This window comes from Polyodon spathula, chromosome 15 (genome assembly GCF_017654505.1).
Source record: "Polyodon spathula isolate WHYD16114869_AA chromosome 15, ASM1765450v1, whole genome shotgun sequence".
Taxonomy (NCBI): domain Eukaryota; kingdom Metazoa; phylum Chordata; class Actinopteri; order Acipenseriformes; family Polyodontidae; genus Polyodon; species Polyodon spathula.
The window spans coordinates 25,251,922-25,396,100 of NC_054548.1; the positions used below are offsets into that span (position 1 = coordinate 25,251,922).

Below are 144,179 nucleotides of genomic sequence, written 5' to 3' on the forward strand. Positions count from 1 at the left end.
GATTAGTAGTTTGCTACGCATGTGGACTGGCAGAGCTATACTGGTGTTCTTTTCTGAAAGGAGACTAATATTGCAGATAGCAGACTGTTTGGTTCAAATTGCATGTACTGCTAACCATTGATAGAGACGATGCGTCTACAAGCTGCTGCCCAACATTGACTGCAAGCTAATGAGAACAATGCTGTGGACTAGAAGGGAACAGGCTCTAAAGACTTCAGAGAGATCGAAAGAGGTAATGCCACTGGGATCAAAGGGGGTCCCAAGAAGATAGCAAAAGGCAGATGTATGGACCTTTTGTCTCCAGGAGTGTGAAGAATGCACGGAGTTCAGAGGTTGTCACACTAGACTACACACACACACACACAATAAATTAAATTACCTTTGCAATTGGTAAAGTGTCAGAAAGGGGAGGTGGACCATCTATACAGAAGGGTATTTAATGTCATGCAAACATTATGAGTATTATGTTTGTCCTGTACCTGGGACCAGACTCCCTGCATATTTCAATAAACCTGGCAACTGATTGAAGAAAAGGACTCTGTGCATTTTCTTGAATCTACTTAATCACCATCATTTTTTTAAAGTTACTTCACTCCATAATAGTATAAACAGATGGTATTGATTTTAATATTAATGTTACGGGTAATGGAATCATTGTTAATGGATTCAACTTATGTGTTGTAGTTCTAGTCATTGAGTCCAAATAACCATGTTTCTAACAGTTTTTAAGACTGGACTAGTGGGTGGGGCTTACTGGCAAGCAGTTATAGTATAAGTTCTCTGTGAATCGGTTTGAGAGATCTCTCCCCCGAGGTGCCTGTAAGATAGTGCAGGTTATTAAGGGACTGCAGTGAGAAGGGGGATGCTAGCTTATGTATTCCTGGAGAAGTTATTGCAAATACCATTTCTCTGCTTATTGTTGTGTTAGTCAGTATCATAATTGTCCAGTTTTGTTCCTGTCAATCATTGGCTGCTCCTTTTAAAGTGTCCTGCTGCTGCACTTTGGAGGTCGTGGTAATAAAGACTTAGTTTAATTTGCAACATCTTGTTTGTTGACTTCTTCCTGTCTGTCTACTCTCACATCAACTTCTGGCTACACTACTACACCCCTCTTACAATGGCATTGTTCACATAAGGATGAACAGATTGTTCAATGCCTGTATCACACGTCTGTTTCCATGTTCGTAAGGTGGATGGTAGGGTATGGCGGTCAATTTTTATTTCTGATGGTTCCAATTCCAATTGTGTTGGTTGTTAATTCTGTCTCCTCCCTCTGGTTACAGTGACAATGGTGCAGAAGGGACAGTGGCCTCCAGTTCTAATGGCTCCCATTACAGTGGCTCCAGAGTAGAGACCCCTGTGTCCTACATGGAGGATGATGATGAAGACGAGGACGACTATGACGAGAATGATGACGAAGACTAGCCCTCCCTGATCTTTTGTAACGTCAGTTCAGCCAGCTTCAGGAGTAACCTTTTGGTCTGAGTTCTTTCTCTCTTTTTAGATTGTTTCCTGTTTGTTTGCAGTCTAGGCAAGCTGGGCCAAGAGTATGCTACTAATACAAAGGTAGAGAAGGATATTGTAATTAGGGTTCGTTGAATGTGTGTGTGTGTGTGGTGGTGGGGTTATAAGCGTGTAATTGTAAAATCCTTGGCTTTCTCCTTTTATTTTTTTCCTCCTCCCAGTGTAGACCTATAAAGGGATTAATTAAAAAAAAAAAAAAAAATTCTAATTTATCAAGGAACATATGTTGCAGTCTCGGTATAAAATAAAGGAGATCTTTTTGGAAGTGTGAAATGATTGCAGTTTAACAACCCCTCTGGACTGACCAGGACAGTGGTGTCTCAAGAATCTGAAAGGTGAAACCTTAACTTGAGTATATTCTCAAATGAAATAAAGGCGCTACATTATCGTTGTTGATTTTGTTAGATTGAAGTACATAAAGGGTGGTGTCCCTCCTTTTTGTTTTATTGAAAAGGGCAACTCCAATGATGTGTGTGGATTGATTTTTTTTTTTCCTTTGTTTTTGTACAATGCTTCAAAAACTGCAGGGTTTTGTGTCGTTGGATTATTTGATTTTTTTGTTTTGTTTACTGCCATTGTCTAGGCAGCTATATTTGAAAGTTTGGAATGATTATTAGATTTATAGAAGGTGCCTGATTTCTTACAGGCAGACATTGGAAACTTATTTTATTGTCGTTTACATGCCTACAAAGCTCCTTAAAACTCAGTTGTACTGAAACATAAGTACCTTTTTCTGTAATCTAATATAAATTTGAAATTAAATAGTGTTAACAGTTTTGTAACTCAGATTTGTCAATCATTTTTTAATATTTTAAAATTCATTTTTATAGCAGTTCCAGGACAGGTAGCTACCCTTTTTATATATAAATATAATTTGTGATGACTTTGCAGCAACAGTGATATGTGCAAGTACTTTCGGCCACTGCCTGTTCTAAGATGCAAGTCTTTGTTTTTTATGAACACAGGAACATTTCTGTAATCTGTTTGGATTGAGACTTCATTGTCTGATCTGTTTTAACTTGGCACTGTTTAGTTTTTATTAATAAACAGTGCATGGACATTTAAAAAAAAAAAAAAAAAAAAAGAAAAGTTGTTGTTGTCTTAATAACATTTTAACTGATCTCTCATGTTTCAACATTAGTAGATTAACCCATTTTTGCTTTGCATGTAGTTAGTCCCCTCTCGGACCAGGATGCAGGCAGATTGGACGACTTATGCCTGGAGGAAAGTGATGTGGCAAGAGTTTGAGTTTCCCCCTTTTTTTTATTTTTTATTTTTTTTTAAGCTTATAAAATGACTGTACAAATCACTTGACTCGCTAGTTCCCGGCTTCTGGTGGAGGGGAGGTCTGGGGCATATTTTCCTGTTATACCGTGGGAACTTTTTCACTGAAAGTCTGACTAATGCCATAGTTCACTTAAGCATTGTTGCGGATCGTGTCTGTCCAGAAATTTTACCCTGGCAGCGATCACTGCTTTCAGTGCGATAATCTACCCAACTACAGTGCCAGAATTGTGCATGAATGGTTAGAGGGTCCATGAGTGAGACTTTAGGCATCTTTTCATGGTTACCACAATCCCTGGATCTTAATCTAATTGAGCATGTTGGGATGAACATGAGACTAATTAGTCATCTCTGTCTGCACCTGCAGTGAATATTACTAATATTAATAACTACTAAAAAGATGAATATACATAAATACACATCACAAAACCATGACAGCCGCCTCAGCTAAGGTTAAATTACAGGGTGTGTTCAGGTTAAGCATTTAGGGTAAAGAGCTGTTTGGGAGATGTTTGTGGCACCATGTTGAATAATAAGTCCGACACTTAACTGCAGCGGTGGGAGGTGAGACCCGTGTAATTTTTTTTTTTTTTTTTTTATGTTGCACACTTTCCCTTTTAACAAAACAACTTTTACAACACTGTTCTCCATTTGGCCTAAATTTGTAGGATTAAATAGTTGATGGAACTAGTTTTTAACAGGATAAAAAATTGTATAAAGTGTATTTCAATCAATGTCCTGTTTGTGTGTTTTTTGTCGCTTGGGCATCTTTTGAGTGCACATTTTTGAAGAGTGCCCGGGATACTGTAACAAATCCCTTACCACCGTTATACATGTTTGCAACAGGTGGCAGAGACTTTGCTGCTTCAGTGCTGTAACTTTTAATTTGAACATTGACTTGATGAATCAAAACACATTGAGCGACTGTTTAGACATAGGTACCAATTCCTAGGGCAAACTTGTTGGATGTCAATCGTATGTTGAGACTCGTATCTCGTAACCGGACTGAAAATTTCTACATCGTTTTGACGTGCAAACGACTTGTCGCCAAGGCACAATGGCGATTGTCAAAATGCAGTCCATAAATTTATGATTTCAACAGCGTAGTACAATTGTCACTTTATTGCAACCTTTGACAATCTTCGACCCTATGGCTCAAGAAGTAATAGCCTTTTTATACCAAAATGTAGGCATAGGCAGAGATCATCCTCAATTCCTGACATGATACTTTAAGTTTGATGTGAAAACAGAAAGGCTTGCAGCCCAACACAGAGCTGGGGGTTTGACATTGACAGATTGCCTTTGTGAGTTGTTAAAATGTACGCCAACATACTTCCGTTTCCAGAATGGAATAAGCCTTGTCCTTTTGCAGCTTCTGCCAGCACCCCATTTTATCCCTTTTTTAAATTGAATTAAATTTCTCTTGAAATTTAATTCGTACATCATCCATTCGTTTTCCTGTTTGAAATCGCCATACTTTGGTTTACTGTACAACATCCATTTGTTTTCGTGTTTGAAATCGCCATACTTTGGTTTACTGAATAGTTGTGCCACTAGTTGCGAGGGCTTAAGCTTTTGGTTTAACATACAAACTTGAGTCTGAATATCCTAATTGTTGAAGATAAGTGGTAATGCAAGATTTACTATCCAAGAACATGGGGAGATAGAAGATGATTGTTACATTTTATAAAATACTATATGTAGATATTCTAAAATTTTTACTTTCTCTCTTGCTTAGTTAAGCACATGCCCTCATCTCACACCCACCCCTACATGTCGCTCATGCACTTATTGGTGCTAATATATGGTAGTGCATTTGTTATTTTAAACTGGAACAATCACTATTTTCATATTTATTTTAGAATACCCAAACCAAGTGATAAGTAGCAGTCTTTATTAATGGGATAAAATACCTGAAAGTCTACACTAAAAAAGCTTGCTCAACACCTGCTTTCAAAATATAAACACATGTTGAGTTGCTTCAAAACTTGTAATTGCTGACCAAAAAAAAGTCATACTTTAAAGAATCTTCCAACACATGTAGGTCAGCTGCTTGAAGTTACATTAAACAATAATGGCTTTCATCCACACATCAGAATATGCAGTTACATAAATACATGGGTTGCAACTACTTCTGTCTTGTAAATAGGCAGTAGCCTTGAACACAGAACACTTGCAATCAGGTTTGCATATCGTGGTGGTCAGCTGTTTATATAAAACTGCTTATTCGTTATACGGTTAAAGCTGAGGTTTACTTTTATTTAGAAACAATAAAACTAAACCTCAAACAATCTGAGATCTTGTGATGGTGTGGTCTGTGCCAATCAACCTTTTGGAGAAAGTTAAGTCCATTTACAGGCTACCAGCATATTGCATTAACACAATAGAATATTTTTTTATTAAAAAAGAAGTTTCTGTAACTCTAGAGTTGTATTATTTTCAGTGGTCAGTGCATGCATAATGAAAGTAGGGGCAGGAAGAAAGTACTGTAGCAAGGAGCCATGCTGATTTCAAAGGGTATGTTAATTTGATTGGTCAGTTTGCAGGTGTGAGGCTACTGTACGATGTCAAATCCTGTGTCCTTTACAGGAGCAATAGTACTGCATAGCCAAAGAAAAGGAAATCTAGCTAACCTTGGTCTTGCAGAAGTTTCTGGTTTGTGTGGTAAAAGCATAGTAAATGTGCATGGTAAACTGCTACAGACATACATCTGCAAAGGCCCTGTTTTAGGGTAGTTTTCTCCTTAATGGTTAGAAGCTTCTTAGAGGGGAAATGGACTAAGCCTGGCTGTGCTTCTACGATTCAATCTTGAGCTGGAACACAACCTTGCCTTCATAGGGGTCGTGAAAGTTGTCTGTGCGGATATGGTCTGCTACCACCTTGCACTCAATCTTAATCTCTGTGTTCTTCGTGATTCTGTTGAACTTGACTGCCACCAGGGGGTTGGTGTAGTTGGGCTGTTGAGATGAAACACATGAGAATGCCGCTGGTATTACTTTGATTCCCTTAAGATTTATGCACTATACTATATATAATGGTATTCAAGGGGTATTTTTCAAACTTTAAGTTGGGTATGACTTCTCTCATTTAGTAATGATCCCAGCTATACATGTATACACAACTAACAGCAAAGGTTATAACAAATAGTAGAACACCATACTTAAAGTATCAATGCTGACAGTAATTTTTTTAATAGATTTATGAATATGATTTCTGATTTATGCTGAGATTCTTTTGGTTACTCATTTTAAGTGTAGTTTATTTATTCAGGATATACTGTAACTCACATGGTATTACTCTATCTTTACCATTAGAATGAATTGAGAGCAACATATGAAGGCAGTGCTGTCTTCCCATTGATGTACAAGAAGATAGTTAATGTAGAGCCAGTGACTTGGCAGGAAACTGCGAGAACCCAAGTTGTAATGTAATGGCGAATGCTGGGCTGGGAACCCCACACACTGCCAGAGAGCATCTTAACCACTATGCAGGAGAGCCGGGATTGTCTGCATTTGTGGTTTTAGAGTTTTTAACTTCACCTCTCCTCATCTCACCAACAGGACAGACGCTAAAGAAAGAGTAAGTAGCTGGGTTCTGCCAAATATAGCATTATGCATCTCCTTGTGTTGCTTCAACTTTGTTAACACTTTTCATTGTTAACATCGATAACTTTTTACACTTGTAAAACTTTACAATCTTTCAAAACTCTTTTCAAGATGCACACTGTACTGCACTGGGGTTTGAGGTCTGTCCTCTAAATCGGGGCTTCCCAACCCCGCTACTTAACTAAGCCCTTAATTGAACTAATACTTTGCTTTAATTAGATCTTTTTTATTTATTTTCAGCTCTTACAGTTGCAGATGTCAAGTTAGCTATATATAAGTAACTTATCTGTAACTTTTTAGGGAGCTGAAGACAATTAAAAAGGTCTAAGCAAGGTGTAACGCTATATTTTTCAGAACCCCGCTACTTTTGAACTGTAGGGCATCACACAACACTCTCCATGACGCTTACCTGGGCCAAGCTGCCATAGTAAGGGAAGTAAGAAATGTCAAAGGTGCCATTCACTGGGTAATAATCCACATCTTGTAGAGTTGAGTGACTGCCTTCCTGTTTTAAGATACATGCTGAATGAGAGATCTGACAGGAGTTGTATTTAACAACATTAGGCCACGCTGTAAAAACAGGTTTGGAATGATTTAGGTACAGCCTGTCTACACACACCTGTCCTGTAGTGGACATGCTGTATTGTAAGGGACACCAAACGTCCCTTTAAAGTTTGTCACGTTTGTGTCTTGATTAACACAACTATTTTTATAACTGATTATATGTATGTCATGTTTAAATGTTTTTTGTACATGTTTTGTAGATGACAATAAAAAGATAGTTATGATCTGCAATAAATACATCTGGTGCTTAATTTATAATTGTATTGATTGTATATATATATATATATATATATATATATATATATATATATATATATATATATATATATATATATATATATATATATATATATATATATAATAAATTTTTTTTTTTTTTTTTTTTTAACAGCTTCAGTGTTGCTACACTGTCACTAAATTGAAAAAAATAAATAAGTCAGATTTTTAGCGTTTGAGAAATATTGGCAGGCTTCCACAAATGTAATCTACTGAAGCTGAGAATCTGATTAAAGCTTTGGCTATCCCACTAGATTTCCCAATGCCATGAATAATACGTCTTCTGTACGCATTGAACTTGGTAACTACTGTTTGAATAAACCGTCTGCGAGTACTGTACTTACCAACATAGTACACTTGACATATGGAGGCGATCCAACCTTCCCAGGGAGAAAATTAATAATCTGTTGCAACAAAAAAAGTGAAACCTTACATTTAATTTTTCTCTTGCGTGGCAACAGAGGTGCATTCGATTGTGGATAAGACCTATAACACAACCAGATTACTGCTATACATAATTAAACAGTGGGGAAATTAATTATAATTTTTAATTAACTTGAAAGCTGTTCAATGCTCAGTACGTTTACAGCTCGTTAATGTTTCTCGTCTGAAAATATCACTTTTCTTTTTATTAAACTTAGGTAACAGCCTTACGTAACCACATTACAGCTTCAGCAAAACCTAATGTCCCATTTAGAACTGAAAAGAGAAACCCCTTGAACTTACCCTGTTCATTTTGATTAAGAAGCATGGCTTCCCTTCCGGGTATCCATAAGTGGGGTCCTCCAGGCCAGAGCAGCTCCCCAGCATCTCTCGAGTGAAGATACAGGCGTACTTAGTGTGGTGCGGACCCCTGAAATCTTTCTGAATGTAGTACGAGCCGCTGGGGCAATGCTGATTGCTTTCATTTTGATGAGTCTCATTGTAATCTGTTAATAAATGTAACAGGATTATAATGCAAAACCTGTTTGGAAAGAATATTCAGACAGTGATTAAGATGCTATTTCTAGAGTGGAAGAAACCAAGCCTACATTTGTCACATTCAGCCTGTAGCAATTGCTGAAATCCTTATGGTGCTCTATGACTTCAATTGGGAAAACGAAGGTTCTGCAACGCTAATTGTCTGAACCATTGGTGGGAAGGCTCCACAGTGGAAGCATATTCTGACATGTTGACAGTATGAACACTGACACCTTACCAATGAAGTAGAAAGGAATGGATTTTGAGATGTACAGCAGGCAGTACTTGTCGTCTTCCGAAAATAAAAAAAAAAACATGAAAAAACCATAGATGTCCATATGGAGTATGCCAGACGAGGCAGTAATGGTATAGGAAATGACCACCTGCTTGTTTTTAGTTTAGTACATCAATGAAGCATAAAATAATTGATTCCCAAACAAATCAATGTGACAATAATAATAATATTACAATACTAAATAAGATTATGTCACAGTAACATCTACAAGGTGGTGTTTTCATTCAAAAGACTGCAGACTGCAGGAGGTACATTGCCTTTTTGTAGTACATTGCCTGAGTAAGATGTTTGCCCTAGGTGCAGCTTTTACATACGCAAAAGGTATTTGTCAAGAATGTTGGTCAGTCTCATCCAGCTCTTCTTATCTGAGGCATTGTAGGTGATCTCCAGTCCTTCCTCCCCCCATATATCTGGCCGTAATATTACTCCTGAAGAGGGAAAAAAAAAAGGAAAGAAACAATGGTTTGTGGTGTCGCATTCCTAAGATTTTTAAAGCGAGGTCCTGTCATGTGGTTTGAAGATCAGTAGAGGTATTGGGCTGTATTTTCAAAGCGTTTGCTTCAGTCCTTAATGAACTCATGTTAATGTTATACAATGAGAAAGCGCTTAAGCAAACTTAAACTTAGTTGTTTGGTTCCAGTTCTGTAAAATAATAACAGCCATTTCAAGAAGTAGGAGTTAATTCAAGACTCAAGGAAAAGCTTTGAAAATATGGCCCACTATGGTCTAGCCGATTGATCTAAATGGTGGTGGACTCTAAAGGCATACAGACACACTCTAGAGACCCACACGCTCTGCTTTGTGTTCGGTTTTCAAAACCTTTGCCCTATGTTAATGATCTATACAGTGCCGATACTTCAAGGCTCCGTGGATGTGATCAATTCATTGGAACCCATGCTTAAGTTTTTTTTTTTTTTTTTTTTTTTCTCTCTCATTACTGTTACATTTGAGCAATACATTTTATGTATTCAGCTATGGCCAAAGGTTTTGCATCACCTACAATTTTAGGATTGAGTCATAATTAAAAAGAAAAAACTATATGAACAGTTTAGATATTTTATTTAACTTTATGTAATCAAAGAAACTACAAAATGACATTGCAAAAGTTTACCAGAAGCCACAACAGTACAGTGCACTGTAGTACAGTTTTTCATATTGGATTTTGAAGTGTCACATTAAGTATATGAAAAACTACAAAGCGGTATGTTATTCAATATGTTAATGTAATATTATTCGGCAAGTTTCATATGACTGTGACGCAAAATGAGTAAATTCTATTGGATGATGCTAAACTTTTGGCCAAAGCTGTAGAGCTAAGTACAAAACATGGCAGGATGAACTGAATTAACTTGGTAACATACACTTCCTATGGACACTTGAAACTGGTTTGGGCGTTCAGTGGTCTCCGTACCTGGCGACGTTAACTGGTCCTGGTATGTGGGAGTGTATGGATTTAATGTTAACAGCATAACGTACAAGGCAAGGATGAACAGCCCCGACATCACAATGTAGAAGGCAACATAATACAGACTGATGTACACTGCAATAAAAAAGAAGCAGGCGTTGGGCAAATAGGAAGACATGTTTAAAATAGCAGACAGTCAGAGACAAACATTTTCGTACACTGAATCACTGCTTAACGTTAATTAGGAATTAATTGGGCCACACCTTGTCGATAAACATGTTCCCTGGTGATCATTTAGATCTTGAGGACCTGGATGATTGTAATTCTGTACCACAAAACACTTCCACATTTTCACACAAAAATAATGTTTTGAAAGAAACTTTAAACCTACAATAAGCTTGTGGGTCACACATTATGTTAACCAAGCCAAAAAAATGACAGGAGTTGTGGAATAATTTGTAAGATACCCATAATAGATACCCAATCTTAATTACTGTTGTATCTCCAGTATAAGTCAAGCATAACCATAACATGAAAACAAGAAAAATATTCACACACAGTTTCTTTAAAAACAGACAGTAGTTTAAAAATAATCAGAGCTACTTCTAGTAATTCTAGTGTGGCACACTTGAACAATAAAAAGAGACTAGTTTATCATTTCCTGGATGAGAAATGCAAACATATCTCTATTACACCTTCTATGAACAACAACCTCCAGCCTTTAATGAACTGCTGTATTTAAAAAAAAAGAGAGAGAAAAATACTAACTATGTTACACAATGAGAAACAAACCCCTTGAGAGAGCTGCAGAGACCTGGGAATTGTCTTTTTTTGTTGTCTGAACAGGTCTTTTACCTCTCAAAAAATGTTAATTAAAGACTGAAATAAATACTCTGAATATATGGCCTAAAGTTTTAAGATTCTTTACATGGTGGTTAGAGTACCCACCGAGAATAGCTGAAAACAAGGTTGTAAACATGTTGCTTATCTGTTGATAAGGTCGTACAATTTATACTCAACCCGGAGGGATAGCAAGGACATTACGCGGTCAAGAAAAAGATATTCTTATCTCAATAGTTGCCAAGTGGTTCGTGGTCACATGCCAACAGGCAACAGTTTGATTAAACCTGGTCACATTGTCTTATCTTGCCCGACACACGCATTCAAAGTTTAATGCCCTTCTTAAACTTTCTAAAGGATGGCAATTCTTTCCTCAAAGTTTAAGTTTATCACAATCGTGTGCTAAGGTATGAAAGAATCCTTGTTGTCTGTTTACTGCATTCTGTCAGGATCGTATTTACATCCTCGAGGTAGTTTTAGCTGCACAGTGTTTCTTTCAAGCCACAGCAGGTGAACCGTATCAACCCTACAAATATTACTGCATCACAAGGCATTCTCTTCAGTCCAATCTATACTAGCTCAGCAAATCAACACATAAACCTTTCTACCATATAATAAATCTATATCTATATATCTCTGTAAGTCACCTTGGATAAAGGGGTCTGCTAAATAAACTAATAATAATAATGTATTTTAACTTGAAGGGTAATTGCATGTCAATGTCATACTACACTCCTTGAAATCCCTCACTTTACTCATGGCCAGTGGCTGTGTAACTACTCTGCATCCAGTATGCACAATTTAAAGTACATTGCATTTATGATTCTACAGTTAACATTGATATTATTGTTAGTAGTTTACTTAAACCTGATCTTCCATTTAGCATCATGGTTTTAGTGATAGCAGTACTGCCTGACTCTTATTCGTTAGTACATAACACCATTGACAGGAAAGACCAGCTGAAATTTACAGAGTCCTTGGTAAACGGCATAGCGTCATACAGAAACTATCAACAATAAGAAATCGGTAAGCTGACTATAATAATGGTAATGCAAATGTCCTTCAAATAATTTCTTGAGCCAACATAGCCAACTCTCAAGCCATCTTAAAATTAGTGCTGTAGAAGAATAATTTCCAATTTGTATTGGGATGACAACCATGTCTAATAATCGACAAACCCATCTTTTATAAAGCGCACAATTCGACATACCCCATCTTTCTAAAGTTCTCCCCATGAACTGTTTGGTGTCTGAGTTCCACACGAAGTGCCCAAAGTCTTCACATCGTTGACCACAGGTACGTTTTTCTTTCAAAGTTGCCATTTTTACTGTTGGCAAAGGGTTTGTGCTCTCGGAAAAAGAAAGACAACACAAGAATAGGAGATTGGGTACAGGAACAGCAGCGGTAACTGAGGGTATTGATTAAATGAAAAAACTGTGCTTTTATAAGTAGAGCAAATGGCATGGGGCAAGCAGATAAACATCAGCTGGCCAATCATATCCACGAAAACGAATTCCTTGACCTCAAAATAACCAACAAGGGTACAATACACATGCACCCAAACACAAAATCGCTCCTTTGAGGGGAGAGGCCTCTAGGTTTACTTCACTTGTCATTAAACCCTTTAGAAGACCTTGGTGTGTTGAAACACTTAACTAAACAATACTGACTTGTGATAAGGACTGGAACCTGACAAATTTATCACACATACATATTTCAAAAGCAGATTACATTTAAAATTTCTTCTTTGAATTGAGTCAGGAACCTCTTATCAGTTAAAGCAGATCAGCGCATGCATCACATCTATGTTTGCTTGTTAACACTTTGAGGTTAAGTAACCTGTTACGCAGGGTGATAAGAAATAAATGCTTGGGATTAGAACTCCATTTAAAAAGTGCCAGTCAATTGTTAATAATGGTTGGTAAAGGATTGTTCATATGAGCTGGGTGGTGGTCTGACTTCATCGTAGGAAACAACATTTGATTCAGTCTTGAAATTACTGTAAATTATGAGAATGTTGCTTAATGTTGTTTTGTGACAAAGTGCAGAAATGTTAGTCCTCCAGAACAACTCCAAAGGGGCTTTGTTTGTTTGAATACTGCATGTAGAAATTGTGCTTTGCGGTTATGACACTAGTACACTTCAGGGCCTGTTAAGTCTCAAACCACTGACTGTCAATAGATGCAGCATGCTTATTGTTCAGCTAGTTGGATTTGCTGGGGTCCCTCTTTACCTCATCACTTGCCACAGCATCCTCTGCAGGTTTTTCAACGATATGGAGTTCATGGTTGTTATTCCTGATTTTTCTTTTCTAATTATTACTTCAGGTGACAAAACATGCGTGCTTTACATTTGAATTGTGGAGATGTGGCAGAATGTGCGTAGCAGTGGTGTAAATCAAGAGACTCCAGTCCAGTTTCTGTGCCTGGGTTTTTATTTTCCTTCCCCAGGTCAGGGAAAGCACACTCAACAAAATAATAATAAAAATAAACAATAAGGAAGCCGGGATACACAACGATGTGTAACCCGACAACATAGAGTGTAATGGGGGGTTGTAGTCCCAAACAATAAATAAACAAATGAAAACAATCCGTCTTTCTCCTTGTAATCCAAGTCACAGAAAAACAACACGCTCCCGTGAACCCAGCACTTCTGGGTAGTCGCTCCACCGACGTACTTTCTGGAGCGTCCCGTTAGTGCTATAGGATGTAAAAAAGGAGATGGGTTAGCAGGACAACAATAAAACGACCCGTCTTTCTTTCTTTCTCTCTCTCACTACCTTGCCAGAAGGAACAGAACCATGCGACTTGCCCCCATTTGTATGCTCCGTCCCGTTCTGATTGGTCAGCAAGGGCAACCACCGTCAACCAATCTCTGATTGCCACCGCGCTTCCCGACCAGGTCGATGACGTTGCGCACCACGGCTCCGCCCCCATTCCAGGTGGCCGACTTCCAGCTCCACTGGGGGTGACTGCTCCTTCTCCCTAACGTCTTCACCAGTCGGAAGGGAGATAAAACAAGAATCCATTCTCTATTTGTCACATATACCACCGCTCAGAGTGGAGCCGAAAGAACACTTGGCCAAATCTACTATTCCCATTACTCCCCCCTCCCGGGAAAAATAATCTGCATTTTGATGATCTTTCCCTGCACAACGTACCATATGATATATATAAGGTTGCAATGCCAAATACCACGAGTTATTCGAGCATTGCTATTCTTCATGGTGCTTAACCATCTGAGTGGGGCGTGGTCCGTGACCAGATCAAATGAATGTCCCAATAAGTATTATCTGAGGGAGTGGTAGCCCATTTAATGGCCAGGCACTCTTTCTCCACAACCAAATTGCTCTCCCGAGGAAGCATTTTTTTGCTAATGTAGAGAATGGGGTGCTCCACCCCGTTAACTTTCTGGAACAAGACCGCCCCCAAACCAACCTCTGATGCGTCAGTATGGAAGAAGAATTTCTTGCTAAAGCCTGATGATATTAGCGCAGGAGCCTGGCACAGTTTTTGTTTAATGGTCTCAAACGCACCCTGACACTCCGCTGACAACTTAATTAAATTGGCGCACTCTTCTTAGTGAGGTCTACCGGGGGATTGACCACGGTGGCATACTTGGGGATAAAATGGCGGTAATAACCAGCCAATCCCAATAGTGTCCTCACCTGGGACTTGGTCTTGCGGACCGCCACATCCACCAAAGTATGGACCTTGGTGGCCATGAGTTTCACCTGTCCGAATCCCATAATAAATCCTGGTACTGGATGTCTAATTTAGCAAACGCACATTTCCTCAGGTTAGCTGTCAGCCGGGTCGCCCTTAGAGACTGAAGGACGGCTGTGAGTCGAATTGCATGCTCTCTCCAGGTGGAGCTATGTATAACCACATTGTCAATATATGCTGCTGCATACTCACAATGGGGATGTAACACCTCGTCCATCAGTCTCTGAAAAGCGGCAGGCACACCATGTAGCCCAAACGACATGGTTTTAAAATGGAACAGTCCGTCCGGAGTTGAAAATGTCGTATTCTCACATGAATTGCGGGTCAAAGGGATCTGCCAATATCCCTTCGTCAGGTCCAGAGTTGAGATGAACCTGGCCGTCCCCAGTCGGTCGAGAAGTTCGGCGATCCAAGGCATGGGGTAGGTGTCGAACGTGACGATAACATTGACCTTGCGAAAGTCAACACAGACGCGATTAGTGCCGTCCTTCTTAGCCACTATAACAATGGGACTGCACCACTTACTTCTGGAAGACTCAATGACCCCAAGTTCAAGTATCGCCCTCACCTTGTTCTGAACGCCACTCCACCGGCTTTCTGGGATCCAGTAGGGCCTCTCCCGAACAATGATCCCTGGCAGAGTAATAACAGCATATTCAGTAAGGTTAGTTCTGCTGGGCACGTCAGAAAACACATCCCCAAATTTTCTGATCAACCTACGCAATTTCACCTGCTGATCCGGAAGTAATTGTTTCCCCATTGAAATCTGACTGGGGCTAGGGACCTCTATGTAGGGTCCTCAAAATTTTCGGCCAATGCCACGGCCTGGTCCAGGGTAGTGGGGTTGTGCCAGCGAATCCAGGCCTGCGCTTCAGCCCCGACCACATGGCAGAACTGCTCCATAACAACGGCCTCCCCCACCTGAACCCCGGTTTTCTGGCTAGAGTTCAGCCATTGTGTCATGTGGTCGCATAGCTGCTGGGCCACCGCCCTGGGCCGGGTGTTTGGTGGCCGCCGGAACTCACAGAAACTGACCCAGTGAGTCTCCCCTGTGATGTTAAGACAGCGGAGGATAGCCTGTTTCACCAGGTCATACTGGGCAGGGTCGTCGTCAGTCATGGCCCGGTACGCAACTTGTGCCTCCCCAGTTAAGCAGGGGCCAAGTTGGCTCGCCCAGTGCTCCCGGGGCCATGCTGCGGTGGTGGCTAACCTCTCAAACGCCACGAGGTAGGCTTTCGGGTCATCCTCCTCCGTCATTTTCTGTGCCCGGGCCTTCAGGGCCACCATCCCGGAGCCCGCTAACGACGTCATCCCCATCCCGACCCTCTCAATGAGAGCTATGTACCGCTCCTCCCTCCTCCATTCCTCAGCTTCCCTCTGGCTGTCCAAAGCCTCCAGGACCGCTGCCAAAGTGGCTGGATCCATCTCCCGCTTCTGACTCCAAGTGTGGCAGAATGCGCGTAGTGGTGGTGTAAATCAAGAGACTCCAGTCCAGTTTCTGTGCCTGGGTTTTTATTTTCCTTCCCCAGGTCAGGGAAAGCACACTCAACAAAATAATAATAATAATAAAAAAATAACGAAGCTGGGGTACACAATGAATTGTAACCCGACCACATAGAGTGTAACGGGGTTGCAGTCCCAAACAATAAATAAACAAATTAAAACAATCCGTCTTTCTCCTTGTAATCCAAGTCACGGAAAAACAACGCGCTCCTGTGAACCCAGCACTTCCGGTTAGTCGCTCCTCCGACGTACTTTCCGGAGCGTCCCATTAGTGCTCTAGGATGTAGAAAAGGAGATGGGTTAGCAGGACAACAATAAAAATGACTTGTCTTTCTTTCTTTCTTTTTTCTCTCTCTCTCTCTCGGTACCTTGCCAGAAGGAACAGAACCGTGGGCCACGCCCCCATTTGTACGCTCCGTCCCATCCCGATTGGTCACCGAGGGCAACCACCGTCAACCAATCCTTGATTGCCACCACGCTTCCCGACCGGGTCGATGACATAGCGCACCGCGGCTCCGCCCCCTTTCCAGGTGGCCGACTTCCACCTCCCCTGGGGGTGACTGCTCCTCCTCCCTAACGTAATCATCTAAAACAAGAATCCCTTTGTCACAGGAGACCATATACAGACGTGCTTAAATTTGTTGGTACCCCTCCACAAAAAACGAAGAATGCCCAATTTTCTCTGAAATAACTTGAAACTGACAAAAGTAATTGGCATCCACCATTGTTTATTCCATATTTAATAGAAATCAGACTTTGCTTTTGATTTTTTATTCAACATAATATTGTAAATAATAAAGCAAATTAAAATGGCATGGACAAAAATGATGGGACCACTAACCTAATATTTTGTTGCACAACCTTCAAAGGTAATCACTGCATTCAAATGTTTTCTGTAGCTCTCAATGAGACTTCTGCACCTGATAACAGGTAGTTTCCCACTCTTCCTGAGCAAACTGCTCCAGCTGTCTCAGGTTTGATGGGTGCCTTCTCCAGACTGCAAATTTCAGCTCTTTCCATAGTTGTTTGATAGGATTCAGATCAGGACTCATAGAAGGCCACTTCAGAATAGTCCAATGTTTTGTTCTTATCCATTCTTGGATGCTTTTAGCTGTGTGTTTTATCCTGTTGGAGGACCCATGACCTGCGACTGAGACAGAGCTTTCTGACACTGGGCAGTACGTTTCGCTCCAGAATGCCTTGATAGTCTTGATTTCATTGTGCCCTGCACAGATTCAAGGCACCCTGTGCCAGGCGCAGCAAAGCAGCCCCAAAACATAACCGAGCCTCCTTCATGTTTCACTGTAGGTATGGTGTTCTTTTCTTTGAAAGCTTCGTTTTTTCGTCTGTGAACATAGAGCTGATGTGGCTTGCCAAAAAGCTCCAGTTTTGACTTATCTGTCCAAAGGACATTCTCCCAGAAGGATTGTGGCCTGTCAATATGCATTTTAGCAAATTCCAGTCTGCCTTTTTTATGTTTTTCTTTCAAAAGTGGAGTCCTCCAGGGTCTTCTTCCATGGAACCCACTTTCGCTCAAAAAGCGACGGATGGTGCGATCAGAAACTGACGTACCTTCACCTTGGAGTTCAGCTTGTATCTCTTTGGCAGTTATCCTTGGTACTTTTTCTACCATTCGCACTATCCTTCTGTTCAATCTGGGGTCGATTTTCCTCTTGCGGCCGTGGCCAGGGAGGTTGTCTACAGTTCCATGGACCTTGAACTTCTTAATAATATTTGCAACTGTTGTCACAGGAACATCAAGCTGCTTGGAGATGGTCTTGTAGCCTTTACCTTTACCATGCTTGTCTATTATTTTTTTTCTGATCTCCTCAGACAACTCTTTCCTTTGCTTTCTCTGGTCCATGTTCAGTGTGTTGCATACAATGATACCACACAGCACAGTGACTACTTTTCTCCATTTAAATAGGCTGAATGACTGATTACAAGATTGGAGACATATGTGATACTAATTAAAGAAACCAATTAGTTTGAAATATCACTATACTCTAATTATTTATTATCTTTTCTAAGGGGTACCAACAAATGTGTCCAGGCCATTTTAGAATATCTTCGTAGAATAAAAAATAATTCATCTCTTTTCACAGCTTCTTTGCTTTATTCTATGACATACCAAAGGCATGCAAGTATACATGATAAAATAACTTTTAATTTCATCACTTTTCAGGAGGAATGAAGCATTATTTCAATGAGCTGTAAGGGTACCAACAAATTTGAACACGTCTGTATATGTAATTTCATCAGGAATCATGTTAAGCTGAGAATATGGTTTTCCGAGGGCTCCTTGTTGTCTGCATGCAATCTGGTGCACACCTGTTGCTACTTTACATTCAGAAAGGTAAATGTGAGTCATATATGGGAACTTTACATTTAGAAAGAAACTAATATCTCAGACATGTTGGGTGTGTGCATATATGTGCTTCTTTATTTGAATGCTTCAACTGCCACTTCAAAAAAACATAAAACATAAAAACGTAAAAGTGATCTTGCTTTAAGAAACAACCCCAAAAAAGCATGTGGTAATAGTGGAGTTTAAATCCTGCTTCCCTTCTGGTGCTGCCACTGTTTTCCCTTCAAAAAAATTAACACGGTATTTTTGTAGTGTTTTTTTCAGTTTTCCCATGTTTATACTGTACATTCACCATAGTATACTTACAGTGCTTTGCCATTTGTGTGTTTTTTTTTTTTTTTTTTTTTGCTTTACCATGTGCTTTACAGGGTGTATCTATGAATTACCATGCTTTTCACATGCTTTACCATACTTTCAGTGTGCTTTATTACACTTTGTTGTGCTTTTACTTGGGGACAATGTTTTTATAAGGGTTCGCTCACTTACTTTATTGCAGTTGCCATGACAACACAATATACGATTGCTCTAGTGTTGCAGCTGTGCTTCACTCTGTCCTGGGCTACTCCCAACACTCTCTTCCAAACAAGATTTAACACCTCTGTAATGACCTTTCAGGTCAAAAACCCATTTAAATATATTAAGAATATGCTCTAAATTGCTCAAACAGGGAATTAAAGCAAAACTAACAAAGACGATGCAGACTGCTAATTCAATGTACCAGCGCAGTGCTATAGTAAAACGCTAAGAACCTTTCTCAGTCAGAAAGTACATTTATAATAATAATGTGGATTATGCATGCAGGTTTTATTGTATTTTAGTTCTTACCCTTCCACAATGCACAGGCTATCGGAAGAATAAACAATAGGCTTGCTTCCATAACCATAATGTGTGGATATGTACTGTAGTTGATAGTTTTGCAAGAACATTTTGATCAGTTAATGTTTGCTACAAATGTCAAAAGAAAGCAGACCGATAGCAGTGGAAATTAATGCCCATAAAGGCTTGCAGTTTTATTGTTGTTGAGATGGATAAATAAACACAAATCAGTACTTCTATAAACTGCAGTTTTATTGTTTTTTAAAAAACAGTTTGATTTAACCAAGGAACTCGACTGTGGCAATTATACTCACTTTACCAATATTCGAATTGCAGCCCATATTAACGTTAGATTAAAACTAGAACATGGACTGAATAGTTCAATCGTGTGTTAAATACTCTAAGCATGTTTTACCTAAATTGCCTCCTATAAACCTCAAAAATGAAGAAAGAAACGGCCTACTCCTTACAGCAGTATTGCTGGGATTTTAAAAGCAATAATTTCATGCCACAATGAATCAATACAAATAAAAGTAGTAGTAACAACATTTATAGATTGTTTTTAATTTTTTTGTGGGGTTCAAATGTATCTGTGGGTTTATACTGGACCCCATGCTTCCACACCGAAACAGCATTTAGAACAGTTTATTACCACTGTCATTTGAACTAGCAAATTAGGCACTAGTACCTTATCATTTCATATTATATGTGAATTTGAAAGAGTTAAAAAGCAAGCTATGGGGTTTTTAGTAAACCATCATTAATATTGCAAACCCACATTGCTGTTTTTTGCAGTGTGTTATTACCTTGAGTCCTTTCATTATGGACTCAAGGTAATAACATACTATGGGGGGGGGGGTCTCATTTTGAATTTAACTTTAACTGAAAATTGCCAGTCTGAACCTAATAAATGTATCTTCTGTCTGCTATCACTCTCAGCATCCTTATAATGTTCCAAGTGCAGCTGAGCAAACACTGTAGCAGGGGAAGACATGTGCTAGGAGAGAAATAATTAGCACATCTTATACAGTAAGTGGATAAAGACTTTAGAAAGTTGTTGACTCAAGCATATTTTCCCTCGCTGCCATTCGTCCACCTCTCTAGCTAAACCACTCTATAATATCTCTGGGGATCTGGATTAGCACTTTTGAGTTGGAAAACTATCTAGTGTGCTCAAGCAGATTTCCAGCAAATTAAATTTGCAATCTGAAGATTTCTATTTTACATCTCGTTCGCCACCTGTCTCAGATAAAGGATCTTTAACCTTTCTCAGGAGTTGTTTGAAGGACTTGCAGCAGCCATAAGGGCAGTCATCTTCAACTCCTGTGAGATCTGATGACCACCCGCTGTTTGGCCACTTTGCAGGTCTGATGTCTACATCTTAGATAGGAGTGAACAGCAGTAGCCAGCTCCAAGGATGGATATAGGGGGTTTGGAGAATGTGGTAGCCAACTCTGCTTACATCTGTGCCAGAGGCAGCTTCGACAACAGTTCCAGTACCACACCCACCTGGGACAAGAAGTATCATGCCAAGCTCAAGCTGCCCCACATCACCCAGTCTGAAGGTATGAGGGACACGATTGACCTGGGATTCGACAGCATCTGCACCAAACAGCCCATCGGGAAGCAACTCTTCCATCAGTACCTGGAGACGGTGCCAGAATACAAACCAGCGTCCAAGATCTGGAAGGACATTGAGGAATATGACAAAGCAGAGGACAAAGACCGGGTGCAGAAGGCCTCCAAGATCATATCAAAGTACATGCAGCCGGGGGCCAGGAACTTCTTCTCCCAACTAGATGAGAAGATTGTTTCCCAGGTGAAAGAGGCACACCAGACCGCTAAGGATGACCTGTTCATGGAGACTCTGGAGAGCACCCTGGCTTTCCTGAAGGATGTCCCCTTCACCAGCTTCAAGGAGACAATGTACTTCAATAGGTTCCTCCAGTGGAAATGGCTAGAGGCACAGCCCATTGGGGAAGACTGGTTTCTGGACTTCAGAGTCCTGGGCAAAGGTGGCTTTGGGGAAGTTTCCGCCACACAAATGAAGGGCACGGGGAAACTTTATGCCAACAAGAAACTCAACAAGAAAAGGCTTAAGAAGAGGAAAGGCTTTGAGGTAAGGGATTTCATTTATTTGTCTGGGGTTTTTTTGTTGGTTTTTAACTGACTTACTGCATAAGTAAACACAATTTTTGGAGCAAAAAATGGAGGTTGGGTCTACCTTTGTGTTATAACTCCTGTGGCTGTTTTCAGTTTATGTATACATGTTTTAAATGATCCCTTAACTGTTTATTTACAGACTGTTCAGATTAGCATTATGTAACTTGTCCTTGTAGTTTAATTCTTCTAAATTGTGACGATACTCAGTTTTATACCATGAGTTCTAACAGTTCATATATAGGACTAGGAACTGGACCATAGTCAATGAACACTTGGATATGAACATATATATTATTGAACAAAGTATTTACTTTTGTTTTGTCTAGCAAAGGCGCTCTGCGTGGAGTGCAGGATGTGCCCTATAGCTTGGATGTCGCCAGTTCGAGTCCAGGCTATTCCACTGCTGACTGTGGACAGGGGTGGTAGCAGTGAGCTGAGCCTAAAAATAATTGGCTATTCTAAATTGGGATAAAATGATAACAAACAAAACTGGCGACATTTGTCAAAAATAATAAAAATAATTGGCTACATTTAAAAAAAAAAAAAAAAAAGTTTGTTTACATACCATTCATCATATTCATTATATATTCAGGGCATCCACAAATTCAGAAGTAAAAATAGGAAAACTAACTAACTAGAATGAGAAAGAAAGTCTGAACTAAAATATTTTGCTTAAGACTAAGAACCAGCTGAAGTGGGTGATTAGGAGACATTTGTATAACCTTCACTGGAACATGACCTCAGGCAAGATTAGCAAGGCTGTATTTTAAATAAGTGTTTAGGAGCCTTCTTAATTACTGTTAGTAATGGTGAACAATAAATAGCCTGTGTGGGATGTGGGGTGTGTGCGAGTTGGGGGCAAAAAGGATTTTACTTCATCTTTTAGTGTCTGAGGCATGTTCTCAACCTGCTAAAGATATCATATTTCAAAACTAAACGATAAGGTTGTATTCATTTGTTTAATATTATCTAAATGTGGCGTTCGGAAACATGTCGATGGAATAATGTGTGTGATTTTTACTGACTGTGTTTGGGTGGGGAAAAAAAAAAACAACAACTTTAGATTATTTAAAAGGTTTGTTGCTGTCAAATGTATTTCCCCTCAACTTCCTTGAGGTGGCAATATGAAGTATTGTAGGTCCCTCTAGCGCTGAGTTCACTCCCAATATACTGCCATTCAGTGAGAGCTGAGAAAGTATATTGGCATATTTGTATAAAACAGGTATACATTTTATTTTACTCTTTAGTTTTCATTTTTATAGTAATGACTTTCAGCGCAATGCGCCGTTGTCTGTTTAACATACTGTACTGATACAGATTAACTTTACCACCTTTAGGCGGTCACTCAAACAGTTAGTATCGACACTGAACAGAAGCATGAGAACTGCTTTTCTATATGTCCCTCCTGACACCATGGTATTGGATTAGGTACAGCCCAGAGCAGGTGCTCAAATTCTAGTTACCAGTCATTGACTTACTGGATGGACTTCATTGACTAAGTCTTAATTGATCGCCTTTGTCAGGAGATGTTTCCTTTCTGTTAGAAAACCCCCCCCCCAAACATTTGGGTAATTGTAAGCACTGATGGTCAGGTAACGCTGCGTTCGTGTGTCCTCTTTCTAACTCCGTGCTCTCATCTTGCAGGGTGCGATGGTCGAGAAAAAAATCCTTTCCAGGGTCCATAGCCGTTTCATTGTCTCCTTGGCGTATGCATTTCAAACCAAAACTGACCTTTGCCTGGTGATGACGATAATGAATGGTGGAGACCTGAGGTAAAAAGAAAACTATTCAGATGCCGTTCAGGTGGTATAAACCAAAACAAAGTTTTAGATATTGTAACAGTCAACTTCTAGATAGCTGGGGACCAACAAGCGTTGGGAATAAGAACACATCAGTTCTTAATGGATTCCAGGATGGTGTTTACAGCAAGTACAGTAAATGAAGCAAGGCATTTAGACAGCACATTGTACAGGAAAGAAGTGTCTTTTTTCTTAAACTAGCTTGGTGTGGGGCAGTAGGCCTCAGGTGATGACTTTTTACTTCTTGCTGTGCTTAAAACTGCCTCTAGTGGATACTTTAAAGAACATTTTGAGATCATTTCTAATCTATCTCCTTTTGAATATGATTAAAACAACAGGTACCACATCTATAATGTTGATGAGAATAACCCAGGCTTTGAAGAGCCCAGAGCCTGCTTCTACACAGCACAGATCATTTGTGGGATGGAGCATCTTCACCAAAACAGAATAATTTACAGAGACCTCAAGCCAGAGAATGTACTCCTGGACAATGATGGTATGCTTTTAAAGCATGAAGCATAGCTAACAAAATAGTTCCATACATTTTCACCGGCGCACATATTCATTCATTGTATATGTGCAGGGTATGGCCACTATATTCATTAAGGAGACATTATATTTTACGTAACTCCTCCTACATTGTGTGGTCGATACAGCCTGTATGTTTACTGCTTTTGTTTAATAATATGAAAAATAGCAAAATGGCTTTTATAAGGTTGTTTTGGTCCCAGTATTTTCCCCCTCTGATACTTGCAGTTAGTTAATATTAGACTCAGTGTTGTTTTAGCTTGGCATACTCTCCAGTAACTGACGTCTGTTCTGCAGGAAACGTGCGCATTTCAGACCTTGGTCTTGCAGTTGAGCTGAAGGACGGTGAAATAAAAACAAAAGGTTATGCAGGAACCCCAGGTAAGTGCACCTTATCATATTCCTTACACAGTGTACAGTGTGATACCAAGCGCAAGCAAAGTGTCGTTAAACATTGTACAAGCATCGTGGCATTGAGGTAAATGGTAGGTTGTCAGCTACGGTTAATAAAGGCAGTGTCACATTTTTATAAGAGTACCAGAAACAACTAAGTTGTAAGAAGGAGCAGTTCAATTATAGTTTCTTGTTACAATTAATATGAATTCATTCCTCTCTGAAAAGCTGGCTTTGATTTGCAGTTATTCCCTGCAGAGTTTACTATCTGTGGAGCAGCCATTCAGAAACATGGGCCTTGTTTTCCACTGTGGGGGAATCAGAAACCACTTTTAAAGTGTTTTATTAGTTTTCTGTAAATTACATCATTTTTTAGACTTTGTTATCACTTTTTTTTCTATTTATCCAGCCGCTTGCTATAAATTCTCTTAGTATAAGGACCCCACCCATCTATAAACCATTTAAAAATAAACCACGGTACTGTCCAAAAAACAATATTGCTTCCTGTATTAGTGCTGTATGTTCTATAGTATATAGGAAACTATAGTTGGAACAGCAATAGCCGGTAGTAGCTACTGCCACAGCTGGAAGTAAATCCATAGTACCAGAATAAATTATACATTATGGACAGCTGTTTTTTCGTCTTCTAATTTTTTTAAAAGTTTTGTTATTTACAGCTTTTAATGAACAACCAGTGCAAATGTACAGTAAGCGTAGAGTTTGCAATTAAAGTATGTTGTTTGAAATGTTAGGTTTCATGGCTCCTGAGCTCCTGAGAAGCGAGGAGTATGACTTCTCAGTAGACTACTTCACCCTGGGAGTGACACTGTATGAAATGATTGCAGCCAAGGGCCCCTTCAGATCCAGAGGAGAAAAGGTATTGTAATGAACTGCCTCCTCGCGCCTGATGAGTTCATAATAATGTCATCAGCATATGACACACACTTACCTCTCCAATACAGAGCTTGCTCTTCAGTTGAATAGAATGCGTTCATCGTTGAACCGTATGGTTTGCGGTTCGCGTCCAGTCTGTGCCTTTCCATTCAATTCAATGAGTTGAGATGCCAACTCATTACAGTACGCATTATAGGAGGCTGTGTGGTCCAGTGGTTAAATAAACAGGCTTGTATTAGGAGGTCCCCAGTTCAAATCCAAGCTCAGTCACTGACTCATTGTGTGACCCTGAGCAAGTCACTTAATCTCCTTTTGCTCCGTCTTTTGGGTGAGACGTTGTTGTAAGTGACTCTGCAACTGGTGCATAGTTCACACACTCTAGTCTCGTATCTTGTGAAGCGCTTTGTGATGGTGGTCCACTATGAAAGGCGCTATATAAAAATAAAGATTATTATTATTATTATTATTATTACTAAGAATGTATTTCTGCACTGGAAAAAAAAAAAGAAAAACATATCATGAACAAGAACGGGTCATTGGGCTGAACACGTCTTCCAATTTTCTGTTTCATTTCCTGATCGCCACTTCTCAGTTTTCACCTCAAACACCTCTGTCCCCTCTTTTGTAATAAATAAACCTAGTTCACTTTTGAGAACTCATTTCAAGGGATAGTTTTCTCTGAATTCGCCTCTCTATCTGTGTGTATAATGAACGCCCTGCAGTCTTGTCTGTATCAAGTCATTGTTTCCATCACATTAAAGACCAAACAGTTTGCTGTGAGCCTACCACTCATAACCTTTGATAGTACTTGGAAATAGGAAGAGAGGGACAATATAGCCTTGTTATGTAGGGACCGGAAATGTACACAGTAGTCAATAGTAGTTTAATTGGTGGCAGTTTGAGTAATAATATATTAATCACACTTGATTATCCCGTGCCACAATATGCTGTACTCATCCAAATGTGATGAAACTATAGTGACCTGACCTACATCACTCAAGGCAGAAATATGAAAAATCAATGTAACAAAGTGCAGCTGCAGCCCTTTTAAACTAATATAAGCACAAGCAGTCAAACGTAGGACATGAGACTGAACATTTAGATATAATACTTGACTTATGCTTTTTATATACTAGAGAAAATGTAAGTTTTTTGTGTGTGTGTGTGTGTGTGTGTGTGTGTGTGTGTGTGTGTGTGTGTGTGTGTGTGTGTGTGTGTGTGTGTAAATTTAAAGTAGGAATCCCATCTGGATCTTATTTCTAAATAATTTCCTCCCCATTAAACAAAAATATAAAATCCATACAAAAAGAAAAAAAAAGAAAGTATTCAGGAAGACCTGCCGCCTTGTGGACATTGAGAGTAACTTCATGTGGAAAACGCAAAATCTCCAACATGCAGCTGCAGTGTTGGCATGGACACAAATTGAATAACATGCAATGTTTGTGCCATTTCTGTGAAAATCAATACAGGAGGTAAGAAAAGCTAGATACCTACTCACAAGCAATTAAACAGCCATTTAAGGACTCAATTAGTCTGCCAAAGCTGTTTGTAAGTAGTTTTGTAACATTGTGTAGCATGTCTTTTTCATTTCAATGTGGATGTGCCTGTAAAGCTTGTATAAGGCTTAGGGTAAGGGCTGTGTTAGGGTATGTGTCACAATTACTAGTGAAACCAGTATCACCAGTAGAAATGTATTTATGAATTCAGTAGGAAACATGCTAGCTCATACATACAGTATACATTATAAAGTGTAAGCAAGTACAGTACTGTAACAAGCAGAAGTCCACACTTGGCTCTATGGATCCAGGGATGAAAAGAATGCGATGGTAGATCAGTCGTGCCTCTTGACACCTGCTCTGTCTTTTTCAGGTTGAAAACAAGGAAATTAAAAAGCGGATTCTCAATGATCCAGTGAACTACACAGAGAAGTTCAGTGAAGAGGCCAAATCTTTTTGTGAAGGGCTGCTGGAAAAGGACGTGACTAAGCGACTTGGGTTCAAGGATAACAGCTGTGATGAGCTCCGGGTTCACCCATTCTTCAGCAGCATTAACTGGAGAAAGCTGGACGCAGGTACAAGGACCTTTTTGTGAGAGCCCATTATTGCATTAGTGAATTCAGATCTAATTATTACATTATGATATGGTGGTTTCCCTGTTTTTTCAGCAGGGTGTCTTATTTAAATGCTTCCAGAACTTTGCCAGAGCACAGTAGTTAACTTAACTTAAGATTTTTGTGGTGTATATAGTTAAGTCATGCACCCTCTAGTATAAAGTTAACATGACTATGGGACACTGCAGTTTCAAATCATTTGTAGTCAGTATTTATCAAGTGTTTCTTCATTCCCTTTCCTTTGCGCTCTAGGTATACTCCCGCCTCCATTTGTTCCAGACTCTAAAACCGTCTATGCAAAAGACATCCAGAATGTTGGTGCCTTTTCCACTGTAAAAGGTGTTAACCTTGATGATGCTGATAAAGAATTCTTTGACGAGTTTGCGACTGGCAACATCGCGATACCCTGGCAGGAGGAAATGATAGAGACTGGTGTTTTTGGAGAACTCAACGTGTGGGGCACTGACGGAAAATTACCAAATGATCTCAGGAGGGAATCCATTAAAGAACTGCCAGCAAATAAATCTGGGGTGTGCTCTGTTTCTTAGGAAGGCTGCGTCCTTTTCAAGAAGAATCCGTATGATATCTGGATGAATGAAGAAACTGAAGCGCTATGGTTATAGGGTGCAGGATCCTGTTTTTCATCTGTTTTGGTGCAAGATGTCTTCCCATTGAGCGCTGTCAGGGAGGCTAGGGTTTCCACATCAAAGGTACAAACTGCTGTTGGTGCTTGTGCAGTCCCATGCCACGATGCAGAAGACTAAGAAACACAGAGTAGTTTTGTGTCCATGGGAAAGATACTGAAATCCCAGACACTGTCCACAAAACCACAAAGATAAATGGAATGATCCTAAGCGAAAGTTCACAACACACGAAGAAAGAGTTTCTGGTCTTTTTGAACAAACCTGTATGCAGCTCTGTTTCATTTTGATGTATCCTGCAATATATCTGGCTACAGGATAATGATGGCACAAGTACCTTCAGTTCTGTGCCAAGTTTATGTTCAAAGCCAGTGGAATGACATCCTGCCCCCAAGCCAGCTGGAAACAGAATACTGAACACTGTACTCTTTTTAGAGTAAGCCAGTAAGTAGAAGCCCTGCTGTGTAGTGTGCAGAAAATACAATCAGATTCAAGATATAGCCACGTTTTAGTTAATATGAATACAAACTAAATTGTATGAAACAAAATAGAAAATCCAATATATTATAAATATGGAACATATTTAGTTATGTTGGAGGAATTTTAGCGTTTGAGTTAAACATGTTGATGCTATGAACTGGGTACCCAGGATCATAATTTACTTGGTAAAAACACAAGCTGATTGACTAACATTGTCATTCTCTATAGACTGCATGACAAATTTGAGTTTCCATTCCAGTAACTAGGTTTTCAGTACTGTACTCGCTGTTACAAATGCAATTTGACTGCAGTGTTCTATTGCATGTGTAACAAATACTGTGCAATTCATTCATTATTGTATAGACTGTGAACAGTAGGGCAGATCAGGCACATATTTACATACCTGCATACTGTACATTACAGCTCCAATGTACATGGATTCAAATCTACGCTTTGACTTACAAAGCAGGTTCACATTTCCTCATGAAGACATTGTGGGCTCCCGTGAAGCAAGTGCAAATACAATGGCAACATTTCTCAAGAGAAGAACACTACAAATTTAAAACAGAAAAAAAAAAAAAAAAAACTTTGTACTGGTTTTATAGTCATTTTATTTACTCCTCTATGAAAATTTGCCTTTGCACTTGCTTCAAATCAGGGCTTGGCATGCTGTCTGAACCATAAGGGTGAGATCACTAGCCTAAGTAATAACGTTTTATTTTTTCCAATGTGTGTGAAAACTAGTTTGTTTGTGGGTTTGTGGGTCTAGTTCTTGTTTTGCTTAATGAACAAAAGCTTTGAATCTTCACAGCTAAATAATGCGCTTGAAAATAAAAGCATACATTTATAACTCTGATCAAGCTTGCATTGTTTTTGCTTACTCCCACAACTGAATCTAATAAATTAGATTAGTGAAGTCTGTGTTTCAAACAGTCCCTTTCAGGGTTGTTGAGACGTGCATGTCAATAAAGTATCGAGCGAATACAGTCCTGTACTGGCAGAGAAATCATTAACTAGGATACTAATTGGAATCGATGTCTTGTACTAACGGCAGGGCCTTTGGATAACCCTGTATAAAACAATTACTTTCAATGTGTACACGATTCTTAAATCCCTTTTAAAGTAAGTTTGAGTCTGCACTCTTATTTAAAATTGCATTACTGATAAATAACCAAATACAGTACATGTTTTTTAATTTAATTGTGTAAAATGTTGATTACATTTAATTTCAACTGCTATTAAATAATGCTACATATATATATAGACACACACAGTATATATATACACACAGTGTGTGTGTGTATGTATATATATATATATATATATATATATATATATATATATATATATATATATGTGTGTGTGTGTGTGTGTGTGTGTGTGTATGTATGTTAATGTTTGATGTTAACTTTGCAACCAGACCAGAAATATTTAAGAACTCGTATTTACTGATATTAACCAATGCTTTGAAAATCCATGTCATCCATCCTTGTGTAAAGATATTTCGTTTATTTGCTTGTTTATTTATTTATTTTTTTTTACCGGTAATATGCATATCATGTGCAGTAGGTCAGTGTTGTCTAGCAATTAGTGACCTACAGCACTGGAAGTAACTAGGCATCAGGAAGCAACAGTTTCTTTTTTATACATAGATTTGTACTTGAAATTCTGCACTATCACAAATAAATGATTTGCAATGAAATGGATTTTCAGGATTTGGTCATCACTCCTTTGAAGATAATTAGGGTGTTATTTTCCAGTGCAATGGCTACATTGAATTGCATTTCCAGTATGAGCGTGTATTAAATTAAAGGCTAATAGAAAGTACACACTTATGCCTTGAAGTCTGCTTCAATAACACGAAGTGGTCAGAAAACTGATGTAGTACAGAATCTTTGCATTGGTTGTAAGCTAACTGTATGCAGAACAATATGGGCAAACACGTATTGAGGGACTTGTGTGTATCAAATGATCCTATCTGACTTGAACACCACAGTGCTCCGACAATGGGACTCAATCCTGACCTGCAGATGAAAAACTAGTGCATAGAAAAGACTACAACTCCTACAAGATGAAAATGTCTGTAGAATAGAAAACAATATGAGAAACTAGGATGTATGTATGATGCTATTGTGTAAAATATCTACAATGGAATTTTGAATTATGTATTTAAATAAATGTTTTGCAACACAGAAAGCATGATTTTAACCGTGGTAGTAATGGTGGTGTTGTATGCTCCAAGTGGAGAACTGATGCAACCTGCTATGTTTCCAACTGTGAGAAACTGCCAAGCAGTGATAAAATCTGCAGCTGAAAAGCAGAAGTGCAAGTCCCCAAAGTAGGCTTATACTAACGCTGTTATAGTACTGGGTATGCAACTCAAATGCAGCCCAGAGGATCTTATGTGGCACTGAACCATATTCCTGGGATACCAGCTTTCTGAATGGAGGGATCAATCATGAGGTTCTTCAAAAGATAAGCTGACAACCTTTATGCCACAATGCTGAAGAATATCTTACCCTCCGCATGGTAGATGATTTTTCTTTGGGAATAAAGACCTCTCCTGCTCAGCCCCATGCCCTTGGCACAACCTGTTTTCCCATGATACCTTCGTCAACCTCCACGAGATTCTTCGAACTCCAGGTGCACTCTTGTAAGCTCTTGCTTTCTGCATCGCTTGCTCCACTTCGTTCCACTCAGGAGCGGAATCCTTCACTTGGTATTCTGGTGGATTAAGAGGTAGAATATCAGAGGAAATTGACATAGGCTCCCCTCTTCTTGGATCAGTGTATCTTCTATAAAGACACTGGCTGATGTAACCTATAGTACAGTACATTAGTCTAAGGGAGGCACCTAGAACTGAAGAGTTGATCCTGACAAAACGCAATACATGATAATCTGCAATACGAACATCTCTTATTCTTTAAGATTAACATGCCACAAGCAGAAAACACGCACTGTAATTCTATTTAAATGTCTGTTGTGTTTCCATTGCATCTTATTTACTTTGGTGAAAAGCCGGCCAAGTCTACCCCAGTTCACATTTCTTTCAGTTTGAAAGTTATCCAATTACTCTCACGTGGCTGTCCTGTGCAGCCGTTCTTCTGTTCCATTGCATCATACTGCCCTCCTCTAATGAATCTATGAGCTTATCCATTCACCCCTTTAAATCATAAATCACTTCTTTGAAAGCAGGAGTCTTTGTTCTGCTGTTGTCCTACCTTGAGTGCTGTTTATTAATCACTTCAACAAGATGCATGTTGTGTCTCAATCTAATTCAGTTACCGTTAGGGCTCCATACTTTAGGTTTGATGGGTGAAAGAGAGACGATTGGTTGGTACGCTGGAGGTCAGTTGTTGATCTTTAATCCACAAGACTGATATGAGGGCCCCAAGATTCAGACTGAGTAGAAAAACAGAGGGAAAATAACTGGTGAAAAATGTATTTAAAAAAAAAAAGCTTCCAATTTAATTATTTATTAGTTTACCCAAATTCTATAAGCCTACATATACAATGGATGTTTACATACTCTATGAATATTAACATGCAGGATGATCTCTTCCTAGACACAAGGTTACCGTTATGGAATCTATTACTGTCAATAGCTTTTTCTAAAGCAACTTCACTTCCCTCTATCCTGTAAAAGGCATTGTGTGTGGTATGACAACATACAGTAAGATATTCCATTCTTTAAGTGATGGAACATTTGAGAATTTACAATAATGCAGGTGTAATTATTTGACAGCCAGCGAGGCAGCTGACAATAGCGATTATATTATAGGCCTATAAGAGTAGATATTCATGAAAACAATATGAAGTTTCATAGGCAACAGAGATATAATATAAAACCGATTTTGGAAGAGGTCAGATTTGAGGACACATGCAGAAAGCATAGTCAGCTCTAATCTTACTTGTGCTGGGTTACAGTAAGCACAAGCCGATACATGCAACGGTACATACCTTTTCTATTTTGCTTTGGTATAATAAATATGAACAGCTGATTTGTACTGAGTGGAATGTTCATGTACTTTGATTTAATATTTCAGATAAAGTCAATGAAACAAATAAAAAGAATCACTGTAGTTTGCCACAATCTCCAAAAACTGGATACCATTAACCTGCCATAAGAAAAACTTCAGCTGTTTTGAGTTCCATGTACAGAACCCATTATTCCATTGTGGGGTGTAAATAAAGATACCCAGAAAGAATCTTCAGATGGGATAGTGTTTCTCCATTACTCATGTCCCCACAATCCACAATCTAAGCGGATCTGCTATCAATATGCTTTGCACCTGCTAGCATTCAGCACCACAGCACCACCTACTGACACATTGTGCTCCTCAGTTGTTAATAACCCTAATTCATTGTTTAAGTGTACAGTCCTGCCATGGCTTTCCCCTGAGCTATCAGTCCAAAATGTGACAGGCATCTAGAGCATGAATCTCTTTCTCCAGAAGAAAAAAGAGCACTACATTAATTACTGCACTACAAAATGAAGATTGTCTTGCAAATTTAGCAGATAATGCAAATCATATGTAGAATCAGTTGTAGCCATCAAAGATTCTCTTGACAGACAGAAGAGGGGTAAATTGCTTCTGTAGGAATCTGACAGGAGAGAATATTTTATATTTTTTTATAGAATTTTATATGATTGTGGAAATCTGCAGTGTAGTTGAGCCGTTCATCGTTCATGTCGGGAGGGTGTTATTTTGCTTATAAAATGTCTATGAAGCGAAGATGAGTAATTAGTACCAACAGACCTGTGTGCTATGGGAGTTTTAATGAGAAACAGGCACAATCTGGACAAGTGGGTGTAAGGATTCATTAATAAAAAATAAAAATAAAAAACTATTATATCTGCAACTTATATACAGTTTGATCAGAAATCATGGTTTAACCCACTCTTGTATTTTAAAACGTAATGATTTGAATGTTAAACCTATAACAAGGTTTTTTTTTTTTTTTTTAACAAAACCTTTAGTCTAAAACTGCAAATGAATGACGGTAAATGTATTAGCAGTACAGACAGCCCTATATGTACCGCTGGACTACATTCAATGTATTTGTACCGTTGTACGGTAGTCGAAAAAGACGTAAAAGCACAGCGTGTAATTTGTAGTACATGGTGTTGCTGTTTTCCACGTGGTTGGCGAATTCCTCTTCATTTTTGATAATCTTGGTGGTTCAGCAGGATTCATCTTTATTTCCACAGCTCAGCTGCTGCTGGGTCACACTACACCCAAGCAAAACAGCAGGGCGATGCAGTGGTGGGGTGAATTATGAGCCGCTTCACTTCTTATGAGGTCTGAAACCGGACCTCATCCGATCTCCAGATGACAACCTCTATATTTGATTTTTTTTTAAAAAACCTTCTCCTAATCCAATTTTAACGTGTTTGACGAGTTCTGAAGCCGCATGGTGTCCGTTACTGTGAGGAATTAGCCACACAGAAATAATTTTTGAAAGGTATATCGATTGGAGGCGCAGGTCCCATATTACTTTGTCACAGTTGCCTGCTCGAGTCAAGGGATCTCTTAACTCCAGTGCTTGTGTTTATCATCAAAGAAATATTGCTGAAGGCAAAATGCAACAGCCGTCAGCTCCAAGCACCGTTGATGCAGTAGATGCAGCAGGTAAATGTATACCTTTTTAAAATATGTTTTGGGGAAAATATCCAGACTTAATGTGCATGATGTCATAAACAACAACAACAACAACAACAACAAAAAAAAAAAAAAAACGAAACAAAACAAAAGGTTCGAAAGTGGACAAGATGTAAAATACACAGTGCACGATAAAGAAAACGGTGACGGGCGTTTATTTAGTTAATTCACATCTGTAACAGGATTGTAAATGGTGCTTAATTAACGGTATCAGTTTTGGGGTACGCAAAACAATAATGTTGCAGCCGAATAAAAAGAAAGAAAAGTAGCCAATGAATATGCATGCGTTTACAATGTGTTTAAAATATACTATAGGCTTGTATATGGTGCATTTACTCGTATGCTAGATGTTACAAACTCAAAGTTTAAACCGTCATGTGGTCAAACGTACTACTGTATATAGATTTTTGTATAATATATATATATATATATATATATAATATATATATATATCTATATGTGATTATATATATACACGCGCGCACACACACACGAGTTTAACACAGTATTGATGTGTTATTTGGTCTGTACACCATTGTGTTTGTACTTTGTATATCAATCAAAACAAAATAATAATAAAGCTCTGCTGTAGGCTAGCGGTGCTCAAACCACGTTTTATATCAGCTGCAGTGGATCTCCCGAACATTCAGCAGCCCAATTAGGGTAATGTTTACATTCCATTGAATTGTGGTTCATGTGGCAGATGTGCAACACTTAATACAAGGTAACCTTTATAGTGTTATAATGACAATTTCATACCAGTAACAGGATGCAGTACACTCCACGCAGAAAACACTATTTTAAAGAAGCAGTAAATACAATTTTAGAACGCATTCTTCTGCCCCTTGCTGGCTTCAGAAGCGTTTCCATTGCTCTCCTCGTCATTGCCCTGTTGAAGCTGCAGTTAAATGTACAGCTTTCATTTGCTAGACAGAGAGAATCTCAGAATTATAATTATGTGAAATGTCATCATTGCAAATGTATAGACACACTACAATGAAGTGGTACCTCATGAGATTTATGTGTTAGGGTTTCTTTAGGTACTAGAGGGTTGTACCCTGTAGCGTACAATCACTTTAGTGAAGCTGTTGCCCGTCTCAGAATGTTTGCAATCATTTTGATTGACTCTGTTGCTCCAAAATTGAGAATTAATCATTATTCAATATAGCTGTCTAAAATAGATTTTGAGTGAAAATGAAGAAAAAAGAGACATGTACTATCTGTTTTTTTTTTTAATTTTTGAAAGGAAAGGTTTACATAAAAAACATTACAGAGTTCATCGAACTAAATATACAGTATATGCTGGTAAAGATGTGATTGGCTGTACAGTAAATGCACTGCATTTGTGTAACTGCATCAGTATACTGTACACACTTGAAAAGGGTTCCTGACATAAAGAACCTAATATTCCTACCCTCTACTTTAGAGCCTTTATGAACCCTTATATCCTCGGTGAACCTGGCCGGGGCATTCTTCAGCAAGTTATTGCGTTTCAGAATGTTGCATTGCATGGAGGCATATGTCCAGCTGTCAGGATTCAGAATGTACTTATTTACATGTGAATACATGGCACATAGGTCATGGAGATTTACTTGTTCACGCTAATGGCTGTAACATTGCATTCACAGCTGTGGCAGTGGATGTACAATGCTGACATTTGTTGGGTTCTATATGGAACCAATAAACCATATTGAGGGGGTCTCAATTTCATGCTCCATATTTTTAAGTTTCCAAAAGGTGTGCGATTGATGAAAATCATAATGCTTGTATAAAAGTGAAATACTGACTGCTGAATCTTACAGACCCCGCGTACTCATCTGGATCAAAAGAGAGGCACGGTTTGCAGTTGTACCGCACTTAGGAATATTTCATCTACTGCCAGCAACCTAACGACCCTTGTGGTCCTCTGTCAGTGAGCAGACTGTGCACAACACAGGCTCTGAGAGCTGGCATAACATCTGTATAATAATAGAATGCAAACAAGTAGTGTAACAGGGAGTGGTGGGCTTACACATTGAACTGCCATGTTTAACTGAGGATAGAGAAGACACAGATATGGAACCAGGTAAAGGTCTGGGGTGAAGGGAAACAACTGCATTCTGATCCTTGGGCCATGTTTCTTGGTTTTCCTGGTTAAAGGCGGACACATTCTTTAGAAGCAGATCTGTTGTGTCCTTATAAATCATGCACAGCATGTTTTTGGTGTTGGGACTTAGGATGCATTTTTGTGGCTGTGTTACTGCTGCCTGCTTTTCTTCTTTTTGAAGGATGTGAGTGTAATCAGAGGTTGCATTTTTTAGTTTATTGATGTGCAAGTGCAGTAGGATAGTGCTGTGGCCTAAGATGTTGGCGTCAGGAAGGTAGACTCAGACATGGAAGCCGTAGTGAAAGCACTAGAGCACACATTTATTACAACCAAATGGAAACAAAAAGAACAATAAACAAAAAGGGCACAATGGCCAAAATAAAGAGTTAAACACAAAACACAACAAGGAATATATATATTTTTGCATCACAAATTAAAAAAGCAAGCCACAGATGCGTAAATGCAGTGGTAGTCGTGACAGTAACATACTGTACTGTGATGTCATTTTAATTCAAAGGCCATTACACGTAACACCGTGCGGCAGTTAAACTAGGCACCCCCACGAGATGATTGCTTCTCAAGTATACTGTAGTAAAATAGAATTCTGCAGCCTTGAGTAAACACAAGTCATAACCTTGATCGTATAACAAGCTGCTTACCCATGAGGACTTGTTTTGATGTATTGTCCTCAGTGATTGAGCACCACTGACATCTGTATACTGTATTTAAACTGCTGATGGCATGCTTTTGCTAATTGTAAAGTGACAGAGTGGCCAAGGGCAGTGTAAATTATCAGGCTGGAGTCTTGATTTACAGTTTGAAACGGGTGTTGGTTTTATTTTTCTTTCACTGCAGTGGTGAAACAACCACTAATAAAACAAACAAAATAAACCTAGCTTTCAGTTGGAGCACTATGTAAACAATACAGTACTTTGTGTGGAACAAACACTAGATCTCTTACTCATGTTTTGGTTTCTCTTTCTTTCTTTCTTTCTTTCTTTCTTTCTTTCTTTCTTTCTTTCTTTCTTTCTTTCTTTCTTTCTTTCTTTTTCTTCTCTATACCCAATCAGACAGTTAACCAATTGACCATTATCCTCAATTCGTTAAGGAAAAGCAGCTGTGGATTTTTCGTGGGCGTGCATACATGTGGGAACTCGTTCTTATTCTCATACTAGCAAACTGATTCTGCACCACAGTAATCATATCAGTCTGCTTTTAAGAATCAACCGCTTATAAGAATCAAATCACCCTATTCAGACACACACTATTTACACTTAGGGTTTTCGACCTGCCACAACAAGGTTAGAAAACAAATATAGGCATATTATTTAGGGACAAAAATAAAGCCAACCAAAGTATATCTTGTAACCTGTCCTACTGTATAATAAAGATAACAAATTAATTCCAGTGAATCTCACCTAATATGAATTACTGTATAACAAACATTATTGTAAAATGTGTATTTGATTTTTGAATGTATTGTTTTTAAAGTATTGATTGACTACATTTACTGATTGCTTTGCCCATATATTTATGCTTTTACAGTGTGTTTCAATTCTGCTGTGTCTGCTTGTGCTGTGTCTCTGCATTCTGAGGTCTCAAAAATAGACTGCAAGCGTGTGAATCACTGGAAAAGTTATTTCTTGGAGTTTTACAAGAACACGTTGGCGCTTCTTCTCAGTAACCTCAGTAATCACTGCTTTTCTAATAAGTCACATGTGTTGGGCCTCTGCATTCCTTCCTGTTAACTCTTCAAGTGGTATGCAGAAGTGTGCAAGTGCAGCAATTAAGTATTTGGAAGGAGTACATGGTTAATCTAGTTCATTAGCAGCCCTCAGATAAATACCACTAAGCAATCAAATGCATGTTTGTCAACCTATGCATATTTTATGTAGGAGGATTTCCTGATTTTTTTTTTTTCTGTTTGCTTTGTGTACTTTAAAACAAATAGTGGAGAATAACCTTGCCTGATAATATTTTAGCCACTGAAGTTAATTACTGAGCAGCACAAAAAAAACAAACAAAAAATATCTGACAAAGGAAAAACATAAAATGGAAAACATAAAGTGTCAACTTGAAGAAATACTCTGTATTAGTGAGGTTGAAATCTATCCTTTGAAATTGGCCATGTAGAAATGAAAACAAAAAAACTCCAAATGCAGGACTTCTCTGGATCAGTTGACGATGGTTTGAGGGATAGTCACATACCGTCAGTCCCTCCAGAATAAGTGAAACATGTTGCAGACTTGTCTTGTTTAGCGGTGGCCCTACACCCACATTGACCGTGTTATGGCAGGAGTTACTTATTGGTTGTCCAACTCCTGTACACTTTCTGGGAGTCTGAATTTTTGGTCCGCTTGAGATGGAATGACCCACCTGAAATAATTGCCGTCATTCAAGTCAAATTTGAAATAAAATCTGAAAAACAGCAAAACAATAAGGGACTGTTCTTATTATAATATGCCTTAAAGGTAGAATAAATCAAGTGTGTAACCATTCTTACCCACGTATCACTTATGTTATTTGATTTCCAGTTCTTTTTTGCTTGTTTTTGTGTGGACGCAGTATTGGTTGGTTCATAGCAATATGTTCTCTGCTAAAGACCATTAGAACATGCTTCTAGATAGTTCCTCACAGGGGCGTTTTTGCTTCGTCACTGGGAGATTAATGGTGAGTGAGACTAATCTGAATATTACCTTCTACACCTGTGTGGCTTCACTGCTGACAACTGCATTGTGATTGAATCTAATGTTATTGTTTCATCACAGATGTTTAAGGTGAGACTAACCACACTGATCACGCTTGTACCTTTAGTCTCAAATTGCTGAACAAAAGGCGAACTAGAAGTGTCTTGTAATGGTATTTATTAGAGAAAATATTGCTCTGAAACATGCTGAGCTCATGGAATGTAGATGAGAAAACTGTTTTGTACATATTCCCCTCAATGAATTTCCTGTTTGCTTCTTCCTGTACATGCTGAGGAAACACCTGACCCCTAGCAAAGTCATTGGCAGTTGTATTAGGAGAGTGGGAATGGGACTGAGAAGTAACTTGGTTGGTAATAGTTCATTATTCTCTCCCCTTCAGGACAGTTTGCAAAAAGAAGGAGGACAGCGCTTTGGTTCACAATGGCTCTTCTTGTGCTGTCTCTTATCATTCTGGTGTCGGGCCTAGCAGCGGGCGCTTGCACAGGCAACGTGGATGTGGCTGGTTATTACCCAGGGATCATTGTGAGTACCACACATTCTATTTGAGGAAGTAAATAAGGGTTACTGAATGAATACTGAAGGGATGGAAATAAGACTCCCGTTGCATAGCAGTTTGATTACTGTGTTTCTATGAGTTTAGTATGATACCTGTGTGTGTTACCTATACACTGGGGCTAATCAAGCATATAATAAAACCTGGAAAGGGTGAAACTCCTACATAATCGGAGTCTTATTTCAATCCGTGAGCCATGATATATACAGTGCCTTGCAAAAGTATTCAGACCCCTGACCAATTCTCTCATATTACTGAATTACAAATGGTACATTGAAATTTCGTTCTGTTCGATATTTTATTTTTAAACACTGAAAATAAAAATAAAAAACTGAAATATCTTGCTTGCATAAGTATTCAACCCCTGTGCTGTGGAAGCTCCCAGTTTGCACCGATGAAAGAAATTGCCCAAACAAGGACATAATTACCTTACCATTGGCCTCCACCTGTGAACCATTAAAGTTGCTGTCACATATTCTGGATAAAAACCCAACTGTTGAAGGATCATTGGCAAGGCTGTGAATCTGAAGGAAAATGAAGACCAAAGAGCATTCTACAGAAGCTAGAGATAAAGTAATACAAATGCATAGATTAGGGAAAGGGTACAAAATAATATCCAAGTGTTTGGACATCCCAGTGAGCACAGTTGGATCAATAATCACGAAGTGGAAGCTGCATCACACCACCCAGGCACTGCCAAGAAAAGGCCGACCCTCAAAACACAGCACTCAAACAAGAAGGAGACTTGTGAGAGAAGCCACAGAGAGGCCAACAATCACTTTGAAGGAGCTACAGAGTTCAGTGGCTGGGAGTGGAGTAATGGTGCACCAGTCAACCATATCAAGAGCTCTGCATAACACTGGCCCGCATGGGAGGGTGGCAAGAAAGAAGCCATTACTCAAAAAGTATCATCTGAAAGCATGTCTGGAGTTTGCCAGAAAGCATGAGAGTGACCCAGCTGCGATGTGGGAAAAGGTTTTGTGGTCAGATGAGACCAAGACAGAGCTTTTTGGCCAAAACTCAAAGCGCTATGTGTGGCGCAAACCTAACACTGCCCATGCCTCAAGAACACCATCCCTACAGTGAAGTATGGTGGTGGCAGCATCATGCTGCGGGGATGCTTCTCATCACCAGGGACTGGGCATCTTGTTACAACTGAAGGAAGAATGGAGCAAAATACAGGAAAATACTGCAAGAGAATCTGCTTCAGTCCACTAAAAACCTGAAGCTTGGTGGGAAATTCACCTTTCAGCAGGACAATGATCCCAAGCACAAGGCCAAAGCAACATTGGAGTGGCTCAAGAACAAAAAGGTGAATGTCCTACAGTGGCCCAGTCAAAGTCCTGATCTCAATCCCATTGAGAATCTGTGGCACTATTTGAAAATTGCGGTCCACAAGCGTCGTCCAACCAACCTGAACAACCTGGAGCAAATCTGCCAAGAAGAATGGGCCAAAATCACTCCGACACTGTGTGCAAAGCTGGTACATACTTACCCCAAAAGACTTAAAGCTGTTATTGCAGTGAAAGGTGGCTCTACCAAATATTAATGTGTGGGGGTTGAATACTTATGCAAGCAAGATATTTCAGTTTTTTTATTTTTCTTAAAAATATTTCCCAACATAAAACCAATGTCACCTTACAATAATTGATTCTGAGTTTCAGTGTTTTAAAATAAAATATCGAACAGAACGAAATTTCAGTGTACCATTTGTAATTCAGTAATATGAGAGAATTGGTCAGGGGTCTGAATACTTTTGCAAGCCACTGTGTATATATATTGTGAGATAGCAGGGAGGGGGTTAAAATCGTTCCCTGCTAAAAACCTTGTGAGAATGCACATTTGGGTGTTGTGGGGTTTAATTGGGTAATTGTTTTATTGTTTAGTAATCCCCTGCACCTGGTGGTAATTGTAAATTAGAGCCAGGTGCAGGGTATTTGAGAGGCCGCCAGCCTGTTCCAGGCTGCTGCTGAGAGAAGAGCCCGACTGTTTGAGTGAGCAGTCGTATCGAGGTATTGTGTGAGGGTGTGTTTTTTGAATTTTTGTGGCAGGTAAACGGTTTAGCTGTCCTGCGTGATAGTTAGGTTCCTGTTTATGTTTAGTGAGTGCTCCAAATAGGAGCTAGGTGTTTGTTTTCTGTTTATTTCATTTTGTGTTTATTAAAAGTGCGCGTGAACGCTGTTTCAGTACAATCCTGTGTGTGTTGGGTCGTGATTCGGAAGGGAGAACCCATGAGAGCCTCTGTGGCAAGCAAAAAGGTGACAATATATATATATATATATATACACACACTCCAGGCACAGTGCCTTTACCGGATGCGCCACTTGGGAGCCCCTGAGCCATAATGTATTTAATATAGCTTTGAAATGGAGCTGTGAAAAGACCCCTGTTTAAATTCACTTGCTGTTGATTGTTTCTGTACATTTGTTAACTATCTGCAAACTTTCTGATATCCATTCCAGATGCAGTATTTAGCAGTAGCAGTACTTCTGCAGTGGGTGTGATGTGTTTGTTTCTCCTGTTTGCCTGTTTTTTTTGTGCATTTTAGAATAACACTTTTGTTTTATCTACCTTAAATCATCATCAAACAGATACTCCATGCACTCCCCTGCGGCATTCTTCTGAGATGTGAATATCCTTGCCCACCTCCATTACAGGGCTAGCCCTTGCAGTGTGCAGGACACCGAGCATGTGGGGGGCAGAGCCGGGGAGGGGGGTGGGGGGGATTACAGCTGAGCTTCATGAGTCTGACCATCTGCTTAGGCAGGGCAAGAGATGAATAAAACAACGTGACAGTGAAAAGCAATGCAAGGACTTAGACGTGCTGTAAAACATAGAGTATGCTGCATCAGCAGGAAGGCAAAAACAAATCTATATAAGGAACAGGGGCTTTAACTTTTCATACAGATTTCCTATTGAAATTGCTTCCTGTTCTGATTATAGGAGCATATTTTATGCTCGATTATCTTACTGTTTGGATAAAAAATGTAAATGACTGCTGAGTAAATGTATTCTTAGACCGTGACTGTAAATGATATAGTGAACAACCTGCTGGTATGCTAAATTATTCATATTGATAATACTGAATATTCATAAGACTTCATGCATGTAAAAAACATGTATAATAAGACCTTCTGTTGGGCTCTGAAAAATATGCTAATAGCTTTGCAATAAAAGTACACTTCACGCAATTACATTGTGGTTTTTCATGTGCTTCTTCTAAAGCCTGCACCTGTTCACAGTTATTTTTCATTTTGAAGTCCGAAGCTGTCAGTGTTTATGGTCCCCAGGTGTCCCTAACTAGAGAATCAATTTGCAGGTCTGTCTGCGTGGCGCTCCTGAGGCACAGGCGCTGTAAAAGACTGCATGTAGATCAACACAAACCCCAAAGAAGCATTTCAACTCGGGGATGATCACAGGGGCTTCGCTTTGGCTGATATTTCACATGAAAACAAGATCGTGGATAGTATAGAAGAGATCTCTGTTTAAAAGGGAAGGCGTTATCACTCCTATTGTATAGCAGTTTCACTCATTCCAGATTTTTAAATGAGCCTGATTAGCCACAGTGTATAGGCAACAAGCTCAGGCATGTCTTATTAAACTCATAGTAAAACCAGGAATGGATCAAACTGCAATGGGTCTTATTACCTTCCTTGATATAACCAAGATGCTTACAGAAAAAACATCTTTTGTGTTTTTTTTTTTCTTGGGTAATTTTGGTTAACTGAATATGCTGTTTGCATTTTTAATTCAGTTATTGTGTATCTGAAGCTAGGTAATTTTAATGGTGATGTCATTGTTCTGTTGGTACATGTTTGGCAGCATCAGTGTGATTGCAATCTGTGATTGCAATTATGGTCCGTCCAAAAAAAAAAAAAAAAAGGAACTTTGGCAAACAAACTTGAGGTTGCAGGTGATGGCTTTTAGTTGCCTTGTATTTGATGAATGAAACCTAGGAAGTATTTGATTCCTTATTTAAACAGATACAACATGTTATCAATTGAAATGCAATACTGAATCCCCTCTGCAAGAGATCAGTTCTATAATTTTCCGTTATTTTTACAGCTCAGCTTCGGCTCTTTTCTGGCCCTCGTTGGGATCAATCTGGTGGAGAACAGAAGACCAATGGTAAGTCAAACTGTATCTTTCCAGCTGCTTGCGTTCTGCAAGTCCGGCACAGGAAACATTCCGACCCGTCCATCAGCACCCTGCTTCGGAAGAGTGGAGGAGCTGAGATTAGTGTCTCGTATGTTCAGGGTAGAAAACGTCAGGCTCATTTCCTCCGCATCCTTGTATAAATCGCTGGTGGGAAGCTAACAATTTAAATATTGAGACGTGATAATTTACTTGTCATTTGGTACCTTGGATACTGTATACTTAGTATGCAATGAGAATGGGTGTTATTATCCTGCCTGCTGAATAAAGATTTACAGCAGGGAATACTTGAGATTTGGTACATAAAGGCAAATTATTTTTTTCTGTGTTTTTACAATGTGCCTTTATTTGGGTGATGAATGCTGGTATTAAATGTGCTGAAATGACAGCAATGATACTGTGGTGGTTGTTTTGTGACTCTAGACTAAGGGTGATGTGACAGGGCACAGGATGGACGCACACAAGAGCCAGAGTAGTTTGCACAGGTAGTTATAGAGCTTTTCTTCTCATTCTCAATCTGTATCATCACACAACACTACTTGTTTGAACTCAAATATGTGACATATTCACACTACATTCTCCCAGGTCTCCATAGGAAAAATGCCAGTACACTAACCTACTGCACCACCTACAGTGGGTTCCATGGTATATGTCCTTGGTACCACAGTAAGTGTACAGCACTTACTGGTATACTGTGGTTATCGTGCGGTATACCAGAGTTATTATTAGCAGAGTGCACCAGTTAATGTTTCCATCAGTCATTGGCAGAACAAAAGCACATGTAATCTCAGAGCTCAAAGATAAGAGACACGGCAATAATTAGATTATACTGCTTCACAGCAACCATTTTTCATTTATTTATGGGAAATGCTGCAGACAAAGAGGCCACTAAGTAGCTAAAAGCAAAATAAAATAAAAAAATAAATAAATGCTGTAATATTATACAAATGGCCACCATTGTGCAAATGTGTTTGCTCCGTAAAACAAAAAACGAATTGTATTAATATTGAAAACTACAGCTGATTACCCAGTTATGTGAAATATATCCCTACTGCATTCTTCTGAAAGGTCAGTGTTGTATCATTGTTTCATTGGGATTAGGACAAACATTGTGTATCGTATAGTTAACCAACTGGCATTGCACAGAAAAAAAAAACAGCGAGTGTATTAAACCATTGGAATACTCAACAAGGAACACAAACTCGTTACATCAGTTGTTGTTACTGGGTTCTAAATGCCATGGTGTTGCCCACACATACCCATGGCATGCTAAACTTCACGGGTTTGTCATTGTCGGTTACTATATATCTGGGTCATTACAGATCAATTGGACCAAACTCTGGGGAGGTTTCCTCCATTTGTGGTCCTTCCTTAACTATTAAACACCAATAGTGCTGGACTTAGAAACACAAAAAGAAAGTTAATTCCTTGAATTTATGAAGCTTCTCCACTTATGGTCGTTCATTCATTTGTGATTGTGCTTGAGAGAAAGGTTCCATGGTATGCAGGGGTTGTGTGAGAACAAAAGAGGAGCCGTGTAACTCCTGCCTGATTCTGAAGATGCTTTGTGAAGAGTTTTTGCGCAGCTGGGAATGACCCATGCAAATGATGATAATATTATTTTAAAGGGCATCCCAACAAAAAAACACCTGATGGAAGGAAGTCACTGAGATATGGGGGCAAGTAATGTCCTTTAGTACGCTTGTGCTAGAATAAGCCAGTTCAATTAAACCCAACTATGCAGAAATTACAATTTTCAGAACGTCCTTTGAGCCCATCCCCCTATAGCTGGGGGGCTACTGGGAATTTTGTCCTGTGTCTGTGCATTCCAGGGGGCCAGGACTGTTTGATTTAAAAAAAAATAAATTTACAGCTGAGAGGAAAAATGAATGCCGGCATTCCTACCACATGCAAAGCTATTGCAGTAATTATCCCTTGCATTCTAAGAATGTGCATTTGTTGCATGCAAGCTTTTACAGGCCCGAAAATTTCTGTGGGCTGCACTGGTTTTGCTTCAATAGGACTGTTAAATTGAGACAATTTAGTAGAGTATTAACCCATTTATTCAGCGCTTATAAGGCGCGTCAGGTCCAATTTATTTTCACACGTGCTGTTTGTTTTACACACGCTGTTTAAAATATATATTTTTTCAGAGTAAAACAGGTTGAAAAGGCCCTGCATAGCAAAATGACATCAGTACTACATGTCCAGGCAAGCCCCACCCCTTGTTTGCTGTATTTTTTACATACCTCTTTATAGACGTGCATACTGATAAATCCTCTCCTGATCACTCGTTTTATCATCAAACTCCTCAATAATGCAATCCAAGTCATTATTTTATTACTGTCTCAAAAAGGTCTGCAAATGTCTGTGATATTCTTTGTGCTGGATGCAGAAGCAGCTATCTCCTTTGTTTGTGTCCGTGTTATCTCTGTGGTGCAGGGGCTATGTGTATTGCTTAGATACGCCACTTTTATTTTTTTTTTCGGCTTCATTCGGCCATTGAAAGGTCTTCTCTGCTTTTTCCGGAGTAAAACGATTAGAAACCTGTGCTTTACGTCTTCTTGATGATGTTGGACTGGGTTCAACGTCGGACTGGAAAGGGAAAATTGTAATGTCGGACCTGGTCTGAACTAGGACCGCAAAGGGCTAAAGTACTGTCACTATTTTACTTCATATTTGATTCCAGCAAACACCTTTGCTGTGTAAGTAAAAATGCCTACTCCCTTGCCAGTTTGGGTCTTCCCAAGTATCGGTGGCCATGTTCCCTTGTCAGGCAATGCTCACCTCCCTAATAGTTACAGAGGGAGGTGAAGGATGTGGCCATACTGATGTAACTCAGTGGTGTTTCACAGCAATGTCAGCAGCATGAAGACTGTGACCTCCAGTGGTGACCTGCAGGCTTTCAAGAGGGTGCTGCTTAGAACTTGACACTTAGAATCAAACCTACTTAGACAGCTTTTCTGTTTAATTAACATGCATAAAACATGCAGTGACAATGAGAAGGAAAGATCAAAGCAATAGATAAAAGCTGTGAGCAATTCTAGTATAAGAAACATATTACAATATATTGAAATACAAAATGTAATACAAAATACATACAATATACAGGGATATCCCAAAAAACACCCCCGATACAAAATAAATGAAATCGGTGGACAGCTAATAAACATCGGAAAACACTGGAAAAAACTGTGAAAATGGTTAATCAATTCAAGTTGACTTTACCTTTTTTCCATTAAAAAATAAAACCTACAACAAAAATAATAAATTTTTGCTGCTGGGCAATGTCCCGCCTTCCTGACTTGCATCTATCATTGATTCGTTCTGAATACTTTAAACCCGCCCCGACTACTGAGAGACAGCACATTCCTACATTTCTATTGGAGACTCCACAATTTAAAACGAGATTGCAATCAGGATGGAGGCTTGAGAGGATTTAAAACAGAATTGTGGCGAAATGTACAAAAATGCCTCCACACAAAAAACCCAGGAGAATGTGTCCGTGACCAGAGGGATTCCATTGTGGAAGACAGCAAAGGGAGGAAGGTACAACTTAAGTGTGCAAGTACTGTCGAGTTACTACTATAAATACTGACAGAAAAAAAATGCTCAAGCATATTGGAAAGTAACCGAAACACTAATTTCATACAGTATATCAAAAACGAAAGCCCCGAAAAAAACGATTTACATAAAACTCGAAAATAGTTCAAAATAAGCTATATATAATACTGTGAATACATACTAGTTTTAATGTAACATGCATAAAATACTGTATATCTTCCAAAAATATAAAGATACAAGGAAGAATGTATGATTGCCAACACAAAAGCAATATAATCAAAAAACATATTCCAACATTTTTTAAAGCAATTTAACATTCCCTCTATTCTGTTGTAATAGTCATTGTTTTATCAGGTATGATGACATAAAATGTGTCTATTCTTCAAATGATGGAGCAGTTTCCAGTATTTTAGGAGAGGCATAGAGTATATTTTGTTATTTTATTGGAATGTAATTTTTTTTGTTATATACTGGCATTGTTCTCAGCTTTGATCTCTTGCTTGGGATATTTCCTATATAGAACAGCCATATAATGACACATTTATTAGACTTTTGTTCCAGTCCCCCAGCGAGCGACTTAATCACTGTACAAAAGGGTCTGATTTCAGTGATAGAAAGACGGCTTTCATTGCATAGCAGATTGATCCACTCCTGGATTTACTATGAGTTTAGTAAGACACACCTGAGGTTGTTACCTATACACTGGCTAATCAAGCCCCTCTGCTTGTAGGTTCTCTTTCTCTGAGAAACACACACGAAATGCAGACGACTCCTAGCTTGCTGCAGTGCAGCATCTTTGGTTTCTTTATCTGAATGTAAAACAGATTTTTACACATTCTTTTGTATTTACTTGTGTTGAACTTAAGTTCATAATGTCCACCTTGAAGCGCAGCCATAGCACCCTTCTTCTCTAACCAAGCTCAAAAAACTCACAGACAGCTCACATCGGAGACTGAGAGCAAAGCTGGGTAACTCAAAGGCTCACGTGACGCTTCTTAAAGTGACAGTGCTCAATTTCTAACAACTGAGATGATACAGAAAGTAAATAAATAGAATAGAAATAACATCTCTGTACTCGACAGATATGTTAACTGTGTTAATAATGTTCTGCTTGGTTTTTGCTATGAACGGTACAGGCTCTGAAAGGCTACTTGTGTGCAAGCAGTATGTGATGAAACTAATCATGATGACGCTTTTAAAAAAACAGAATGTGTGATTGTGAACTCAGCTGGAATGAGAATGCATCGTCTCAGATTCTTAATTGACCACAGCTCTTTACTCATTTACAGCGATATCCCTCATTTCTGAAGTACCCACAGCCTTGTAACTCTATCTGGTTTTGAAACTGGCAGGTAGTTCATTATTGAAGCACAAATGGAATTTGGGATGAGCTTGGTTCATGAACTGCTTCTCTCAGCTGTATTACTGGATTTGTGTACTTTGTGGTTTTAGTATAATTTAGCTTGCATTCTGAAGGTTTTAACATGGTAGAAAGACAAGAAAATGATACTAGCTAATTCCCACTATATTAAAGAGATGCTGGGTATCTCTGAGTTATGTTTCCTGGTGTATTCTTCTTGTTATTTAGAGTCACTTTGTATATAATTTAATGTTTCAGTAGGCAACCTTTTAAAAAGTAGGAAGTTTAAAGCTTCAATGTGGCCTCAGTAGCCCTGTCAGAACATGGCTAATCTCAGAGTACATATGGTATACCAGGGTGTAACCATAAACCTGCCCCCCTGCAACACTCTGGGTATTGGCTCAAAGCTGTATTTAGATTATTTATTTATTTATTTATTTATTTATTTATTTATTTATTTAGAAACACATCATGAAAAAATTGAATTCAAACAAAAAGAAGAATACATTAGTGAAGATAACACAGAAATGTCCCTTGTAAAAGTTTACCACAATATTTTTTGCAGTTGTCAGGCTTATGGTACACTTGTATAAGGGTTTATAACCATACCAAGTTGTTCTTCAACAACCTAAAACAGAAAATCGTAACTCAAGAAAGATTCCTATTCAGAATTAAGTTAAGCTGTGTTGTTAGCATCTGTGTCAGCTGCAAACCAAGTGTTATCTCCAGTAAAGTATTATTATTAAAACTATTGGAAGGAATTAAAAGGCGCACATTATTTCAGTGGATACCTGGAGAGAATGCATTGCTTTCTGTTAAAAACAGCCATGCCAAGCCATACAGAAAAATGTCTCATCCTCAAAAGCATAATATACAAAAAGTGTGTGAGGTGGGAGTGCACATAATAGGGTCCCACCTGATTGACTCATAGGGCCTCATTCACTAAACAGTGGTAACGTGTTTTGCACGCTGTAAGCCCCTTAACTGTATGCTTGTACACCTTCTGTATTCACTAACCAGTGGCAGGCAACCTAATGCGTGGAAAAAAGCATGCAGACAAAGAACTGCATTCGAGTCATTTAAATATAATTAATAATGTAAATGTGTGGAAATGTTTGCAAATCACCAGTGCTTTGCTGACTTTTGATTAATATTACAAAATAAATCAGAGGGAGATCAAGTTGAACAAACAAATATTTATTTGATTTGCAGAGTTAAACATAAATATTCCATTAACAATGACTGTCTCTGCTTTGACTGTCTCGCAGGACGCTCTGATTTGGGACGAGACCCCCGCCCTCCTCCTACTGAGCGCATTTATTTAGTTTTTAATGTTTCATTGAAGTTAATGTTCTCGCTGATTCAGCACCAAAAAGCCTTTCATAATTCCCCACCACTTTTTCTGCTAATTCATTTATACATTTAACTCCTGGTCTATAATCTTTAGATTCCTCACTCAGCCTTCCTTGGTCGCTTCATTGTGACAAACTCAAAGCCGTACTTTTCTTTTGAGCGCCCTTATATATATATATATATATATATATATATATATATATATATATATATATATATATATATATATATATATATATATATATATATATATATATATATATATATATATACATACAGCTCTGGAAAAAATTGAGACCACTGCAAAATTATCAGTTTCTCTGGTTTTACTATTTATAGGTATGTGTTTGGGTAAAATGAACATTTTTGTTTTATTCTATAAACTACTGACAACATTTCTCCCAAATTCCAAATAAAAATATTGTCATTTAGAGCATTTATTTGCAGAAAATGACAACTGGTCAAAATAACAAAAAAGATGCAGTGTTGTCAGACCTCGAATAATGCAAAGAAAATAAGTTCAGATTCATTTTTAAACAACACAATACTAATGTTTTAACTTAGGAAGAGTTCAGAAATCAATATTTGGTGGAATAACCCTGATTTTCAAGCACAGCTTTCATGCGTCTTGGCATGCTCTCCACCAGTCTTTCACATTGATGTTGGGTGACTTTATGCCACTCCTGGCGCAAAAATTCAAGCAGCTCGGCTTTGTTTGATGGCTTGTGACCATCCATCTTCCTCTTGATCACATTCCAGAGGTTTTCAATGGGGTTCAGGTCTGGAGATTGGGCTGGCCATGACAGGGTCTTGATCTGGTGGTCCTCCATCCACACCTTGATTGACCTGGCTGTGTGGCATGGAGCATTGTCCTGCTGGAAAAACCAATCCTCAGAGTTGGGGAACATTGTCAGAGCAGAAGGAAGCAAGTTTTCTTCCAGGACAACCTTGTACTTCGCTTGATTCATGCGCCCTTCACAAAGACAAATCTGCCCGATTCCAGCCTTGCTGAAGCACCCCCAGATGAGTCCAATTTTCAGCTTTGCCCAACACCTGGTCGTCTAATGGTTAGACGGAGACCTGGAGAGGCCTACAAGCCACAGTGTCTCGCACCCACTGTGAAATGTGGTGGAGGATCGGTGATGATCTGGGGGTGCTTCAGCAAGGCTGGAATCGGGCAGCTTTGGCATGAATCAAGCCAAGTATTATATATATATATATATATATATATATATATATATATATATATATATATATATATACATATACACACACACACAATAATACTGCACACTGCGCACTGAATTCTGCATGTTGTGGCAACTTGCAAGTGAATCATTTATCTCGCTTTATTTGTGCTTATAATTAGCTTAGTGAATAGAGTTACTGCTGGTTTATTTTTACATGCAGTGTGGCTTCCCCCTGCCACATGGTAATTCTGGTCATTCACCACCGTTTAGTTTAGTCTTTTCCTTTGGGTAGCACAGAACTCGATGAAGGATGAAATCCTATAAAACTGGAAGTGATTTATATAGTGTTGTGAAAATAGCACCACCCGAATCAAAGTGCTCATGTAGTTTTTAAGGATGTGACTTGGCCTATAATCAACACCCAAATTAAACCCCAAACCTGCATACATTTCTTAAACCCTTTAAAACATTTACCCGTTGTTTGCCGATAACTGAGACAAAATCTTCAACAAAACAATGTGGTGTGTAATTGTTTAACAGCCACACCATTTCCAGTATTACGTTTTATTACACAAGGAGTTCAGTCAATGCAGTGAATCTGCTGACATCACAACAATTGCTGTTTATAGACAGGTTGCTGTGGTAAATAAATACATTTACTGGTTTTACAAGTGACTGTGATTCATGGCAATTTCTCTGAGTTAATGTTTTTGACATTCAAGCACTCTGCAGTCCTTCTTTTAAATGGGATTCAAATGATTCACAGCTGCTTTATTTGAAACCAAACACTGGTAGTTATTACACAGACAACAAGGAAGCATGCAGGCATGTTTGTTTTTAATCAGTTGACTTTCTTTTAATATGTCTAAGTTAGGTCAGTGGTTAGCTGATGATTTGTTAAGCAACAACCTTAAGTACTAATGGTCCTTGTAGTGCTAGGTAGAATGGGAAGGTCTCCTTCTCGGAAGGCAGGTTGTGTACTGCATTGCTGGCAACCTATTTTCCATTGTCAATGGAGACTGTTCCCTACAGAATTTTTTAAAAAAGATATCCTACAGATACAGTTATAATTTCAGTGTTTACTACTGAGACCGAAGAAACAACAAAATAGAGAACTGCCTGTTCAAGTTACAGAACTAGAAATGCAAATCATTTCTAGTTCATTTAAGATTTTTCTAATATAGTTTATTTTGTTTTTTTAGGTGAAATTTACACATTGGAATAATGTGCAATGCCCGTTATTTTTGGCGTACTTTGAAAATAAGCGATAAATGTATTTGCAACAAATGTTAAGCAGTGATCCTGATGTGCTAGCACACTGGTACTGATGAGGAATCACAGTATTGCAATGGATTACATGTGTGTATTGCATCACAGCACTGTAAGACCATTGGTGTCAGTAAGAACATGTGTCATTAGTTTCTGTGTGTGGCCGGGCAGCTCTGCCTGTGTAAAGTGTGTGTGTGGGAATGTTAGGTTGGCAGGGATGGGGTTAAATCTGTCTCTTCCAGCAATCATAGGTATGGCCATTCCCAAGTTTAAAGGTCACGCTAACTCTTTTGCATTGAGACCACACAGGAACCCATTTTACATGACCTCCAAATAAACATAAGTCAAAGTTAACAAGCTCACTGCAACTGTAAGAAGAAAACACTTTAGTCTGATAACATGGTTCATTTTACAATTAGCCTCAGATTATATTAGTGAGAAATGTATACTGAGTAGAGACAAACATGGTTGCTGTAGCAGTGTCTCAATTATTGAACACCCCATTACGTACACAACTGACCTTCAGAGAAGATGAACTGACTGGTACCACCGCAGGATCAATGTAATGTTTTAATTGTTTTAGCTCCACAGGCTATTAATCAGGTACTCTTGAATGGTTCCCATGGCAACAGATGCAGGGCCTGTGTACTGTGCCCCCTGATAGTAGAGGGCCTTCGGGTCTGTTTAGTGATTAAGAACCATTCTCTTCCTTTATTAACTTGTTGTCTTTAAATTGTACACTATTCCAAGCCTAAAGGCTTATTACTGGAATCATACTTATAAAAAGCAGAAAGATTAACTGAAGCTAAACTCTATAGGCCTTAAATAAAACACGTAACAAAACAAAACAATCATGGACACCCACTGATGGTTAGCTTCATATCATACATGCAAACAGTAAGATAAAACTGCTTTTTCACAATGAATTTCTTCATCCTCCCCACCAAGATTTCCAGTTGTTACTGTCTTTTGGTCTAACTTATTCATCACAATTAGGCTGTTCACACTGGGTCTGTTTGGGTTTGGTCCGCACTCGGTACAGTTCGGTCTGGCCATTCTCACTTGCAAATCCAGCAGGTCGAACATTCCCTCCCCAACCCAGAAAAGCCAGCAAACATTTGAAATGCAGTTTACACTCAGAGCAATGTTCACAAATGAAATCTCTTTGTTAACCATGTTAAATCCTTGTGAATAATTCCAAATTGCCTGCAAACATACATATACTGTAATTAGCTCTGTATAACATGCACACTATTTTAAGAGCATCCTCGAATGGCTAATATGGGTACCATGTTATGTACACAATGCACTGAATTCTCTGGTTATTATGGTGTTGTATACAAGAACAGCATGTTATGCAGCTAAGGCTGTTCAGTCATGTGTGTTTATATACACATGTAAGAAGTGCAAGTTATATATTCTGTTAATTACTGTAATACATTTTACCTAACATGATTGCTGAAGTGTTTATTACATTTCACATTGTGAAAAATGTGGAATTTTGTATGTTCTTGGAATATTCTCTCCACAAATGTAAACCATTGGGGCCCTAAATAAAAATGATCATAAATTAAAGAAGAGAGGGGTTGTGTGTGCATAAGGTATTGAACAAACACTTAATGGCAAATGTAGTGCTTGACCCCGATCAAAATATTTTCTGAGTAGCTCCAAGTACATGCAGTATACAGTCAAGTGTATTTCCAGCTTCTATTCCCTTGCCTAGCTTAACACCTTGTTTTGGATTGATTGGGGAGAAAGCTTGCTGCTGGATCAATGTGTCTAAATTCAAAACAGCAACAGGATTTTGTTTTCTTTCTTCCCTCATTTAAATTTTTTCAAACAGTTCTGTATCCTCAAGACTTTACAGGATGAAAGAAGAAATATTTGTCTGTACAATAGATGTCTATGCTGTGATATGCTGTTGTACAATATAACACTGTGTAACAAATTTTTTTTTTTTTTTTTTTGTTCCTGGGTAGTAAGTGTTATTTCCTAATTGCTTATGCCTCAAAAGTATAGAAAATGGCTATTATTCCCCACAAACTTTGCTTTTGTGACCAGGACAGTGATATTTCAAAATATCACTATTTCCAATGGGAAAATGGGCAAATGTGTGTCTTTTCATTCACATAGTCAGAAAAAAACAACATAGGAATCCAAATTAACATGTATTTATACTAAAGTAATACAAAGATTACTACAAAAGATTTAGAAGTGAGTAGTTTTTCGAGATTTACAAGCATTGGAAATAGTGATATTTTGAAATATCACTGTCCTGGTCACAAAAGCAAAGTTTGTGGGGAATAATAGCCATTTTCTATACTTTTGAGGCATAAGCAATTAGGAAATAACACTTACTACCCAGGAACAAAAATTCTGTTACATAGTGTAATTACATTTAATTTCAAACAATGCAACACTAGTTGTTCTGGGTCACTTGTCATGGGCTCCACAAAGAACTGGTCAAAGACCACCAGGACACATCACTTCTTTCTGCCTCAGACCTGCTTTTTTTGCATACAGAACTCAATTGGAAATACACCTGGGCTAGTTTAAGTAAATAGTGTCAAAACATCTGCACATTTAACACCAGATAAAAAAAACATTTGCCATCAGGATGTGTTTTACAGAGGCCCAAACAACAACCAGATCAAGGTGATTCTTGATCTCAGCTGACTTCATCTTTAATTCAGCTGGTGACCTGAAAGTAAAAAGCTGTCCGGATATGTTTTTTCCCCACCTAGACTTAAATTACTGTTTTACTGTGTGTGAAACTTTGTACCCGCTTTTGTGCCAAGACTACCCAGAAATAAAATAAAATAACATTTTCTCAAAGGCAGTTATATATTATATAATATCCATAAATCGAATTGTCATTGTATTTGCCAGTTCTCCGTTTCTATGAAAATGCCTCTTCTTTCTATCCTTATTACAATTTGTTGTGTTTTGGTTCCTTTTCAAGCAGTGTTCGAAGTACACTTTGCCTCATTAGATTCCACGGTACTGTCAATTATGTCTTAAATATTTTTGCATTCTTTGTAATGGAATGCTGGTACAATTCACCTCAATGACTTTTGAAAAAGCATGAATTAATAATTAAAGCACAGTGTTAGAAGGGGAACTCAGAAACTGTAATTGGAATGAGTGTTTGTCATTACTTCAATAGTGCTTTAGGGAATGAACTCGTTCTTCAGTTCAGGACATCAATAAGTTAGCCAGGCGTGAAATCCAAACAGCAGATAGAGGTCACTTATTATTATATCAGCTTTCCAGTCATCATTTCCAAGTGATCAGTTTAATAAGATGTAATCCTCTGAGTTTGGTAATATGCTCATAAATTGTATTATTTAACAGCTACACAGTACCAGTTTCCATTATTCTTTGGTTTCATTCAAGTGGCTGACTATAGCTGGGATTATCAATGTAAAACCTGTTCTCTGCCTTCATTGCATATTGCATTGATACGCTTAACACTAGAAGCCCCGCAGCGGTCATTTTGGCGGTTTTTGGTTTTAAAATGTAATCTTCTCCAGTCGTGTAACACATATGGGGCTTGTGTGTTCGTGTACCTTTCTGTCTGTATGTATTAAATATTCTCACAAAGCATGAAACATGGGAGTGCAGAAATAAAGGAGATATATTATAAAATGCCTAAAAGCCTCGGGAGCAGATGGCCACAGAAAACATTTTGATTATACAGAACGGTATTCTAATTTATTATTTTTATTTACCAGTTAGCAATGTGTTTACCTGTAATTAGATTAGTCTCTGCCTGAGTGAATGACTGACAGTCTGTTGTTTTTCAATCAGCCTTTTCAAATGCTTGCGCCTGCTTGCTAGGTGTGCTTTTTTGGTCAGTCAATTGGCATCAGGACTAGTAAAAAAAAAATACCAGAGACCATGGAGTTTTACAATGCAACAAAATATGGAGTTGATATTTTGGCTCAGATGGCACGGAAGTATTCCGTGAAAGCTGGCTCCCGACTGTGGCCTGTAACTGTTCAGGTGTTTTACAATGTTTGGACCTAGCAGCCATCAACTCCTGTGTACTTTACAAAGAATGCACAGAGAAGAATTTACCAAGGAGAGAAAATATTTTACAGTTAGCACAGGAACTTCGCAAGAAGCATTTGGAACACAGGGAGACTGCCAAGCATGTACCCTCAGCTGAAGCTGGCAACCCTGCTGGGAGCTACAAGAGATGCCAATGCCAAGTTGGCAAGTGCAATAAAAATAAAACTTCAGACAGCATGTGTGGAGAAGCACATTAGCTGTGTTGATTGCGAACAGCCTTAGACTCAAGGTAAAGGAATACCTTTATAAAAAAAAAAAAAAAAAAAAAAAAAAAAATGAATTACTTTTATTGAAGCTCACGACGACACACGAGACTGTTTTTCAAAAGAAGCTTCAAAATAATAGTTATAACAAGTCAACAAAAAACAGCGTTGACTATTTTTTCATAAAAGAAACCTTTTTCAATTGTGGAAAATTAAAAATGTCAATTGCTAGAAATATGTTTTATACATATCTTGGCTAAAATAAGTCTCAGATAAACATAAATATTTATAATAAAACTGATTTTTAAATACAATGTTCATATATAATATATATAGATATATATATATATATATATATATATATATAATTTAATATTTTGGTTGTTCAGATGTTTTTGTAATGTACTCAATAAAGAAAATTACATCCAACTGTTTCTCCTTTCGTTATAATATGTACAGTGTTTTGAATACAGCCGTCAGAAAGACTGCTGCAGGGCTTCTATGAGTATCTCTCCGGGTCTTCTAGTGTTAAAGCCTGCCATGCAATTGAACCCATTGTACTGCAGTTAATGATGTCTTTCTTTCAGACTGCTGCTGCTCTGTGGTTGAGCTGATGAGCTTCTGCCTCGCCAGGATGAGCCACAGCTGTATTTTTAGGGAAACTCTCTAGATTGCTTCTGCTAGTAATTTTTAGGGTTAATCCTGGGACAGGTGGTTAATGCAACCCAAGGAGATTTCCCTGGTGCTGGAAGATGCTCTTTAAAAAATCCAGCTGTGATTTCTGCTGGTGTGTATGTTCATCAGATGCAATTGTTTGCCATTAATACATAGGCCCAAATCACAGTGAAAGCATCATATGTGGCAGCTGTTTAAACTCATCCAACGAGGGTCACAGCCAAGCACTAAGCAGCATATTGCTCTATTGCCATGTATGTATCCAGTGTTCAGCATCAGGACTGTATATTCACATTTACTTAGCATTTTAATAATACTATAAATTATTGATGGGATCGAGTGTCCAGGGAGAGTGAGTGACAATGTCTTTATCTCGTTGCAGCTGGTGGCCTCGATAATTTTCATCAGCATAGGAGTGATTGCCGCGTTCTTCTGTGCTATTGTGGATGGGGTCATTGCAGCAGAATTTATTGTGAGTATCCCTGAGGGGAGGAGCCTGTGCTTCCTGTCATTCTTTATTGTGAGTATCTCTGAGGGGAGGAGCCTGTGTCTTGTCATTCTTTATTGTGAGTATCCCTGAGGGGAGGAGCCTGTGTCTTGTGTCATTCTTTATTGTGAGTATCCCTGAGGGGAGGAGCCTGTGTCTCATGTCATTCTTTATTGTGAGTATCCCTGAGGGGAGGAGCCTGTGTCTAGTGTCATTCTTTGTTGTGAGTATCCCTGAGGGGAGGAGCCAGTGTCTCGTGTCATTCTTTATTGTGAGTATCCCTGAGGGGAGGAGCCTGTGTCTCGTGTCATTCTTTATTGTGAGTATCCCTGAGGGGAGGAGCCAGTGTCTCGTGTCATTCTTTGTTGTGAGTATCCCTGAGGGGAGGAGCCTGTGTCTCGTGTCATTCTTTATTGTGAGTATCCCTGAGGGGAGGAGCCTGTGCCTCGTGTCCTTCTTTATTGAGAGTATCCCTGATGGGAGGAGCCTGTGCCTCCTGTCATTCTTTATTGTGAGTATCTCTGAGGGGAGGAGCCTGTGTCTCGTGTCATTCTTTGTTGTGAGTATCCCTGAGGGGAGGATCCTGTGTCTCGTGTCATTCTTTATTGTGAGTATCCCTGAGGGGAGGAGCCTGTGTCTCGTGTCATTCTTTATTGTGAGTGTCTCTGAGGGGAGGAGCCTGTGCCTCGTGTCATTCTTTGTTGAAATCCTTTCTTAATTAATGAAGAGGTTACATTGCTTGTCAATTCTTCTTCTTCTTTGCTGTATATAGTCATTTAATTTAACTAGTATCTATGCAGTTTAGAAGGTTTTTTTTTTTTTTTTTTTTTACATATTTAAGGTTTTATGTATTAAGCCCTCATATCCATTCTGTATTACAATTTATGTTTTGCCTCCTAAGCACTAGTGACTGTGTTATGTGTAACCTCCTAAATTAGTATTAGGGGTTTTTACTTATTAGGCTCACAATTTAGAATCTCAAATTGTCATTTTCACAATTTTGTCTTAAAGGAAAAACACCAACAATCTTAAAATGCATAATATCCAACTTATGACTCCTTACAAGCCCTTATATATGTGTATTTCTCTTTTATGGGGGGTACTTTTCCTGCGCTAATGATGATATGGAATAAATAGCTTTGAGAATCTAGTCAAAAGTGACTTAGTGGCAAGCTTGTCCCAAAGGGGAGGAAGCGCCTGCTCCTCCAATTAAAAGTACTGTTCCATTGGGGAATGTAAACAAGTGAAATTAAGAATGGGAAAGTGTTAGTGATATCCAGCCAACAACTTGAACTGGACATTCAGCCTTACAGAGTCTCAGTAGCAGCAAGGATGTATTTAAAAATTCCTGAAACACAACCTTGTATCAATTCACTTGCATTAATAAGTAGTAATTATTCATTGACCCAAACGGAAAGAAAATAGTCAATTGGAGTACTTGTTGTACACTAGCTCAGTCTCAGTACCAACTTGTTATATTGTTTTTTTAAAGGAAGAAAAAACCCTCATGTTCAGATTTTACTGTGAGCCCATCTTTGGGGCTGTGTAGGTGTTGTTTACGAGAGGAGCAACTTCGAAGCTTCTAAAACAACACAGATCCTTGCCTCATTAAAAAGTAACCGGGATACATCAGTAGAAAGAAAGCATGCTATTAAAAAAGGTTTCAGCCAATGTTGTTCAATAACATCTTTTGTTGTCTCTTTTAGCTTTGTAATCCACCATCCTTGTTCTCAGTTTCTCATCTTCCAGATTCGTGGTGTGCTAATGCAGTAGAGCCTAATCACAGTGAAGGGGATATTTCTTTCAGTGGGGCTCTTAACCAGTGAGTAAGTGTCCGGTAGTGCTCCATCCTCATTGGCTGGTGCAATGTTCCATTAGGTTTATAATTTACAATATTAATGACCTCACTATATTAAAAGAAATCCCACTTAGACCAAGGCCACTTCCCCAGCAGACAGTAAACAGGAAGTGTGTAGTTCTATCAGTCACTTGGCCTAAACAAACTATAATATAATGTACATTTTACAATTGCAGCAAAAATCCGTCTTCCTTATTAGATCAAGTTTAGCTTTGACAGCATCATTAAGGATCTTATTTCACAAACAGTGGCACCAGTAAACAAAATAACCTTTTACATACATTCTCTTTAGCTGATGTTTTCAAGGTAAAACTTAACTCAACATCCAATTGTTTCCATTCTTATAGTCTGCATGCAACTCTTCAGAGATGGGTTTAAGACCGTGGCTACACATTGCTTCCTTTCTCTCTCAACCCAAACAAAGGGAGCATGCATTCATAGTTTTTCTCTTTGTTAGCTCAAACATGCATTATTGAGTATCTTTTTTCAGAAATGTAATAGAAAGAGGCCCCTTTAAGAACCCACCCTACAAGATGGTGTATGGCAGGTTCTTAAAGGGTCTTAAGACAGAGCCCTATTGTAAGATGAATTGTGCGTGGTCACAGCACCGATTGGGATAAAGCAATAGATCTGTGGCACGGAACCTGCAATACATTGCCGCCAGCATCATACCCACTTTATATCAATACAATATATTATACTCTCCAACTATATCTGAACCGTATTCAATGCCAGTATAATTAATTTGTAAATATTTCTCATGTGAGAAGTCTCATGAATCATTCAAAAAGAGTTAAGAGTTCTCTCCTTCTCCCATCCCAACAGGAGTCCCATTGAATCCAAAGTTCAGGGATCAATCACCCTTTATCCACAATAATGCACAAATAAATATGGTAAGACTATGGAACTAATGCTTGTCTATTCATAAAGCCTGTCAATACTTTCCTGTCAATACTTTCTATAATCAAAGCTATTTGTTAAACTAGGCCAGTGCATCCTGAAACAACTCGTTGTAGTTGTGTAGAAACTGGACTGGCCACTGGGACTTTAACACAATGGTACTGATGTGACATCATGGCACTGCAATGGCTTCTCACCGGTGTTTATTGCTTTATTTTGTGGTTAATTGAAAATGTTACTATTATGGCACCCTTCTACTAATGCATCATACAGTACCCTTATGCTACCATTGCCCCCTTGTACAGAACCATTGTCTGCAGTCATACCTCCTCGCTACAGGGGTGCTGCCTACTCTGTGGATGTTAAAGATCCCCTTGACATCTCTTGAAGAGCAGCAGGAATGGTGTCCTGGATATAGCTCAATATAACCCAATCACAGTCAATATAATTCTGGCATGGATAAATTCCTCTGGTAGCTAATTCGCGAATGATGCTTCCATTCCTTAATCACTGTAAACAGGGGCATCTCGGTGGACCCATTCTTCTTAAATAAATGAAAAAGAATAGCTCCTTCATTGAAGATCATTCAGTAAAGGTATCTTGCACAAATCTGGTCCTCAATGTGCGGTGCCCTCCAAGTTTTAGGGGTGTCAATTAAATAATTAACTGGCAAATTAAATTGGTTCAATTCATTAATATAGCGTACAGATGGAGAAAATTGTGTACCACTGGTACAGTGTATATCTTTTGCTGAAAGAGGGCATATGAATATTATTCTGCAGAAACCCCCAATGTCAATGGAATGACCCATTTACTGTACATTAGACTCTATTGCCAGAATGTGTACCCCAGTGATGAAGAGAGCCTGGGATTGCCCTACCAGTTAGGTGAATGGCGCTACAGCAGTGTGAAAAGTCTTGTAAAGGTTGCTGATCCCTGAGGGATGTTTCAGGTGGGTCTAAAAGCTGTTTTGACATTTAGGTCTTAATTTATAGCTGTAAAAATGTCTGTGGTTAGGTGGGAAGACATGTATTTGGGAGCTTTGTTCTGGAGGCATCTGAAAATAAAGGACAACCATTATCAGAAAAATGCTTTTAGGAGAAACCTAACTGAACTGCTTTATTGTTTTTTTGTTTTGTTTTTTTCGTCAAAAGAATGGAAGAAACGGTCAGGAGTATTGTAAACTAACAGTGTCAGCAGTCACTATATCTTTGGGCTTGTATAACTTGCTGTCAGACGATCAAAAGTAACTTTGAAATGCTGGTGTTTCTAGCCAGATGTACACACATTGATTTTCGTTCATTTCATTTTTAACAACCCATGTGGTAAACAAGTTGCAGTTATTTGATATGGGATCACAGTAAAAAGGACGAATTGGGGGATACATTAAGTGAGAGTGCTGGACAGTAAGGTTGTCTGCTAATGAAATGGCTGAACCCCCACCAAGCCTCTGCTCCTTTTAACCTTTTCAGTAAAATAAATTCTATGACAGGCTACTGTAACTTTTATTTTTCCTAAGAGGTTGACTCCAGTAGCTGTCGTTATCCTTGATAAATTCGATCAAGCGAGTGCATTAGCACCATTTAAACTACACTCCTCAGTTTTCACACCATAGCTGACAAGGGCTTCGCGCTTTGTTTAACCTCCATCTGAAGGACAGGTTCAAATTAAAGTGTTTAAGCCTTTATATTCTCTTTCCATGCAGGTGTAGTATTTTATTGGCATAGAAGGCATTGCTATCCTGCCATGCTGCTTTTTCCAGTAAGTACCAGGCTTAGTGACCTTATCTAATAAAGAAAAGCTCTTGGCAGGAACTGGGGAATTATTATTGAAGATTTTTCTGCCTAAAATGTGTTTCAATAAAAAGTCTGTGATTCTTTGAGGGAATAGACTGTATACTGTATTTATATATTTTTATTGATGTCGTTTTATTATATTATATTCTGCAGGAACAGTGGTAGTTTTATCAAGATTTATTGAGTTTAATTAACATTGCTGTGAACACAGAAGGCAGTAAGTGTTCCTTTGTTTAACTGCTGCATCAGTTGACGTATAACAGAATCTCAGTCCTGGATAAGCTTCATTACACTGCGCCAGGGTCCCACCACAGTGAACGCGTGGGTAAATGGAAGGTCAGAACTAGCAGAGTGATGGACGAGGTGCATTCATTTAACTGTCTTTGCACTCCTGCACGCTCTGCATTTTCCCTGATTGCCCTGCTGGACTGAGCAGATTTATGGGTCATAGCGTATTATTGGATAAACCCAAAATAGCAAGGAGAATAAAAAGAAAAAAGAAAAATAGCAAAAATGTAAGTGATCCAGTTTTTTTTTCCTTAAAGAGTAAGTAGCGGGGTTCCGAGAAATATAGCGTTACACGTCCCCGCGTGTTGCTACAGCTGTTTAAATAATGCACCTGTAATTTTTCTTTTCATTGTTAACATCTTGACAACTTTTTACATGTCATTTTAAAGTCTGTTTCAAAGATCTTTTCAAAATGGCTGCTCTAGTGCACTGGGGTTTGAGATCTGTCCTCTAAATCACTGCAGAAAGAGCGATAAAAAAAATATAAATAAAGTAAAATTAATAACAAATGCTCTGGCTTTTCTGTTCTGTACCACATCATGGATCGTTATTGCTGTGTTACCTATTTGACAATGTGGGCAATAATCCTTACACTATCAGTGCACTAGAGCGGACATTTTGAAACAGACTTTAAAGTTAGAAGTATAAAAAGTTGTCAGGATGTTAACAATGAAAAGAGAAATTACAGGTGCATTATTTAAACAGTTGTAGCAGCACTTGGGGACGTGTAACGCTGTATTTTTCGGAATCCCACTACTTACTCTTTAAGCTCTGAAAGAGTTGAGTTCATTGGTGGTTTGTGTATTAGTATGTATTTCAAAATTGAATCAGAACCTCCATAAGTCACTTTATATATTATAGTTATGAATAAAGTTACATGTAAAGCTAATTCCTAAATAAAATATTTGGCCAAATATTGTAACATTATTTTAATAATCTGTCAAGATATTTATAAGGCAAGTATTAGGGCTGTACTTGTAATTAAGCAGTAAGTACATGGATGCATTGAGTTTACACGGAGATAGCAGCCTTCCTAATGGAGTCAAGGATGTTTTACCGAAGGGAGACTGTTATCTCCAAGTACACTAGATGCATACTCTAGGTATAGCTATGATATGACAAGTGCAGGAAGAAGGTAAACAGTAATCATGCTTTATGTAGTTAACTACATTTTGTGGAGAGGGGTGGGGATGGGGGGGCTGTTCATTATTTTAAAACCTACAAAATGTTTGGAAATGGTATACCTTCACCCCTCACTAAATGACCTTCTTTAACTTCATTGCATTAGATTATTGTACTGTAATCTCCCTGCAGTTCAGGGGCTCTTACCAGCAGGTGGGATTGTATGATTGGTCTTAAGGAATACCCTCTGTCAGTCGGCTTTGTTTATCCCTAAGCTTCCACTGGCTCTGAAGAGAGCTTGCACTGGCTCTGAAGAGAGCTTGCACTGGCTCTGAAGAGAGCTTGCACTGGCTCTGAAGAGAGCTTGCACTGGCTCTGAAGAGAGCTTCCACTGGCTCTGAAAAGAGCTTCCACTGGCTCTGAAGAGAGCTTGCACTGGCTCTGAAGAGAGCTTGCACTGGCTCTGAAGAGAGCTTGCACTGGCTCTGAAGAGAGCTTGCACTGGCTCTGAAGAGAGCTTCCACTGGCTCTGAAGAGAGCTTCCACTGGCTCTGAAAAGGGCTGCCACTGGCTGTGAAGAGAGTTGCCACTGGCTCTGTTTTGTTTATAGTTTATATTTACCATTACCTGAATGTTTTGCATAAAACTGTACAAATCTATGTGAAAGCTTTTTTTTTTCTTTTTGAAATCACTATGTGACTTTGTGAGATGCTGGAACTGGACCTGCTGATTCTACTGTTGTAACAGTACCCCTGCAACTTGAATGCCAATACCTGTATGACATTCAACCAGTCTTTGCAGTAGCCACTGAAGAAAAGCTTTGTTTGAAGAACACATATGGTCCCCAGTCATTCAGCATTGATATAATGTGAGGTGACAGTTATCTATACAGGGACACTAAGATACTTATCAAAGAAGCTGTCAGGGTGCGATCGAATAAATACCCCACCTCCCAGCACCACAAACCAGCATGTGATTATTTTGTTTAGGCTGGTGGATTTAGGGTCTCAAAGATATAGGACTGTATCTATAAACATTTTTTCTTTAGAAATACAGTACCTCTTTTCCTGATTGTCTACTTCCGTGTTTCATTTAGGTTCGGAGATTTGTGAATGAGGTCTATGGTTTCGTATTGTCTTTGCCGTTGTGTATGCTCAGTCAACACAGAATATGTACTGGGTGCTGTCAATCAGGTGTGAGCCATTGGTGTTGATTGGACATATTCACCATAAAAAATTAAACAAGTGAAGAAACAGCTGCTTGGATTGTGATGATTGCTGCTTTTATTAACGAGTAAGTGGCAGTTCCAAAAGATGTAGCATTATACATCACAATCGATCCTATAGCTTGGAGGTCGCAGGTTTAAATCCAGGCTATGTCATTGCTGACCGTGACCGGGGGTTCCTAGGGGGTGGCTCACAATTGGCCGAGCGCCGCCTGGGTAGGGAGGGCTTAGGTCAGCAGGGGAATCCATGGTTCACCACACACCAGCGACCCCTGCGCCCGATAGGGTGCCTGTGGCTCTGCAGTGGAGCCATCAGATCTGTGTTGTCCTCCGGCGCTATAGGTCTGGTGGCCTCGCTGTGGATCCACACTGCGGAAAATGACGGATTTGCAGGAACACGTTTCAGAGGACGCGTGTTCAGGCCTCCGTTTCCCGACTCGCCAGAGGGTTGCAGCGGTGAACCAGGATACAAATAACAATTGGGCGTTCCAAATCCCGGAGAAAACTGGGGTAAAAAACCATTGGCAACAACTAATTAAAAAAACAAAACAATAGAAAGTAAAATTAGCAATGTGGTAGCAACTGCATTCCCTCTAGGGATTTTATTTAGTTAGCCACAGTGGCTAAAACAACTCAACATTTTTTAGCTACACTGGAAAAACTTAAGCCACGCCAAAGAAGTTTAAAAATAACTGTAAAAGTATTTTATTGTAGGCCTACACAATACAAAAAGTATAACGATTTCAAAGGTTAGTAACCTACTAATACAACTAAACACCTGCTCTTTCCATTGCTTTCCTTCTCTTTTCAGTTTCCAATGCAACCCTAATGACACACACAACGTACTGTTACTGGTAGAATAGGTACTGTACTTGTCTGCCCTTTACAAGTTCAGGGCTAAAACAATAACAATTGTACTACAGGAATTGTAAAGGCATTTGTTTCTACACATTTGCAGTAGGCTATCTGAATGCTATTATCACTTTGATTTCTTTAATAAATGCTAAATTCACTAGTGTGAAAAAAACCCCAACTGTTGCATAGTCCTTTAGATTACATTATTTGTTTATGTATAACTGCAAGTGTTTTGTCAAAACAAAAGTTATTTTGTTTACTCATTGCATCATATGAAGGGGCTTGTCGTAATATTATTAATACATTTAGCTAATGCCTTTATCCAAGGTGACTTCATACTATAGCTGCCTCCAGCAGCTTATTGTTTGTTTTGATTGTTCTTTCGCTTGGATCCTAAGTTAGCTATCAGGTGTGCTGACTGTCCACCGGTAGTTTATATGGTTAAATAAATATTCACTGACCAACCTAATTAATCCTCCGTTCACCCCCGTCTATGATTAAAAAATGGAGATAGGGACTTACTCTATCTAATATAAAACAATAAGCTGTGTGTTTCATAAAGTTATGCGCTTTATTTTCTGTCTTAAAAATATTTCTGTAATTTTCACTGCTTCAACACCATGATAAAGTTATTTAAACACCTCCTGTACAGTGTTGCTATGGTTATGTTACGTGAGCAAGCTACAGCAATTTCATTGCTTGATCTGGCCACACGCGTAATTCATAGAAATCATGCTGGCTGGTCTGATTTACACCTAGTTTTAATGGTTTCGCCACAAAAAAAAACTTTTGCTCGTGGTGTGTGGCTAGTGGGAACATAGGTCTACCTAAATCGCGATTTTGCGGAAATTGTGAAATTGAGGGGTCACCGCGAAATTCACCTCTTTTAGGGGCCAATGCATAACGGACAAGTAGAGAGAAAAAAAAAAAAAACACCAATCCCCACAAACCCAAGCAGCTGTTTCTTCACTTGTTTCACTTGGATTGGTAAATTAGCCCAATCAGTTAGTAAATTAGCCCCTCATCTGTGGAGAGCTTGATCCGAATAATCAGTTTGTGCAGTACTAGTTGACAGGTGGTTGACCAGCAGCACAGAAAGTTAGAAGGTGCCAGGAAACAACAGCAGCAGCAGCTTAAACTTTCTCAATCTATAAAAATCTGCATACCCTAAAAGTGTCAAACAAGCAAAGAACAAAATCATTTTCCTTCTAAAACTTCTTATTTCTTCTTTGTTTCTCAATTTGTAGCATTACCATGGAATTGTCTTTTTTATACAGGTTTTAAAAGTACAAAATAAAAAAAAATACAAATGTATTTCTGTAATTTTAGGGGCAAGGTTCAGGCAGTTACTCTAGCCTTATAGGCTACCCAATCTCATATATACCAAGTCCGCCTTTCACTAAATGTTCTGCAAGTCTCCCCTGCCTTCCCACCTCCCCTGCTTTGCAACTGTGTCTCCCGTAGGTGAGTGGTCCTCCATCGCCTGCCTTGGTTGAGCTCTGACCCACGTTGGAGGTGGCATCTCAATTGAGGACGGGTCCTGCTGTTCCTGGCGAGATCCTGGGGCAAACAGTCTAATCACCCCACAATGCATTTCACACTCCATCTAGCAATGCTGTGCCTCATTCTTTGAGTTACTATCTCTTACAGTTTTCTTCTTTTTTTCTAGGATAGAAGACCTCTGTCTGAAGGCAGATGCCAGTTTTATTCCAGTGGTTCAGGTTATGCCTATGACAACTATCACACAGAGGTAATTACTGCAGTGGTCTTAATGGGGCAGCCATGGGGCCCGATCTTCGATCTTCGTGCAATCCTCTCGCTAAATTTGTGCCTCGCAAAAATTGTGCTTTGGCACAAAATGAGAGATATTCCAAAACGGCACAATGCAGTTGCGAGACACTGGAATATAGCAGTTTTTTGAGCAATTCACAAATCTGTTTGTGCCTCGCAAAACCGTCTGCGCATTCACTGCCAATATAGCAACTGCACACAACAGCCAAGCGAGAATGCAGAATGATGGACAGTCACCATTAGTAATGGCATTACCCGGACAAGCTGCTATCATTGGTGTCGCCACAGTATGTACCGATATGACAACAGATGATACGGACCATTTAGAAGTGAGTAGTTTTTCGAGATTTACAATTATACTGCATTTACAGTATAATCGTAAATCTCAAAACTACTCACTTCTAAATCTTTTGTAGTCATTTTTGTATTACTTTAGTATAAATACATGTTAATTTGGATTCATATGTTGTTTTTTTCTGACTTTATGTGAACAAAGACACACATTTGCCCGTTTTCCAATTGGAAGTAGTGATATTTTGAAATATCACTGTCCTAGTCACAAAAGCAAAGTTTGTGGGGAATAATAGCTATTTTCTATACTTTTGAGGCATAAGTAATTAGGAAATAACACTTACTACCCAGGAACAAAAATTGTATTACATAGTGTTAGCAATCAAGTCACGGTACAGCTGCATAAAAGCAGCATGTTTTCACGCACTCGGGGTTGTGTGTTCAGTGACTGGAGAACGGGATAGGAGACAGAGGTAATAATTGTGATCATAATAATAGAAATACAATATCTGCTCACCGTGTTTTGTTTAATGTTAGTCCGTTTTGTTTGTCTCTTTGTTTTAGCTGCCAGTGCCGTGTCCTGTTTTTGTCCTGTTTTATTTTGTAATAATAGCAGTGCATCCATTTATCATTTCCTCTCTGTACTGTGTGTTTCTTCTCGTCTGACGTCCCCACTACAGCCGTCTTTGTGACACCAGGTCATCATGCAGCATGTGACATAGATGAGTCAGCATGTCTCGGTCGAGACTATACCTGGACACGACTTGCTCATTGCTGAGCTCCTCATATGTGTGCCGCGGCCGGCACACTCTTTCAGCATATCTTCGCCTATGTCGGGGTTGCTGTGCTGGGTATGCCTTGCATCATTCACATCCACATGTCGACGGACACGCTGCATGCTACCCACGTTTGTCATTGTTGCCTGTTTGTAGTCAGTGCTGCAATGGTAGTGTGCGCGGAGTTAACGCAATCTTTTTACAATTCTTATTCTGTGCGTCACAAACCTGGTTTTGTACTTGGCACATACCTTCGAATATACCAGGATCACGCATATTGTTGGCCACTCCCCCCATATTGCGTGATGCATGCATTTTATTTCTCACAGCGCAGAATGGATTGTGGCCCACAAAAAGACGTTTCGAATGTGGCAACTTGGCACAATTTCGGCACAACGGCCATTTGCGACGCGCATACTCCTCTGCGCGGTGCACAAACCTTTCGAATATCGGGCCCATGGTCTTTATATTAAGCTGGTCAGAAAGAAAGCTTAGAGAGTAATTACTCAGTGATGTTAAGATCACTACAGGGCATATCAAGTGTACAAGTATATTAGTCTTATGTATAAAATCCAAGATGAAGTTGAAAGAGGCTGTTGTCTCCCAGAACACTCAATGTAAACTCTAGTTGTAGTTTTAATTGATAAGTATGTTGGTCTTTCTTTGTTTTATGGTCCTACCTTTTGGCCACTGGCTTCTGTTGGTATGCTGGCAATTGAATCTCTGACGGTTTCAAACTACCATATCGGTTTATTGCAGGATAACATTTGGAATCCCAGTGAAATGAATACACTGTTAAAAAAAAGTAATCTAAAATATATTTATCATCAATGTACAAAGAACTGTAGATATTTCAGGAATGAGAGTGGGCAAGTGTCTATGTGTCAACACCTTGGTAAAGTAAAACTGCTGCTTTTTATTTGGTCTTGTTCCCTGCAGTTATAAATCTCACCCTTGCAAAAAAAAAAAAGGAGACTCGGTGGTCCAGTGGTTAAAGAAAGGGACTTATTCCCAGTTCAATCCCAGCTCAGCCACTGACTGACTGTGTATGACCCTGAACAAGTCACTTAACCTACTTGTGCTCTGTCTTTCGTATAAGATGTAACACCAAGGTCCTATTGTAAGTGATTCAGCAGCAGCACTTGTGGTGCATAGTTCAATCCCTAGTCTCTGTAAGTCGCTTTGAATAAAAGCATCTGCTAAATGACTAATTTAATTAATTAATTAAAAATAAGTTTCCAAGCCAGTGCATTCAAATATTGTTTTTTAGAAAGTACAGGTCGACTGAATCATTTGTTTGAATCGCTTTATAAAGATGCTTTATTGCGCTGAAGCCTTTCTGCTGTGTGTGCACACTTCCCAGACACTGCACACCTGCTGGCTCCCTGCAATTTAATAGAAATGCATTTTTTGATTGCTTCATTACAGGAGGTGTTTGTGGAAACGTCTTCCCCTGGCAAAACAGCAAACTTCGCCAGGAATTACAGCCGATAAAGCAGGGCATCAAATCAGACATCTCTGAAATGTGAAATTGTATTCCAGGCCTCTGATGGAATCTCTTGGCTCAGATAACAAATCTTTGCCATCAGAGCTCATTTTGTGGGAGGCATTGGCTTACAGTTTAACTGGTGGCTTCTCTAGGAATGCACTGAGAAGAGCACATTGAAGGCTGAAAGAAACTGGAGGACAGGGGAAAATGTAAAGTGAAAAACATTTAATTGTGCTGACACTGACCTCCAGTAGCCAGACAATAGTGTTCCAGCAGACATATACTATAGTGTGGAAACAGAAGCAAATCTATCTGAAGAATTAGGAAGGTGGACCAGTCATGTTACTAGGGGTGGGGGGTGGGCGGCTTGCACATCTGTACGGCATAATCCTTCAAATAAAATGATATATAGTGTTTCAGAATATGGCTGTTAAAAGTAGTGTAGAACCCAGTTTTCTTATGCTTTTCCCTTATCTATAGTGGCTGGAACAGTTCTGAACTGGGGGCATGCTGTGCTCTTCACACTACACGTGCTCTGGGAATCTGCTGTTATTTTTCACAATTACATGGCACGAATGCTGTAAACCTGCTTCTCGTGTTAAAAGAGGTGGTTGTTGCCAAATGAAGGAATTAAAATCCTCTGTAATAAAGGGACCCCGAGTGGCACATCCAGTAAAGGCACTCTGCGTGGAGTGCAGGATGGACCCCATAGCCTGGAGGTCACCAGTTGAAGTCCAGGCTATTCCACTGCCAGTTGTGAATGGGAATTCCCAGGGGGCAGCATACAATTGGTTGAGCACTGCCTGGGGTGGGGAGGGCTTAGGTCAGCCTGGGTGTCATTGGCTTACCCCACAGCAGCAACCCCTGTAGACTGGCCAGGTGCCTGCGGGCCTGCCTGCAAACAGCCCAGAGAAGTGTGGTCCTCCGACGCTGTAGCTCCGAAGTAGCTGCAAGGTGGGCATGCAGAGTATTGTACGGGGGTTGCAGCGGTGAGCCAGGCTTAAAATTGGGCATTTCAATTTGGGGAGAAAATGGGGTAAAAATAATTCAGATTCCAAATTTAAAAAAAAAAAAGAAAATAATAAATCCTCTGTAATAAACTAGTTCTTTCTGGTAGCCCATGGGGGGAGATTTTGATGAAGCCCATAGCATCGATTTCATTTGACTATATAAACTGTCCTCTACATCAGTGAGATTACTGTGTGTCAGAAATCCACACAAGGTGCTCTCATGGGAGCTAGCTGGCCTCAGGCATATGAGCAGTGCTTGGCAGCCCAGTTCAAATTTAGCACAGCAGATGGCTACATCCTTTCATAAAGGGAACTGGGGTCAGTTATCAGTAACCTGGGAATGTTTTGTGAGATTAAACACTGCCAGAAAGGCACAGCTTCTGCAATAACTTTGCATAGACAGCAGGCCGGTTGATTTTTTTTTTCATTTACAATGCAAAAAAAGCATTAAATAGAGTGTGCATGTACTGTAAATATTTAACTAAATGTAAAACATTGTAGCTATGTATTCTAACTTCCCAAAGTGAACCAAGCTTCATGTTAATTTTACAAAATGTCCTTTTTTTTGTTCTTTGTCCTAATGTAACTGTTTTTCCCCCCTCTCAAAATAATAACAGGGCTGGTCATTACTTAGGTATACAACGGCAGACATTTTTGCTGTATTATCCACAGAAATCAACACAGTTGGGAATTATTAGGGACGTTTTCACAAGCAACAGGGAACAATTCCAACGTTATTCTAAACATTAGACGTGATTTTTAAAAAGAAATAATAATTTAACTGCATACTGCATTAACAATGTTTTCTGTTATTTTTACTTTTGTGAGTATTTTAAATGCAGAAATCCATTTTTTGTATCTTGCAACATAGTACATTTTCACTTTTCATGTTTGTTTGTTTAGCAGTATGATAAAGCTGTCATCGATCGCTGTATGTCTGTGATAATTTAAAAAAAAAAAAAAACCTGTTCATTCCCTTCTGATGTATGTTGTTTTTTTTGTTTTTGTTGCATAACAGGTTTTATGTTATACCTTCAGCAGTAAGTGCAAGCTGAGGGTTAAGAGTAACACTTGTTACTGCTGTGACTTGTACAACTGCGAAAGGTAAGGTTATCTCTATTAATAAGGGCACTGAAGAATTCCCTTTATTCTCTTGAAAGGCCAAGGCATTTTATGCAATTTTTCCCCAAATTGATTTTAGCCTATTTTTTTTTTGCATTCCCTTTAATACCATCCCACTTTAAACCACCACCCTTGTCTTCCCTTCTTTTGTTTTTATTAGTTCAGCATTCCTGTGAGGGGAGTGTGTATAAACATGCTTTAAATATGATCTCATGAATCATTTCCGCTTGCAACTTCATATTATCAGGGTGATGGAAATTACTAATTTCTGAATTATTCTAGTACACCAGCTGTGCAATCTACTTCATTACAATACAGACTTTGTGCATTTCCTAAAGGGTTAAACTAATAATAATAATAATAATAATAATAGCTGAGAGGTAACATCTTGCAAATGACTGATCAGTCACCAAGACGTGAATTATTAGTCCACATGCAAAGAAGATATGAAAATGTGAACATTTATACATCCAACATAAGTCATTTAAACTAGCTTGCAAACTATGTTGACAAAAGCTGAACAGGAAATTAAATTCTTGAGTAGGTAAGTGTGGTACTGACTGAGCAGGAACAAAGTGAAAGACCAGATGATGGCGTAAACAACATTTTTAGATCACCGTAGCCTAAGTGAAACAAATACTGTACTTCCCTACAAATACATAGTTATGAAACAAAAACCTTTGTACTGTCCCCAGGTTTGTAGGTGCTTGTCCACACAATCCTGGCTGCTTTGTACAGTGGTGAAGATGTGGGTTGTAATGGGCATGAGTGCAGTTGCTCTTATGTGTGGTCAGAGCGGGCTTTGTTGAACTGCTATTATAATGTGTAAGCTATTATAATGCGTAATCTCTTCCCAGCCCTGAGCGCTACTCAAAGTACTATGAATACACGGGAGTGAGCAGCTGCATGGATGCCAGTCACCTCTATCGCCTTCTGTGGGCCTCCGTCGTGCTCAATGTGCTGGGGCTTTTCCTTGGAATTGTCACAGCCGCGATACTCGGGGCGTTCAAAGACATTGTAAGACAATTGTTTTTATTATTTTACCCAGTGTAACACCTCCTAAGGTTTTACAGGGAGCCTAACTTTATTCAGCTCCAGGTGAATGAATTTAGCATCCTGTAGGTATTGTTCGAATGAACGAATGTAAATTATAACCTGCCAGTTGTCTTCTGGGACACCTTTGTAACGAGATGTTCCATCTCAAGAGTCTACAGCTATGGCCAACAGTTTTGTATAGAATTAACTAATTTTGCTCTCATAAAATGGAATGAAACCTGCTGAATAATGTTACGTTAACATATTGAATTACATACCGCTGTAGTTTTCCATACACTGTTGACATTTCTCAATCTAGCATGAAATACTTCCAGTAGACTTTCTTTGATTAAGTCATGTAGTTTAAATTATGTTCATATGGTTTTTTTAATATAATGTATGGTAAAATATATTTTTAAATTACATACTATAAGAATATATTTCAAATAAATTAAAAACTACATTAAAAAATACATTAATTGTACAGACATAAGATTGTAGTAAATGAACCAGTGATTGAAACATTACCATTAGCAGTTAAACATTAGAATATTTGTCCATAGAGCCCCATGTACACATGTACCATGGAACCAACCCATAAATCCTCTCTGTCAAGCAGGAACTTCATTTGACATTCCCTTCAGATATTACAGCCCCTAGACCTCTGTGTCCTTCTATATACAACTCTGAATTATACATTGTATTATTAATATTTAAATATATTCCTATACTGTATATTATAACCATATAGATCTTCCATGTGGATAAGCACTTACAGTAATGGATTTTCTATTTTCCTTTTAGAAGTTTGCCAATTGGGTGGGGTGGGGTGGGGTGGGGGGGGTCGCAGGAAGTTCTGTTTTATATCTGTGCCCATTTACCCTGTTGCTTGTACTCCAATAAATACCCAGAGAAACCAGTTACTATTGCAGTACAAACTAATATTTAGACACAGTGAGGGATTTCCCATGCCATTTAACAACGTGTAAGCATGTATAACCTAGGACTACAGTATGCTCTGTTCAGCTGTGTTATTTTATTAAACACTAAAGTATACATGCATACACCCTAATACTCGCAATGGGGAATTAATGCGAATTTAAAGAAATTGATATTTGAAAGTCTTTTAGCACACCTGGTCTCTCTTGCCTTGACTGTGTGAAAGGAACCTGCCAGTTTAAAGTTTAGGTTCACTGGAAACAGCTCAGGCACCCCTTATCATTACAGCACAGTTTTAAATAGGGCCTGATGCGAATAAAGCTTATTTCAGTCCTGGCAGGGCTGCTCCACAGAGGATCATTATAAGCCCCAAAAAAATCAATACAGAAACTGAACAACTTCCTTGTCTGCCTGGTATTCTGTTAAATGCCACTTGTTAACTCCATGTGGACATTTTGATGCAAGCCAGACCTTAATAATCCACCCTGTTCATACAGTACACCTCACATGCTGGCAGTTTTAGCAATTTTGAGATACTCAGGGAATACTTTGTGTCTGTTACTGATTTCTGCTCCATATTAAGCCAGAGCCACACAAACTAATCTTGTGCAGTGGAAAAACAAAGAAGCAGTAAGAGATGAAAGTGAGATCACCAACAACTTGGTTTTATAAGCAAATGTGTACAGTAACTCAAGTGTCTACAGCCTAGTTGTAATGGCAAGCTCATTTATAGCAAATCCATTTTATTTTTACAAACGAGTATAGATTCATAAGGAGAGAACTGTTTGTAAATAACTGCATTTTTGGTATTGCTTGTGGAAAAGCAGTTGTGTTGCTGGGAAATTACGTCCTGCTTGGTGCACCGCCAGGCAAGAGGCATTGCTAAGCACTCTGTTCCCCAAAGCCATTTTATAATGTGACTCAAAATTTATCAGCAAGCCAAAAATAATAAAAAACAGAGTGGTACAGGATCAAGTTAAATCGCTTGCTACACAGGAAGCTTCATGAAGTCTCAGAATAGAACATACATTTTCCTACAGTAAAAACCCTTAAGGCTATATACCAGCTTTACTCTGAGAGTAAGACATGTAAAATAGTGTAAATGTGGTACACATCCACTAGAGGCAGAATGTTGCAGGGGGACAGGTTAATAGCAACACTCTGCTATGTCAGATGTACTGCAAACATGATTCTATTAAGGTCTCTGGGCAGCTTTAAACTTCTGAGTTCCAGGATGTGTTGACTGAACAGAACATGGTACGGGGGGAATTTCAACAATAATTGAGATGTTTCATACCCATGACAAGTTGCTGTTTAACCCTTTCAGTCCTTGAGGTCCCGCCTTATCTTAGCGCTATGTCTTAACATATGGTATCGATTGGAACTTCACAGGACTCCTAGCTCCCGGTCTGAGGTAGAATGTAAAATAAATAAATACATAAATTCCTGTTCTCATATAGTCCTGTTCTCATGCACTGTATACTCAATAAAGGACTTCCTTCTTCAGCTCGACAAAAATAATTCAGGACTGAAAATTTTAAGTGCATACACCCCCCCCCCCCCCACCCCCCCCCCACCCTCAGGTACAACACGTGTTCAAAGTCAGTTATCTAGCAGGATTGTGAAGTGTATCAGATAATAATTCTCACATGGTGTGTAATAGCAGGATTGTGAGCTGTATCTGATAGTAATTCTCACATGGTGTGTAATAGCATTAAAAATAAACTCGACATTACATTACCTTACAGATTATAGCCACATTGCTAGTTGGAATACATTTTATCACTGAAAAAAGTCTTCAACATCTGTGGAACAGTGTTTTCTAATTATACTGTGTTGCCATTTGTCAACCTAACATCAGTGGAGCTAATGCATACCATTGTTAATCTACACAAAATGTTGATTGGTAAGCATTTAAGTTGTTGACGGTTTTTAAAAGGGTGTCTGTGACTTTTTGTTTGTAGAAGCCAGTGTCCCAGATTAACTGCAGCTCTGCGCCTCCTCCTTCTCACATTCTCTACAACCCTGCTCAACAAGTCTTAACCTATGCTGGTTTCTGCCCCTCTAACCAAGCGCTTCCAGCCTACCCCAATTACCCACTGCCAGTCCAGGTAAGGCACCGCATTGCACAGGGAATAGGGGTACCAGCTGCTAAAAAGTTAAGAGATCTTTATTCAAACATTTCCTTAACATAGCCAAAGGACACTTAGAACACTGCATCTCTGAAAAGTAATGGAATGGTTAGATGAAAACCAGCGTGGCGTCCGAGAATAAATCTTTGACCCACATAATAAAAACCAGCTCATTATTACTTAGACCATAACAATGTTAAGGAATATCTTGTTTTTTTTTGTTAGGAATTGTATGAATAGAAGCTTTTATTATAGCGCTAATGATGATTATTTAAGAAAAAGACGCTAAACTTAATGTTGAAAGTAAAGCTAAATCCAGCAGACATGTCAGAGACATTCATCAATTAAAATTCAGAGCCGGCAGTAACGTGTTAAAGTAGATCACCCCGACCTATACTCTGTATGCATGTGTAAAAGCAAGTTTCATCACAATTTTACAAGGGGCTCAATATATACATGAAATGCAAGTGTGGGACAGACAGACATATACCTCCATATACCCCCAGAGTATGTTATCTTCCTTAAACAAGTGAACAAGTGATTCTCAAGATATATGTTAAAATATCAATGTGACATGCAGGCAGATGGACAGAGACAGACAGCCTCCTTATTTCCCAAGATTACGATAAATAAGATTACTTACTTGCAATCGGACCGATATTATTCTCTATGCAAAACACAAAACTGTGACATGCATACGCATCCCCAGCAGGTATAATAAGACTGTCAATTTGTAAGACCTGCATTCATGTTCACTGTCCCGCCTGTGCTTAGACTTGATATGACCCAACAGGAAAGAAATGAACCACTCTGAGGATTTAGAACAGAGGATTTAGAATAGTCTGGATATCTCAGGAGTTCTTCCAGCCTCTTGTAGGCTTTGTTCCAAAGTGTGTCCAAGCTACCATACCAATAGTAGGCATCCAAACTAATGAAGACCCAAGGGTATCACTAATTGTCAGGTAGTACCCTAGGATCTTCATTGGACACCATTGAATTTAATGTTTTGGGAAAACAGTTGTGACCCACTTGTCAGTTGTAAAGTAACAATGAATGCTGAATTGTGTATCATTTGCCTTTCTATATTATACAACTGTCGCCTGTTTTTACTGTTGTAGCATCAGAGCAGTTTCCAAGCACCGTCTTCAGCAGACACCCCTCTTCCTGATGACAGTCAGGCCCCCTCCAGCTACGTGCTTTCTCCCAACGCTCCATCTCTGTACACGCCCCCCTATAACCCTGGGGATAAACCACCACCGTATGCTTCCTGAGAACATGCTTCAGTGTCTCTGTGAAGACCAGTAGAACACCACATGCTACTAAGAACACACAGCGACTGCGTGCAGTGATCACTCCACTTCATGCACTGTGAGCAAACAGGACCATTCCAACCTTCTGTTTTTAATATGGATTTTAAGGCAAACAAGTTTCTTTAAATTACTGTGAAGTCTGCATGCTGCCGATCATGTGTTCATTTTAATCCCTTGTTTTTAAACATGCAGGGGGTTTTCTCAATGGATCTGATAACAGCCAGTTTAGATTACAGAATCAGGACCCTTTTAAACATATCTTTTCTCACAGTGACTGTTTGTATTGAATGCTTGCTTTTGCTTTTAGTTCAGTTGAATAGACCTCACAGTATCAAAATGTATTGTCCTCAACAAGCAAACAAAATACACAAGGAAATATTAATATATTCATTTATGTTGTTTGTTTATTTATATCTATACCATATCAACATGCATACAGTTTATTTGTGTACATGGACATATATCTTTGTTAAAACAGATGTGTTTGTTTTGTGAAAACTTGTAATAAAAAAAAATAACTTATAAAGATTCAAATCCTCAGATTCTTGCAAAACCTGTGTTTTAAAATCTAATGATTGTTTGCCTTACAGAGTTAGAGTAAGCAACATTTGTTTTTGTTTTCTGAAAGGCACTTTTGTATAGTATATCAATAGCAGGCAATTAGAACAGAAGACCAGCTCCTGATCCCAGATGTAAAGCACCAGAAAGATGGTTATTTGAAGCTACTTCATCTTTGAGATGTATGTTTCCCTGCTGGGGGAGTGTAAAGAATTCAAGTTAGAAACACTGTGATATTCAGAAGTGCAGATAGTTATGCTGACCCTTTTGGAGTTTGCTGTTTAGGAATTGTCAAGTCAATGAAGCCCCCTGTTGGAGACCAGGGATACTGCAGGTAAGTTTTATAACTGCTGTTTCTGTTTTGATCCTTAAATATTCGCGTATTTCAGCGACAAACCATGGCATTCAAACCGTAGGCTTTGAGAGTTGAGTTAAAAGTAAAATAATTGCAAGGATTATGCAGCTTGTCCCATGATCAGAATTTTATAAACAGCCCATGTATACTAACATCAAACTGGCAACCTTGCATCGCAGATCTGCACTCCCAAATAATATCGCCTTACAATTCCGCTGCTTTCCAAATACAATCCTGTTCTAATCTGTGGTGAGTGATTGATCAACTGACTTTACGATGACCTCCACCTGAAGACACAGACAACTTTGTTGTAAACCCTCCTAAAAAAGCAACATAAACCAAAAGATGTTGCCCTATGACAAAGGTACACACAGTGTAGCAGTCATATATACATATACAAATTTATTATGTGACATTTAACTGCTCTATAAATCTTGCAATTCCTAAGAGAAATTCCCAAATCAAGATTAAAGTAAACACCGGCACCAGTTATTTTTTATTAACAATTCTGTTCAATATCTTGTATACTGGATAAAACATACAATACATTTCCTATTAACCAAAAAACACTTAGGGAATATTACAGTAAGAAAACACAAAATAGTTAAGAAAAAATATACATGATTTAAAAAAAAAAAAAAATAATTACATAAAACAACAAGCAACATTTTTAAACTAAAAAGGTACTGTATACAGTCAATGTTGATTCTAACTCATCTGAATATTAAAACTGTACTTATCGTGACTCATCAGTATTACTGAACATTTGCTATTTAAAGTCCTAATTCAGATCTGATCTTCGTGTGTCAACGGTTTTCTAAAGCTCCTCCACCAGCCAAGGATGTTGTGTCTACCCGCACACAGGTACCAGGTGTAAACTGGTTAGTGCCTTACAGCACATATTCGGTACAGAACTACACATTTCATCTGAACCCCTCCTTTTCTCTCCCCTTTCTGATGTTTGCCATCACCACATGTAGAATCTGAGCTACAGTGCCAGTATAAATAAAAAGTAGATCATTGAGAACTACATCCACAGTATGTAAAAACGACAGAATATCCTGAGTTTCAACACAACTGGATAGGCGGTTCTATAGATAAAACTATTTAAATTGTGACATACATATATTACTTATACCTTATGGTATATTTCCGATTCATCATCATTAGATAGTTTTCTAGATACATATGTCAATGTGGCATATGCATACAGGCACATACAAAGGGAATAGGTTCAAACAAAAACTTGGGTCGTTTGTGGTCTGGAGGACTGCAGAAGAGAACCACTGATAAGAACTCTTCTGAGGGATTGTCCTTGGTTTGAACTTGTACTGCTAAACTTGAATCACCTGTATTAGTGCTCACAGTACCCTATATTCACCTGCATGATTCTAAAACAATTACAGTCAAGCACTCCGATTTATTTACACCTATATTACATATGCTCTGCACAGAGAATTAAACAAACAAACAAAAAAAAACCTTTTGCAAATGGCATGTTTAAATATCAGTAGCTCCTACCTACATGATAGGACGTAAGCAAAATATTACCCGGTAGCTATAAAGAAATAAAAGCACGCTCAGAAAAGGAAAGGACTGGTTCTATAGGATTTGACCACTCTCAGCTGGAGGGCAGGAATGTGATCGAATGTCGCTGTGTTTCAAGAGAGCTTCATCCAGGTCCACTTCTTTTCCATTGATGTGCAGGTCCATGCAGCCTCTGTAGAATGCAGAGACTGCAGTAGAAGAAACAGGGACATCTGTGAATGAGAAGAGAAACCTTAATACGTTCATTGTTTTAATATTTTTACAATATTTTTAATTTGGACTATTGTTTTTGTTTTCCCCTAAATTGTGACTTGTGCATGGCCCTGTCTCTGCCCTTGAATCCTCGCTGGGACTGGTAGCATCAACAGGAATATCTGGGAACAGGTATGAGAAGGGAAGCCTCAATACGTACACACCCATTGGTTCACAAAAATATAACGTCTCTTTCACATGTGCTCCACATTGCGTTAACTGGAATAAAAAGTGTAATAGGGAATCATGTATCAACTAAAACTTGTGTTAGGAAGATGCATGGAAGATACAACATGCTCAGTTCTCTGTCCAACAGAACAGGCACGATCCACGTCAGTATTATTCTAGTTTTACTTGGTATTTTCTACAGTTTTTCATAAATTCTTGTTGCAGTTTTGTATGTATTCACTAACACACAGGGGCCTGCTGTACTGATCGAATCAGCTGTGCCCTACATCACTGTTTTTATTTAGTGAAGCTAATAAGGTGGGTTGCTAAATCACCCATGAGGGTAAAACGGCACAGGGAGTTAAGGGCAGTGTCATTATGAGCTGCTGTTGTTTAAAACACATTACTCGTGTGTGGTTCAGGAACGATCAAAGTGATTTTGTAAAACTTTTTATAAAAAACATGGTTATGTAATCTGTTTCTCCCCACAAGTGTTTCTTGAGTTTAAGGGTATTGCAGAAACCAACATAACACGCAAGTCAATTTATATTTAAAACGTATTACTTAAGTAGGGCCCTACTTTATTATTTTGAATTTTCGGATTTATTTTTTTCCTGATTTTGGATTCTTCAGTTTAAAAAATCTGTAATTTGTTAGTTAGTTTGTTTTTTATAATCACAAGCGTTTGATACATCGATAGCAATGATGAAGCTAGAAATGCATGAAAAAATGACAACCCCCCCCCAAAAAAAAAAAGCATTTCTAAACGGTTTTAATCAAAGTGCTTTTAGAAAAATGGGTACAAATTAGCACAATGTAATAGAAACAAATTAGGAAAATTGTAAATTAAAACAATCAAAATGTAGTGTTTTTTTTTAGCTGTTTTTCTCAGCCCCGGAACCTCTGGGCATGCAGAGTCACGTTCTCGGTACCGCTAGTTAAAAATCTCAAACGCTTTCTTTTTAAATTCTCAACACAGTTGTACCAAGTCTGCAAGTTCTTGCGTGCGAGCTAAAGACAGAGTGTTTGCTGCCATGTCTGTAGCCTACTTTAAATTACTTTGCAATTTCAGCTCGAGTGCCTGTAAGCAAGATGACACTGGCTGCAAACTCTATTGTCGTTTTTTTATACATAAATAAGCTTACTTGATTTGAAAAACATCATGAACGATACAAGCAACTTCTTACACTACTTGGTTTCATTAAATAAGTACTAACAATGACAACTTTAATGAAAACAAATTATTGCAGCCTAAATAGGAACATTAGCCTGCTATATTAAACCAAAACAATAAAAAATAAGAACGATCTGGTTCTCTCTTGCCTTTTTCAATGAATATAATTTAACAGAGAAAAAAACATTCTACGATAACAGCCTAAATTTAATTAATCGTTTTTGTAATCCACTAGTTACTTCTGTTGCGTACACGTTGCTGATAACAGTGCAGACTGTGGGCCAAACCAATGTTCATGTTGGGGTGTGTATTTTTTAATTTTTTTTCAATGTCGTCCTTCTGGAGTCCTCTGAACGCCTTTTAATTTGTCTGACTTTAAAAACATTTAAAAGCAAAACCATAACAAAACATGTACACAGGCTTTTATTTTTATTTTTTTTAATTATTTGTCCTGCGGTTGCCTTTAATTAATTTCACTTCACACAGCACTACTGTGTATATGATATAGAATACGTGATTGTAAACATCTAACACTAGTACGTACAATAATCTATCAAATAAACGTGTTATGATTTTGAATGTTCGCTTCTTAAGGTTGGGATTATTGTCATTGCTTGCGCCTCGGCACCTCTTTCTTTACAAATTAAGCACTGTCCAAATGATAATGGTAGCAAGTGAAGTGGTACGAGAGGCAGCACCTTTTTTACAGTTAAAAATCACGGTCGTGTAGGGTGGCTGAGAGATACAAAAATAGTTTTTTCAAGCATTCCAGTATGTGTGTTTCTTAAAGCCTGGTCATACAAACACTGTGCTATTTTAATGTAATTAAGAATATATATATATATATATATATATATATATATATATATATATATATATATATATATATATATATATATATAATATATATGAGAAAGTAAAGTGAAACTTGTTAATGTTACAAAGCAAGAAATAAACAAATCAGGCTTATTTTACGGAGAATGCTCTTATTTGTCACTAGTAACATTAGTGACTGGTACCACAGACCCTGATTAGCTCTAATCCTGAACTATCTAATTTTATTTAAGGTAAGGTAATCCAAAATTAATACCAATATGGGTCTATGAAACCAACCGTTGAACTTCATCTGGCCCAAGGTATTTTATGCATCTGGCCAAAGGTGTAACCTTTAGGCCCAAGCTAAATTCAGTAAATAAAACAGTTGCTAAATACATTCAAATAATTATAGTATTGTTTTCCGATTACCTGGAACACCTCCCAAATAAGTGTTAACAGGTCCTTGTAGATCTGTGCCCAGGTTTGTGATGTGCTGCTCCAGCTCAGCTGAGTTGAATTCACTCTGTCCTGCCATCCCATCCACCTCCAGGGATATCAGGTCCTTCCTGACTGTGATACTGACTGAGTGGGTGTCAGCGTCGCACACCTCCACCCCAACGCTGGACACAATTGCATCACCCACCGCCAGCACCACATGCTGAACAAAGGCGAAGAAAAGCGGTTAAAGAACTCACCTCAAGGCCAAATGACCATCTCTTCACCACAATTACTCACAATGGAGATGCATGCAGATATCAAGTGCCCCGTTAATCAGTGTAATATAGCCACAGCCCTAAAGAGGATCTCAGTAATTGCTGTCCTCATCTTGTCTGACCCTCAATGCATCATGTCTGAAAATGCACAGCCAAATGCTAGATTCTCCTGAACATATCCTTTCATTCAACTATGACACAACCCTTTAAGCCTTTGCGGTCCTATGTAACCCCACGTCCGACATTACAATTTTCCCTTTCCAGTCCGATGTCGGACCCTGTCCGACATCATCAAAAAGACGTAAAGCACAGGTCTCGAGTCATTTTTCTCCGGAAAAAGCAGAGAAAACCTTTCAATGGCCGAGTAAGACCAATAAGAGCTGAATGAAGCCAAAAAGAAAAGGGGGGCATATCTCAGCAATAGAGGCCCCTGCACCACAGAGATAACACTGACACAAACAAAGGAGATCGCTTTTACGCATCCAGCACTCAAAGAATATCATGAACATTTGCAGAGCTTTTTGAGATGTTATAGTATAAAATAATGACTTGGATCGCATTATTGAGGAGTTTAGTGATAAAACGAGTGATCAGGAGATGATTTATCAGTATGCATGTCAATTAAGAGGTATGTTAAAAATACAGCGAACAAGGGGTCAGGCTTGGCTGGAGATGCAGCACTGATGTCGTTTTGCCATGCAATGCCTTTTAAACCTGTTTTACGCCGAAAAAAAAAATTAAACAGCGTGTGAAAAATAAACAGCGTGTGTGAAAATAAATTGTACCTAACGCGCCTGTCAAGCTGAATAAATGGACTGCTAAGGGTTAAGACTACAGCTACGATTAGTGAAAGGGTAGGTAAATGAAATATTATGTACAGTACTCACCCGCTACAACACACCCAGTTATAGTGTGGAATCGATTATAACATGGTAAGGTCGTGGTGCCTATTTCCCCTATAATGCAATTTGACTCACAAACGTCTGGTGAACTAAACTGTAAGAAACATGGCAGACCGCAAAAAACGAAAGACGAAACTTGATGTGGTGGACAGAGTGAGAAAAGGTCAAACTCAAACAGCAGTTTTTAAAGATATCAGTGTTTCAGAATCTACATTGTTTGGATGGATAAAATATGTTTTCTTGATCAAACTGACTCCAAAGATGGCTACTCAAGAAAAAATGTGCTGCGTTAAAGACAAGGAATTAGGAAATGCTTTATTCAGTTGGTTTGTGCAGGAACATCAACAGGGGGTCCCAGTCTCTGGCATAATATTGCGAACGCAGGCAGGGAAATGTAACAGGGTGTTAGGAGGTCCACCCGATTTTAAATCAAGCATTGGTTGGTTGCAACACTTTCAGAAGAGGCATGCCATCAGCCAGCTTTCAGAAGAGCCATGCCATCAGTCAGGTTTCCATAGGCAGGGAAATAAAATCTGCCAATCACAAAGCTGCATTTTTTCCAAATGAAAGCACTGTTAAACAGGTGGAGGGAATTGTTTTGAAACTTTAAACTACCAATTGCAGTGACATTTTATTTGATTTTTTTACTCTCTCTTTGAAATCAGACTATTAAGATCAAGCTACTGAAAATTGTAGAATACAGTTCACGGGGCAGAGCTATGGCCCCTGCTAATGTTTATTAACAGAGTTAGTAAACATATACACATGGAGAGAGGGGTTCCGCCTCTTCAAGGCCCAACATTTACTTGATTGATAGGCACGATAAACAGGAGGGGGACCACCGTCTTTGAGGTGACCCGACATACCAGAGGGGCACCGTCTCTGAGGTTACCCGACATACGAAGAGGCTCGCGAACCGGAAAGAAAACATGAATTAGTGTTGTTAACACAAAAGAGGTTCCTGCTCTTCCTGACCCAACATATACAGTAGGGGGGTTCCGTCGCTGAGGAGACCCGACAAACAGGAGGGGGACCACCGTCTTTGAGGTGACCTGACATACCAAGAGGGGCACCATCTCTGAGGTTACCCGACATACGATGAGGCTCGCGAACCGGAAAGAAAACATAAAGTTAGTATTTGTTAAAACATATAATGCGTGGTGTTCTGCCTCTTCAAAGCCCAACATAATAGAAGGGGGGTTCTGTTGCTGAGGAGACCCGACAAACAGGAGAGGGGCCACCATCTTTGAGGAGACCCGACAAACACGAGGGATGCCACCGCTTGGGGACCCTCACATAGAGGCATCAGACCTGAAAGAATAATCCCAAAAGAAACATACATGCAGATGGAAGGGTTTGGCCGGGGGTCCCCTCTGACTCATGGAGAACCCTCCTCTATGGGGTAAATGAAGCGGAGCTTAACAAAGGGTTGGAGAAAGTGGAATCACTAACCCCCCACAAGATGGACCCCCGGCTCCCTGCTGACGCAACGTGAAGAAGAAAAAAGAGAACCGCCAATGCATAAGAAAGAAGAAAAGAGAAAACATTGAGACGAAAGAAAACAAACATTTAACGGTACAGTAAGTGTACAGTAGACTGTACCCTAATGACTATGTGAAGACCCTCTGCACAGTGGAAAGAAAAAAAAACCCTTTCTTTTAATTTTATTTCTTATTTTAAATCTTTGGTGGCTCAGGCAGAAAGGTCGTCCCCACTCCGGACATACTAGCAATGGACTGATGTGCGGAGGATATTTCAGATGATGAAGAACGAATATAAGTTTCAACTGCTGATGAAGTCCAGCGCCCCATATTTTTAATTAAATGCTGGTTAATGTTGGCTTTTGCAGTTGAAGTATCTGCCCCTATTCTAAATGAATGAGGAGTGTAGAATTGCGAAGGAAGACCTGCTCTGGACACCATGTGGAAAGGTGTGTTGAAAACCAATGCCTTGATACAATAGACCGGCTTGAATTGATAAACAAAAGGTCGGAGGATGAAATGGCCTTGCGTTCTGCAATGTACTTCAACATGGAAGTGAAGGGACACAGAGGAGAGTTGATCTTAGAAAGCTGAATACATTGTCCTTGCCACAGTTGATCTGTTTTTGAAATGTGAAGAAATAAGATGAAATGAGAATCTAGGATGAGCTTGAGGTCACTGCAGCGGATACCGAGGGTAGGAAAGCTGGCAATAGAAGGAACTGTATATTCAGAACATCTCAAAAACCTGAAAAATGCAGATAGACATATGACTTCCATAGTTAAATCATCAAATGGAGAAAAACAGCCATGGGGCAGAATTGAAATCAAATTACTGAGAATGTCTATAGAAACAGGCAGGCGAGCAGAAGGAGGAGCCGGAGAGCACTTAGAAATTCCTCGTAAAAGGAGATGAACCGCTGGAATTGATAATAGAGTTGGGGAATTGATGGACATCAAACGAAATTGATGCTGAATTCCTGACAAATATAGTCTGATTGTAGCTGGTGCCAGATGTAGAGAGTCCTTCGCATGCACTATGAACGCCATGATCCAGTCCTGGTTGAATGGAGTAGGATTAATCCTGATTTGTAAAAAAAAAAGTTACATAACATGCCCAACCTGTAGAGTACGAGGATACGGTAGATGGGGCAAGTGCTGATGCCATGTAATCTTGAGCTGAATTAAGAAGTTTATTAATAGTTGGATTTAGTTGAAAATCAGCTGATTGAACTGTGGCGTTGCTGCTGGATATTGCAGAGCTGTGGGCAGCAAACTGTGGAATTTGGAAATTAGCCGCCGCAGCAATTGCATGATAAGAGGGGAAGAGGAACGTCCTTTATTTATAATATGCACTGTAGTTGAATTATCACAGTAAAATAGTATTGATTTCTTAGACCAGAGATGACCCCATAGCTGGGCAGCTGCTACTATTGGGTATATCTCTAGCAGAGCTGTGGATTTTAGATGAGGAGATATGTTTTCGATTTCCTCAGGCCATGTACTGCAAAACCATTGATTGTTAAATAGACCTCCGAGTCCCAGATGAGGCATCAGTAAATAAAGCCATATCGTATGGAGCTGAAATGAAATCATCGTAAAACATAGAAAGACCGTTCCAGTGCTGAATAAGCGCAAACCACATTTTAATGTCTTTCCTAGCTTCTGAGAAGATATTTATATAGGAGTCCAGATTTGCTGTTGATGCCAGCGCTAGCAGTCGAGATATAAACGTCCTCCCCTGTGGAATGATACGTATTGCAAAGTTAAAGTAACCTAGCAATGAAAGTAGTGCCCGTTTTTTAATTGTTTTACTGATCTGAAAATCCTCAATAAGCAAACGAATATGGTTAAGTTTAGACTCAGACAGGCTAGCTTCAAACTTTTCTGTATCTAGAATGATTCCAAGGAATTCCAAAGAATGAAGGGGACCAATTGATTTCTCTTCTGAAAGCGGAAAGCCAACTTCAGAAAATAAGCTTTTAAGATTGGAAATCGCTTCTGCTGGTGCATCTGAAGGAGGAGAAATTACTAAAAATCGTCCAGCAAGTGGAGCAAGAATGGGACATGATAGACATTAAGAAGAATCCAGCATAATGCTTCCGACAGGGTATCAAATATCTTCGGACTGCTGCGGCAGCCGAAAGTCAATTGGGTGGCAAAATAAAACTTCCCTTCCCAGCATAAACCAAACAGGTGACGGAGAGACGGATGGATTGGCATTACTTTAAATGCGTCTGATATATCTGCCTTTGCTAACCAGCAACCACGACCTGCTAATTTAATTGAATGTATTGCGTCTGCAATAGTGATATAATGCGGGGAAAATTGATCTTGGGGAATTAATGAGTTAATGCTGCTGGTGCTTGACCCCCATGGTGCTGACAAATCAATAATGAGATGCTTTTTTCCTTACATTTTCCTTGTGGCAATGCCGAAGGATTAATTCTATATACTGGAAAAGGAGGAGCTAAAATGGACCGACTATAAATCCTTTTATAATTTCTTTTTCGAAGAGAGATTGCACTAATTGTGGTTCTTGCGTTGCTGAATAAAGATTTTTGCTTTTGAACGAGGAAGAAGGAATTTGAGTCAGACCAGTTGAAAAACTTTTTTTTTTTTTTTTTTTTTAATCCGTCGATCAGGTAATTAATTAAATTACTGTCGGGATGATTCTGTAATTTACTTTGTAATGCGGGGATGTTTATAGGAGTAAAGACTGTGAGCATCGGGGAAAGTCACTTGCATTTTAAAGGGCAGATTGTATTAGCGTGATCGTCTCCGCAATTGCTGCACGTGTGGATAAGATTGCATTGCCTGTTCGAACAGAAGCCAGCATTGAAATTATTGCAGATTTGTCTTCCTCCTGAAAATCTAATACTGCACCCGTATTTGTCTTTCCTTGTGGACTGATCGAGGGAAGCTGAAAAATGTATAGGATTAGGTACTGAAGATCTGTATGAATTGGCGGCGAAACCGGGTGCTTTAGAAGTTGATGCAGTTGCAGCTTTAGGGCAGAGGGATGTTGAATGAACTGTTGAAGCACAGACCCCACATGCGTTAGCTCTTAGACCACCAAAAATTCTGTTAAATAGATCTGGGTCAGGTTGTGCCCAATTGATGATGTGATTATGTGCTGCCAATATCGATGCTGCTTTTGCAGAGAATGCTTTATGATACTCAAAAAACATAGTCCCTCCGTGTCTGACAGACTGCTCCATGATGTAGTATTCGTATGAGTCCAATTCTGCTCTGCGGTTAGGATATACCGAGCATAACATATCTCTGAATATGGAGAAAGCAAGGACAAATTCCCCTAATGTAAGATTTTTAAACAGTCTGGGATCTCTGGATTTTAGAGTTACTGCCAAATCTCCGTAATCCACTACTCTATGGTCCAAGAATTCCAAAGTCGTCATTAATAGTGAAACAAGATTAATGTCCTTACCTTCGAGAATGTTACGTCTGATTTGAGGAGATATAGTGTGATGTCTAGCTGTAGTTGGAGAGAAGGATCCAATGTAGAGGCAGTAGCGAGGTTGTATATTGGAGGCTGTTTCGCTGGCTGAAATTAGGGCTGGACCGGAAGAAGCTGTAGGCAGCGCTGCAGTATTTGATGCTGGAATTAATGACAGAGCTGAAGATTGTTTTCCCTGTTCCATATTAGACACCCTTTTATCTAGACCCAACAGTTGAGAACTGACCGAAGATAGAGTATCGGCAAAAGGCTGCATAAATGATTTTATCTCGTTAAATATTTGCGAATGTTGGATTTCAATGGCTGGCTGCTGGTTAGCGGTGCTAGTTGTGGGGGTGATTTGATCCGGAATAGGCTGCCTGCTGTCTGTTTTAGGACGCTGAATGGCTGGGCGCGGCTGATTATGTTTTTTCGGAGGAAAGACTGGTTCTGCTGAGACTGAATTGCAATAGAGAATAAAAAGAGACTCTATCACTCCCTGCTGGAATCGCATTACCGTTTTAATGAGGGGTTTTATCAATTTATTCATGGGCCAGTCCTTCCAAAACAATCGATCCGGAGGGGCGTCCTAAGGCCGAAGTCGCTTGGATCGGCGCCGATTCGATGTTTGAGTGGCAGGAATGGTAGGCAACATTTGAACTGGAACCTGGACGACAGCCTGATCGGGAGCCTGATCAGATGTAACTGAAATACCAGAAGGGCAGAAAAAACAGAGACTGGATGGACCCTGGATTGAAGCTGGAGGAGAATGATCTGGTAATGACAGAAAATCCTGGGAATCCTCTGAATCCGATGACGACTGCTGTAAGTATTCCATTATTGAGGAATATGAAAGTTGATTGGTCTTGAAATCGCTTAGGTTTATGCCAAAACGAAAAAACACAAGACAGCTAGGTAGAGGTGACTAATGTTTAAATAAGGTAGATTTAATTGATGACAGGAGAGGATAGGTTGTTGGTGCCTAGCTCCACCCCTTGAACCACACAAATAAGTTAACATTAGCTTTGAATTACTTGATTTGTTTTTTTTTGTAATAGGTCTAGTAAATAAATAATAGTTTTCGGTTGCACATTGCTGCATTTTAAGCTTTTAAAATACCTTTCCACTAATATTTGTTTTCCTTTACGAATCAGACAACATTTGTGTATAGAGTGAAAGCCAGCTACAGAATTTTGAGGAACAAATGACTAACTTTATATATATATTTTTTGTAAATGAAAAACAGTTCATAATAGTTATATGATCTTCTGATTTGCTGCTCTTTACACGTTCAGTATAAATCAATAATAACTAGTTATTAGTGAGTTTAGATTTCAGAATGACTTTACCTTGTGATACCTAGAAACACAAGACTTGATAAATACCGATTGGTGCTGTGATGCTGGAGATGTTATTATGAAATTATGCTAGGATAAGTTGTTTAAAAAACAAAACAATTAACAGCACTAAAAAAACACTTAGAGAATGAAAATCTCTCTCTACAACACTGATTTTGTTTTACTGCATTTAAAACGCTGTAGCCTACTTTTTTTTTCCCCCCGAAAAGTGAAAACTGTCCGTTAATGTTACAAAACCAAACTGTTTATACAAATCCTTGGATTCTGTGTAAATTTTTTGGATTATTAGTATTTTTAAAAAAAAATTTTTACAGAGTGGTGTAAACTTTAAATTGGTGGAATAGCAGTTTACATATGTTACTTTGGCTTGTGATTGTAAATCATTTTGGGAACAAAAATGCCAATATTCATTATAAGGAAAAACACAAATAATGTGATCTCTTAACCCCAGCAACTTTGTTACAATGGGTGAGCACTGTATATACAGGTAGTGGACAAAAACACAGAAACACCAATGTAAAGTCACTTAATAGGGTGTTGGTCCACGCTGCCAGTATGGCCTGTATCCGCCGTGGCATACTCTACCAGCCTCTGGAATTCTGCAGGAGGGATGCTCAACTGGGACTGAGAAGGCCATGACATAAGGATAACATCAGTGTCATGCTCATCAAACCATTCGGCGACCACAGGTGCTTTGTGGATGGGGGCATTGTTGTCGTCGTTCCTCCCCCCCCAGGAAAGAAATGATTCAACGTGGGGTGAAGATGATCAAGTAGCGATGACCTTGCCTTCTAAGGGAATGAGTGCACCCAAACTATGCCAGGAAAATGCACCCCGCAACATTACGGAACCACCAGAACCCTTCACTGTTGGAACCAAGCACTCAGGGCTGTAGAGTTCTTTAGGTTGGCACCACACGTGCACTATTCCATTTGTCGAGAACATGGTGAAGGATGATTGATCTGACCGTATCACATTTCTCCACTGCTCCATAGTCCACTGCCTGTGCTCTTTGCACCACTGGACTCGCAAACGTGCATTGCCAGGTGTGATGAGCGGTTTGTGCACTGAAACCCGACTACGGAATGGAGTTCTCGGCAGACCGTTTTTGATGAAACTGGCTGCTCGCACCCCAGGTTGAAATTTGCAGTCAATTGAACTGCAGTTGCTCATCTCCTCTTGCAGCCATAATTCAGGCAACCAGGCATGTCCAGCATTTTTATACATGACCCTAAGCATGCTGGGATGTTATTTGCTTAATTAACGCATGAGCTACACCTGTGTGGAAGCTCTTGCTTTCAATATACTTGATGTCCCTCATTTACCCAGGTGTTTCCACTATATTGTCCACTACCTGTATATAAATTATATATATATTAAGCATAACTACCAAACGGTACTTCTTAATGAAAAATGAGGTTATAAAAGGTTGTCGAAATGTAAATGTTTTGCAAATTTTATATATTGCAGAATACATGTCAATAATACCTATTTATACAAAAATAAATACTGCATGTATTTCTTTGTAGTTGTTTTTGGAAAACAAGCGCAGCAAGGTATAATAAAATGGTGATGAAGCACTATTTAGTGTTTGATGCCGAGGGTGAGGAGGTCTGGTTACCTGTGCTCTGACTTTCTTTGCAGGATGGTAGTCCGTGAGCGCGAGGGTCAGTGGGACGCCTTCCCCGCTGACCAGAGCAAACAGCACACCTGGACTTGCTGATGGACGGATATTCATAAAAACATTCACAGTCCAGGCTCCTTTAGGATCACCTGAGACAAACAAAAATCACAAGAGATATTTAAACAAATTCAATAAAGCTGTACTTGCTTATTGCTTTGTAAATGTTGCTGCAAACAAAAACAAGCACTTTTACCAAAGCCTTCTATCACACAGCAAGAGTTGCAGTTTCAAACATAGATACAGTACTTATAAATTAAGGCTGTAAAAGTTTCAAGTACCCTGATACACTGAAAAACTGTATCTGAATACCATATGTGAAAATAACTGTACAACTTCAAATACACACAAAAGTAAAAACAAATGACTAAACATCAAAACAAGTCTACTTTTGTATTGAAAATATATAAGGTAAACCACACAAAATGTTTAAATGTTTAATCTATTACCTGAAATACACAGCCTTACTATACATGTGCCAATCTGGCACTGTGGAAGCGATATGTTTACTTGATCATTTTTACACCCAAGTGTTGCATGGTCAATTTACAGCAGGAATGACTACTGCAAAATAAATGAATGCCATCTTCAGCTCAGTTTGAATGGCTCTTCTGTCCTGTATGGTATCTGCCCTTTTCAAATGAGGGGTTTTAGACTCTGTTAAAAATTTCATTAACAAGAATAAACATGCATCAACAAGAGTGCAGTATACATTTCTGAATCACTGCAACATTATGTGAATAATATTGCATGTATACAACATTTGTGTGCATATGAAAAATGTTTTGAATAAATATTGAATATGAAGTAAATCATCCTACACACCATCTAAGGCCAGCATTTCTTGACATGCTATTTTTGAACAACTCTTGGATAGTGTTTAAACTATAAACTAACTTAGTTGGTACACTATACCACTCGTTCTCCCTTTTAAAACATGTTTCTTTAGTTGAGACACTTACTATAACTAACATTCAACAGTGCAAATCCATTCCCAGGGTAGAATGAGCCGCTTCCTGTGACAGAGAAGCACTGCATCTTCTCATTAAACTTAATGGTTTCCTGGATGGAAGTGTCTTCCCCATTCAGCCATGACCAGTCTCTAATGCAGCCGTCCAGGCGAGGATTTAACTACAAAAAACAAACCGAAAACAGCTTTACTAGTGAACCGCTGTGACCTGAAAAACACGTACTCTGCAACCTTCCACAGGATAACACTTAAGGTATTATGTCTTAACTTTCTAGTCATGAACTAAATTAATCACGCAGAAACACTACACTCACAAAGCTTTTTACTCCAAATCGTCATTAGCCTTTTTTTAACCAAAAACAAAACAAAACTTTAATGTAGGGGCTTGCAAGTAGTTTTAAGTCGTTTCTTTATTAGTTATACAAATTAAACTGCTGAATGTGGTACAAAAATGTTTTTAGATTGTGGTCCAATGTGTCTGCTTGTCTGATCTGGCATGACTAACACTTCTTGGCTCACAGTGCTGACTGTGGATTACTGTAAAGTTCATTATAAGCAGACAGTAATTCATGAGGATGCCACTTTAATCACTTTTTGGGCATTTGCTGTTGTAAAAACAGATTAGGTCAAAATAAAAAATAAAAAACAGCTGCATGCTAACAAAGTGAATTAGGCGATTAAAGGACTAAGGATTAAAACAGTACCAGTAATCAAAGCGGCTCATTCTGGGAATCCGTTTCCTATCAGCTTCTCTGCACACTATCAGCAGGAATGCCCTGAATCATCATTCTTCCATCAGCAGTAACAACATTTTTTTTATTTTATTTTATTCAGAGCCAATTACACTAAATATTTAAACAAATGTCTTAACAGAAAAAAAGTAATTTTGTTGTTATACTTCCTGCAGTATGCTGTGCCATCCATTGTACCACCTTTTATGCAAAAATATAAAATGTGTACTGTTCCTCAAGGAATTTAGAATATTAAACTAACAATGACGTACCAAGTTAGTCAACAATTTATTATTTTCAGAAATGTATACCTCAATATAAATGTTTTGGTTGATTATGCGTATTTCAGATGATTTACTAAAATACAGTTGCATAGCAGTGTCACCCCCCAGGTTTTAATACAGCCTTGATTATCCACAGTGCATAGGTAAGTCAGGTAGGTCTGATTAAACTCATAGTATAACCAGGAATGGATCAAACTGCTATGCAACCGGAGTCTTATTTCCTTCCCTGTAAACACATGATGACAAATTCAAGGGATTGGTATCACTGGGGGAACTCAGAACACCAGAGGCACAAAATCACTTACTGGGTTAACAAGTTCTTCCCCTTTGAAAGGCACTCCTCCCACAGTAAGATTGAGCTCATGTAACCCTTTTTTGAGAGTGAAGAGGTCTCCGTTTACAGCAATCTTCATAACTGCTTCTCTGTTAATTTTAATAATCAAACTCCTGCCCTGTTCTTCAACAGATATCTAATAAGAAAGATTTAAAAAAAAAGTGTCCATCAATCATACGTTGGAAAACTCAATAATAGTACTGTAGGTTGCCAAATGCAAAAGTTTAACTCATGCTTATACAAACTTGCATTGGAATTCACAACAAACAAAAAACAGCATACCACCTCTCATTTGTAGCAGAATATAGAGATATTACTTGTGATTCATTCTGGGATAATCACATATCCAATCCATTTTATAACCCCAATAACACACTCCAGGATGTTCCTATATGGTCCCATATCCACAGGCCTAGGCTGTTTACTGCACTTGTGCTGAAGAGCAGCATATTTGAACACCATGGCGCCGCGTGTTACTGCTTTCTTATAAAACTGAACGGAGTGGATAATTACCCTGTGCCACAGCCCGTTGTTCACAAGCGGCCCGCTGCTGGTCACTCTCCTGACCTCTCCATATTTCAGCTGCAGCTCCAGCTTGCCTTGGTTGATTGCCAGCACGATCCAAGAGCTGTTCAGATGGCCACCAGTGAAGAAGATGACGCCCTCCGGATCAAACGTCCTGAAGTCAAATTCTGCTGTGAAACTAAATGAAAATAAAATACCTGGCTCAGTTTTTTACTGGCTCCGCAAGCATAGCGCCATGTTTATAATGTAAACAGAGACAGTGGAAAACCATAAACCCTTCCACTTGCAGTATGAACCACATAAAGACTGTCTATTCAAACTGTACTGGGACACCATTTGGCCTTTTTTTTTCATTTGCTCTGCTACTCATTAAGGTATGGTTAAAAAAAAGTCCTCCGAGTGCTAAATCAAAGATAACAGTGTGTGCAAGCTTAGGTCCCTCCTAGAGGTGATGTTAACGGGTCTTGTGTTCCTAATTCTTGGTCCTAAAAGTGTTCATATTACCTACTTACCTTTGTTTTCTTTATAGTTGTACATATGCCCCATTCACACTGAAGAAAAAAAATCTAACTTTAGACATCTATGTACACAAATCAAGTAGAAGCAGGCATTCAGTTAAAGTACCGTGTGACAATTAGGAGGGAATACTTATGACTTTATTAAAGCTGAGACGTGTATTGTACATGTATGTGATGCTGCTGATTATATATATATATATATATATATATATATATATAGATAGATACACACACACACACACACACACACACACACACTCACTCACACACGAGTTTATCTGAATAATAAATGTTGCATTTCAAGCATCTGGTTAGCATTTAATGAACTCAATCATTGATATTGTCAAAGATTAGTTCGCTGCATTGTTAGTTTCACAATTCATTTCAGCAAAACAAACATGCTATTGTCTTCTCACCCAATGTGTTGCTTTCTTCTAAAACGCAGCCGTATCACAGGAGCACCACTAAACATCCTTCCCAGGTAGAGGGATTTAACACTTCTCTGTGTGTTTAGAGAGACGCAAGGCTCAATGCTCTATGAAAAGAAGGAAAGAAAGCACTGACTGCACTGGGTTCAGTTGTCTCATAATATTTATACTGTATCCCCTAATAAAAGTTTACCACAGTATTTTGCAATTTTACCATGCTATCCCATGGTTTAACTATGCATTTACCATATTTAATCTGCTTTACCATATTGTGCTTTACAGTGCTTCCCTATGCTTTATTACACTTTGTCATACTGCTTACTTCGTCCTCATTATACTGTGATTAAAAGGCCACAGATTCAGTTCATTGTTAACAAGACTGTATAATGCTAAAGACTGCTGTAGTACTTTAATAACACTGGAAGCCACAGCTTAGAGATTTCTTTTGTAACCATCCTCTGTTTTGTGAGACATGTATTTGTGGTACTAAAGCCTATATATATATATATATATATATATATATATATATATATATATATATATATATATATATATATATATATATATATATTAATGGTTCTGTAAATAATACTTGAGCTATGAGCAATAAAAGCTTTTTGTAGCACATGCTTCCTAGGAAGGAAAAGGGAGTTTGGCAGCCTGGACTCCAAACAGTCAAAAGCAGCTTATCATAAAACCGCAGCACATATTTGCGCAAAAGACTTCAACACCCAGTGAAACCAATCTGTCCTCCCACACAAGCACTGTATATCTCTACATTTTATTAAGATGATCTAGAAGCTTAGATGCTTTTTTTAATTAGCATACTGGGAATTACGCACAGCTTTAACTCAAGAGTTTTTAAAGTTTTCTAATTAAATTAAGTTTGATACCCATTTACTTTTCTGTTCTCTGTTGCTGGCTTCTATAAGTTTCATGCAAACCAAACATTTTTAATTTATTAAAAAGTAATTCAGATCTAGTGTTGTGAACAGGACAGCTATATACAGGTTAAATTACCTCACAGCTGGTCAGATCTGCAGCTAACTTCACTCCGTTCCTCCCATTGCAGTAGCACTGATAACTTCCTAGCGTATTCACACAGGACCCTGCACATGACTTTGATTCGCATTCGTCAACATCTACAACCAGAACACACATGTGCCATTAATGCACATCTGACTTGTACAAGTAACCCAAGTATCTATATTTTCCAATTTCTTTTTTTGTTACAATTTTCATACCTTTAAAAAAAAAAATCTAAAGCATGAATAATCAAGAAGAAACAAGAAAGTACTGGTTTTACACTTCAAGCTGCACTGCACGATCACCACTGTATGCGGTGACGTTCCGACACTGCAGTAATGCTACATCTTGCCCATGCTAGAGCTTCATTCTTAGATTGTTTCTTCTATTTATTCAATGGAATGTGAAGCAGCTTTAGAGGTACTTATACAGAAAACAAATTCATTCTCCAGGACCTTCCTTAGAAGGATGGTGAAAGCTTATCAGTCAGCAGTATTTGTATGAGTATGCTGCCTTAACATAGTTTTATTTTTAATAAGAAAATACTTACCAAGGCAAGACTTTGTAATGTTATCATAGAAGTACCCTCCATCACAAAGGCATTCAAAAGATCCAATTGAATTTAGACATTGAGCAGTTCCGCAGACATCTGGACTCACTGTGCATTCGTCGACATCTGAATAAAGGAATTCACCGTTAGATTTCAATGTATAGATGCCTGCAGGATTCATTGTTGTCTCCTTTCATGTTAATTTGATCTACAGATCACACACCCTTATTTCTGAATTAAAAAAAAAATCTTCAGATGACGTAACAGGTTTCAGAAACCATTACTGTAAATGACTCAAATAAGGCATAATACTCCTTACATCAGCAGTGTAGACATGTTGGACAGTACAGAGGAGTACCTGACTAGGCATGTTCACATTTATATTCCAACATACATAGCATGAGTCTGAACATAAGACACTGGGAATCACATGCAACAGACTTGTTCTTGCTTTTTAAAATATGTTTGCAGAAAAAAATACAAAGAAACATTTAGTATTTAGTTAGCACTCCGTTTTTGTTTACCATCTTCAATACAGTCAACCAGTTTTGCAGCAGCACCACTCTTCATGGTAAAAGCATTTAGTTTGGAATGTTTTGCATTTGAGATCACTTTATAAAAGAGATTTTAGCAAAACAAAACACTGGAAGGGTTAGAAATGAGAATGACATTGATTGTTAAGTGTGATCACTAACTAAAAAATGAACAAAATACACAGCAAGCATGCAAGCAATGTTGAAGGCATTAGACAACAAGTTGACTTTTCATTCAGATTAATTTCAGATTCTTCCTCAGATTCCCAGATCCTGACCCTCAACAACATGTATTAAAGAATGTCTGTACCAAGTTTCATCACAATTGTATAAATTGGTTTTACAGGCAGTAAAATTCTGCTGTTCTTCCCAAGCTGGCGTTAATCAGCTCTCAACTTTTCAAAATTAAATTCAGCTTTTTATCAGGTCAGAATAAGCCTAATCTTTTCGTTGTATGCAAGTGTGTTGAAACTGCATTTGTTACAAATGAACAGAAGCATGGACATGCTGTACTCACCAGTACAAGTGTGCTTATCAGCGAGGGTATATCCGGAACGGCAAGAGCATGCATAACCTCCCCGCTTGTTTGAACAAATGTGATCGCAGCCTCCATTTGTCTTATCACATTCATTTATATCTATTAATAGAGACCATCAAAAGGAATGATAATAAAATTAATGGCTTTTTTCTGAATTGCATCAAAATCTACATACAGGAATTATTCTGATTTAAGATTTATTTTTCTAGATATTTCTAGCAGCACTTTAAGCTCTTAAACATGTCTTCTCTCCAAGCACAGCTCGTACGTAAGTGTGTAACCATTAAAAACTTAGTCCCCCTGCAACACTCTGCCCCAAGTCGATGTAAAAAATACATCAGTATCTGTAAGAAATACCAAATACAGCAGAACAAATTTTGCATTTGTTGCATCAACTTGAAGCAGAGTGTTGCAGGGGGACAAGTTTAATGGTTACACTCTTGCATACCAACTGTACTTAGCAAGATACTTTTGAAAGCTTTATGGAGGCCGCCGCATGAGTGCTTCTTTACCTAAAAATGTCACCAGGATATCACGACTGAAACAGAAAACTATACAATGTGATTCTAAACAAGAAGCCATTGGTTTAGGCAACAGATACTTCATACTTGTACCAAGTTGCTTTTCAAAGCTACTTACTCATGAGCGTTTCCTTTACATCAAAAACGGTTTAATAGACACAGACTTTCAAAGCCAAGACCATACCTTTTTGACATCCATCCCCTGTCCAACCTGGGAAGCAATGACAAGTAAAGGCTCCCTGTTTGTCTTCACATCTTACAGTCCCATCCGGATTACATGGTGAAGGAGAACACTGATCAGGAATATCTAGAGAGTTAAACATAACAGAAGTGTATTGGAGCTGAGGTTTCCCCATACATCTGATAACAAGCAACGTTGAATAGAAAAACAATGTTGCTCCATTAGTTAAAACTGGATATTAGTGCATTCTATGTGAAAAATAAAGGATATCTTCGTGTAATGTGAGTGACATAACAAAACAATGTGGTTACATCACAGAATGTAATCGTTTTTTTTTTGTTTGTAACATTTATGAAGTGAATTGGCCATTAAGTCAACTAGTCTATTGAGTCATTGAGGCATGCAGCCTTGAAACTTCTTGGATATCACTTCGCTTCATTCCTGGCATGAACTCTGACCCAAATACTTTCATATACAATTGGAACAGTTTGTATTTTACATAGAAAATTGTGTTTGCTTGATTTTATAATGTCTGTTATGTAAACATATGGCTGCAACCACCTAACATGCAAAACATAACTGCCTAAACATCCTTTTCACGATTACATAATAAATTTCCAGTGCTTCTTGGAATTCACTCAATAAATAAATCATTTTCTTGACCAAACAATAAATACATAAAAAAAAAAAAAAATGATAAACATTCCTGAATCAAAACTGATTCTTACTGCAAATACTGAACTGAACCTTATAAAGCTGACTAGCACACATACTTCACAAACTAACCCCTACTTGTGCACTATTATGCAATAACGCAGAGTTGTTTTTGCAAACTTGATATTTTTGATGTACTGAAACATATGGCAGTTTTTGGCTCTAATGGAAAACAAAGGCAACAGAATGACTTTGACAGCTGCTGGTGCTATGTTACTGTTGGATTATTAACAGCTGAGGAAGATGATTCTGGGTTTCATAAGTGAATACAAGAAAGCAAACACAACAGGTTGAGATACCTGAATAAAGATAGATATTGAATATCTGAAAAAGGTGATATGCATGGTTGCGTTTTGTTTAGTTACTAGTGAAGCATCTGGCAATATAAAGGTTTAAACATTTTGGATGCTAAACATTCAAGCCACTGCGTTTTTGTACCAGCCACTTGTATTTTTAAATGTACAAGTGAACATTTTAAAAAACACACTTACTGTACTATACATTATAGCCATGCCAGAATTATTCTTATATTTGTAACAGTAGGATTGTTGCTGGATAAAGGTGTTGAGTCACTGTTAGCTATCAGGATCACCTGCAGAAGCAGGTTGATATAAAATTGGAGCTACTTACTGTGTACACAAGTTACGAGATCAGGATTCCTGTTTTGCGGTTGTCCAAATTTCTGAATGCAATCTTCATCGGGATAAAAATGTAAAAAAAAAGAAATACAAATAAAAATAGTACCATGTTCAAGTACATTATCAGGCATATAGGGAATCATAATGACACACAATTTCACTATTCCCCCAAAATGTCCTCTTGCACAGATCAGGAGGATATTACACTATATCCCTACATGCAAACACAGATTAAATGTATTATATTGTTAGTCCTTATAGTAACATGAATGAAAACAAGCTGCTTTTTCAGTTTGCAGTTTGTCTATTGCGCTGATAAATTAATACAAAACTTACCTAAATACTTTGGGTAAAAATAATCCTGCAGAAGAAACCAAGAAAAAGCTATTAGTTTGTTGGCTGTAATCGTTTATCCACTGTATTAGAAGCTGTCCCTTGTGTGAACATTCTGTAACTGAGGATGAAGTTGTCGAACATTTTTCTCCTTTTTTATTTTTTACTTGTCCTCCCAGTTTGCTGAACATGTGGGTCCTTTGTAATAGTTAAAGAATCAATTCGTAAAATTCATCTCAATTTTAAATGAGTAAAACCATTTTACTCCGGCCAATAATCTCCAAATTATCGCCCCAAGGCTTTTTTTTACGCATATATATATTTATAATATATATAATATATATCTATATATATATATATATATATATATATTTGTTTGATTATTTTACAGGTAATTTCTGAATTTGGCCCATTGAGACATCTAATTAAAAAACACTGTACTGCTGTTACTCACTAAATGTAAATATATGTAATTTCATTATAGTTTAACACAGTATATACGCTGGTATACTGTAGGAGAAAGGGAAAAAAATGTATGTTTCAATATCATTTCAAGCTCGACACCAATCAAACACTTGCAATAAATAAATAAATAAATAAATAAAAATCACTGACAGGAATTGTCTGGAAGCTGCATGTCAGTGGACAGATACTAACCCATTCTTTTTTTAGAAATAATTTCTCTCTTAAAATTGGAGGTTCGTTTTGGTTAGGATTCGGAATAAAACAAAAAAATGCAGACGATGGTGCAAAACTAATGACCACTCTATATACTTGATTTAATAACCTTTGTAAATGTAACAACTATTTTATTAAGCGATGGCGCTGGTCTGTCAAATGACAGACACAACAAGCCAAAGTTTGGGGGAATTACAATGACAGAAAAATAAAAGAAGACATCCTTACCGTCTCTGGGTTATTCTCGAACACCTCCCTGGCCTCTTCCCGGCTGCACTGCTCTTCCACACATTCTCTCTCCAAATGGCCCTGTTTTGTCTCCTCAAAAACCTGGTATGCCCGTCTCTGTCTCCGCAGAAACTGTGAAGCTTCTTTCGGAGACAATGCAACTACAAAAAAAACGAAATAAATCACATAAAATAGTATTATAAATTGATGCGTGTTGAAAAAAATATTTACGACGTATTTTCCCAGTTCAAAAAGGAAATAATGTATTTAAGTTTGCTAAACGGCGTGACGAAACCATCATGAAGGTAAAATACCCATGCGCATTTTGTTTACTTACACTGTGAAGAACCCGAGAAAAGATGAAACGGTAGGAAAGCCACAAGAAGGTTGACTAGGGTCGGCATGTTTGTTGTGTGTGTAAGACACGGAGATCGGGAAAGTTTGCTTGACTGGGGATGAGATACAGAAACTGAAAAAGCGCATTCGCTGCGCAGCAGGGAGTTTACACAGTCCATTCCTAAATCAACATACCACAACAAGCGCAGCGTCGCTGTAACTCATCGATTCTTTCTGTTTTAATCATATTTCATTGATGCAACAAAACAAAATACGGGAATAAAATAAATTTACAGTAAACGAGGTTGGCAAATCAGATTCGACAAAGCTGTACCTAAATATTACTAATAATAATAATAATAATAATAATAATAAGCTCAATCAATTAGGAATTGATAAATGCTCCAGTGTGTGGGCATATCAACACTATAGCTGCAACCCCCTTTAAGTATTCTTCTAAACTGGTTGAAATGCGATTGAAAGGCGCCCCTCCCCCCTAAGGCTGCAGTGTTGCTCAATCATGCCATGTATAATTTAACAAAATATAACTCATTGTACTCTGAGAATCCTTCCTTATTACTGTATCAGAAACCACTCTTCCTTAAAGAAAAATACTGTTTATTTAAATCAAAAGTCATTTTGAACCTTAAGGCCATTTCAGATAAGCCATCAATGTAATATGGTAGACCTGTCACTACACAAATCCTGGGCTTGCCATTTCTTCTGATGAAGGTCTAGAAAAACAGTAACATATGAAAGCAACAAAGAATATGTTAGGAAGTTGTTATATAAAGGAGAGGTGAGTTGCTTTTAAAGGCCGGCTTATTTCACATTAAATTAGCTTGGAATGCTTGCATACTTATGGACAGGTCATCTGCATCAATTAAGTTATTATTATACAACCTATGATTGTGCAGCCCTTAGAATGTTTTATGATTAGTGAAAGCAAAGCAAAGTGTAATAAAGCACAGTGAAAACAATAAAGCATAGGTAAGTATTGCAAAGAATAGCGAGGTATGGTAACGCATATTAATAAGCATGGCAAACCAGGGAAAGCTATGGTAAATGCATAGTATCACCATAGAAAGAATGAGGGAAAACTGCAAAAATACCATAAAAAAAAACACTGTGATAAAATGTCCTAAGGGAAGGCATATTCAAGTAATCCAGAGGAAAGTGTTACATTGTTTAAATTCACAGGCATGTTTTGGAAGAAATTAATGTTTAAAGGATGAGGAATTTAGTTTGTGGTCAGTCATGACTCACATGGTGGCATGGTAGATTCATTACTGGAACTGATGGGGTTTGGCAATTGCCATCACCTACAAAGCTACTGGGTTGCCCATATCTCCTTAACCCGTGATTCATTGGGGTGCGCAGTGTGTACAGTGCTGAGTGTGTAGGGTGCTCAGTGTGTACAGTGCTCAATGTGTACAGTGCTCAATGTGTACAATGCTCAATGTGTACAGTGCTGAGTGTGTAGGGTGCTCAGTGTGTACAGTGCTGAGTGTGTAGGGTGCTTAGTGTGTAGGGTGCGCAGTGTGTACAGTGCTGAGTGTGTAGGGTGCTCAGTGTGAAGGGTGCTCAGTGTGAAGGGTGTGCAGTAAGGTGCTCAGTGTGTACAGTGCTCAGTATGTAAGGTGCTGAGTGTGTAGGGTGCTCAGTGTGTACAGTGCTCAGTGTGTAGGGTGCTCAGTGTGTACAGTGCTCAGTGTGTAAGGTGCTGAGTGTGTAGGGTGCTCAGTGTGTAGGGTGCTCAGTGTGTAGGGTGCTCAGTGTGTACGGTGCTCAGTGTGTACGGTGCTCAGTGTGTAGGGTGCTCAGTGTGTAGGGTGCTCAGTGTGTACAGTGCTCAGTGTGTCAGTGTGTAGGGTGCTCAGTGTGTACGGTGCTCAGTGTGTAGGGTGCTCAGTGTGTAGGGTGCTCAGTGTGTAAGGTGCTCAGTGTGTAGGGTGCTCAGTGTGGGTGCTCAGTGTGTAGGGTGCTCAGTGTGTAAGGTGCTGAGTGTGTAGGGTGCTCAGTGTGTACAGTGCTCAGTGTGTAGGGTGCTCAGTGTGTACGGTGCTCAGTGTGTAAGGTGCTGAGTGTGTAGGGTGCTCAGTGTGTACAGTGCTCAGTGTGTAGGGTGCTCAGTGTGTACAGTGCTCAGTGTGTAAGGTGCTCAGTGTGTAGGGTGCTCAGTGTGTAGGGTGCTCAGTGTGTACAGTGCTCAGTGTGTAGGGTGCTCAGTGTGTAGGGTGCTCAGTGTGTGTGTAGGGTGCTCAGGGTGCTCAGTGTGTAAGGTGCTGAGTGTGTAGGGTGCTCAGTGTGTAGGGTGCTCAGTGTGTAAGGTGCTCAGTGTGTAGGGTGCTCAGTGTGTGTGCTAGTGTGTAGGGTGCTCAGTGTGTAGGGTGCTCAGTGTGTAGGGTGCTGAGTGTGTAGTGTGCTCAGTGTGGTGCTCAGTGTGTAGGGTGCTCAGTGTGTAGGGTGCTCAGTGTGTAGGGTGGGTGCTAAGTGTGTAGGGTGCTCAGTGTGTACAGTGCTCAGTGTGTAAGGTGCTCAGTGTGTAGGGTGCTCAGTGTGTAGGGTGCTCAGTGTGTAGGGTGCTCAGTGTGTAGGGTGCTCAGTGTGTAAGGTGCTGAGTGTGTAGGGTGCTCAGTGTGTACAGTGCAGTGTGTAGGGTGCTCAGTGTGTAGGGTGCTCAGTGTGTAGGGTGCTCAGTGTGTAGGGTGCTCAGTGTGTACAGTGCTCAGTATGTAAGGTGCTGAGTGTGTAGGGTGCTCAGTGTGTACAGTGCTCAGTGTGTAGGGTGCTCAGTGTGTAGGGTGCTCAGTGTGTAAGGTGCTGAGTGTGTAGGGTGCTCAGTGTGTACAGTGCTCAGTGTGTAGGGTGCTCAGTGTGTAGGGTGCTCAGTGTGTAAGGTGTGTGTGTAGGGTGCTCAGTGTGTACAGTGCTCAGTGTGTAGGGTGCTCAGTGTGTACAGTGCTCAGTATGTAAGGTGCTGAGTGTGTAGGGTGCTCAGTGTGTACAGTGCTCAGTGTGTAGGTGTGCTCAGTGTGTAGGGTGCTCAGTGTGTACGGTGCTCAGTGTGTAGGGTGCTCAGTGTGTAGGGTGCTCAGTGTGTACAGTGCTCAGTGTGTACGGTGCTCAGTGTGTAGGGTGCTCAGTGTGTACAGTGCTCAGTGTGTAGGGTGCTCAGTGTGTAGGGTGCTCAGTGTGTAGGGTGCTCAGTGTGTAGGGTGCTCAGTGTGTAGGGTGCTCAGTGTGTACAGTGCTCAGTGTGTAGGGTGCTCAGTGTGTACAGTGCTCAGTGTGTAGGGTGCTCAGTGTGTAGGGTGCTCAGTGTGTAGGGTGCTCAGTGTGTAGGGTGCTCAGTGTGTACAGTGGTGCTCAGTGTGTAGGGTGCTCAGTGTGTACAGTGCTCAGTGTGTAAGGTGCTCAGTGTGTAGGGTGCTCAGTGTGTACAGGGTGCTCAGTGTGTAGGGTGCTCAGTGTGTACAGTGCTCAGTGTGAAGGGTGCTCAGTGTGTAGGGTGCTCAGTGTGTAAGGTGCTGTGTAGGGTGCTCAGTGTGTAAGGTGCTCAGTGTGTAGTGTGGTGCTCAGTGTGTAGGGTGCTCAGTGTGTAGGGTGCTCAGTGTGTAGGGTGCTGAGTGTGTAGGGTGCTCAGTGTGTACAGTGCTCAGTATGTAAGGTGCTGAGTGTGTAGGGTGCTCAGTGTGTACAGTGCTCAGTGTGTAAGGTGCTGAGTGTGTAGGGTGCTCAGTGTGTAGGGTGCTCAGTGTGTAGGGTGCTCAGTGTGTAGGGTGCTCAGTGTGTAAGGTGCTGAGTGTGTAGGGTGCTCAGTGTGTACAGTGCTCAGTGTGTAGGGTGCTCAGTGTGTAGGGTGCTCAGTGTGTAAGGTGCTGAGTGTGTAGGGTGCTCAGTGTGTAGGGTGCTCAGTGTGTAGGGTGCTCAGTGTGTAGGGTGCTCAGTGTGTACGGTGCTCAGTGTGTAGGGTGCTCAGTGTGTAGGGTGCTCAGTGTGTAGGGTGCTCAGTGTGTAGGGTGCTCAGTGTGTACAGTGCTCAGTGCTCAGTGTAAGGTGCTCAGTGTGTAGTGCTAAGTGTGTAGGGTGCTCAGTGTGTAGGGTGCTCAGTGTGTAAGGTGCTGAGTGTGTAGGGTGCTCAGTGTGTAGGGTGCTCAGTGTGTACGGTGCTGAGTGTGTAGGGTGCTCAGTGTGTACGGTGCTCAGTGTGTAGGGTGCTCAGTGTGTAGGGTGCTCAGTGTGTAGGGTGCTCAGTGTGTAGGGTGCTCAGTGTGTAGGGTGCTCAGTGTGTAGGGTGCTCAGTGTGTAGGGTGCTCAGTGTGTACGGTGCTCAGTGTGTAGGGTGCTCAGTGTGTAGGGTGCTCAGTGTGTAGGGTGCTCAGTGTGTAAGGTGCTGAGTGTGTAGGGTGCTCAGTGCTGAGTGTGTAGGGTGCTCAGTGTGTACAGTGCTCAGTGTGTAAGGTGCTGAGTGTGTAGGGTGCTCAGTGTGTACAGTGCTCAGTATGTAAGGTGCTGAGTGTGTAGGGTGCTCAGTGTGTACAGTGCTGCTCAGTGTGTAGGGTGCTCAGTGTGTAGGGTGCTCAGTGTGTAGGGTGCTCAGTGTGTAAGGTGCTCAGTGTGTACGGTGCTCAGTGTGTAGGGTGCTCAGTGTGTAGGGTGCTCAGTGTGTACGGTGCTCAGTGTGTAGGGTGCTCAGTGTGTACAGTGCTCAGTGTGTAGGGTGCTCAGTGTGTACGGTGCTCAGTGTGTAGGGTGCTCAGTGTGTAGGGTGCTCAGTGTGTAGGGTGCTCAGTGTGTAGGGTGCTCAGTGTGTACAGTGCTGAGTGTGTAGGGTGCTCAGTGTGTAGGGTGCTCAGTGTGTACGGTGCTAAGTGTGTAGGGTGCTCAGTGTGTACAGTGCTCAGTATGTAAGGTGCTGAGTGTGTAGGGTGCTCAGTGTGTACAGTGCTCAGTGTGTAGTGTGTAGGGTGCTCAGTGTGTAGGGTGCTGTGTAGGGTGCTCAGTGTGTAGGGTGCTCAGTGTGTAGGGTGCTCAGTGTGTAAGGTGCTCAGTGTGTAAGGTGCTCAGTGTGTAGGGTGCTAGTGTGGTGCTCAGTAAGGTGTAAGGGTGCTCAGTGTGTAGGGTGCTCAGTGTGTACAGTGCTCAGTGTGTACGGTGCTCAGTGTGTAGGGTGCTCAGTGTGTACAGTGCTCAGTATGTAAGGTGCTCAGTGTGTAGGGTGCTCAGTGTGTACAGTGCTCAGTGTGTAGGGTGCTGAGTGTGTAGGGTGCTCAGTGTGTACAGTGCTCAGTATGTAAGGTGCTGAGTGTGTAGGGTGCTCAGTGTGTACAGTGCTCAGTATGTAAGGTGCTGAGTGTGTAGGGTGCTCAGTGTGTACAGTGCTCAGTAAGGTGTACGGTGCTCAGTGTGTAGGGTGCTCAGTGTGTACAGTGCTCAGTATGTAAGGTGCTGAGTGTGTAGGGTGCTCAGTGTGTACAGTGCTCAGTATGTAAGGTGCTGAGTGTGTAGGGTGCTCAGTGTGTACAGTGCTCAGTATGTAAGGTGCTGAGTGTGTAGGGTGCTCAGTGTGTACAGTGCTCAGTATGTAAGGTGCTGAGTGTGTAGGGTGCTCAGTGTGTACAGTGCTCAGTATGTAAGGTGCTGAGTGTGTAGGGTGCTCAGTGTGTACAGTGCTCAGTATGTAAGGTGCTAGTGTGTAGGGTGCTCAGTGTGTAGGGTGCTCAGTGTGTAAGGTGCTGAGTGTGTAGGGTGCAGTGTGTACAGTGCTCAGTGTAAGGTGCTCAGTGTGTAGGGTGCTCAGTGTGTAGGGTGCTCAGTGTGTCAGTGTGGTGCTCAGTGTGTAGGGTGCTCAGTGTGTAAGGTGCTCAGTGTGTAGGGTGCTCAGTGTGTACAGTGCTCAGTGTGTAGGGTGCTCAGTGTGTACAGTGCTCAGTGTGTAAGGGTGCTTAGGGTGCTCAGTGTGTACAGTGCTAAGTGTGTATGGTGCTCAGTGTGTACAGTGCTCAGTGTGTAGGGTGCTCAGTGTGTAGGGTGCTCAGTGTGTAAGGTGCTGAGTGTGTAGGGTGCTCAGTGTGTAGGGTGCTCAGTTTGTACAGTGCTCAGTGTGTAAGGTGCTCAGTGTGTAGGGTGCTCAGTGTGTCAGTGTGTGGGTGCTGTAGTGTGTAAGGTGCTCAGTGTGTAGGGTGCTCAGTGTGTAGGGTGCTCAGTGTGTACGGTGCTCAGTGTGTACGGTGCTCAGTGTGAAGGGTGCTCAGTGTGTACAGTGCTCAGTGTGTAAGGTGCTCAGTGTGTAGGGTGCTCAGTGTGTAGGGTGCTGAGTGTGTAGGGTGCTCAGTGTGTAGGGTGCTCAGTGTGTACAGTGCTCAGTATGTAAGGTGCTGAGTGTGTAGGGTGCTCAGTGTGTACTGTGCTCAGTATGTAATAAATCACACGATCCCGGTGCTCAGTGTGTACAGTGCTCAGTATGTAAGGTGCTGAGTGTGTAGGGTGCTCAGTGTGTACAGTGCTCAGTATGTAAGGTGCTGAGTGTGTAGGGTGCTCAGTGTGTAGGGTGCTCAGTGTGCTGAAGGGTGCTCAGTGTGTACAGTGCTCAGTGTGTAAGGTGCTGAGTGTGTAGGGTGCTCAGTGTGTACAGTGCTCAGTGTGTAGGGTGCTCAGTGTGTAGGGTGCTCAGTGTGTACAGTGCTCAGTGTGTACGGTGCTCAGTGTGTAGGGTGCTCAGTGTGTACAGGGTGCTCAGTGTGTACAGTGCTAAGTGTGTAGGGTGCTCAGTGTGTAGGGTGCTCAGTGTGTACAGTGCTCAGTGTGTAGGGTGCTCAGTGTGTACAGTGCTCAGTGTGTAGGGTGCTCAGTGTGTACAGTGCTCAGTGTGTAAGGTGCTCAGTGTGTAGGGTGCTCAGTGTGTACAGTGCTCAGTATGTAAGGTGCTGAGTGTGTAGGGTGCTCAGTGTGTACAGTGCTCAGTGTGTAGGGTGCTCAGTGTGTACAGTGCTCAGTGTGTAAGGTGCAGTGTGTACAGTGCTCAGTATGCTCAGTGTGTACAGTGCTGTACAGTGCTGCTCAGTGTGTCAGTGTGTAGGGTGCTCAGTGTGTAGGGTGCTCAGTGTGTACAGTGCTCAGTGTGTACGGTGCTGAGTGTGTAGGGTGCTCAGTGTGTACAGTGCTCAGTATGTAAGGTGCTGAGTGTGTAGGGTGCTCAGTGTGTACAGTGCTCAGTATGTAAGGTGCTGAGTGTGTAGGGTGCTCAGTGTGTACAGTGCTAAGCGTGAAGGGTGCTCGGTGTGTACAGTGCTGAGTGTGTAGGGTGCTCAGTGTGTACAGTGCTCAGTGTGTAGGGTGCTCAGTGTGTACAGTGCTCAGTATGTAAGGTGCTCAGTGTGTACAGTGCTCAGTGTGTAGGGTGCTCAGTGTGTACAGTGCAGGTGTCTCTTTACACTTGCTTAACTGAACAGACAAGCATTCTGACTAGTTTATTTTTTTTCAGGTTTCACTTTTGTTGATAAAAGATCAAGTAGTTCCTTTAGTTTTACTAACTTTATTTTATCAGATTTTCCTTTGCTTGAGTGCAAAATGTAAAAAAAAAAAAAAAAAAAAAATAACCTAGAATTTGTAACAAATTGTTGAAATAGCATTTCATTCTGCTTTGAAAAAAGTTGAGCAAACTTTGCATGGGGCAAAAGCTTAGTGACTCTGGTCTTCCATGTTTGAGTGTTTTCAGTAGCCAAGTGAATAAGAGGTTTGGTACTGTAAAGCTTCTGTGACTTTGTCACATTGGTACTTGACAGCTTTTCTTTTTGTGTCACATTATTTCTGTGAAATGCTTCAAATCACTCCAGGTACTGTCACTCTATTTATTATCACCACACTGAAACATCCTCAACACAATAAGGTGGGAGTCTTATTTACACCCTATTTATTTAACTTATGGAATAAAAGCATAAGAATAATAAGTTTACATGTAAATTACTGCACTATATTGAAGGGTTCTGACATAAAATAGCACCATCTAGCATACTGAACTATGTTGTCTACAGGCATGTTTACATTATTACAATGTGATGTACAGAAGAACATAAGAAAGGTTACAAACAGAGGCCATTTGGCCCATCTTGCTTGTTTTGTTAGTAGCTTATTGATCCCAGAATTTCATCAAGCAGTTTCTTGAAGGATCCTAGGGTGTTTGCTTCAACAACAGTTGATTCCACTCCCACAATTCTCTGTGTACAAAAGTTACTCCTATTTTTTTGTTCTGAATGCCCCTTTATCTAATCTCCATTTGTGACCCGACCCCTGGTCCTTGTTTCTATTTTCAGGTCAAAAAGGTCCCCTGGGTCGACATTGTCAATACCTTTTAGAATTTTGAATGGTTGAATCAGATCGCCGCCTTGCATATGACATGCTTTTTAAAATCAGGACTAATTCTGGTTGCTCTTCTTCGAGCTCTTTCTAGAGAAGCAATATCCTTTTTTGTAGCGAGGTGATCAGAACTGAACACAGTGTTCCAGATGAGGTCTTACTAATGCATTGTACAGTTTTAACATTACTCCCAATGATTTAAATTCAACACTTTTCACTATGTATCCGAGCATTTTGTTGGCCTTTTTTTTTATAGCTTCCCCACATTGTCTAGATGAAGACATTTCTGAGTCAACATAAACTCCTAGATGTTTTTCATAGAGTCCTTCTTCAATTTCAGTATTTGTATTGCCTGCGCAGTACCTTACACTTTTCAGATTAAATGTAATTTGCCATGTGTCTGCTCAGTTCTAGATCATTTTAAAAGACCTTTGCTGCTGCAACAGTGTTTGCCACTCCTCCTATTTGTGTCGTCTGCAAATTTAACAAATTTGCTTACAATACCAGAATCTAAGTCATTAATGTAGATTAAATGTACAGTGCAATATAATTGTAGGTCACGTCCTCATTGGAACCTATGAACACCAACTACACTTAAAATTTCAGAGTGTAGATCTCACACTCAGAATGTCAATAACAAAAGCATTGTAAAATGTATTAATGAACACTACTGTCAACAATGCAATACCCAGTACAATATTTCGACAGCAGACACTTCCTTGCACTGCTTTAACTGCAGTTTGTGCAAATCAAGTGAAATGAGTGACAGATTCACATTTTAGTGGAGACTCGGTTCCTATTGTCTTACCACACAGCGTGAATGTCTGTGAAAATATCTCATTGTGTGGGGCTCGCTTGTTCAAAGCTGTTAAAACTGCAAGTCTTTAGGTGGAAAACAAGACTTTATATACGTTTTTTTTTTTTTTTTTTTTTTACAAAACACTCAAAACATTTGTGTTACAAATCATCATCATGGTGCTCAACACACATTGGATGAAAATACAGTAAAACAGAGAAGCTACCAGTTTACTAGCATAACAGGCAAGTAATAATTCTGTGTAATCATTACACCAACACAGTGCATTCAGAAGTATTATCGATTAACTCTCAACACTGCATGTCTATATACATGTTTTGTTTTTTTTCAGTACAAGACTCTTATAGTTATTTTAAGATTAAGTATTACTCCACATGGCAGGAAAAATAATTAACCATATAGCAATACAAATATACTAAGGCATGCATGTTTAAATGCAAATGTGCACAATCTTTTTACTTGCGTAGCACCAACTGGTTGGTCACACAAAATATGGACACACCTGATTTTATTTATATATATATATATATATATATATATATATATATATATATATATATATATATATATTATAATATATATACCACTTGTGTATTCAAATTTTGTATTAAGTTTTGAAACAGCACTCAACACACTGGACAATTCCAATCTGCCAGGAAGTTGTAAATATAACTAAGTTGTCTATGTTTATATGCTCCTGCTCATTTAAAACTCACTGCCCTTCTCTGCACTGGAAGTTATTCCATGGTCTTAATTCTCCCCAACAAAAAGGTTTCAAACAGATTGTAGGTAGAGTTTAAATGTCAATGCAGAATTACTGTAGTTCAATACATTCGGTTCTTATTCACTCAAGCGGTAGGGGGCGAAAATATTAAATATAAGCTGTTATACTGTATCATAAAATGATACAGTATGCGATCTTACATTTATAACACAAGTTTTAATTGATAACACTTTCCTTTAACAATACACTAATTACAAACCTGTCTATACAGTTAATAAAACACTGAGCAATGCATAAGGTATCAAGATAACATATCAAATTGTTGTTTTTTAATGTATGTGTACTATCCTAGTGTTTGAACAGTGATTTCAGATGCACTTTCACAAAGCTTCTCTCAATAAAAAAACAAAATAAGTATGACCATTTAAAATATAAGTTACTTTGACATCCATTAATATTGTGGTACCCTGTATTAGGTATTATACAATAGAAACCAGTACATTCCATTGGGAACCAATGTATACACTTATCAGTTAAGAGTAACAAGCTAAGCTGAACCACAGTAAGTAAAAAAAAAAAAAAAAAAAAAAAGGGGGTGGGGCTGAGCCCCAAACCAAATGCCTTTAGAATGGTGGGCAGGAATGGGATTTGATGTCATTGTGTTTGACGACGGCTTCATCGAAATCCAGCCGTTTACCATTGACCTCTATCTCAATGCAGCCATTATAAAATGCTGACACTGGTGTGGCAGTAACAGGAACATCTGCAAGAAACAGACAGCAAAGGCATACGATAAAAATAAAGCCATGGCTATTAAAGCCACATGCAGCACCTCATCTGAAAACCCCCAAGTGCAAACAGAATGACTTGCGCTTGCCTGCAGGGGTGTAACAATACACTAATGACACAATGCCACACGTATCACAATATACAGGTCTGTGTATGTAGGTCATTACATACAACATAAAACACTAATAAAAATAAAGGGGCGGGACACTCCGCCACAAGGTCGCAATACGATAAACATCACGATACACCCGATTGTCCTGATTGGATACTTGCATGGTCAAATGGTCATGGTCATTATACAAATGATACATGCCTCTATTAAGATAGGCTACATAATGTCATTGATACATGATCAACCATTACATCCTTACTTGGTCTTCTTCCAGTTCTTATTAAAAGTAGCTTTAATAAGATGCTTACAATCATCTCAATTTAAAGTGATATTTACACATTTCCATAAAAGTTGAATGTTCCTATTGTACAATGATTCACAAAAAGCAAACCAAAACATAGGTTACTTACCTTAAAACATTACAACTCTATCCAGGACCCATTTTTACACCATCAAAAAACCAACTAAATGGCCTGATGCACCCTACTACATAGTCTGTAACCAATAATATAGCTGATGAATGGCAGTTTCATAAAAATAAAAAAGGTGACAATATAAAAGAAAGGCTATTTTAGTTAGTATCTCGAGTATTTGCAGCTTGCCGCGTAATTAGTATCTATACTGAACCACTGAAAGAGATGAATGCATTTGTGTTCATTAGAACAAAGAAGGCACGCTTTACCTGGAATCCCACCCACATAAGTGTCCACCTGTCCTTCCATAGCTGTGCCCAGAATGGAGAGCTGCTTCTCCATTTTTGGGGGCTCTATGTAGTGCACCGCTCTGAAGGAGCTTGCTTTAATCTGGACCTCGCTGCTCGACACCTCAAGCTCCACTTCCAGGTGTCCTGGGTAACAAAGTCTATCAGACTTCAGCCGAGCTACTTTCACATTCTCAATAAACACAGCTATTTCCTGGTGGAACACAGAACAATTATACAAGTTTTTAACAACATAGTGTACAGTAGCTCCACCGCAGTAAAGATGAAAGAGTTCCATGCCCTACATGCTTTGTATTATGATGTAATTGCCACATGTAACAGGCAGCGTTGTGTGATGCACTGCGTTACAGATGCTGGTCCTTGTCGGTGACAGGAGACTACTCATTTGCAGAGTGATTTAGACACTCGCATGCAGTGTGCGTGGTGGCTGGTTCACACCCAGCCTGCTCTCTGTTCCACATACATATGGATGGACAGACAGAATCTGTTTCCTCACCAGATTCAGATTCTCTAGATTCTAGATTTAAATTATGCAGCTTTAAAAGTACCAAATAACAGAAACAAATGAATGAAGATAATTGTTGGCGTTTACCATTTGATGTAGTGTTTCAATGACTGCACAAAGTTCACACAGTTTCTGTTATGCAGTACTATTTATAAACCACTGCACAGCTACTGTATTTTCCTCCTGTTCTCTCCACACCATATCAGCAGAACACTACTAGATGGGTAAAGATGAGGTAAAACTCAACAGGCCTGAAAATACCAATCAGATGTAAAAAATGTAGGATTACCTGCTCGTTTGGAGAATCAGAGTCCACTACAGCAACAGAAAGTGGCACCAATTCACCACTGGCTAAGGCAAAGATGACTCCTGTGCTTGTTGATGGACGAATGTTCAGTTTCAAACTCAGTGTCCAATTCTTCCCATCTATGCTCTCTGTTCAAAAAATACAAGAAAAAAAATGACATTTAATAACAACAAATCAGCTGTAAAATTTCTAATACTGATATAATGCAATGAACATGTGACTCGCACATCTTCTAGACTACTTTAAATACTTGAAATGCAAAACATACAAAAGGTCAGCACTGCTGTTGACACCTGGCCTTCTATCAAAGTCATCTGTTAAATTATGACCTTTCTGCGTGTGACATTAAGAACAGCTAACCACACTAATTAGTTCATACCCAGCTGAACAATCAAGCTGTGCATTTTTACCGAATTACAGCTGTTACCTAGTCCACAGCTACCACCGTCTGAGTCTGCCAGCTAACAATGACGATCTACTGTATAGCAACAGCTTTCTAATCCTTTGGTTTTCCTCTGGTGTTATGTTTAAAGTATACAGGGAAATAAATCAATCAATCAAACACACATACAGTGACAAGTACCCAATTTCACAAATCAAGGGGAAAAAATGTCACCACAACAATGTAATGTTGTGGTACAAAAATGAAATTATGAAAATTAAAAATGGGATTTTAACCTCTCAGTTTACGAAGAAAAAAAACCTCCAGTTCCGTTTAGGACAGCAATCAGGGCTTCAGTACTTATCTTCCGTGTGTAACTTCTAGGCTGACAAGCCCCAGTGCTTCTGGTACGTGTTTGATAATATACTGTGTTGTCAACTTTGAAAACCTTGCATCACCCCTATATATATGCCACACACTGGACGCGATGAAACAAAAAGAACAGAGTTGATATAACAATTATTGATCTGTGTGGAGTGTTAAATGTTTGTACCAATGGTTATTCTTGTGTATATGAATATGACATTTACAATTTTTGTACAAGGTGTGTAGTGCATTTCCACAAAAATGAATAGTTGTAATCTACGCATTTTACATCTATGCAGTGGCTTCAATATAGAGGAAACATGGCAATGGCTATACAAAATCCAGTTTGTATTTAGTTGCATTTGACATTTCATCAGAGTCACCTCTGGTGTATAAGATCATTTTTACAGTTAAAAGTATTGCGTTGCCCCACAAGAAAATTGCAGTTTGGCAGTTCAAATTGGGTTGAAATCGGAACAACAACAACTATAAAATATCAAAATTAATCTATACAAAACATTATGCTGTGAATGAGTAGGCTTTGCACATTGCTGCTGTATAGCCCTGGACATTCAATAAAACTGTCAACACAAGGGCCATTTGTAAAGGGATAACTGTTTCAACTTACTGTAGTCTATCCTGAATTGGGCCATCCCAGAACCAGGGAAGTAGGAGCCCCTCTCCACTTCCACTAAGCAATGCTTGCTTTCCTTCTCTTGAATGACTCCCTTCACTCCAGAAGCCCCCTGGTTCATCAGGTTCCAGGCACGAATACAACCATCCAGACGCGGGTTAATCTGCACAAGGCAACCACAACTGAATGGTTAGTGCCATCACGCTTACTCACTCTTCCATACATCTGGTTTAACTAAGCTTGAAGCCTGACGTAATTTAGTGAATGTCTCTTCCATTATCTCACCACTACTACTCATCATTTTCAAACTTAAAAGTCTCAGTGTTTCTTTAGCTGGGAGTCCTGCCTTGTCAGAACTGATAACATGAGTAGAATAAACCTTGAATATCAAGGCAAATCAGTCATAGCTAGAAGGGTCTCCACCAAAGCCATGGTTATATTATCAGATGCAAGCTGCAATGTTCATTAGGTTTTTTTTTGTTTTTGTTTTTTTTTTAAACCCCAAGACAAAATGTTCTGAAGACAATCCACACAATCAGTGACGAACATTAGCAGTATGAAGGTTGATTTTCTCTCATCTTTCTTGAACCAAGCCTGCTGTGATCTCCTGTACAGCACGTCACTCACACCAAGCCTGCTGTGATCTCCTGTACAGCACGTCACTCACACCAAGCCTGCTGTGATCTCCTGTACAGCACGTCACTCACACCAAGCCTGCTGTGATCTCCTGTACAGCACGTCACTCACACCAAGCCTGCTGTGATCTCCTGTACAGCACGTCACTCACACCAAGCCTGCTGTGATCTCCTGTACAGCACGTCACTCACACCAAGCCTGCTCTGATCTCCTGTACAGCACGTCACTCACACCAAGCCTGCTGTGATCTCCTGTACAGCACATCACTCACACCAAGCCTGCTGTGATCTCCTGTACAGCACCTCACTCACACCAGGCCTGCTTTAAGGATTTTTATTATTTTTTTTTTAATGTAATTTTTACAGAATGATAAAGTAGGTGGGGCTGGCTGACTTAAAAGTTCACCGTGTCACATGATTGTAACGGAATTAAAAAGGCAATTCAGTTCTCATACTTATGATACTCTCATCTAGACAAGCTCAAAAAAAGCAATTCAAATATCATTTGAAGCTACATGCTCTGAAAATGTATTAGATTGGTGTCAGAATTCATCAAAAACAACTGCATTTATTTTCTTGAAAGAAAATCTAGTTCCTCCAAAAGTCCTGTAAAATTTACTTGATATGGAGGAAAAAAATGAACAACGAAGATGTGTGAGTCAACTGCAATAAGACATTCTTAATATGCAAATCACAAAACTTCAAGCTCATCCAGTCCTGAATCGGTCTATACCAGGGGTCCTCAAACTAATTTTGACACAAGCATAAATCTTACTTGGCTGTTTTTGCGGGCACGCTGACTATTGAATAGGTTCTTATCTTACACACTGCCTTCTCGTGGCACACACACACACATATATCTGCTGGCTTATGATTGGATAGCTGTGTAAAACTTGGAAGATACTTGACTCTCCTATTATTGGTTAAGCTTACTGTCAGTACCTGCACCTGAAACAGACACAGTTAACCTAGCTAACTTTTGATTGGACTACCGCAGAGACAATGGAGATGTTCAATTGGTTGATCGTATCACAGAAGCCATTCAGGGAAAAAAAAAAAACGTTGCGTACGTACAAGCACAGCATAAGTGAGCAGCACTGTCAACAGACTGCTGTGGCGCTTTTGTTGGAAAACATGTTTAAAGATTGATTTATTTTCCCACGCTACGACCCGCCAAAAATATGTTCACGACCTATAATTTAAGAACAGATGCCACAGGCACGATGCACTGGCTTCGCGGGCACGAATCTGCCCATGGGCACCACTTTGAGGACCACTGGTCTATACAGTAGGTGTACTAGGCTGTATCCTCAGTGTACTTACCGATTTAACAAGGCTGTCCACCGGGCGCGGTAACCCTGCAATGTAAAGCCTGGTCTCCAGGATTCCATCAATGGGACGGAACAGACTCTCAGGTCTGCTAATGCTCATCACAGCTTCTTTGGCTATTTTAACACTGATGCTTTTCTCCAGCTCCTCCACGGAGACCTGTGGCAGACCAGAAGTCAAAGAAGTGAGCACGAGTATCTCATTTACATGGACAGTCAAACTCCTACAACCAAATAACTGCAGAGTCAAATCAACCACATGAAATCCACAAGAGGACAGTGCTGTATCTCCTCACAGTAAAAACAGGATTTCGGTGCGGTTTCCAATCCCATTGCAATGTCGCCCTCTTTAACAGTGAATGACTGTCCCTACTGGTATCGAGACATATTACTGATAAAGTTTCTCACTTTATCACTGTATTTAGTTTACTGTTCTGTGTTTATTTAAAACATCAATTTTCTGTGTTTCCTGATTTTTTTTTCAAAAGTACCCTACAGTACAACTAATTAAAACACAAATTCAGATATTAGTTACTACAGATGTTTACTATGTTGATTACTACCTTTTTGGTTACTACAGATGTTTAGTACAGTTAGATTACCAGGGTAGATTACGGTAAATCCAAAGTGTAACCATCATAAAAGCATGGGAAAACTGCAAAAATACCATGCCAAAATGACATGGTAAACTTTCAGAAGGGCCTTAAGACTTCTGTGATGGTTTTGTGATGATGCTACCAGGGGAGAAGATAACCCATCTTATTTTACCACAGCCATATATGAAGACAGATACAATGTATTCAGTCTTAATTAATTTAGACATGGTTTTGTTTTTATATATATATATATATATATATATATATATATATATATATATATATATATATATATATATATATATATATGAGAGAGAGAGAGAGAGAGAGAGAGAGAGAGAGAGAGAGAGAGAGAGAGAGAGAGAGAGAGAGAGAGACACACACACACACACGCTCAACTTACACAATGCCATTGGCCATTATTAATGGCTTTCCCGCCACTGGTGACCTTCATTGAATGCTCATTCTTATATTGGATCTCAATCTTCCCATCCCTGAGACCCACCAAGAACCAGGAGGAGTTCTGGGGAGACTCAGCATACAGTATGACACCCTCTGGGTCGAATGTCCGAAAATCAAATTCTGCTGCAAATCTATAAGGAGAGTGAAAAATACAAGCTCTTATACCTCTTATACAATGGTCTTCCACTAATGACATGCAGTTAGTAGCCCGTCAGACTGTACGTCTTAGGTAGTGGAGAGCCAAAACAGTTCACATACACGGGGAGCTCTGGAAAGGAAGTCAGGTGGCACTAAACCTCAGCAACACAATCTGAAATGTACACTGATCTCGACTGGCAATCCTGTGAATCCAGTCACTGATCTCGACTGGCAAGCCTGTGAATCCAGTCACTGATCTCGACTGGCAATCCTGTGAATCCAGTCACTGATCTCGACTGGCAAGCCTGTGAATCCAGTCACTGATCTCGACTGGCAATCCTGTGAATCCAGTCACTGATCTCGACTGGCAATCCTGTGAATCCAGTCACTGATCTCAAGCCTGTGAATCCAGTCACTGATCTCGACTGGCAAGCCTGTGAATCCAGTCACTGATCTCGACTGGCAAGCCTGTGAATCCAGTCACTGATCTCGACTGGCAAGCCTGTGAATCCAGTCACTGATCTCGACTGGCAAGCCTGTGAATCCAGTCACTGATCTCGACTGTCAAGCCTGTGAATCCAGTCACTGATCTCGACTGTCAAGCCTGTGAATCCAGTCACTGATCTCGACTGGCAATCCTGTAAATCCAGTCACTGATCTCGACTGGCACGCCTCTGAATCCAGTCACTGATCTCGACTGGCAATCCTGTGAATCCAGTCACTGATCTCGACTGGCAATCCTGTGAATCCAATTGCTAATTTATTATAAATTAGTGACAAATCAGACCCAGGGCAAGATATGGTAAACACATAAATAAAATATAACAGTGACTGACTCTTACTTGGTTACTTTGGGCAACCTGAAGCGCAGATAAACCACAGGCAAGGCCGCAAACTGCTCTCCCAGGTACAGCATCTCAGAGTTCCTTGTTGTTTTCAGAGGAATGCATATAGGAATGGGCTGGTAAAACAAAGTTTTTGAAACGAATATTAATAGACTTTCGCAGTAACATCTTACCCAGCTACTGTACACATGTTTGAATGGGCCAATTTTCAAAAATCTGTACAAAATTGTGATATTTTTATATATATATATATATATATATATATATATATATATATATATATATATATATAGTGAGCCAGCTCACAAGTTTATCACCAGGAGTCGTTCATGGCAGGCTTGGTATGAGCCCACAGAGGTTGCCAGTAATGATCAGATGGACCTGTGGGCAGCATACATGCCTGCCATGATGTCAAGGAGTTAACGGACCGACAGGCTGCAGGTGTGGTTAGGTAGGCAATTAGGGTTTGACTATTGTTAGACTATCATTGGCCTTAATTGGCCCACACCTGTAGCCTGTAACGGCCAAATGCCTGGCTGGTAAAAGGGAGCATGTGCCGTTAGTCTGGTGGGTTGTTTGTTTTGTTTGCCTGCCTGAGAACTTCTGAGGATTATCTACCATAAGATCGGAATGGGATAACGTGGTGGTCCTTTGCATCTGCAATTCCCTGTTCTCTGCAGGGGCTATGAGGAACGGCCTGTCCGCTGCTGAGATTCGCAAAGGGACTGGACTGCGGAATAAGGGTAGGAGAAGGGTTCCTAAAGAAGAAACCAAGCAGGCTAGGAGAAACCCAAAACCCAAGTGGAATTACCTATTCACCAACTGGATGGGGTTATTGGTCCAGTTGGTTTACATCAGCAGTTTTGCTTTGGTGGTTTGGTTTTTGTTTGAAACCTTGTTTGAACTGTTTACTTTCTTTTGTACATTGCAATATAAGAGCTAGCTGTATAGAACACTGGAATAAAGACTTGCTTTGTTTTGGAAACTACTGTCTGTTTTCTTTGTGTGCACCTACCCGCTCACATATATATATATATATATATATATAATATATTATATTATATATATATATATATATATCTATATATAATAGATATATATAATACAAATTGACAAAGTCAAACAACTGTTCTGTAACGATAAATAGAAAATAAAAGGGACTGTACTGTACCTCACAGGACTTCATGTCTTTTGCCAGCTTCATGCCTCTCGTCCCATTGCAATAGCAGGAATAGCTTCCACGGCTGTTGACACAGCTCTCCTCACAGATGTTCTCCTCACATTCATTAATGTCTGTTCAGAAACATTTAGACAGGTCTGATAATGTCAGGAAGTGACAGATGCACAAGGCTGGAAATGTATATATATGAGAGAGAGCGAGCGAGCTTAGGGGGGCTAAAATTGAAACTTGAGATACAACTTACACAGAATACATCTTTGTGGAATTTCAGCCACCAGTATTACAGTATATTTATTTTCAAAAGGTAATCCGTGTTATGGTAACTTGCTACGTTCGATAATTCAATTTGCTTTGCTGTGACACGCAGGTGCTGCCTGTGTCTCATGTAAGAAAAGTAATTCAAATAAAAAGGTCTACTGCGTTTTTAAAATTGACACCATCCAAATATCTTGAACACAGAAAAAGAACAGGCTTTCAAAGCTTATCAAAACAGAAATTAGGACGCTCTTTATTCTCTCTTGAGCGTGTGGCATAGACAGCTTTGTACAAGAGACAGTCACTCTCTGAAAATACTATACTAAACATCCATTTCTCTTTCCTAACATTTCCTATGCTTTAAATTCAAGGGGGAAAAGCTACAGCTTGGCACCGCAGTGTCTCTAAACAGCGATAGACATTTGCTAACCTGCTGATTTATATATAAAAAAAAAACAAAAACTTCAGCAATATTATTCATTTTTACTCTTCAAGAAAGAATGAACTGCCTGGCATGAGAGCTATTTAAGAATCTACTGGGACAAGACTGCCCTGTGCCGTGTACTTGTACAGCATATAACAATTAGTATTAGTACAATCGATACACAATATAGTACTGTGTTCAAACAGCAAGTAACTACTGAAAATGAGGCTTATTACATATACATACATTTCATTTGTAGATCATTTTCTGTTTCAGATATCACAAGTGATTTCAGAAGTGTAACGCCCCTCTGTGGCCAAGTATTGAACCAGATTCCATTGAAAGGCCCAGTGTAAGAACAGCTTACCCTCGCAGGTCTGTGATGTGAAGTTGTACCTGTACCCTTCCCCAGCACAGGCACACTCGTACTTTCCAGGTGTGTTGATACAGCTGGCAGAGCCACAGATGGAGGGGTACATCGCACATTCATTGAAATCTATTGAAGGCAAGGGAAACGGTTTGGGGTTTCTCAGACATTCAACAAGGATATTACAACCGATTGGTGTGTAGCACGATGGAACACAACTTGCAAACAGGCAGATTTGTATGAATTTTAGTGATAAGGTACTGCATGTAAGAACATTCTTCAATATAACCAAATATCCTGAGTTCTCATTTCTTAGGTTTGTCTTAGCCCCTTATGGATATGTTAACAGCCCATTCTTAGATCACAGGATGAGGGGCTGCTGGTTGAATACAAATAACATGGGAGGAATGCTCTGCCTTCTCTCAGGGAAGCTGGGACTGTTTTTAAGTAAAGATTGAATATGTACTTTTTACAAAATAGCTTTTCTATCTTAGGTGTTCCTATTTTACAATCAAAATAGCATTTTCTTTTTGTCCTTTTTTAATTCTAATGTTATTACATTTGTTTTATTTCTACAAACTAGCTTTTTTACAATTAAAACCACATCTCTTTTTAAATTTCTGTATTAGACTTATTAATGTAATGGTTGAATTGTGATAGTGAAGCACTTTGGGATCCTTGTGATGAAAGGTGCTAGAAATGACAATTGTTGTTCATGTTGTTAAATGTTATCAGGGACTATTAAAAGGGATAGGAATGACTACTATAGCAGTAAACTATATAACTAATCTGAAATGGGTCACTGCTGGATTATGAGGTGCAACATATTTAGCAATACAACAGGCCTAATTAGTTCTGCTGCTAATTTTAAATAGAATTGTTTTTTTTTGTTGTATAATTCTGAATCAAAGGCTGTAAACATTGACTTAAATCCTACTCACAATGGACACTGCCTACAGTCCATTCACTATAAAAAAAATATCTGTGAAATAGGAAAGTAACATATAAATAAATGTATTGTTATGAACAGTTCAATTTTATACTTAATACCAATATATATTTTTAGTTTAATTCACTGCTGATAGAACAGCTTTACGCATTCATTAGCATGACAGTGAAGAAAAATGGAAGACAAAATCGTAGAGCCTGTGACAGGCTGGCAAGTGGATAGAGGCCCAGAAACAGACTGCAGTTCAAAAATACTTTTATTAACAAATAAACACAAAATAAAAGGACACAAGGGCTCAAACAAAGGTATTTATACACAAATAACAAAACAAAGCAAAACTTACAAAATAAAAGGTTTCCAGGCTGGGCAATGCCTTTTTTAAAAAAACAAAAACAAAACAGCAAACCAAAAAAGAGCAAGCACAACTGTCAGCTCGCTTCCTCAGCTCCCCCCTCTCCATAATAGGAAGCTGAGGCCTCCTTTTATGTCAGATCAATCCCCAGCCTCCCCAGCCACCTGAGCACAATAAACCCAGGCAGGTAGGGGAATTTAACCCCATCCCTGCCAATCTATACAGGGCAGAGCTCTGCTCTGCCACAGAGCCATACAGCACAAGTCCCCTCAATCATTACCACTCATCTAGAGGAACAGTTCTAACAAAAAAAAAAAATCAAGAGGATTGTAAAAATGGCTACCTTTGTAAAAAGATAAAAATAAAAGAAACAAAGAACTGTACTTGAAATTTAAATTTCAACGACATGGACATTGTTATTAATATCTAACAGGGTGCCCACATTTGTGTAACTGTAAGAGGACTCCATATACAAAGTTCTATGTAGAGAGATTGTGGGCAATTAATGCATACATTCTTATAAATTGAGTTATTTGATAATCCAATGCATCATTCTAAAGGCTAATGTAATGTGAGAAAGTACTATTTATTTTTGCTTATATAAGAGTATACCCATCTTCATCCTAGTCAAAAAAAACATTTGACAAGCCAGAACCCCTGCTGTGGCTACCGGCTTGAAAAAGATTTTGTTTACATCTCGCACTGTAAAAGTGATTGCAGGAAGATTTTAAAAAAGCAAAAAAAAAAGACTGATAGCCTTTTCACACTTGCACATCCGAGCAGAGTCAGAACCAAGCCGAGCCAATCCAGCGCAGCTCGGGTGAGTTTGCACTACTGTTCAAAGTACAAGCTGCACGCCATTTGTGCCAAAACTATCCAGCCATTAACTTGTCAATTTGCCCAGCAATTCATCCATAAATTTGTCAATTCATATAGTAATTCATAAATGTATTTCTTAATCCATCTAATAATTCATTAAAAAATTAATTTGTCAATTCATGAATATGTATGGACCTGCAAATTTCCAATCAACCAGACAAACTTCCCAACAAACAGACAACTGTCAATCTCGCATTGTGCCGAAAACACTGCAACCTTTCTAGCTAATGGGAGCACACACTAACATTTCAATCAATGAAAATCCAGCCTCATGCAAATCTGCTTCAGCCAATAATATTGCAGTTTATTAGAAGGGTGTTTCAAAAGATATTCTATTTAACAAGACACTTGACTTCACTGATTTTCAATGGAGCCTTCTGTCTCACTGTTGCAAAGCATTGCGGTATATAGAGAGTTAGGCAAAAAAAAAAAAATTCTATGGCAGAAATGTTGGTTTGTACTGCATCGAACTTTTGAAGTATATTTCACATTTGCCCAAGGCCTTTTGAAGAAAACGGCAACATTAGCAAATTATGACAATAGATAATTATTATGAAAAATGCTATTTTTTGAGGACTGTCCCGTTCGGTGGTGCATGCGCAGTAAATACAGTTGGTACTGATCGCACAAGTCATCGATGATAATATCTATTGACATGCTTTCGGAAGTGAGTAACGGAAAATTTAAAAGCTATATCATATGAGATATTTCATTACTATTTTTGTGTATATTTGTAAAATAATTTTATAACAAATATATGGGTGAACATTACCTTTTTTTTTTTTTTACCTACTTTGTCCAAGTAGCTACCTGTAGTTTGTTTACTGTACTATATTGCCGTGTCTTGATAATATTTTATGTTGTATTGTTATGTATTTCTAAAGTAACCAGTGTTACCGGACTGTTAAATTATTTAATCAATATGATTCTTTAGAGCGATGTTTCTGTGTATGCATTAATGAACAGGACAGTGCTCAGAAAATAGCATTTTTCATAATAATTATGTATTGTCATAATTTGCTAATGTTGCCGTTTTCTTCAAAAGGCCTTGGGCAAATGTGAAATCTACTTCAAAAATTTGATGCAAATTTTCTAACATGGCGAAAACCAGCAACATTTCTTACACCTCCATTGACTCCCCATAGAATTTTTTTCTATATACCACAATGCTTTGCGCGCAGTGAGACAAAAGTCTCCATTGAAGATCAGTGGAGTCCAGTATATTGTTAAATAGATTATTTTCTGAAACACCCTTCTAAATATTATTGGCTGAAGCAGTTTTAAGTAAATCTGGATTTTCATTGATTAAAATATTAGTGTGTGCTCTCATTGGCTAGAAAGGCTGCAGTGTTTTCGGCACAGTGTGAGACTGACAGTTGGAAGTTTGTCTAGTTTGATAGACAAAGAGAAGGAGAAGTGATATCTTTTATTGGACTAACTAAATAATTATTCAACCTCTCTTTCCTACTTTCACCTGAAGAAGAGACCTTTGAGGTCTTGAAGGCTTGTGAATAATTATTATTTAGTTAGTCCAATAAAAGGTATCACTTCTCCTTCTCTTTGTCTATCATCTCTGGACTAATATTGGTACCATTTCATCTGTCCGTTTGATTAGAAATTTGCATGTCTGTACAGTCTTTCATATTCATGAATTGACAAATTAATTAATGAATTACTGATGAATTGACAAATTTATGGATGAATTGCTGGACAAATTAACCAATTCACGAATTGAAAAACAAATTGACAAATTAATGGCTGGATAGTTTTGGCACAAATGGCGCTCCAAACAGGCATACAGAGGAGTGGTGTGGATTTGTTTTGAGAATGGATCACAGGGTCATGCTGTCCAAAATGTCTACCAAAAGATTTCAAAGCAATTGAGAAACGCAGGACCAAACCGCAGCGGCAATGTTTAATTTGGAAAGAAAGTGGTGCCAGGGCGCAAGCAATGACAATACTACCCTAAGAACCGCACATTCAAAATCATAACATGTTTATTTGAAAGAGTATTGTACGTACTAGTGTTAGATGTTTACATTCACATATTCTACATCATATACAAAGTAGTACTACGTGCAGAAAAATTAATTAAAGGCAACCAGGGGCGGTGCCACACTTGGGCCCGAGGGGCCTAGGCCCACCCATTTTGCTCACGGGCCCACCCAGAAGAGTAAGTGAGCTTCATGCGCTGTCCAACGATGACACATGTATGGCTTTAACACTGGAAATGACTCACGGGTAACATTTAGAACAAACACATGTCTTTTTGCCAAAGGTGGCCTCTTCATTTCATATTAACCAACTAATGGTTCTGGAAGCTTTCAGACCTCCCCCGCATGAGTCAGAGGAGGACCATAGACATCACACGCTTTGCCCGGTCCGGGCTCTGCGCCGTTACCTGGATAGGACAGTGTCCTGGAGACAGTCCAACCAGCTGTTTGTCTGCTATGGGTCCCGCTCTAGAGGTCAAACCCTATCGAAGCAACGTCTAGCGCACTGGGTGTCAGATGCCATATGCTTGGCGTATGAACAGACAGACTCCCCAATGCCAGGGGAGTATTACGGGCCATTTTACCAGGGGCCAAGCAACTTCGTGGGTGCTCTTTCATGGCGCCTCCTTTAATGAGCTTTGCAATGCTGCTACGTGGACAGGTAGTCAGACATTTGCCCGTTTTTTTCCGCCTTGATGTTGCAAACCCAGTGAGGCCCTCTCTGGGCTCTAGGGTGTTGCATGCAGCATGCCCTTAGGCGTCATGCAGGCTCTGAGGCTATCACCGTGAGGCTGTACTGTCGGTAATCTGGAACTACGACAGCTTTGGTACGGCTTCTCATTCAGTAATGGTTGTCATTCCACTTGAAAGGGAATGTTAGGTTATCACCATAACCCTGGTTCCCTGAAAAGAATGACAATTTCGAAAATTGATTTCGAAAATGGCGATATGCTACTGTGATGATGTCCCTCTTCAGCAGGAGGTGGGAGGGACTTCCTCCTCACAGCAGGGCCCTGATAGGGCAGCTTTTTTATTTAAGCTCAGTGATTGACGGGTCAGAGAGGCTCTTCTCATTCGGTAATAGTTGTCATTCTTTTCAGGGAACCTGGGTTATGGTAATGGTATGGTAACGTTCCGCTTAAATATGAACATGGTTTTAAGGTAATATAGTAGTCAATAATTGTGGTAAAACCCTAGATAATTTACAGTAAAATATTTATCATGCATAACTGAAGGCGTGTCTCAAGATGGTGTCCACATCAATGCATGCTTATCTCAAGATAGCGTAATGATTTGTGCTTACCATAACTATCTTCAATTTGCTGAATCTGCTGACAGGACTTTATAAGGAAAAGCCTTTAGTGCAGTTTCAAGTACTGTCCTTGTGTTCCAAGGATTGTTATTTCCCAATATTAGTTCTAAATTGGGCCCCTAGAGCCTTATTTTATAAAATCCACTAGTACAAGCCAACCACTTTGTCTCAGCCACAAGTACAGACTATTCATATGTGACTATTTTGATCACTGTTGAAAACATGCCATTTTCAGTGCTCATTTATTGCTAGGAAGTGAATGTTCCTCCAGCTACTTCATCTGAAGCCCATAATATTACATAACTTACTTTAGTTCCGATTTCTGGAAAGCGACCTCATTTACTAGAAGTGGAGAGGAGATTAGCAGCTGTGGCAGCATTCTGCTGTTTGTATTTTGTCGCAATGAACCTAAAACCTGTTTTCCCTTGTGCAGGGGGCAATCATCTTTTTTGAGTGAAAGGTGTAAGCGGCACAGATAGATGGCTCTTTGATAGAAAGTTTACTTTATTTGAAGTCTTCCCACCGATGGTGGGAATGGGATTGTAGAGATGGAAGCCCTGCTAACAAGATTTAAGTTTTGCAGGTATCAGGCTTTTAAAGACACACAGGCGGTGGCTTTGACAGACCCATTGTGAGCAGAAACTGACCCAAGACTGACAGCTACTGGAAGCAGGCTGATCTTTGGGATGCAAAATGTGAAACTGCATGTGTGTTAAAATGTTGTAATAACTGTACTGTGTTTTAAAGAATATAAAGCCAGCAGAAATACTAAATAAATTGTTAAAACACACTGTTCATACAAATAGTTTTAATATGCTCTGTATTAACCTATAGTTATGTTTGAGCATTCTATATTACTGTTTATTCTGTTATAACAGCAGAAATAGTAATGGATCTTTGTAAGTCTGAGTAAAAAGGGAGCTAGGTTGGGGTCACGGTGACCAAGAAACACCTGTGAAATGAGCTAAGCTTGTCTTTGTCTGAGCTACTGGTGTCAAGGCTTATAACACTGAGCAGAAAGGCAGATGTGAGCATCAAGTTTCTTATTTAAAAAAAGAAGTAAGCTTGATCTGAAAGTAGTCTTTAAGCTAAACACAGGTATTCAAGAATAATTCAAATAGAATATAAGTGTAAATGTTTTATTATAACAGAAGAAATGTAAGAGTTTGAAACTAAGTGAATATAGTGCAGAAATTAACTTAAAGTAAAAACTTCAGTCAAAGCATAATGGTACCAGTCTGTGTCAGGCATATAGTAGGATCTGCCAAAGAGAATGTAAATAACTTGTTAACCTTGTCTTTGCTTGAAACAGAACAGTACCAGGCAGGGGGGTAATTGAAGGAAATAACTTTTTGGCAACTAATGCGAGTTTTAAAGTTTGGGGGGTTTGAAAGCCAAGGTTTCTATAATGAGTGATCTTTTACATATAAGAAATACCTCCTGGTACAAGAAAGGGGAGTTAGTGGTGAACTATATACAACTTCACTAAATCATAGAACTTAATGAAGACCTGGTAAAAACCAGTGAGGGGGAGCCATAGCATAGGACCATGTTATGCCATACACTTGAGAAAATGCTTACGGAAGAATCTTCTATTAATGATGGATGACCTCAACAGAGAAGCTGGTGGTTAAACTTGCCTGAACAGGATTTTTGTAAAAAACAGAGAGAAGCCAAGTTTAGTTTAAAGCATTGAATAGCTGTAATGGGACTGTTATATTTTGACTATGTTCTTGATAAACTGGATTTAAGTGAAAATAATTGGATATATAATTTCAGACTTTCGAAGTTTGATATGAACCTCCTACCAGCCTTTATCCAACATGACTCTGTTAATTGTTAAATCACATCTATACATGTAATGAAACCAACCTATTAAGAAGGATGTCTTATGTTAAAAGGGAAATATATTTTTAACCCAGGATTGGAATAGTTAAACCAAAATAGATGTTATATATATTAATCGCATCTTTCTATGTATTATTCATATACCTGTACTGTATTCACATTCATAATGTGTTCAGGTGCTCCCTAAAACAATAACATCAGGTCAAGAGTTCACCTTACATAGTTTGGTGATGTGGGAGAGGTGGACTATGGGATGATGGTTAATTGATCATACAAAAGGAGTTACCAGGTGTTTTAAAAATGTTATTTACTTAAAGGACAGGAATAATGTTTGAGATTTAATTAAGACTTCTGACGTAAAAAGTGAAGCAAAAACTCTATAAAAACCGAGGTAAAATCCTAGTCAAGTATCACTCAGCTTGCTAACTACAAGCTGATGTGATCCATGCTCTGAAGATCTCTGATCAAGCTGATTGTTGTTGGTGTCATAATTAGAAGTCTTTGCCTTTGAAGGCACTTTCTGTCCTTACATTATATTCTACACTTCCATATATATTTTTGGGAGGTAAGAACTATTTTGAATTTCTATCTCTTTTATATTGATGCATTGCTATAAGGTATAGGTTTTAACTGTGGAGAACTGAAATATTGGATGGTTTAGGATTTAGCGGTGGGCATTTTTTAGCTTTATGCACGCACAGCTTAAGAGCAAAACATGTTATAACCATAAACATATTGAAGTATTAATGCTATTATACCTGTTAAGACACTGGACCTCCCAAATTGCCTGTCAGTTGGGATTTGATGTAGTCTGTAACTACTCAATCCATTTTTAAAGCATTTAATAAACTAAAGGAGTACTGACTCTACTCTGATTCGTTAAAACTTTAAATCGAATGAGTCTGTGTGAGCTTCTTGATTATTAAAAATCATCTGGATACGTTGCAAGCCCAGTGCACAAACGATCCACTTACAGGAGTCCCAAACATGTATGTCCTCCTGAACATCTTCCCTGAGTTTAAAAGTATGCTTAGAGTTAAAAAAAACAAAGCGAATGCAATCTCGTTGTCAGTGCTTGACCCAGATATCAAAGTACACTCTAAAGCATGATTCGCACAGGACTAAAAAGCAGGTGTCCTCAGAGTAGCCTAGTAACTTCCCAGATGTGGATGCGTTTTCATCAACGAAAGTCAGTAAATTCAAAATGAAATGCGAATGCTGTGGCCAGATAAGTCGCTTTTGTGCATGATTTGTAAATAGTGAACCGGGTGTAAATAACTCATTTTGTTGTACCTTCTTTTCCAAAGACTAGAACAACCATTTTGTCCCTTGAGTGCACCATTAATCAAAGCCTACATATTTTTTTTCAATTATGTTTTGTATTTTCGCTTGTCCCCCATTTGGGTTGCACAATCGTAGCGTTTTATTGAACTGGAGAATCTCGGGACAGATCTACCAATTTTAACAGTTATGGTTTACTGTGAAGGCTTGAGGCGAACACCCTGGAAATGCTGTATCAACTGTAACATAACACTGACATGGTCGTTTTGCACAGGAGTAAAATGACACAGGACGCCTGAGTTTGAAATTTTACAGAAGGTGCTGATATCCTGTTAAAAGAATAATCAGAGGACCTCTGAAATTTGGTCATCCAGAAAGGGGGTGGAGCTCCAGTACACCAAGTCATCGACCTGGAAGGAAACGATGTGGTAGCCACGAATTGGAGGAGCTGTTGCACTCCTTAACCAAGGGGTCATGATATACTGTACAAAAGGGGACAGAGCGAGGTGATCTGTTTCTTTGCTATGGTATAACTGGAAGAAGTACTGTGTTGTGAACCATGAGTGTTTTGTTTGTTGTGTCTGAATTGTACTTGTTTGTTATTCAGATGGCTAACGTGATCCAGAGCAGTCGCCAAAGGCCAGAACTAAACCCGGACAACATTTGACTATTTCACGGAAAACTTTAATGACACCACGAGCACCTTAGCACTCATTGTGAACTTGTGTGTGTGTTTTGTGTTTCATGCGGGTGTTTAAAGAATGGGACTGTTTATTACTTCAGGACCAAACCCAAGGATTACAATAAGGCAATACACGCTGCTGCTTGTCATCAGGCAACTGGATTTAAAAATAAACCATCACTGCACCTGGATTATTGTTGTCTGTGTGTTTACTGATCGCCTGCACACTGTTAACCACTTTGCCAAAGAGGTACACTAGGGTTTTTGACAACAATATACGTGAGAATGCTTGTCTTAAAAATCTCACTGTGTTCCATACTGGTTTGAATGTATTAAATCATTGTATATCTATTGTCTAATACAGCAATCATCTTACCTGTGCAGGTCTGCTTGTCAGTTAGCAGGTAGTAGCCATCCTCACAGAGGCAGCGGAAGCCCCCAAGATCATTATAGCATTTCTGGTTACATGATGCAAGCGCTTCTGGGTCTTCGCATTCATTTATATCTAAACAAAAAAGAAAAAAATACTTTTCAGTGGACTTTGTTCACCTTAAAGAAAGCTCTATCAACACCGGGAATTACCTATAAAAGTTAATATAGCCACTGCAGCCCTAAATCAGCTCAGGTGCAAATGATTTGTTTGAAAGGTCACAAAATTAACTGCAGCCCTAAATCAGCTCAGGTGCAAATGATTTGTTTGAAAGGTTGCAAAATTAGTGAAATGGTTTCAGCCTGTGTATACTGACCCAACAAAGCAACAATGAAGACCAAGGAGCTTTTGAAACAAGGCAGAGATAAAGTGGTAGATAGGCACAGAGTAGGAGAAGGGTACAAAAAAATTTCAGGCACTGATTATCCCTCTTAGCACAGTGACGTCCATCATTAACACTAGAAGCCCCATGGCGGTCATTTTGGTGGTTTTTGGTTTTAAAATGTAATTTTCTCCAGTCGTGTAACACATACAGGGCTGCACGTTCAGGTACCTTTCTGTCCGTATGTATTAAATATTCTCACAAAGCATGAACCGCGGGAGTGCAGAAAAAGGAGATATATTACATTATACCTAAGGTCAGCAGTCACATTGACGGCCACACAGAAAACAATTGTATTTTGATTATACAGAACGGTATTCTACTTTATTATTTTTATTTACCAGTTCGCAGTGTGTTTCGCTGTAATCAGATTATCTCTACTCTGCCTGAGTGAATGACTGACATGCCATTGTTTTCAATCAGGCTGCTTGCCAGCTGCGCTGTTTTGGTCAAATAAATAAATACCAGAGTGTGGAGTTTTACTACACAACAAAATATGGAGTTGATGTTTTGGATCAGATGGCATGGAAGTATTCTGTGAAAGCTGGCTCCCGACGGTGGTCTGTTCAGGTGTTTTACAAGGTATTGGACCTAGCAGCCATCAACTCCTAGGTACTTTACAAAGAATGCACAGAGAAGAATCTACCAAGGAGAGAAAATATTTTACAGTTAGCACAGGAACTTTGCAAGAAGCATTTGGAACAGAGGGAGACTGCCAAGTGTGTACCCACAGCTGAAGCTGGCAACCCTGTTGAGAGCCACAAGAGACGCAGTAAAGAAGTGCAATAAAAATAAAACTTCGGCCTTAGTTTCAGGTAAAGGAATACCCTTTTCTCAAAAAAAGAGAAAAATAAATCACTTTTTTTTATAATTTCTTGTGCTGTGCGCTTCTGTAAAATGTTTTTTTTCTAAGTTTATTTATCTATGTTGTTCAGTTGTTTTTGCTTATTTGATAATAAACAGATTGCTTTTGAAAAGTAAAAAATGTACTGCTATCATTTTCAGTTTTATAAATATGTACCGTATGTTGTAAATTGATTTCTGTTCAGATGTTTATATTTTCTTGTTTTGATTTGTAAAATAAATGTATGTGTGTGTGTGTATATATATATATATATATATATATATATATATATATATATATATATATATATATAATTGCTTCGGTTGTTCAGATGTTTGTGGTGTACGCAATAAAAAATAAAAAAAAAAACAATATATTATACTATTTACAGTGTTTTGAATACAGCCGTCAGAAAGACTGCTGCAGGGCTTTTAGGTATGAGTATATCTCCGGTTCTTCAGTGTTAAGAAGTGGAAGATGCATCATATCACCCAGACACTACTCAGATCAGGACACCCTCCCAAACTGAGCAGCCAGGCAAGCAGGAAACTGGTTCGGGATGTCACTCTGAAGCCAACAATGACCTTGAGAGATCTGCAAAGTTCTGTGTCTGACATGGGAGTCAGTGTTCATACATCAACAATAAGCAGGTCTCTACACAAAGTTGGCCTGTATGGAAATTATCACTTTTACAAAATCTACCTGGACAAAACGATCTCGGTAGTGACTGACACTGAACTTTCTCCAGTGTGAATGTGTTATTCTCTCAGTGAAAACAAAAGACCTTTGCAGGCTAATTCGAAGATAAGGCTAATTAATAGATAAAGTGTTGTAGTGCGAATCATGTGTGCCGTATGCAACCACTGCAATCTTCACACAAACTGCAACCATGGCAACAGGCGTGAGGAGGTATATGACAGAGAGCAAAAAAATCTGAATCAACAACCTCCCTCTCGACCTGTGAGGGCACTGTACAACAGGAACTGTGTGCCTCGTACTGAATGGTTGGGCAGTTCATTCCAGGGGCAGTCAGAAGCCGGCCATTCAGGAAGGGGGCGGAGTCACGGTACCAGGAGTCCTCGCCCTAGTACGGTGAGTGAAGTTTCAGTCATGAATTGGAGAAGACATGATTGAACTAGCTATCGGAGGGGGCGGGGCTGAGGGTACTTTCGGGGGGCGTGACGTCGTAATCGGTTCCTTAGTTGTAGTTAAAGGGAGGAAACAAGGACGGTAGAAACGTGAGTGGAGTATTTCCTATTTGATGAACTGTCTGTGTTTGTTTTATCAGACGGCTAGAACAAAGCCACTTCGTTCTGAGGGTTAAAAGGAAGTCTGTCATGTAGAAGAGAGACAGAGCTTTGGTACATTAACTCATTGACCCAGAGGACAAATGACATGGCAGCTGCAGATCATAAAAAGCAGCTGCAATCGTTTACCAACGGGTCATGAGTGACTGTATTAATGTTATCTGTTCCTTTGTTTTTGGTTGTGTTATTGACCTGGAAGGACTTGTACTGTTGGTGAAATAAATAGTAAGTGTTTGTTTGTACTGTCTATTGTTGAGTGTATTCACTAGAAAGCTAACACATTCAGGAGCTGTCGCCAGAGGCCAGCACAAACCCAGAACAGCACTTCACTTGTACCACTGTAAAACTCAATTGCACCAAAATCACTAATTCACACAATAACCGGACTTGTGTATGTGTTTTGTGTTTAATGTGGGGATACAAGAACGGGACTATTATTTCAGGACCAGCTTGGGGGATTATAAATGTAAGTAATACATGCCGCTGTATTATTTACTGTTTGTTTCGCCATCAGGCACTAGACTTAAGGAAATAAAATATACAAACCTTTTCACCTGGATTACAATTGTCTGTCTGTTCTTTAATCACCTGCACACTATCAACCACTTTGCCACAAGCAGGCATTGAGAAAAAGCACAAAAAATATGAAGCAATTTACACTGGATAAGTTTTTGAAGAGAAAGGGCACGGAATTACTGTATTCAGCATGTCAGTGTACTTTTTATTTTTTCATTCTTTTAAATATACATTTTAAATGTTGCTCAGTGTGAAATTGTCTTGAAACTACTGTATGCTGTATAAAGATGTTTGGGTGTTTTTTCATTACTCTGATACAGCAAATTGCCAAACATTATTACAGTGAACAACCTGATCTAACAAATATTTCTCCAGGTCCCATGGGGGTTCGTTATAATGAAGTTAGACTGTGTAATTATATATATATACACATTATATATATAGTAATTGGAACAGCTGTACAAAGATAGTATAGATTGTGAAGATTTGTTTTACAAGAGTGTATTTATGTATTGAAGAATTTCACATTTAAAGTTATTCACAAAACTTTGTGATTATTTTAGGTCAAACAGTTGAACAAAACATTCCATAAAACAGTTTGTGGCAGAGCACAGCTCTGCCCTTTAGAAATTGGCAGGGATGGGGTTAAATTCCCCTACCTGCCTGGGTTCATTGTGTTCAGGTGGCTGGGGTTGATTAGATGATTAGTTTAATTAACGATCAATCAGCGCCCAGCCACCTGACATAAAAGGAGGCCTCTGCTTCTCATTAGAGAGGAGGGAGCTGAGGAAGCAGGTTGATGGTTTTTGGTGTGTGATTTTTGAATTTTGATAAATCCAGTGAAGGCATTGCCCAGCCTGGAAATTGTTATTTTTGTTAGTTTTGCTTTTTGTCTTTCTTTTTGTGTTTAAATCGCTTTGTTTTGGCCCTTGTGCCCTTTTATTTTTGTGTATTTATAATAAAATAATTATTTTGTTGAACTACAGACTGTCTCTGGGCCTCTATCCACTCGCCAGCCTGCCACACAGTTCTTAAAAGTTTTATGAGATATGACCACCATTACCACAACAATCAAAACATACAAGGCTGTCTTGAGTTCTACTGGGTCAACCAAATGTGAAACACTGTTACGGAGAGATTCACAGAGCACCTATGTCAGCAGGCCTGTGCACCCCCGCAGGGAGTCATACAGAGAACAGAAGGGGCTACAAGACAAACCTTCTTCACATCTTTCTCCACGCCATCCAGGTTTGCAGATGCAGTCATACCTGCCTTTCCCATCCACGCATTTCTCATAACCTTCTCTGTGGCAAGGGAGGGGAGAACACTGGTTGCTGATCTCTATGAAAAGATAATTATTTAAAATGCATTAAAAAAAGTATAACATGAAACATGTTTCAATTCTTCAGTTTCAGAACGACCCAGTTAAAAATGCTAGGAGCTGTCAATACAATCCTGACATTAAGTTGGTTAGCTGGATATCTGTGGCCACTTAAGTCAAGTGGCTGCTTACTCAAAGTGCCTAACTCATTCACATGCGAAAATAAAATCCATTGTGGTTTTTGTAAAATATCATGATATACAGGTGACCTGCTAGGCAGGCACATTCTGAAATGAGACATTGTGGCACATGTATTGAATTATACTCACTATTTGTCACTCTAAGTGCATGACAGCAGCTTTGTGGCATCACAATACATAACCTCTGTATAAGGATACATTACATGAACTCAGGCAACAATACAGTCAGAAATTCAACCCTACTACTGTATGTAATGTCACATATTTGTCAGTCTTGGCCAGGGCTTCTCAAACTCGGTCCCGGGGGGACCCCCAGTGGCTGCTGGTTTTCATTCCAACCGAGCTCTCAATTACTTAACTATACCCTTAATTTAACTGATGATTTGTTTAATTAGACATTTTTACTTGTTTTCAGCACTTTAACAGTTGCAGATTTCAAGTTAGCTATAACATTATATAAGTAACTGTTTAAGCGCTGAAAACAAGTAAAAAAAATGTCTAATTAAACACATTATAGGTTAAATTAAGAGTATAGTTAAGTAATTGCGAGCTTGGTTGGAATGAAAACCATCAGATACAGGGGGACCCCAGGACCAAGTTTGATATGAAATGCCTTACTGGTGCCATAAAAGGCTGAAGTGCAGGGATGGAAAGAAGACTCTCAATGCACAGCATTTTGGTCCATTCTTTGAATAAGACACACCTGAGCTTATTACCTATACACTGTGACTAATCAACCTGGAATGGGTGAACCCATTATGCAATAGGAGTCTTATTTCCATTCCCGAAGTCCATCAACTGCTTCATGTAAAGAAGAAATGCACTTACCCTTAACACAGGCTCTCAGGGTAGCCGGAGCCTCTGAACTCGGCGGCAGGGGGCTGTTTAATATTCCCACGCGGTATGAGCCGAGACAAGCTGCACAGCAAACATAATCCAAACTAGTTAGTTCAGCAACCAGGTTTAGGCCTTAGATTACAACCAGCTTCTTTTTACTTGAAATCTGCATCATCTAAACTGGAATCTAACAAATACAGCAGGTAAACTAAGGAGCGCTGCCTCCCTGAAATGTCTCCAAGACATAACAGGAGCTGTCTGACTCACAGGCCTTGAAAGAGACCGCAGTTAAAATGGCTGGCTTCAGCTGAACCCTGAACGGGACATCCATTAACAGTCTTGTATGACTAACTGAAAGGCACAGCGTCTAGCATGGGAGTGGCAGTCATTAGTGCAGACAAGATTCACTCAGGGAGAGGTAGACAGACAGGTAGGTAGGCAGGCTGCCCATTCTCACTGCTGTAAGTAACTCACCATGGAAACCAGCGTTTGAGAAGTTCAGTAGGGCCTACTGAACTGACCATTAGGCTCTGTCACAATTCCATATGAGTGTGTAAAATAAGTGCATGTGACAATATCTTAACATGCAGGATGCTAATAAAAAGCCTGACACATACAGCTTCTAGTTCCACCTTGGTGTTAGGTGATTTTAAATGTTAATATATTTGAATAGTGTTACTTTGGTTTGACACTACACCTATAAAATTTCATCGGTCTGTAAGCGTCATCCTGCTACAGCACGTTTAACTTGTTTCCCCTGACACCGTGCAGTTTTTAAAGAAATACATGTTATAGAAACATCTTTTACTACACTAGGTTAAAGAAAGTTCCCAGTTTGCTTGCCGTGTCTTTCACTGCTTTTCTTCCTTGGTTACTTCACCACAGCAGTGTCTTCTGGGTCAAAGCATGTTATTGGCAGTCAGTCAACAGGGGAAACAGCTGATTGGTTACTGACAGGCTAGAAGCCAGTGAAGGGGTGGGGACAATATCACCCTCCAAAAAATGCTAAAAAATGTGTTTCTTTCAGAACTGCACATTTAAGACCCGTATAATGAACGGAGGTGCATGGTGGAGAAAATGTATGTTAGCTGCAATTACTTTAAACAGGAGTGGTAAAAGAGGCCATAGGTAATACCGGAAACAGACAGCTGCAGAAGTGAAGGGATTTAAAAAGAACCATTCCTGCTCTCTGTGTAAAAACAGCACACATGCTATTTGCCCCTGCAGTATCAGTTCTTACTGGGTATGACCGGAGAAACAGAAATACACATTGTGCAAGTCACTTATGAGAGGTCTGTATGCTAAATATGTTCATATTGGTACATCTGTCTGCATTATGTTATTGCTTATCAAATTGTCGAGCCCCTACTCTTTGACATACAGCTCGTTACCGGTGCTGCCTGTGCTTGAGCAGGTCTAATTGCAAGAATAGGATGACATGCAGGTTATTTTGGCTGCAGTTCACAGGACATTTGCCTTTTTTTACTTTACACTCCATGATGAATGGAGAGAAAATGCTGGATAAACAAAGTTATTAATATAAGTGATTACTATAAGTAACCGGATTACTAAGTAGTAAACTACAGCATCCCAACATCAAAATGTCCCAGACTAATGAAGTGTTTACTTTACTCGCATCCTCGTTTTTCACTTGAGATACAGAAATACTGAAAGGCAAAGCGGATGTGTCACACTTACCAACATACTTAGGATAGAAGTAATCCTGGGTAAATAGAAAGAAAATAAACAAAATCAGCTCTCAGAAAACATATTACACAAATGACATTGCCTTATTCTGCACATAACATACAATATGCAATTATCTACTGTACACTAATAAAAACTCTCCAATGTTTTTTCACTGAATATAGTTTAGCCTTATAGTTGTCTATAACCACTACTGTTTGATTATATTACACTGATAAGTAACATTTAGACATATTAAATGGACTAAAATCATTGATTAGATCCCACACACACACACACATATATATATATATATATATATATATATACACACACACACACACACACACATATATAGATATATATATATATATATATATATATATATATATACATACATATATATATATATAATATATATATATATATATATATATATATATATATATATATATATATATATATATATATATATATATATATATATCCTGAAATACAATTCTCTCCATAGTAGTGGAACAGGTTATAAGACGGTAGCATGTTTCCCAATTGCCCTTTAATGCCATTACACCAGCACTTGCATTCTCAATGCGGAGCACACAGACTCCAAAGCCTCTTCCCTACGGCTCCTGACTACACTGTTACAAAAGGGGAGCACTGTATTTCATTTATTTACCACCGCTATTTATTTTTCCCAGTCATATAATCTTTGCATGTTTATTTTACTTTAAATTAGACATGCAGGTACTCAATTCCTGTGCTTTAGTTCAGATTCACCCCAATGGTATAGCAGCAATCAGTCCATGTGCACAGCAGTGCGATCCAGAGTTTAGTATAGGTGTGTCTTATTAACCCCAACCTGGAATGGCTCAAAGTGCTTTGCAAAGGAGATCTTATTTCCAACTTTGTTTTGCGATTCATTACTAAAGGACATCGCTTTGGTGTTGACAGGACCCAAGACCTTACCGGTATAGTAGATCAGGCCTCAAATTGGTCAATATATATATAAATAAAAAGATATCCTTAAAGCTAAATCAACTGGGCTGTTTGAAGCACTCGCTTGAACCCTTATGGGATGCTTACTGTCTCAGAGTCGTTCTCAAAGACTTCCCTGGCTTCTTCCTTGTTGCACAGCTCCTCGATACACTCCCTCTCCAGATTCCCTTTCCTATGTTCTTCAAATAAAGAGTTGGCTCTTCGCCTTCTCGTCAGGAACTGAGACGCATGTCTCTGTGACAAGACTTGTGTACAAAAAAAAAAGTTAAAAGAAAAGCATTACCATCATATATTATTCAATATGCTTTTCAAAAACACACAGCTGGATTGTATTAGATCATTTTACATCATGATAAAACCTGTTGGATTGCATCAACCAACTGCCTATTTGTATGGAGTAATCACGGCATCATCCCTAAAAATAAGTGTTTGATGCAATCCACGGTTTTTCCCCAGTGCTATAAAATGGTCTAATATAATCCAGCTGCAGTTTAGCGATCATGGATTTATCAAACTGACCCTTCATCAAGTAGACAAACGTTTTAGCTAGTGCCTTGATCGGTATAATTGATGAGGCCACCAACCAAAACATGTACCTGCTTCACAAAGTGTTCTCTAAATTATACCCTACAATTGCAATGAAAGTCGATGAAGTACGAACTGACTGCATTAATAGTTTCAGTCCGAACTTGCACAGCAGAGCAAAAAGTATTATTGCGCTTAACATCCAGAAGACACTAAAAGCTGTGCATAACAATGTTAATCTGAATGTTTTCGAATAAATGTTGCATTCTAATGTTTTTATGAATACGTTTACAGCTTCTTCAGAAATAATGTCCAAAAGGAATGACTAAAACCGTTACTTTCTGTTATTTCACCAGCATCACAGTGTAAACTACAAAAATAAGCATTGACACAGCTCATATACGGTACCAGCAACTAATGTATTCTTTCAAAAGTTATTAAAGTATTTTGAAACTCTTATGACAGAAGAAAAGCAATCAACGTGCTCGACACAGATTATTTGTTAAATCATTCGAAACTTGATGGAGTAGTTTCATTTTACCTTTGTCGATGTTTTACTTACACTGGTGCGTTTCGCAAAAAGCAAGCGACAAAATTAAGAGGCACCCCACAGAATCAAGGAACAGCGTCTTTTTTCTCCACATTATTAGTCACCAAAAGAAAGACAAAGCAACTGTTGTAGGTAAAGTAGCCCTCGGATTCAGTTTCCTAGACTCGGTTAATTGTTTCACTCTGTCGGTATTTTCTGTCAGATAGAGAATGCTTTTCTCTTGTTTGGAGGTTGGGAAACATGCAGCAACTGGACTCACAATAGGAAGGGGGGAGGACTGGAGTGCTGCTGGCAACAGACTTCAGCAAACCATGCGCACTGTCCTGGGCTTAAACCACAGCCAACGAATGCGTTCCTGGAAGCGGTATAGATGGAAAACAAATCTGGGTATCACTAACTTGTTAAAACCAATCGTTGGGCAGCAGCGATTACTGAAACCACAACCCCCCCCTCTGATATAAATCAAGTCCTATATGTAATTGTGGAAGTGTAAAATGACAAATATGCAATTACACAGGCCAGACTTGGTCATTTCATTGTCCTCCTGACTAAATATGGCACGTCACCAGCTTTTTTGTACTTTGACGACTGGTTTCACAGAACCAGATAAACTGGCACTAGTTTTGGACTTCCTAACCTAAAGTAACATTTAGGAAGTCCAAGCCTAGTGTTAATCGGGGGTCTCTGAAAACAGCCGTAACAAGTTTGGTAAAGAGATGTACAGTACTACGGTTATTTGGAGAAACTTTAAATTCAATTGAAGTGCGTAATTGTTAAGCTGACCATGTAACTCCAATCCCAATGCATTCTGGTAATCGTAGTCCTGCTTCTCGTAAAGGTAAGATTGTTACCTGAGACAGGTAAAACGTACCAGAATGCATTGGGCTGCGAGTTGAAAAGCCTGAACTGTCCCAAACTGTCTCGCTGAACACAGAGCCATATGGCCACCTTATTAATTGTATACATATGGTTTATATAAAAAATACTTCACCAGGGAATACTCCTGAAAGGGTTTGCAGTTTTCAATACTTGACAACAATAGAGGCACCATTACTTCTTAAACAGCTACAAAGGTGATGTGCCTTGACCGGTTCATTCAGTTTTCATTATTTTATTAAAAATATCACCTCGGGTAAAATACTGTAAATTAAACAATTAGTGCTGTATTAACCTTAGTTGAGCTTAGCAGAGCTACAGGCACCAAGGGTTCCATAGGGCTGGAAAGCTTAATGTCCGATGGCTAAAGCTACCCATTGCCTGTGTGGATTGCTTAACTTGGTACCACACATTCTAACCTCACATAATTCAGATACCGTTAAGACGAGGCATATCTGATATCACACAATGGTTCATTTTGAACTCTTGCTGCCCTCGTTTGGTTCCATTTATATGGGTATGGGTGTGGGTACAGGTGGGGGTATGGGTATGAGTGTGGGTACAGGTGGTGGTATGGGTATGGGTACAGGTGGGGGTATGGGTATGGGTGTGGGTACAGGTGGGGGTATGGGTATGAGTGTGGGTACAGGTACAGGTGGGGGTATGGGTATGGGTGTGGGTACAGGTGGGGGTATGGGTATGGGTGGGGTGGGGGTTGTTTTTGGAAACTTCAACTGACTATGGCCTGTGCTGCTGTCTGGACTGAGTTTGTTCAGCAGGATGTGTGAAAAGGAATGCAAACGTTCGACTCAGTGTGTTCTAACTGTATCGGCTATTTGTCTCTTTACCTTCAGTTTACCATCACGTTTCCATCTCCTTTTTCCTAATGGGGTTTATTTAATTGATCTAAATGCGCTTTAGATAATAAAAAAAATAAAGTAAAAGGATATTTTGTGTTTCCAGGTTATGAAGATCAAAACATCCTCAGTGAATTTCAGTCTGTAAAAATATGTAAAAAAAACCAAGGGGTGTCCTGTTTTAACAATTTATACAACGGCAGGATTTACATTCAACGTCAAATTTCAAATGTATTTGTTTAACCAGGATAGATCCCCGAGATATAAATCACACTTACATGACACTGTCTGTAGTGTGCTTTTCTTTAGTGTTTCCAGATTTTAAAACATTTAAAAACAGGCTAGAATAAAGGAAAGATGACCCACTTTGATTTAAATTTGCATACTTTTAAAACAATATATAGTTTGGTAAAAAAAAAAAAAAAAAAAAAAAAAAAAAAAAATCACTCTACTTTTTATTATAACATAAAAAGCTCCGAAGTCTATGTGAAAAATGTAACCCTTTTCTGGCATTCGTGTATATGTATGTATATGAAGGTAAAATAAACTGATCAGATTTCAGAGGTAAAACATTGACAGCGAGACATCAGTGAGAAATGACAAACAACTTAAATGGCAACTAAAAATACCTTGGAGACGATTGGTACACACACACACAATCATTTTACAAATGAACCCTAGAAATGCCTTATAATGAAAGAAGCACTGTGACGCTCTGGAATAGATGCAGTCCTCAGCATCTGACCTCTCCCTTCTGGTATTGAATGGAACAGCATTCTAGTAAGATGTAGTTGGCTAGTTTTATATGTACACACATATACCATTAACACAGCTGCCTTCATTTAACAAAAGTAAATAAAACATACTTCATATTTTCACAATCTTCATATTTTATTTCTTTTTTTAATACTTTCAAAAAAATAAAACGTTAAGATTTATTTTTACAGCTTTAAACCTTCAAAATATGACTATTAAAAGGATACTTTTTCTGCTGCAGCTGCATTTTTTCAAGTTGAAAACAGAATTGGTGTTCATTACTCACCCAAAACTAAACTGTACGGGGATTTGGGCCAAACAGAAACCGGTTATAAAATTATACATTTTATTACTGGCTCCTTGGCATTTTTTAAAGAAAAATGCTTTATTGTACTGTATTAATAATATTAAGACTAATGACAGATTTTTATTTATTTGGTTTTTTTTTAAACTCAATGTAAAATGCCATACATCGAGACGGCATACTGTTCTGTATTTGTGTGATACAGAGACCATGACCTCAATTTCAAGCAAAAACAGCACAGCAGCAGCATGTCATAAACCAGCTGAAGATTAACAATAATCCCTCTTGACAAAACTTTCAAGAATTGATGTAAATAAATAATTTACATCCCCCCTCTCCAAAAAAAAAAAAAAAAACTTTACAGCTTAGGAGGTAATTCTAAAAAACATTCTGGGGTTCGGAGAAAAAGTTGTACCACATTTTAAAACAGCGTTTTTAATTTCTGATCTGGTTCAGCAGCATAAGAGTGCTGATATTAACACTTGGCTAGCGCAATTCAGTACTTTATCCTCAACACTTTATGTAACAGTCAATACCTGATGAACACAAACACCGACCTTAGAGGGTAGT

At 39.2% G+C, this 144,179-nt stretch overlaps 7 protein-coding genes across 10 annotated transcripts in view; 3 read left to right on the forward strand and 4 right to left on the reverse strand.

Moving 5' to 3' along the window:
* LOC121327873 (transcription factor Dp-1-like) overlaps positions 1–2,552 on the forward strand; it is a 35,532-nt gene extending 32,980 nt beyond the window's left edge. For 2 of the 3 annotated variants that reach the window (XM_041272167.1, XM_041272168.1), the window contains exon 12: positions 1,284–2,547. In XM_041272167.1, the coding sequence (XP_041128101.1) occupies positions 1,284–1,425 (142 nt within the window). In that variant the 3' untranslated portion in view covers positions 1,426–2,547. Of the gene's footprint in view, positions 1–1,283 lie in introns of all 3 variants that reach the window. The other variant, XM_041272169.1, reaches the window with a different exon arrangement.
* Positions 2,553–5,590: 3,038 nt separating this feature from the next.
* LOC121327874 (potassium-transporting ATPase subunit beta-like) lies at positions 5,591–12,149 on the reverse strand. The gene is made up of 7 exons (XM_041272170.1): positions 11,964–12,149; positions 9,920–10,048; positions 8,823–8,936; positions 7,980–8,182; positions 7,598–7,657; positions 6,823–6,918; positions 5,591–5,765 (listed from the first exon to the last, which is right to left on the reverse strand). The coding sequence occupies exons 1-7, from the start codon at positions 12,073–12,075 to the stop codon at positions 5,604–5,606; spliced, it is 876 nt and encodes a 291-aa protein (XP_041128104.1). The 5' UTR covers positions 12,076–12,149; the 3' UTR covers positions 5,591–5,603.
* Positions 12,150–20,582: 8,433 nt separating this feature from the next.
* LOC121327712 (rhodopsin kinase GRK1-like) lies at positions 20,583–29,294 on the forward strand. Its single transcript, XM_041271860.1, has 7 exons — positions 20,583–21,284; positions 22,973–23,100; positions 23,466–23,623; positions 23,953–24,036; positions 24,801–24,925; positions 26,812–27,013; positions 27,305–29,294. The coding sequence occupies exons 1-7, from the start codon at positions 20,583–20,585 to the stop codon at positions 27,598–27,600; spliced, it is 1,695 nt and encodes a 564-aa protein (XP_041127794.1). The 3' UTR covers positions 27,601–29,294.
* Positions 29,295–33,299: 4,005 nt separating this feature from the next.
* On the forward strand, positions 33,300–77,818 carry LOC121327978 (transmembrane protein 255B-like). Of its 2 annotated transcripts, XM_041272373.1 has the most exons (9): positions 33,300–33,806; positions 39,010–39,152; positions 43,249–43,311; positions 57,409–57,498; positions 67,227–67,307; positions 71,933–72,018; positions 72,894–73,053; positions 75,975–76,121; positions 77,261–77,818. In XM_041272373.1, the coding sequence occupies exons 1-9, from the start codon at positions 33,758–33,760 to the stop codon at positions 77,411–77,413; spliced, it is 972 nt and encodes a 323-aa protein (XP_041128307.1). In that variant the 5' UTR covers positions 33,300–33,757; the 3' UTR covers positions 77,414–77,818. The 2 variants fall into 2 exon arrangements, with proteins under 2 accessions (XP_041128307.1, XP_041128308.1); XM_041272374.1 differs by lacking the exon at positions 57,409–57,498 and having other exon boundaries at positions 33,303–33,806; positions 77,261–77,816.
* A 16-nt stretch (positions 77,819–77,834) lies between these two features.
* LOC121327976 (growth arrest-specific protein 6-like) lies at positions 77,835–102,334 on the reverse strand. Its single transcript, XM_041272372.1, has 15 exons — positions 101,982–102,334; positions 101,645–101,805; positions 100,742–100,766; positions 100,398–100,460; positions 99,057–99,179; positions 98,331–98,450; positions 97,281–97,406; positions 96,725–96,846; positions 95,693–95,811; positions 94,747–94,936; positions 94,205–94,369; positions 92,877–93,045; positions 91,855–92,006; positions 82,753–82,981; positions 77,835–80,125 (listed from the first exon to the last, which is right to left on the reverse strand). Exons 1-15 carry the CDS (start codon positions 102,157–102,159, stop codon positions 79,968–79,970), a joined length of 2,100 nt encoding a protein of 699 aa, XP_041128306.1. The 5' UTR covers positions 102,160–102,334; the 3' UTR covers positions 77,835–79,967.
* A 9,427-nt stretch (positions 102,335–111,761) lies between these two features.
* On the reverse strand, positions 111,762–141,677 carry LOC121327509 (vitamin K-dependent protein S-like). The gene is made up of 15 exons (XM_041271580.1): positions 140,829–141,677; positions 139,829–139,986; positions 138,758–138,782; positions 137,051–137,140; positions 135,920–136,042; positions 131,599–131,727; positions 121,926–122,054; positions 120,871–120,992; positions 119,697–119,815; positions 118,658–118,847; positions 117,654–117,818; positions 115,690–115,858; positions 114,296–114,441; positions 113,463–113,694; positions 111,762–112,642 (listed from the first exon to the last, which is right to left on the reverse strand). The coding sequence occupies exons 1-15, from the start codon at positions 140,908–140,910 to the stop codon at positions 112,503–112,505; spliced, it is 2,019 nt and encodes a 672-aa protein (XP_041127514.1). The 5' UTR covers positions 140,911–141,677; the 3' UTR covers positions 111,762–112,502.
* A 1,810-nt stretch (positions 141,678–143,487) lies between these two features.
* LOC121327904 (ras GTPase-activating protein 3-like) overlaps positions 143,488–144,179 on the reverse strand; it is a 72,363-nt gene continuing 71,671 nt past the window's right edge. Inside the window, exon 24 of the mRNA XM_041272229.1 lies at positions 143,488–144,179. This exon is cut by the window's right edge and continues 937 nt beyond it. The gene's annotated coding sequence lies outside the window, so the exon portion shown is untranslated.

What these genes read in the sequence shown, in the direction of transcription:
- LOC121327978 (XM_041272373.1), top strand. Translation starts at nt 33,758, where the DNA reads ATGCAACAGCCGTCAGCTCCAAGCACCGTTGATGCAGTAGATGCAGCA. An exon ending in TCATTGCAGCAGAATTTATT is followed by an intron (nt 57,499 to 67,226) that starts GTGAGTATCCCT and finishes CTTTTTTTCTAG; the next exon opens with GATAGAAGACCTCTGTCTGA. An exon ending in TCGGGGCGTTCAAAGACATT is followed by an intron (nt 73,054 to 75,974) that starts GTAAGACAATTG and finishes TTTTGTTTGTAG; the next exon opens with AAGCCAGTGTCCCAGATTAA.
- LOC121327509 (XM_041271580.1), bottom strand. Translation starts at nt 140,910, where the DNA reads ATGTGGAGAAAAAAGACGCTGTTCCTTGATTCTGTGGGGTGCCTCTTA. An exon ending in CCAATTCAGGATAGACTACA is followed by an intron (nt 114,442 to 115,689) that starts GTAAGTTGAAAC and finishes TTTTTTGAACAG; the next exon opens with AGAGCATAGATGGGAAGAAT. An exon ending in CTGATTCTCCAAACGAGCAG is followed by an intron (nt 113,695 to 114,295) that starts GTAATCCTACAT and finishes GTGTTCCACCAG; the next exon opens with GAAATAGCTGTGTTTATTGA.
- LOC121327874 (XM_041272170.1), bottom strand. Translation starts at nt 12,075, where the DNA reads ATGGCAACTTTGAAAGAAAAACGTACCTGTGGTCAACGATGTGAAGAC. An exon ending in TCTTAATCAAAATGAACAGG is followed by an intron (nt 7,658 to 7,979) that starts GTAAGTTCAAGG and finishes TTGTTGCAACAG; the next exon opens with ATTATTAATTTTCTCCCTGG. An exon ending in ATGTCAAGTGTACTATGTTG is followed by an intron (nt 6,919 to 7,597) that starts GTAAGTACAGTA and finishes ATCTTAAAACAG; the next exon opens with GAAGGCAGTCACTCAACTCT.
- LOC121327712 (XM_041271860.1), top strand. Translation starts at nt 20,583, where the DNA reads ATGGATATAGGGGGTTTGGAGAATGTGGTAGCCAACTCTGCTTACATC. An exon ending in AGAAGAGGAAAGGCTTTGAG is followed by an intron (nt 21,285 to 22,972) that starts GTAAGGGATTTC and finishes CTCATCTTGCAG; the next exon opens with GGTGCGATGGTCGAGAAAAA. An exon ending in TCAGATCCAGAGGAGAAAAG is followed by an intron (nt 24,926 to 26,811) that starts GTATTGTAATGA and finishes TGTCTTTTTCAG; the next exon opens with GTTGAAAACAAGGAAATTAA.
- LOC121327976 (XM_041272372.1), bottom strand. Translation starts at nt 102,159, where the DNA reads ATGGACTGTGTAAACTCCCTGCTGCGCAGCGAATGCGCTTTTTCAGTT. An exon ending in TCTCGTAACTTGTGTACACA is followed by an intron (nt 99,180 to 100,397) that starts GTAAGTAGCTCC and finishes TTAACTCTCTAG; the next exon opens with ATATTCCTGATCAGTGTTCT. An exon ending in CATTACAAAGTCTTGCCTTG is followed by an intron (nt 96,847 to 97,280) that starts GTAAGTATTTTC and finishes TTCTGGTTGTAG; the next exon opens with ATGTTGACGAATGCGAATCA.